At 50.2% G+C, this 132169-nt stretch overlaps 3 protein-coding genes across 5 annotated transcripts; 2 read left to right on the top strand and 1 right to left on the bottom strand.

Annotated features, from left to right (window-relative positions):
- Window positions 1-2000: 2000 nt before the first annotated feature.
- Window positions 2001-13908, top strand: TIMMDC1 (translocase of inner mitochondrial membrane domain containing 1). 3 transcript variants are annotated; one of them, XM_072132191.1, is made up of 8 exons: window positions 2001-2138; window positions 6616-6755; window positions 6935-7100; window positions 7178-7266; window positions 7339-7406; window positions 8609-8687; window positions 8755-8865; window positions 13561-13908. In XM_072132191.1, exons 2-8 carry the CDS (start codon window positions 6640-6642, stop codon window positions 13676-13678), a joined length of 747 nt encoding a protein of 248 aa, XP_071988292.1. In that variant the 5' UTR covers window positions 2001-2138; window positions 6616-6639; the 3' UTR covers window positions 13679-13908. The 3 variants fall into 3 exon arrangements, with proteins under 3 accessions (XP_071988292.1, XP_071988294.1, XP_071988293.1); XM_072132193.1 differs by having other exon boundaries at window positions 2020-2131; XM_072132192.1 differs by having other exon boundaries at window positions 2089-2227.
- A 12102-nt stretch (window positions 13909-26010) lies between these two features.
- On the top strand, window positions 26011-61918 carry LOC140110362 (ICOS ligand-like). The gene is made up of 6 exons (XM_072132190.1): window positions 26011-26099; window positions 53841-53875; window positions 54184-54540; window positions 56710-56994; window positions 58539-58679; window positions 58983-61918. The coding sequence occupies exons 1-6, from the start codon at window positions 26083-26085 to the stop codon at window positions 59018-59020; spliced, it is 873 nt and encodes a 290-aa protein (XP_071988291.1). The 5' UTR covers window positions 26011-26082; the 3' UTR covers window positions 59021-61918.
- A 5394-nt stretch (window positions 61919-67312) lies between these two features.
- LOC140110360 (glutamine amidotransferase-like class 1 domain-containing protein 3, mitochondrial) lies at window positions 67313-127203 on the bottom strand. The gene is made up of 7 exons (XM_072132189.1): window positions 126970-127203; window positions 110296-110348; window positions 109470-109580; window positions 81634-81753; window positions 79675-79767; window positions 68002-68155; window positions 67313-67659 (listed from the first exon to the last, which is right to left on the bottom strand). Exons 1-7 carry the CDS (start codon window positions 127069-127071, stop codon window positions 67528-67530), a joined length of 765 nt encoding a protein of 254 aa, XP_071988290.1. The 5' UTR covers window positions 127072-127203; the 3' UTR covers window positions 67313-67527.
- Window positions 127204-132169: the final 4966 nt, after the last annotated feature.

The raw sequence follows: 132169 nt of genomic DNA, 5'->3' as shown, positions 1-132169 counted from the left end.
TCCCAGACGGGAAATGGCGCCAAATGTCCGAAACGCGACTTTTACACCTTTATACATGACAATGTCGCACAGACCTCAGAATGGCAGCAAGGAAAACGTCCGAGGGTCACCATGGGGTGAGAGGGAGGAGTCACAGGAAAAGCCCTCCGGAGGGAGGGGGGGCGCACACACCCCGGGGGTCTGTACATTGGGGGGCGGGTGTCTGTACATTGGGGGGCGGGGCGGTGTTCTGTACACTGGGGAGGGGTGGGGTGTCTGTACATTGGGGGGCGGGGACTTGTTATGTACACTAGGGAGGGTCTGTACATTGGGGGGCGCGGGCTTGTTCTGTACATTGGGGGGCGGGGCGGTGTTCTGTACACTGGGGAGGGGTGGGGTGTCAGTACATTGGGGGCGGGGCTTGTTATGTACACTGCGGAGGGGTGGGGTGTCTGTACATTGGGGGGCGGGGCGGTGTTCTGTACACTGGGGAGGGGTGGGGTGTCTGTACATTGGGGGGCGGGGCGGTGTTCTGTACACTGGGGAGGGGTGGGGTGTCTGTACATTGGGGGGCGGGACTTGTTATGTACACTGGGGAGGGTCTGTACATTGGGGGGCGCGGGCTTGTTCTGTACATTGGGGGGCGGGGCGGTGTTCTGTACACTGGGGAGGGGTGGGGTGTCTGTACATTGGGGGCGGGGCTTGTTATGTACACTGGGGAGGGGTGGGGTGTCTGTACATTGGGGGGCGGGGCGGTGTTCTGTACACTGGGGAGGGGTGGGGTGTCTGTACATTGGGGGGCGGGACTTGTTATGTACACTGGGGAGGGTCTGTACATTGGGGGGCGCGGGGCTTGTTCTGTACATTGGGGGGCGGGGCGGTGTTCTGTACACTGGGGAGGGGTGGGGTGTCTGTACATTGGGGGGCGGGGCGGTGTTCTGTACACTGGGGAGGGGTTGGGTGTCTGTACATTGGGGGGCGGGGCTTGTTATGTACACTGGGGAGGGTCAGTACATTGGGGGGCGGGGTGTCTGTACATTGGGGGGCGGGGCGGTGTTCTGTACACTGGGGAGGGGTGGGGTGTCTGTACATTGGGGGGCGGGGCGGTGTTCTGTACACTGGGGAGGGGTGGGGTGTCTGTACATTGGGGGGCGGGGCCGGTGTTCTGTACACTGGGAGGGGTGGGGTGTCTGTACATTGGGGGGCGGGACTTGTTATGTACACTGGGGAGGGTCTGTACATTGGGGGGCGCGGGCTTGTTCTGTACATTGGGGGGCGGGGCGGTGTTCTGTACACTGGGGAGGGGTGGGGTGTCTGTACATTGGGGGGCGGGGCGGTGTTCTGTACACTGGGGAGGGGTGGTGTGTCTGTACATTGGGGGGCGGGACTTGTTATGTACACTGGGGAGGGGTGGGGTGTCAGTACATTGGGGGCGGGACTTGTTATGTACACTGGGGAGGGGTGGGGTGTCTGTACATTGGGGGGCGGGGCGGTGTTCTGTACACTGGGGAGGGGTGGTGTGTCTGTACATTGGGGGGCGGGACTTGTTCTGTACACTGGGGAGGGGTGGGGTGTCAGTACATTGGGGGCGGGGCTTGTTATGTACACTGGGGAGGGGTGGGGTGTCAGTACATTGGGGGCGGGGCTTGTTATGTACACTGGGGAGGGTGGGGTGTCAGTACATTGGGGGCGGGGCTTGTTATGTACACTGCGGAGGGTCTGTACATTGGGGGGCGCGGGCCTTGTTCTGTACATTGGGGGGCGGGCGGTGTTCTGTACACTGGGGAGGGGTGGGGTGTCAGTACATTGGGGGCGGGGCTTGTTATGTACACTGCGGAGGGTCTGTACATTGGGGGGCGCGGGCTTGTTCTGTACATTGGGGGGCGGGGCGGTGTTCTGTACACTGGGGAGGGGTGGGGTGTCTGTACATTGGGGGCGGGGCTTGTTCTGTACATTGGGAGGTGCCGGTTGGTGACAGGACGTTGCGGGTCTCCTCGGAGCCGCCAGGGGGCGTTGCCTCGTGCTTCCCGCCTCCTCCGGTGATTGGCGCAGCTAGATATGACGTCACAACCACCGAGATAAGAGTTCAGGTCATGTGACCGCTGCAAGATGGCGGCGCCCTGCGGCTCGTGACCTGCAGCTGCCGCGGACGGTGAGCGGTGAGTGCGGGGCCTGTGCGGCATGTTCCCGGGGCAGGAGGTGTTCACACCCTGCGGCTGTAGTGTCCTGTCACTGGGGGCAGTAACAAGTGCGGAGCCATGAACCAACCGGACCGGACACGGCACCAGAACAGCCCGACCCAGACACGGCACCAGAACAGCCCGACCCAGACACGGCACCAGAACAGCCCGACCCAGACACGGCACCAGAACCTCCTCACATCCCGACCCAGACACGGCACCAGAACCTCCTCACATCCCGACCCAGACCCGGCACCAGAACCTCCTCACATCCCGACCCAGACACGGCACCAGAACCTCCTCACATCCCGACCCAGACACGGCACCAGAACCTCCTCACATCCCGACCCAGACCCGGCACCAGAACCTCCTCACATCCCGACCCAGACCCGGCACCAGAACAGCCCAACCCAGACACGGCACCAGAACCTCCTCACATCCCGACCCAGACACGGCACCAGAACCTCCTCACATCCCGACCCAGACACGGCACCAGAACCTCCTGACATCCCGACCCAGACACGGCACCAGAACCTCCTCACATCCCGACCCAGACCCGGCACCAGAACAGCCCGACCCAGACACGGCACCAGAACAGCCCGACCCAGACCCGGCACCAGAACAGCCCGACCCAGACCCGGCACCAGAACCTCCTCACATCCCGACCCAGACACGGCACCAGAACAGCCCAACCCAGATACGGCACCAGAACCTCCTCACATCCCGACCCAGACACGGCACCAGAACCTCCTCACATCCCGACCCAGACACGGCACCAGAACAGCCCGACCCAGACCCGGCACCAGAACAGCCCGACCCAGACACGGCACCAGAACCTCCTCACATCCCGACCCAGACACGGCACCAGAACCTCCTCACATCCCGACCCAGACCCGGCACCAGAACAGCCCGACCCAGACACGGCACCAGAACAGCCCGACCCAGACACGGCACCAGAACAGCCCGACCCAGACACGGCACCAGAACAGCCCGACCCAGACCCGGCACCAGAACAGCCCGACCCAGACCCGGCACCAGAACAGCCCGACCCAGACACGGCACCAGAACCTCCTCACATCCCGACCCAGACACGGCACCAGAACCTCCTCACATCCCGACCCAGACCCGGCACCAGAACAGCCCGACCCAGACACGGCACCAGAACAGCCCGACCCAGACACGGCACCAGAACCTCCTCACATCCCGACCCAGACCCGGCACCAGAACAGCCCGACCCAGACCCGGCACCAGAACAGCCCGACCCAGACACGGCACCAGAACCTCCTCACATCCCGACCCAGACCCGGCACCAGAGCAGCCCGACCCAGACACGGCACCAGAACCTCCTCACATCCCGACCCAGACCCGGCACCAGAACAGCCCGACCCAGACACGGCACCAGAACAGCCCGACCCAGACACGGCACCAGAACCTCCTCACATCCCGACCCAGACCCGGCACCAGAGCAGCCCGACCCAGACACGGCACCAGAACCTCCTCACATCCCGACCCAGACACGGCACCAGAACCTCCTCACATCCCGACCCAGACCCGGCACCAGAACAGCCGACCCAGACACGGCACCAGAACCTCCTCACATCCCGACCCAGACCCGGCACCAGAACAGCCCGACCCAGACACGGCACCAGAACCTCCTCACATCCCGACCCAGACCCGGCACCAGAACAGCCCGACCCAGACACGGCACCAGAACCTCCTCACAGCCCGACCCAGACCCGGCACCAGAACAGCCCGACCCAGACCCGGCACCAGAACAGCCCGACCAGACCCGGCACCAGAACAGCCCGACCCAGACCCGGCACCAGAACCTCCTCACATCCCGACCCAGGCACGGCACCAGAACAGCCCGACCCAGACCCGGCACCAGAACAGCCCGACCCAGACCCGGCACCAGAACAGCCCGACCCAGACCCGGCACCAGAACAGCCCGACCCAGACCCGGCACCAGAACAGCCCGACCCAGACCCGGCACCAGAACAGCCCGACCCAGACACGGAACCAGAACAGCCCGACCCAGACCCGGCACCAGAACCTCCTCACATCCCGACCCAGGCACGGCACCAGAACAGCCCGACCCAGACCCGGCACCAGAACTCCTCACATCCCGACCCAGACCCGGCACCAGAACAGCCCGACCCAGACACGGCACCAGAACAATCCTCACAGCCCGACCCAGACACGGCACCAGAACCTCCTGACAGCTCGACCCAGACACGGCACCAGAACAATCCTCACAGCCCGACCCAGACACGGCACCAGAACAATCCTGACAGCCCGACCCAGACACGGCACCAGAACCTCCTCACATCCCGACCCAGACCCGGCACCAGAACAGCCCGACCCAGACCCGGCACCAGAACCTCCTCACATCCCGACCCAGACACGGCACCAGAACAGCCCGACCCAGACCCGGCACCAGAACAGCCCGACCCAGACCCGGCACCAGAACCTCCTCACATCCCGACCCAGGCACGGCACCAGAACAGCCCGACCCAGACCCGGCACCAGAACAGCCCGACCCAGACCCGGCACCAGAACAGCCCGACCCAGACCCGGCACCAGAACCTCCTCACATCCCGACCCAGGCACGGCACCAGAACAGCCCGACCCAGACCCGGCACCAGAACCTCCTCACATCCCGACCCAGGCACGGCACCAGAACAGCCCGACCAGACCCGGCACCAGAACCTCCTCACATCCCGACCCAGACCCGGCACCAGAACAGCCCGACCCAGACCCGGCACCAGAACCTCCTCACATCCCGACCCAGACACGGCACCAATCTTGACAGCCCGACCCAGACCCGGCACCAGAACAATCCTGACAGCCCGACCCAGACACGGCACCAGAACCTCCTGACAGCCCGACCCAGACACGGCACCAGAACCTCCTGACAGCCCGACCCAGACACGGCACCAGAACAATCCTGACAGCCCGACCCAGACACAGCACCAGAACAGCCCGACCCAGACCCGGCACCAGAACCTTCTCACAGCCCGACCCAGACCCGGCACCAGAACAATCCTCACAGCCCAACCCAGACACGGCACCAGAACAATCCTCACAGCCCGACCCAGACACGGCACCAGAACAATCCTCACAGCCCGACCCAGACATGGCACCAGAACAATCTTGACAGCCCGACCCAGAACAGCCCGACCCAGACCCGGCACCAGAACCTCCTCACATCCCGACCCAGACACGGCACCAATCTTGACAGCCCGACCCAGACCCGGCACCAGAACAATCCTGACAGCCCGACCCAGACACGGCACCAGAACCTCCTGACAGCCCGACCCAGACATGGCACCAGAACAATCTTGACAGCCCGACCCAGACACGGCACCAGAACCTCCTGATAGCCCAATCAAGACACGGCACCAGAACAATGCTCACAGCCCGACCCAGACACGGCAGCAGAACAATCCTCACAGCCCGACCCAGACACGGCACCAGAACCTCCTGACAGCCCGACCCAGACACGGCACCAGAACAATCTTGACAGCCCGACCCAGACACGGCACCAGAACAATCTTGACAGCCCGACCCAGACACGGCACCAGAACAATCTTGACAGCCCGACCCAGACACGGCACCAGAACAATCTTGACAGCCCGACCCAGACACGGCACCAGAACAATCTTGACAGCCCGACCCAGACACGGCACCAGAACAATCTTGACAGCCCGACCCAGACACGGCACCAGAACAATCTTGACAGCCCGACCCAGACACGGCACCAGAACAATCTTGACAGCCCGACCCAGACACGGCAGCAGAACCTCCTGACAGCCCGACCCAGACACGGCAGCAGAACCTCCTGACAGCCCGACCCAGACACGGCAGCAGAACCTCCTGACAGCCCGACCCAGACACGGCAGCAGAACCTCCTGACAGCCCGACCCAGACACGGCACCAGAACAATCTTGACAGCCCGACCCAGACACGGCACCAGAACAATGCTCACAGCCCAACCCAGACACGGCAGCAGAACAATCCTCACAGCCCGACCCAGACACGGCAGCAGAACAATCCTCACAGCCCGACCCAGACACGGCAGCAGAACCTCCTGACAGCCCGACCCAGACACGGCAGCAGAACCTCCTGACAGCCCGACCCAGACACGGCACCAGAACAATCTTGACAGCCTGACCCAGACACGGCACCAGAACAATCTTGACAGCCCGACCCAGACACGGCACCAGAACAATGCTCACAGCCCGACCCAGACACGGCAGCAGAACCTCCTGACAGCCCGACCCAGACACGGCAGCAGAACCTCCTGACAGCCCGACCCAGACACGGCAGCAGAACCTCCTGACAGCCCGACCCAGACACGGCACCAGAACCTCCTGACAGCCCGACCGCCCATAGCGTGACCACGGCCCGACCCTTGATGTTATGTTCTGTCTCCGGCTCCTTGGTTCTCCTGCAGGTCGCTGCAGATCGTCTCCTCGGGATGGTAGGCGGCACTTCCAGGGCCCCGGGGCCCGCTCCCTCATTGCCTCCTGGACTCCGGGCTCCTGACTCACAGGATAATGGCTGGAACCGGGTCCGGAAAATCTATCAGCGCAAGTAAGTGCGAGCACAAGGTGCAGAGGTCGCGGCATCCAGACCCGAGACTGCACAGCGCCAGACTGCCACGCCCGTGGCGCTCACTACAGCGGGGGAGGGGGGCTGGCGAGATCGCCGGGGGGGAAGGGGGGGGTGGCGTCCCACAGAGTGTTGAGTAAGTGCTCCTCCTCCTCTTGCAGTGAGCGCGGTGAGTACTCGCAGGAGGCGGAGTTCCTGGTGAAGAGTGCGGTGACGGGGGCGCTGGTGGGCGTGGTCTATGGCGGGGTGCCCGCCGCTCGCTTCAGCCGGGAGCAGTATATAAAGCACAGCCAGACAGAGGTTTACCGTCACCGGGTGGAGGCTGTGGTAAGTGTCCTGAGGTCAGTACTGTGTGCGATACTCTGCAGCTGCAGAGCGTCACCTCCGTGCCTTTGTCTCCTTAGCGCTCGGTCCACAATGCGGCTATCCGGGGCTTCCTCCGTTACGGATTTCGCTGGGGGTGGAGAGTCGCAGCTTTTGTCAGCATTTTTAAGTAAGTGCCCCCCAGACACCTTCCTGATTGCCCCCATTACACCCCAGTAACGCTCTGTACTTGCCCCATCAGCTGTGTCAGCACCGGCCTCGCGGCCTATCGGGACAAGGTCGTGGTCAGCAACTTCGCTGCAGCTGGAGGTGAGAAGATATGGGGGTCTATGTGGGGGGATAGGGTGGGCGGGGAAGGATAGTCTCTATAGGGGATGGTAGTCTCTATAGGGGATGGTGTGGGGGGTGTTGGTCTCTATAGGGGATGGTGGGGGGATGGTGGTCTCTATAGGGGATGGTGTGGGGGATGGTGGTCTCTATAGGGGATGGTGTGGGGGTCTCTATAGGGGATGGTGTGGGGGATGGTGGTCTCTATAGGGGATGGTGTGGGGGTCTCTATAGGGGATGGTGTGGGGATGGTGGTCTCTATAGGGGATGGTGTGTGGGGGGGTCTCTATAGGGGATGGTGGGGGTGTTGGTCTCTATAGGGGATGGTGTGTGGGGGGGTCTCTATAGGGGATGGTGTGGGGATGGTGGTCTCTATAGGGGACGGTGTGTGGGGGGGTCTCTATAGGGGATGGTGTGTGGGGGGGGTCTCTATAGGGCAGTGATGGCGAACCTATGGCACTGGTGCCAGAGATGGCACTCGGAGGCCTCTCTGTGGGCACACGGGCTGTCTCCCAGACACAGAGTTTACCAGACATGGCACCTTCCTGCAGTCTCAGGCAGTCCAGGTAGTGCCCTGATATATTAAAGTGACCCGTCCTGTGCTGCCTGGTCCTGTCCGAGGAGTGACGAGGTGTGGACAGGGTCGGATTGGAGCTCAAAGATTCTGGTAGCAATACGTTTGTTACTGCCTAAATTGCTGTGTTGGCACTTTGGGAAAAGCTTGTGTGTTTTGGGTCTCATTTTGGGCACTCGATCTCTAAAAGGTTCGCCATCACTGGTATAGGGGATGGTGTGTGGGGGGTCTCTATAGGGGATGGTGTGTGGTATGGTGGTCTCTATAGGGGATGGTGTGGGGGATGGTGGGTGGTATGGTGGTCTCTATAGGGGATGGTGTGTGGGGGTCTCTATAGGGGATGGTGTGTGGGATGGTGGTCTCTATAGGGGATGGTGTGTGTGTGGGGGGGGTCTCTATAGGGGATGGTGGTCTCTATAGGGGATGGTGTGGGGGATGGTGGGTGGTATGGTGGTCTCTATAGGGGATGGTGTGTGGGGGGTCTCTATAGGGGATGGTGTGTGTGTGGGGGGTCTCTATAGGGGATGGTGGTCTCTATAGGGGATGGTGTGGGGGGGGGGACCTTTCCCCAGTGTGGATGTATGTAGTTAACCCTTTGCTTCCCTCCCAGCTGTCACAGGTGGCTTGTTCCGGCTGAGCCTGGGCCTGCGAGGGCTGGTGGGGGGCTCTGTGATTGGAGCATTACTCGGGTGAGTTACCTGGTGCCCCCTGTACTGTGTTACTGGCCATGGTGGTGACCCCAGCCTCTGCCCTCAGGGTTCCCGCCGGAGCGCTGATCACTGGATTACAGACTCTCACGGGGGAAGATCTACGCGAGCGCAAGCGCCAGGAGCAGCAGCAGTGGCAGGAGCACCAGCTGCAGGAGTGGTGCGTATGAGGGGGGTCCGCATGCACCTGTCTGACCCGGGGGGAGGGGGGTCCGCATGCACCTGTCTGACCCGGGGGGAGGGGGGCTGCATGCACCTGTCTGACCCGGGGGGAGGGGGGCTGCATGCACCTGTCTGACCCGGGGGGAGGGGGGTCTGCATGCACCTGTCTGACCCGGGGGGAGGGGGGTCCGCATGCACCTGTCTGACCCGGGGGGAGGGGGTCTGCATGCACCTGTCTGACCCGGGGGGAGGGGGGCTGCATGCACCTGTCTGACCCGGGGGGAGGGGGGTCCGCATGCACCTGTCTGACCCGGGGGGAGGGGGGCTACATGCACCTGTCTGACCCGGGGGGAGGGGGGTCCGCATGCACCTGTCTGACCCGGGGGGAGGGGGGCTACATGCACCTGTCTGACCCGGGGGGAGGGGGGCTGCATGCACCTGTCTGACCCGGGGGGAGGGGGGCTACATGCACCTGTCTGACCCGGGGGGAGGGGGGCTGCATGCACCTGTCTGACCCGGGGGGAGGGGGGTCTGCATGCACCTGTCTGACCCGGGGGGAGGGGGGTCTGCATGCACCTGTCTGACCCGGGGGGAGGGGGGTCCGCATGCACCTGTCTGACCCGGGGGGAGGGGGGTCCGCATGCACCTGTCTGACCCGGGGGGAGGGGGGTCCGCATGCACCTGTCTGACCCGGGGGGAGGGGGGTCTGCATGCACCTGTCTGACCCGGGGGGAGGGGGGCTGCATGCACCTGTCTGACCCGGGGGGAGGGGGGCTGCATGCACCTGTCTGATCCAGGGGGAGGGGGGCTGCATGCACCTGTCTGATCCAGGGGGAGGGGGGCTGCATGCACCTGTCTGACCCGGGGGGAGGGGGGCTGCATGCACCTGTCTGACCCGGGGGGAGGGGGGCTACATGCACCTGTCTGACCCGGGGGGAGGGGGGCTACATGCACCTGTCTGACCCGGGGGGAGGGGGTCTGCATGCACCTGTCTGACCCGGGGGGAGGGGGGGTCCGCATGCACCTGTCTGACCCGGGGGGAGGGGGGCTGCATGCACCTGTCTGACCCGGGGGGAGGGGGGCTGCATGCACCTGTCTGACCCGGGGGGAGGGGGGCTACATGCACCTGTCTGACCCGGGGGGAGGGGGGCTACATGCACCTGTCTGACCCGGGGGGAGGGGGTCTGCATGCACCTGTCTGACCCGGGGGGAGGGGGGGTCCGCATGCACCTGTCTGACCCGGGGGGAGGGGGGCTGCATGCACCTGTCTGACCCGGGGGGAGGGGGGTCCGCATGCACCTGTCTGACCCGGGGGGAGGGGGGTCCGCATGCACCTGTCTGACCCGGGGGGAGGGGGGTCCGCATGCACCTGTCTGACCCGGGGGGAGGGGGGTCCGCATGCACCTGTCTGACCCGGGGGGAGGGGGGTCCGCATGCACCTGTCTGACCCAGGGGGGAGGGGGGGCTGCATGCACCTGTCTGACCCGGGGGGAGGGGGGGCTGCATGCACCTGTCTGACCCGGGGGGAGGGGGGGGCTGCATGCACCTGTCTGACCCGGGGGGAGGGGGGGCTGCATGCACCTGTCTGACCCGGGGGGAGGGGGGTCTGCATCCTCTCTTCTCACCTGGAGGGGGGAGGGGGGTCTGCATCCTCTCTTCTCACCTGGAGGGGGGGGGCTCTGCATCCTCTCTTCTCACCTGGAGGGAGGGGAGGGGGGTCTGCATCCTCTCTTCTCACCTGGAGGGAGGGGAGGGGGGTCTGCATCCTCTCTTCTCACCTGGAGGGAGGGGAGGGGGGTCTGCATCCTCTCTTCTCACCTGGAGGGGGGAGGGGGCTCTGCATCCTCTCTTCTCACCTGGAGGGAGGGGAGGGGGGGTCTGCATCCTCTCTTCTCACCTGGAGGGAGGGGGGGTCTGCATCCTCTCTTCTCACCTGGAGGGGGGAGGGGGGTCTGCATCCTCTCTTCTCACCTGGAGGGGGGAGGGGGGTCTGCATCCTCTTTTCTCACCTGGAGGGAGGGGGGGGTCTGCATCCTCTCTTCTCACCTGGAGGAGGGGGGTCTGCATCCTCTCTTCTCACCTGGAGGGAGGGGGGGGGTCTGCATCCTCTCTTCTCACCTGGAGGGAGGGGAGGGGGTCTGCATCCTCTCTTCTCACCTGGAGGGGGGAGGGGGGTCTGCATCCTCTCTTCTCACCTGGAGGGGGGAGGGGGGTCTGCATCCTCTCTTCTCACCTGGAGGGAGGGGGGGGTCTGCATCCTCTCTTCTCACCTGGAGGGGGGGGGGTCTGCATCCTCTCTTCTCACCTGGAGGGAGGGGAGGGGGGTCTGCATCCTCTCTTCTCACCTGGAGGGGGGAGGGGGCTCTGCATCCTCTCTTCTCACCTGGAGGGAGGGGGGGGGTCTGCATCCTCTCTTCTCACCTGGAGGGGGGGGGGTCTGCATCCTCTCTTCTCACCTGGAGGGAGGGGAGGGGGTCTGCATCCTCTCTTCTCACCTGGAGGGGAGGGGGGTCTGCATCCTCTCTTCTCACCTGGAGGGGGGAGGGGGGTCTGCATCCTCTCTTCTCACCTGGAGGGGGGGGGCTCTGCATCCTCTCTTCTCACCTGGAGGGAGGGGAGGGGGGTCTGCATCCTCTCTTCTCACCTGGAGGGGGGAGGGGGGTCTGCATCCTCTCTTCTCACCTGGAGGGGGGGGGCTCTGCATCCTCTCTTCTCACCTGGAGGGAGGGGAGGGGGGTCTGCATCCTCTCTTCTCACCTGGAGGGGGGAGGGGGCTCTGCATCCTCTCTTCTCACCTGGAGGGAGGGGGGGTCTGCATCCTCTCTTCTCACCTGGAGGGGGGAGGGGGGTCTGCATCCTCTCTTCTCACCTGGAGGGGGGAGGGGGGTCTGCATCCTCTCTTCTCACCTGGAGGGAGGGGGGGGGGTCTGCATCCTCTCTTCTCACCTGGAGGGGGGGGGGTCTGCATCCTCTCCTCTTCTCACCTGGAGGGAGGGGAGGGGGGTCTGCATCCTCTCTTCTCACCTGGAGGGAGGGGAGGGGGGTCTGCATCCTCTCTTCTCACCTGGAGGGAGGGGGGGGGGTCTGCATCCTCTCTTCTCACCTGGAGGGAGGGGGGGGGTCTGCATCCTCTCTTCTCACCTGGAGGGAGGGGAGGGGGGTCTGCATCCTCTCTTCTCACCTGGAGGGAGGGGGGGGTCTGCATCCTCTCTTCTCACCTGGAGGGGGGGGGTCTGCATCCTCTCTTCTCACCTGGAGGGAGGGGAGGGGGGTCTGCATCCTCTCTTCTCACCTGGAGGGAGGGGAGGGGGGTCTGCATCCTCTCTTCTCACCTGGAGGGGGGAGGGGGGTCTGCATCCTCTCTTCTCACCTGGAGGGAGGGGAGGGGGGTCTGCATCCTCTCTTCTCACCTGGAGGGAGGGGAGGGGGGTCTGCATCCTCTCTTCTCACCTGGAGGGAGGGGGGGGTCTGCATCCTCTCTTCTCACCTGGAGGGAGGGGAGGGGGGTCTGCATCCTCTCTTCTCACCTGGAGGGAGGGGGGGGGTCTGCATCCTCTCTTCTCACCTGGAGGGAGGGGGGGGGGTCTGCATCCTCTCTTCTCACCTGGAGGGGGGGGGGGTCTGCATCCTCTCCTCTTCTCACCTGGAGGGAGGGGAGGGGGGTCTGCATCCTCTCTTCTCACCTGGAGGGAGGGGAGGGGGGTCTGCATCCTCTCTTCTCACCTGGAGGGAGGGGAGGGGGGTCTGCATCCTCTCTTCTCACCTGGAGGGGGGAGGGGGGTCTGCATCCTCTCTTCTCACCTGGAGGGGGGAGGGGGGAGGGGGGTCTGCATCCTCTCTTCTCACCTGGAGGGAGGGGGGGGGTCTGCATCCTCTCTTCTCACCTGGAGGGAGGGGGGGGGTCTGCATCCTCTCTTCTCACCTGGAGGGGAGGGGGGTCTGCATCCTCTCTTCTCACCTGGAGGGGGGAGGGGGGTCTGCATCCTCTCTTCTCACCTGGAGGGAGGGGAGGGGGGTCTGCATCCTCTCTTCTCACCTGGAGGGAGGGGGGGGGTCTGCATCCTCTCTTCTCACCTGGAGGGGAGGGGGGTCTGCATCCTCTCTTCTCACCTGGAGGGGGGAGGGGGGTCTGCATCCTCTCTTCTCACCTGGAGGGGGGAGGGGGGTCTGCATCCTCTCTTCTCACCTAGAGGGGGGAGGGGGGTCTGCATCCTCTCTTCTCACCTGGAGGGAGGGGGGGGGTCTGCATCCTCTCTTCTCACCTGGAGGGAGGGGAGGGGGGTCTGCATCCTCTCTTCTCACCTGGAGGGAGGGGAGGGGGGTCTGCATCCTCTCTTCTCACCTGGAGGGGGGAGGGGGGTCTGCATCCTCTCTTCTCACCTGGAGGGAGGGGAGGGGGGTCTGCATCCTCTCTTCTCACCTGGAGGGGGGAGGGGGGTCTGCATCCTCTCTTCTCACCTGGAGGGAGGGGGGGGGTCTGCATCCTCTCTTCTCACCTGGAGGGAGGGGAGGGGGGTCTGCATCCTCTCTTCTCACCTGGAGGGGGGAGGGGGGTCTGCATCCTCTCTTCTCACCTGGAGGGGGGGGGGGTCTGCATCCTCTCTTCTCACCTGGAGGGAGGGAGGGGGGGGTCTGCATCCTCTCTTCTCACCTGGAGGGGGGGCCTTGACATCGCCTTTGTGCTTCCTTCCAGGGCTGCCCGGATGTCGCTGACAGATGCTGTTGTGCAGGAGATTCAGGAATCTTCTCAGGAGACGCCCGAGAGGGAAGTGGAGAAGATCAACGAATTATTACAGCTCCCCAGACAGTGAGGGGATGATGGGGGTCCGCAGAGACTGTGACAGGTTATGGTGGGCCCAATGCATCCAGACTGTGGCAGAGCGGGGGGACTACATCCCGCACCCCAAAACATGATGAGACAAGTGTACAGAGCGCCTCCTTGTGGTGTGGTCCTCCCTGCGAACATCACATGGATGAGGGGGCGGCTCTAGTTCTCTAAAATAAAAACTTGGTATTTTTCAATAAATTATATAAATAACAATTAACGAAAGAATCTGATGCAGGGGGAGGGGCAGCGGGAGGTGAGGGGGGAGGGGCAGCGGGAGGTGTAGGGGGAGGGGCAGCGGGAGGTGTAGGGGGAGGGGCAGCGGGAGGTGTAGGGGGAGGGGCAGCGGGAGGTGTGGGGGGAGGGGCAGCGGGGGGTGTGGGGGGAGGGGCAGCGGGAGGTGTGGGGGGAGGGGCAGCGGGAGGTGTGGGGGGAGGGGCAGCGGGAGGTGCGGGGTGGAAGGTGTAGCAGGAGGATGTGTGGGGGAGGTGATGCGGTTGGTGCTGGGGGAGTTGTAGCGGGAAGAGGTGCAGCAGGGCCAGGTGCAAGGGAGGAGGAGGATCTCGTCTTCTACAGCCCGCCTGCCGGGTGCAAGGGAGGAGGATCTCGTCTTCTACAGCCCGCCTGCCGGGTGCAAGGGAGGAGGATCTCGTCTTCTACAGCCCGCCTGCCGGGTGCAAGGGAGGAGGATCTCGTCTTCTACAGCCCTCCTGCCGGGTGCAAGGGAGGAGGATCTCGTCTTCTACAGCCCTCCTGCCGGGTTCAAGGGAGGAGGATCTCGTCTTCTACAGCCCGCCTGCCGGGTGCAAGGGAGGAGGATCTCGTCTTCTACAGCCCTCCTGCCGGGTGCAAGGGAGGAGGATCTCGTCTTCTACAGCCCGCCTGCCGGGTGCAAGGGAGGAGGATCTCGTCTTCTACAGCCCTCCTGCCGGGTGCAAGGGAGGAGGATCTCGTCTTCTACAGCCCTCCTGCCGGGTGCAAGGGAGGAGGATCTCGTCTTCTACAGCCCGCCTGCCGGGTGCAACTGAGGAGGATCTCGTCTTCTACAGCCCGCCTGCCGGGTGCAAGGGAGGAGGATCTCGTCTTCTACAGCCCGCCTGCCGGGTGCAAGGGAGGAGGATCTCGTCTTCTACAGCCCGCCTGCCGGGTGCAAGGGAGGAGGAGGATCTCGTCTTCTACAGCCCGCCTGCCGGGTGCAAGGGAGGAGGAGGATCTCGTCTTCTACAGCCCGCCTGCCGGGTGCAAGGGAGGAGGATCTCGTCTTCTACAGCCCGCCTGCCGGGTGCAACTGAGGAGGATCTCGTCTTCTACAGCCCTCCTGCCGGGTGCAAGGGAGGAGGATCTCGTCTTCTACAGCCCGCCTGCCGGGTGCAACTGAGGAGGATCTCGTCTTCTACAGCCCGCCTGCCGGGTGCAAGGGAGGAGGATCTCGTCTTCTACAGCCCGCCTGCCGGGTGCAACTGAGGAGGATCTCGTCTTCTACAGCCCGCCTGCCGGGTGCAAGGGAGGAGGATCTCGTCTTCTACAGCCCGCCTGCCGGGTGCAAGGGAGGAGGAGGATCTCGTCTTCTACAGCCCGCCTGCCGGGTGCAAGGGAGGAGGACCTTGTCATCTACATTCCTCTTTGCTTCAGGTGTCTCTTCTGAGTTGTGGAATCGTTAGAACCAGACGGATCTTATTAAAGAGAAGTTTTAATATAAAAAGTGCAGCGCTTGCACACACAAAGGTTATCATACAGAAAAGGTGACATATTACACAGACAAATACATAGAACGCAACAATACAAGTGTGATAAAATAAAACCTAAATGTAATACATGATGTGAAGTTATAAGTCTGGTGCCGGGGGAAGAAGAAATCCACAATCTCTCTGCTAGGGATGCCAGGCCAGGTGGAGGAAATCCGCACCCATTGACGCGCATTTCCAGCATCTGGAATCACCTCTTTTGTTCATTTTATTTAACTCCAGTGGGGTGTAATATATTTGGTAAATAAAAAAAAAAGTGTATTAATCTATGATTCCAATTGATGGATCCAATCTTGGTGTTTGTGTGTATATTGCTCCATTCTGATTCGCTCATCTCACCTACCGCTATCTCCCACTTCTTCCTGTACCAGTGAATCCTTGTCTTTGTGAAGCTATTACGTATAAACTTGTATATCTTTGACATCATTTTACTATGATTCGTTGCTTCCCTTATTATGCTGAAACATTCATGTGTTTCCCCGTGAGTGTGGGGCGAGTGTAATTTGATAATATCGAATCCTATCACCCTCCTTCAACCCGTAAATTCTCTATAGCTCCGAGAAGGACAGCATCTGACCTTCCTTTATTAATTGTGACACATATCTTAACCCTAACCTCCACCAAAACTTCCAATCCGGGATCTTCCCAAGCTCCGTGAAATGTGGATTACACCATAGTGGGGTTTCTTGCAAAAAGCAAAAAAAATTTGCATTATCTTTTTAAAGCGCTTCCATGACTTGATCATAGCTCTTACTGCTGCCCGCCCTTTATAGGGCGACTCTCAAAAGGGAACTCTCCAACAGCTCAATAATAGACTCTGTCCATTTGATGTATGGATCAGTGTAACTAACGTATAGTCATTCGTCCAATTCACCAGTCTGTCCATTTGGGCGGCTAAGTAGTACCCCTGGAAGAAGGGGAGACCCAGCCCCCCTTCCCCCATCTTTATCCGGACCCTTTTCCTTTCCCAGATAAGTTTGTTTAGTCCTCCAGCCAAATCGGCGATGCGGCTAGTACATCCAATATCTGGGGAAGGAGAATCATCCGCTCTGGAAAGGGGTAATCCCTTCCAGCTTCCTGTTCTCCTTTTTAGGAGTTCTATTAATGGGTCTAAGTTTTGTCTATAAAATTCCTTCAGGTTATTTGAGATTTTTATACCTAAGAAGCAGAAAGTGTCCGTACAGGCCAGTCCGCTCTCCTCGCTGCCCCATATCCTGGCTTCCTCATCCAAAGGCATCAGGCTAGATTTATTGCAGTTGATCTTTAAGCCTGCCCACTTGCCAAATCCTTCTACTATCTGAATAGCCCTGGGGATTGACCTGGGGGAGTTACGTACATACATAATTATATCATCTGCATATAAGCAGTCCTTGTCCCTGAGCCCCCCGCAGCCTCCCCCCTCAATACCCCTCTCATTTCTGATTCTAAGTGCAAGCGGCTCGATGTATAGGGCGAATAACAAGGGGGACAGCGGGCATCCTTGTCTGGTACCTCTAGATAATACAAACATATCTGATTCTCTGTCCCCCACCCGTATCCTCGCCCTCGGGGCTGCATACTTGCATTTTACCAGATTAATAAACCTATCCCCAAGGTTGAACCTCTCCATCACTGACCAAAGAAAGTTCCACTCCGCCCTGTCGAACGCTTTTACAGCGTCTAGTCCCCCTCACCCATTACAATGGCCGCGTGCAGCCTTCGAACGCAGTCCACGGTCCTCCTCCCTGGAATAAAGCCTTTTTGATCAGTGTGAACTATATCAAAAATAACTCTCTGCAGCCTCAGAGCCAATATTTTGGAGAGAATTTTTAGGTCGGTATTGAGGAGGGAGATGGGGTGATACGAAGACATCTCCAATGGGTCTTTATCTTTCTTGGGTATCAGTACGACGCCCGCCTCTGCCATACATCTCCAGACCGCTCCCCCTCTACCAATTGCCTCGAACACTTCCAGAAGCTTGGGTAAGAGCGAGTCTGCGTATCTTTTGTACAGGCTGAATGGGATCCCGTCAGGACCGGGGGATGAGTCTCCACTACAGGCTTCCAAGGCCAGCTTGAGTTCTCTCAGGGACATAGGCGCGTTCAAGACGCTCGCCTCTTCCTGAGGGACCTGAGGAATTGTAATGCCCTCTAAATATTTCCTGATCTCTCCGGTACAGCTCGCCTGTTCACATGAGTATAGCTCCTTTCAGGGAAGAATCTTATCTGGTTCTTTGGTTATTTTACCGTCCGCTCCCCTAATAGCATTGATAAAGGGCCTGTCCCCTGGGTTTTGGATCAGACTTGCTAAGTGTTTCCCGGGCTTCCCCCCTTCCACAAATTGTTTCTGGGCACAGAAGAAGGCTTTATGCTGCTTTATGCTGAGCCTTCTTTTGCAGAAAATCTTGCAATTTTCCATTAGCTTCCGAAACTCTACTCCTAGCACCCTCTGTACTACTTTGGAACAGCGCCTGCTCTGCCTCCCATAGTTCTTTCCTCAAGCTTTGTTCCTGTTGACCAAACCGGATTTTCGCTTGTATGAAGTTTTTAGTGTATAAACCTTTCAAAAATACCTTAAGAGAGTCCCAGACATTTAAGCAGCCCGAGGAGTGGGAGTTGTGTTCCCAAAACTGATCAATTTCTCTGTGAATCGGGACAGAAGAGCCAAGAGCAGAGGGCGCACGACAAGACTGGGGAATGGTTCCAAATAGGTTAGAGGATACACATCACCCTATGAGCGCTGTTGTGTCCCTTGTTTGCTATCTTCCTAATTTCTCTGTGATGAAGGACTGTTATCCAATGGGGGTTCAGTTTAAATCTTCTGAGTCCCTGACTGGCAGATTGCAGGATGATCATCACCGGCGCATGGTCACAGATGATGATATTCTCATACAACATTTTCCGTATCATCCTAAAAAAAGTTGTGTTTGACAAGCATAAATCGATGCGCGACCGCGACTGATATGTCCTACTCATGCATGAGAAGGCTCTCTTATTCCCATACAATTCCCTCCAAACATCCAACCACCCCAACTCCTCACAGAAGTATGAAAATCTACTACGGTTCGTGGTGCCTGTGCTTATGTTATGTGATGTGCTCATCCTGTCTTTCCCGTCATCAAAAGTAAGGCTGAGGTCCCCCATAATCATCAGTGGACAATTACCATGCCTTTCGACAAAGGAGACAAGGGAGTAGAACACTGAAAGATGCTGGGGGGGGAGGCCAATATCGTCTTTATCCCCTTCAGTAGGGCTAACAGAAACACAAATCTTCCTTCCCTGTCAATCTTTTGATGTGACGGTACAAAATCTATTTCCCGATGGATAAGAACTGATACCCCCTCCCGAATGAGTGATATTCCAAACCGACCCACCTCCTTTTAAATCTGTGTGCCTCATCTATAGTCTGATGGGTTTCAGGAAGGCAGACGATGGCGGGGAGATGTCTCGCTATAACATCAAACATCTGACAACGCTTAACCCCTTAACGCTCTGCGCCGTAGCTCTACGGCGCAGAGGTATAAGGGATGTATGAAGAGGGCTCACGGGCTGAGTCCTCTTCATACAGAGGCGGGGGTTTTTGCATAATGCATAAAACCCCCACCGCTCAGTTTTGGCTTGTGATTCTAAGTGGCTAGTGAACTTAAGTGAGTTGAAAAAAGCGGAGTTTTGTGTGTGTTAAGAGTGAATCTGTTGTTTGGGTGATTGTGGACTGAGTATATAGGTAATAGCACTTTTCTTAGTGTCACAATTTAAATAGATTTTTTTTTTCCTTTCTTTGCCTGGTCTGCTAATTGGGAGGAGGGATTAGTGTTCACACCTGATAAGTTAAGGTCTAGCAACTCACTTTTGAGCTCGCTCAGTTTTGGCTTGTGATTCTAAGTGGCTAGTGAACTTAAGTGAGTTGAAAAAAGCGGAGTTTTGTGTGTGTTAAGAGTGAATCTGTTGTTTGGGTGATTGTGGACTGAGTATATAGGTAATAGCACTTTTCTTAGTGTCACAATTTAAATAGATTTTTTTTTTCCTTTCTTTGCCTGGTCTGCTAATTGGGAGGAGGGATTAGTGTTCACACCTGATAAGTTAAGGTCTAGCAACTCACTTTTGAGCTCGCTCAGTTTTGGCTTGTGATTCTAAGTGGCTAGTGAACTTAAGTGAGTTGAAAAAAGCGGAGTTTGAAAAAGAGAAGTCCACAGAACTGTAAGTAACCTACATTTTATATCTCTTGATTTATATACTTATCACTGTTTTGTTACTAGGATATGGCTAGCAAGATTGGTGGTATGCTCCGGTGCACACTCTGCCGCATGTATACACTGCTGGAGCAAGAGTTCGAGGGTGAATACCACTGTGACAGATGTGCCCATATTTTTCTACTAGAAGCTCGTGTTAGAGATCTGGAGGAAGATATTGCACGGCTGCGAGCAATTGACAATCTTGAGAGGAGTATGCTGCTCACTGAGCAAGCAATAAGCGGGGTAGAAGTGGAGGGTGGAGAGGAAAGCCAGCAGGGTCAGGTGGGTAGCTGGGTTACTGTAAATAGAGGGGGTAGGAAGGGGTCAAAGAAAAGGAAGGCCAACTCTGACTCTGAACATCCAAGCAAAATTGCAAAATTGTGCAATGATGTAAGGACGTCAGTGTCAGAAATGGCAGCCCTAGCGGATCCTGCTCTCCCTCACAGCCGGGGGAGCAGACCAGCTAGTAGTAGGGTGGATGGGAGTGCAGGTAAGCCAAGGCAGCTAGTGGTTGTAGGGGACTCTATAATCAGGAAGACGGATAGAATAATTTGTCGCCAAGACCGCCTCAACCGAATGGTTTGCTGTCTCCCTGGTGCCAGGGTTCGGCATGTGGTGGAAAGGGTGGATAAATTACTGGGAGGGGCTGGGGATGACCCAGCTGTCGTGGTCCATGTTGGTACCAATGACAGAATAGATGGTAGGTGGAGGAGCCTGAAGAATAATTTTAAAGAACTAGGTTCAAAGCTTAAGGAAAGGACCTCCAAGGTAGTATTCTCCGGAATCCTACCTGTGCCATGCGCTACACAGAGCAGACAGCGGGAGCTCAGGGAGTTAAATGCATGGCTCAGATCCTGGTGTAGAGCAGAGGGATTTGGGTTCCTAGAGCATTGGGCTGACTTTTCACTGGGGTACAAGCTGTTTTCTGCAGATAACTTGCACCTAAGTGGAAGGGGGGCTGCTGTGCTGGGGGAGAAGATCCTAGCAGGGGTGGCGGAGTATTTAAACTAGGATCGGGGGAGGAGGGAAAGGAAGACACTGAAGGGGTAGACAGGTCAGAGAGGGGGCAAAATGTCAGTATCAGGGAACCCCTTGGAAACAGCGATCATAATATAATTATTTTCCTCTTAAACTTTAAAAAGCAGAAACAGGTGGGAAAATCGAAAACTTTGAATTTTAAGAGGGCTAATTTCCAAAAATTCAGGGCTGCAATACAGGATACAGACTGGGATCAGATACTGTCACATGGTGATACTAATGTTAAATGGGAGAAATTCAAATCTATCCTGGGTTTTTATACTTCTAAATTTATTCCAATAGGTAACAAGTATAGACGGGCTAGATTACACCCTGCGTGGCTTACAGCTACAGTTAAAAGGGCAATTAATGAGAAAAAGAGGGCATTTAAAAAATATAAATCTGACGGGTCACCTGAGGCTTTCAATACTTACAAAAAACTTACCAAAATCTGTAAAAAAGAAATCAAATCAGCCAAAATACAAAATGAAAGACAGGTAGCTAAAGATAGCAAAACAAATCCCAAGAAATTTTTTAGGTATATCAATGCAAAAAAAAATGGGTCACAACAGGTTGGACCCCTTTATTCTGAAAATGGGGCATCGGTGACTGGAGACCAGGAGAAGGCAGAGATACTTAATAGGTTTTTTAGCTCCGTTTATACAATAGAAGAGAGAACTTCTGACTTGGGTGGTGTCAGTGCGGGTCATGGATCCTGTGATATACTAGACTGGCTAAATGTAGGCATTATCCAATCTAAGCTCAATAAAATCAATGTGTACAAAGCTCCTGGACCAGACGGGTTACACCCCAGAGTTCTTAAAGAACTCAGTTCTGTTATTGCTGTACCGCTGGCTAAAATCTTCAGGGATTCTGTAATGTCTGGTGTGGTGCCAAGTGACTGGCGCAAGGCAAATGTGGTGCCAATATATAAAAAGGGCTCTAGAACTTCGCCTGGCAATTACAGGCCTGTAAGCTTAACTTCCATTGTGGGGAAAGTATTGGAAGGGTTAGTAAAAGACTACATACTGGAGTATGTGACATCAAATAGTATAATAAGTGACAGCCAGCGAGGGGTTTACTAAGAATAGAAGTTGTCAAACTAACCTTATCTGCTTTTATGAAGAGGTTAGCAGATGCATGGATGGAGGAGCAGCTGTGGATATTGTGTCCCTCATAGACGCCTGATGGGTAAAATTAGGGCTATTGGTTTGGCAGAAATCATTTGCAATTGGATTGAAAACTGGCTGAAGGATCGTATCCAGAGAGTTGTGGTCAATGATTCCTACTCGGAATGGTCACCAGTTATGAGTGGTGTACCCCAGGGTTCTGTGCTTGGCCCACTACTATTTAATATATTTATTAATGATATAGAGGTAGGAATTAATAGCACTGTGTCTATTTTTGCAGATGACACCAAACTGTGTAGTGTAATACAGTCTATGGAGGATGTTCATAGGCTGCAGGGTGACTTGGACAAACTGAATGTTTGGTCATCCACTTGGCAAATGAGGTTTAATGTGGATAAATGTAAGGTTATGCACCTGGGGGCCAATAATCCAAAGGCAAAATATGTCCTTGGGGGAGTAAATCTGGGAGAGTCCCTTATTGAGAAGGACCTGGGGGTACTAGTAGATCACAAATTGAATAACAGCATGCAATGTCAATCAGCTGCCTCTAAAGCCAGTAGGATCTTGTCATGTATCAAAAGTGGTATGGACTCTCGTGATAGGGATGTAATATTACCACTATACAAGGCACTGGTTCGGCCACACCTGGAATATGCTGTCCAGTTCTGGGCACCGGTCCATAAAAAGGATGCCCTGGAGCTGGAGAGGGTTCAACGTAGAGCCACAAAAATGATAAGGGGTATGGAGGGTCTCAGTTATGAGGAAAGATTAAAACAACTAGATTTATTTAGTCTGGAAAAGAGACGACTACGAGGGGACATGATTAATTTATTTAAATATATGAATGGTCCATACAAAAAATATGGTGGGAAGTTGTTTCAGATTAGATCAAATCAAAAGACGAGGGGGCGGAGTCTGCATCTGGAGAAATCAAGGTTTAATCACCGGAGGCGACAGGGCTTTTTTACTATGAGAACGGTCAATCTGTGGAATAGCCTGCCTCAGGCGCTGGTCACAGCAGGGACAGCAGACAGCTTCAAGAAGGGTCTAGATGCCTTTTTACACCTAAATAACATTGATGGTTATGTTATATAGAATTGTTTCCCCTAAATCCCTTCCTCATCCAATCCCTTCCCTTCCTTGGTTGAACTTGATGGACGAGTGTCTTTTTTCAACCGTAGAAACTATGAAACTATGAAACTATAATAACCGCAGTCGGTGCTAGCACCAATCGCGGCTATTAACCCTCTAAACGCCGCCCGCAAAGACGCCGGCTGCATTTAAAAGACGGCGGCGCCCAGGCGCCGCCATCTTTTTTTCGATCACCACGCCCCTGAACGTAATCGGGGGGCGGCGATCGGTTACCATGGTAGCCTCGTGTCTTCTTTTGACACGAGGCTACATGGTTTATGCAGGTTCGTTACAATGAGCCAGTGGCTCATTGTAATGAATGTGCTGCAAAAATGCCATATATTGCAATACTGTAGTATTGCAGTATATGGTAGGAGCGATCTGACCATCTAGGGTTAATGTACCCTAGATGGTCTAAAAAATAGTGAAAAAAAAAGAAAAAAAAAAGTTTAAAAAATAAAAAAAAATTAATAAAATATTAAAAGTTAAAATCACCCCCCTTTCCCTAGAACGGATATAAAACATAATAAACAGTAAAAATCACAGACATATTAGGTATCGCCGCGTCCCAAAATGCCCGATCTATCAAAATATAAAAACGGTTACAGGCGGAGGTGACATCAGAGGCGGGAAATGGCGCCCAAATGTCCGAAATGCGACTTTTACACCTTTTCACATAACATAAAAAATGAAATAAAAAATGATCAAAATGTCGCACAGACCTCAAAATGGTAGCAATGAAAACGTCGCCTCATTTCGCAAAAAATGACCCCTCACACATTTCCGTGCGCCAAAGTATGAAAAAGTTATTAGCGTCAGAAGATGGCGAAAATTTTTTTTCTTTTTTGTACACATTCGTTTAATTTTTGAAAATGTATTAAAACACAATAAAACCTAGAAATCCGGTATCACCGCGATCGCACCGAACCAAACAATAAAGTAGGCATGTTATTTGGAGCGAAGAGTGAAAGTCGTAAAAACTGAGCCCAGAAGAACGTGACGCACGTGACGTTTTTTTTCAATTTTTCCACATTTGGATTTTTTTTCAGCTTCGCAGGACACGGCATGTTAAAATAAATAACATTACGGGAAAGGAAAATTTGTTACGCACAAAATAAGCCTCACACAGGTCTGTACAGGGAAAAATGAAAAAGTTATGGATTTTTGAAGTTGGAGAGCGAGAAATGAGCCGGAAAACCCTCCGTCCTTAAGGGGTTAAACTTGTCACTAGCCGCTCTTATGTTCCATGAAATGATTCTCACCTCGTTGACCGTCTGACCGTCCTAAAGGAAATTCGCCCATACAGCATCCACCTAACACCCGTCACCTCCCTGCTGGAGGACCCCCTCCCCCTTACCCCCCCCTCCCCCTTACCCCCCCCTTCCCCTTATCCCCCCCCCCTTTGACCCGCTTCCTACTCCAGAGGTCTCAAAAAACCCACCAGCGCCATCCTCCACCTCCTTCGCACGGGACCCCCACCTCTAACTTACCCAAAGAGAAAAAATAGAAGTTTGCGCCCCCCGACATGAAAGCCCCTGCTGGTCCTGGTCCATCCAGCTCGCCGCCTCCTCTGCGGATGTGAAGAACCACACCTTCTCTGTATAGATGACGCTCCGCTTGGTGGGGACAGTCAGGCACCTTGTAGCTTGGCTTCTAACAGCCTTTTTTCTATCCCCTTGAAGCTCGCGCTCAGCGCCTGCGCATCTTTAGAAACGTCAGGATAAATGGAGACCTTGGCATCTCTCAGGGTCGTTGCGGCTTTCCCTCGGCTCTGCTGCAATACATAATCCCGCTCACGTGAACTAAGTCATTTGGCCAGTACTGTTCTGGGGTAAGCCCCCGGTGGGGTTGGCCCTCTCCACTCCGAACGCTGAGGAGAAACCCTCTCTACCAAATATCTTAACCGGCCCTAGAACAAGGTAGGTTCCAGGGTCCTTAGGTTTGCCATGGGAACAGGGATTCTCAATAAAGCCTCATTGCAGCTGGTCATTGCGTAACATCCAGAGAGGTCACAGGGGGCGGAGCGGTCACCAGAGGTCACAGGGAGCGGTCACCAGAGGTCACAGGGGGCAGAGGGGTCACCAGAGGTCACAGGGGGCGGAGCGGTCACCAGAGGTCACAGGGGGCGGAGCGGTCACCAGAGGTCACAGGAGGCAGAGGGGTCACCAGAGGTCACAGGGGGCGGAGCGGTCACCAGAGGTCACAGGGGGCAGAGCGGTCACCAGAGGTCACAGGGGGCGGAGCGGTCACCAGAGGTCACAGGGGGCAGAGCGGTCACCAGAGGTCACAGGGGGCGGAGCGGTCACCAGAGGTCACAGGAGGCAGAGGGGTCACCAGAGGTCACAGGGGGCGGAGCGGTCACCAGAGGTCACAGGGGGCAGAGCGGTCACCAGAGGTCACAGGGGGCGGAGCGGTCACCAGAGGTCACAGGGGGCAGAGCGGTCACCAGAGGTCACAGGGGGCGGAGCGGTCACCAGAGGTCACAGGAGGCAGAGGGGTCACCAGAGGTCACAGGGGGCGGAGCGGTCACCAGAGGTCACAGGAGGCAGAGCGGTCACCAGAGGTCACAGGGGGCGGAGCGGTCACCAGAGGTCACAGGGGGCAGAGCGGTCACCAGAGGTCACAGGGGGTGGAGCGGTCACCAGAGGTCACAGGGGGCGGAGGGGTCACCAGAGGTCACAGGGGGCAGAGGGGTCAGTCTGTATTATATGTAATGTTGGTCTTCCTTCCTCTCATGATGTTCCGCACCTATAGACATCACTACTAATATTTGGGGAGTTATAATGAGGGGACAGCAGAGATTATTAGGGAATAACAGGAGGGTCTTCCTAGCTGTGACCCTGAGATGGAGGCCATTACTATTCTGGGATCTCTGGGTTTGGGAAAGGTCGCTTATTTCTGGAATTCCACTAATTGTGAGAGATTCTTATATTACAAGCTCCAATCTGTGGGACTTTTATGTGACAAAATCACTTTGGTTTAAGGCCACCCCCTCCCCCTCCTCCTCCCCCTGCCCCTCTCCCTGCTCCTCCCCACGCCCCTCCCCCTGCTCCTCCTCCTCCTCCCCCTCCTCCTTGCTCCTCCCCCTGCCCCTCCCCTGGGGCAGTTACAGGAAGTGAAAGTGACGGGAGAAGATAATGAAGAGCAGAGACCGGAGATGACAGCACAAAGCGGGTGAGTTACTATATATATACATCACTATATACATCACTATATACACTAACATATGCACTGTCACTATATACACTACTATATACACTGTCACTATATACATCACTATATACATCACTATATACACTAACATATGCACTGTCACTATATACATCACTATATACATCACTATATACACTACTATATACACACTGTCACTATATACACTACTATATACACTGTCACTATATACACTACTATATACACTGTCACTATATACACTACTATATACACTGTCACTATATACATCACTATATACACTGTCACTATATACATTACTATATACACTGTCACTATATACATTACTATATACACTGTCACTATATACACTACTATATACACTGTCACTATATACATCACTATATACACTGTCACTATATACATTACTATATACACTGTCACTATATACACTGTCACTATATACACTGTCACTATATACATTACTATATACACACTACTATATACACTGTCACTATATACATTACTATATACACTGTCAATATATACATCACTATATACACTGTCACTATATACACTGTCACTATATACACTGTCACTATATACACTACTATATACACTGTCACTATATACACTGTCACCATATACATCACTATATACACGGTCACCATATACATTACTATATACACTGTCACTATACACACTGTCACCATATACATCACTATATACACTGTCACTATATACACTACTATATACACTGTCACTATATACACTACTATATACACTGTCACTATATACACTGTCACTATATACACTGTCACTATATACACTGTCACTATATACACTACTATATACACTGTCACTATATACACTACTATATACACTGTCACCATATACATTACTATATACACGGTCACCATATACATTACTATATACACTGTCACTATATACATTACTATATACACTGTCACCATATACATCACTATATACACTGTCACTATATACACTACTATATACACTGTCACCATATACATCACTATATACACTGTCACTATATACATCACTATATACACTGTCACTATATACATCACTATATACACTGTCACTATATACACTACTATATACACTGTCACTATATACACTACTATATACACTGTCACTATATACATCACTATATACACTGTCACTATATACATCACTATATACACTGTCACTATATACACCACTATACACACTGTCACTATATACACTACTATATACACTGTCACTATATACATTACTATATACACTACTATATACACTGTCACTATATACACTGTCACTATATACACTGTCACTATATACACTACTATATACACTGTCACTATATACACTACTATATACACTGTCACCATATACATCACTATATACACTGTCACTATATACACTGTCACCATATACATTACTATATACACTGTCACCATATACATCACTATATACACTGTCACTATATACACTACTATATACACTGTCACTATATACATCACTATATACACTGTCACTATATACATCACTATATACATCACTATATACACTGTCACTATATACACTACTATATACACTGTCACTATATACACTACTATATACACTGTCACTATATACATCACTATATACACTGTCACTATATACATCACTATACACACTGTCACTATATACATCACTATACACACTGTCACTATATACATCACTATATACACTGTCACTATATACATCACTATATACACTGTCACCATATACATCACTATATACACTGTCACTATATACATTACTATATACACTGTCACTATATACACTACTATATACACTGTCACTATATACATCACTATATACATCACTATATACACGGTCACTATATACATCACTATATACACTGTCACTATATACACCACTATATACACTGTCACTATATACACCACTATATACACTGTCACTATATACACTACTATATACACTGTCACTATATACATTACTATATACACTACTATATACACTGTCACTATATACATTACTATATACACTGTCACTATATACACCACTATATACACTGTCACTATATACACTACTATATACACTGTCACTATATACATTACTATATACACTACTATATACACTGTCACTATATACACTGTCACTATATACACTGTCACTATATACATCACTATATACACTGTCACTATATACATTACTATATACACTGTCACCATATACATCACTATATACACTGTCACTATATACATTACTATATACACTGTCACTATACACACTGTCACTATATACATTACTATATACACTGTCACCATATACATCACTATATACACTGTCACTATATACACTACTATATACACTGTCACCATATACATCACTATATACACTGTCACTATATACACCACTATATACACTGTCACTATATACATCACTATATACACTGTCACTATATACACTGTCACCATATACATCACTATATACACTGTCACTATATACATCACTATATACACTACTATATACACTGTCACTATATACACTGTCACCATATACATCACTATATACACTGTCACTATATACATCACTATATACACTGTCACTATATACATCACTATATACACTGCCACTATATACATTCCTATACACACTGTCACTATATACATCACTATATACACTGTCACTATATACATCACTATATACACTGCCACTATATACACTACTATATACACTGTCACTATATACACTGTCACCATATACATCACTATATACACTGTCACTATATACACTACTATATACACTGTCACCATATCCATTACTATATACACTGTAACTATATACACTACTATACACACTGTCACTATATACATCACTATATACACTGTAACTATATACATCACTATATACACTGTCACTATATACATCACTATATACACTGTCACTATATACATCACTATATACACTGTCACTATATACACTACTATATACACTGTAACTATATACATCACTATATACACTGTCACTATATACACCACTATATACACTGTCACTATATACATTACTATATACACTGTCACTATATACACCACTATATACACTGTCACTATATACATTACTATATACACTGTCACTATATACACTACTATATACACTGTCACCATATCCATTACTATATACACTGTAACTATATACACTACTATACACACTGTCACTATATACATCACTATATACACTGTAACTATATACATCACTATATACACTGTCACTATATACATCACTATATACACTGTCACTATATACATTACTATATACACTGTCACTATATACACTACTATATACACTGTAACTATATACATCATATACACTGTCACTATATACACCACTATATACACTGTCACTATATACATTACTATATACACTGTCACCATATACATCACTATATACACTGTCACCATATACATCACTATATACACTGTCACTATATACACTACTATATACACTGTCACTATATACATTACTATATACACTGTCACTATATACACTACTATATACACTGTCACTATATACATCACTATATACACTGTCACTATATACATTACTATATACACTGTCACTATATACACTACTATATACACTGTAACTATATACATCACTATATACACTGTCACTATATACACCACTATATACACTGTCACTATATACACTGTCACTATATACACTGTCACTATATACACTGTCACTATATACACTACTATATACACTGTCACCATATACATCACTATATACACTGTCACTATATACACTACTATATACACTGTCACTATATACATCACTATATACACTGTCACTATATACATCACTATATACACTGTCACTATATACATCACTATATACACTGTCACTATATACACCACTATATACACTGTCACTATATACACTACTATATACACTGTCACTATATACATTACTATATACACTCTATATACACTGTCACTATATATACTGTCACTATATACACTGTCACTATATACACTGTCACCAATATACATCACTATATACACTGTCACATATACATTACTATATACACTGTCACTATACACACTGTCACTATATACATTACTATATACACTGTCACTATATACACTACTATATACACTGTCACCATATACATCACTATATACACTGTCACTATATACACTACTATATACACTGTCACTATATACACTGTCACTATATACATTCACTATATACACTGTCACTATATACACTACTATATACACTGTCACTATATACATCACTATATACACTGTCACTATATACACTACTATATACACTGTCACTATATACACTACTATATACACTTGTCACTATATACATCACTTATATACATCACTAATACACTGTCACTATATACACTACTATATACACTGTCACTATATACATCACTATATACACTGTCACTATATACATCACTATATACACTGTCACTATATACACTACTATATACACTGTCACCATATACATCACTATATACACTGTCACCATATACATCACTATATACACTGTCACTATATACACTACTATATACACTGTCACTATATACACTACTATATACACTGTCACTATATACATCACTATATACACTGTCACTATATACATTACTATATACACTGTCACTATATACACTACTATATACACTGTAACTATATACATCACTATATACACTGTCACTATATACACCACTATATACACGGTCACTATATACATTACTATATACACTGTCACCATATACATCACTATATACACTGTCACCATATACATCACTATATACACTGTCACTATATACATTACTATATACACTGTCACTATACACACTGTCACTATATACATTACTATATACACTGTCACCATATACATCACTATATACACTGTCACTATATACACTACTATATACACTGTCACCATATACATCACTATATACACTGTCACTATATACACCACTATATACACTGTCACTATATACATTACTATATACACTGTCACTATATACACTACTATATACACTGTAACTATATACACCACTATATACACTGTCACTATATACACCACTATATACACTGTCACTATATACATTACTATATACACTGTCACCATATACATCACTATATACACTGTCACCATATACATCACTATATACACTGTCACCATATACATCACTATATACACTGTCACTATATACATTACTATATACACTGTCACTATATACACTACTATATACACTGTCACTATATACATCACTATATACACTGTCACTATATACATTACTATATACACTGTCACTATATACACTACTATATACACTGTCACTATATACATCACTATATACACTGTCACTATATACACCACTATATACACTGTCACTATATACACTACTATATACACTGTCACCATATACATCACTATATACACTGTCACCATATAAATCACTATATACACTGTCACTATATACATTACTATATACACTGTCACTATATACACTACTATATACACTGTCACTATATACATCACTATATACACTGTCACTATATACATCACTATATACACTGTCACTATATACACTACTATATACACTGTCACTATATACACTACTATATACACTGTCACTATATACACTACTATATACACTGTAACTATATACATCACTATATACACTGTCACTATATACACCACTATATACACTGTCACTATATACATTACTATATACACTGTCACTATATACATTACTATATACACTGTCACTATATACATCACTATATACACTGTCACTATATACACTACTATATACACTGTCACTATATACATTACTATATACACTGTCACTATATACACTACTATATACACTGTAACTATATACATCACTATATACACTGTCACTATATACACCACTATATACACTGTCACTATATACACTACTATATACACTGTCACTATATACACTACTATATACACTGTCACTATATACATCACTATATACACTGTCACTATATACATCACTATATACACTGTCACTATATACACTACTATATACACTGTCACTATATACACCACTATATACACTGTCACTATATACATTACTATATACACTGTCACTATATACATTACTATATACACTGTCACTATATACATTACTATACACACTGTCACTATATACATCACTATACACACCGTCACTATATACATCACTATACACACTGTCACTATATACATCACTATACACACTGTCACTATACACATTACTATATACACTGTCACTATATACATTACTATATACACTGTCACTATATACACTACTATATACACTGTCACTATATACACTGTCACCATATACATCACTATATACACTGTCACTATATACATCACTATATACACTGTCACTATATACACTACTATATACACTGTCACTATATACATCACTATATACACTGTCACTATATACATCACTATATACACTGTCACTATATACACTACTATATACACTGTCACTATATACATCACTATATACACTGTCACTATATACATTACTATATACACTGTCACTATATACATCACTATATACACTGTCACTATATACATCACTATATACACTGTCACTATATACATCACTATATACACTGTCACTATATACACTACTATATACACTGTCACTATATACATCACTATATACACTGTCACTATATACATTACTATATACACTGTCACTATATACATCACTATATACACTGTCACTATATACACTACTATATACACTGTCACTATATACATCACTATATACACTGTCACTATATACATCACTATATACACTGTCACTATATACACTACTATATACACTGTCACTATATACATCACTATATACACTGTCACTATATACATTACTATATACACTGTCACTATATACATCACTATATACACTGTCACTATATACACTACTATATACACTGTCACCATATACATCACTATATACACTGTCACTATATACATTACTATATACACTGTCACTATATACACTACTATATACACTGTCACTATATACACTACTATATACACTGTCACTATATACATCACTATACACACTGTCACTATATACATTACTATATACACTGTCACTATATACACTACTATATACACTGTCACTATATACACTGTCACTATATACATCACTATATACATTACTATACACACTGTCACTATATACACTGTCACTATATACATCACTATATACACTGTCACTATATACACTACTATACACACTGTCACTATATACACTACTATATACACTGTCACTATATACATCACTATACACACCGTCACTATATACATTACTATATACACTGTCACTATATACACTACTATATACACTGTCACTATATACATCACTATACACACTGTCACTATATACATTACTATATACACTGTCACTATATACATTACTATATACACTGTCACTATATACATTACTATATACACTGTCACTATATACATTACTATATACACTGTCACTATATACATTACTATATACACTGTCACTATATACACTACTATATACACTGTCACTATATACATCACTATATACACTGTCACTATATACATCACTATACACACTGTCACTATATACATCACTATACACACTGTCACTATACACACACTACTATATACACTGTCACTATATACATTACTATACACACTGTCACTATATACATCACTATATACACTGTCACTATATACATTACTATACACACTGTCACTATATACATCACTATATACCCTGTCACTATATACACTGTCACCATATACATCACTATATACACTGTCACTATATACACCACTATATACACTGTCACTATATACATCACTATATACCCTGTCACTATACACACTACTATATACACTGTCACTATATACATCACTATACACACTGTCACTATATACATTACTATACACACTGTCACTATATACATCACTATACACACTGTCACTATACACACTACTATATACACTGTCACTATATACATCACTATACACACCGTCACTATATACATCACTATACACACTGTCACTATATACATTACTATATACACTGTCACTATATACACTACTATATACACTGTCACTATATACACTGTCACTATATACATCACTATATACACTGTCACTATATACATTACTATATACACTGTCACTATATACATTACTATATACACTGTCACTATATACATTACTATATACACTGTCACCATATACATCACTATACACACTGTCACTATATACATCACTATATACACTGTCACTATACACACTACTATATACACTGTCACTATATACATCACTATACACACCGTCACTATATACATCACTATACACACTGTCACTATATACATTACTATATACACTGTCACTATATACACTACTATATACACTGTCACTATATACACTGTCACTATATACATCACTATATACACTGTCACTATATACATTACTATATACACTGTCACTATATACATTACTATATACACTGTCACTATATACATTACTATATACACTGTAACTATATACATCACTATATACACTGTCACTATATACATCACTATATACACTGTAACTATATACATCACTATATACACTGTCACTATATACATCACTATATACACTGTCACTATATACACTACTATATTCACTGCCACTATATACACTGTCACTATATACATTACTATATAAACTGTCACTATATACATTACTATATATACTGTCACTATATACATTACTATACACACTGTCACTATATACATCACTATATACACTGTCACTATATACATCACTATACACACTGTCACTATATACATTACTATATACACTGTCACTATATACACTGTCACTATATACACTGTCACTATATACATCACTATATACACAGTCACTATATACATTACTATATACACTGTCACCATATACATTACTTTATACACTGTCACCATATACATTACTATATACACTGTCACTATATACATTACTATATACACTGTCACTATATACACTACTATATACATCACTATATACACTGTCACTATATACATTCCTATACACACTGTCACTATATACATCACTATATACACTGTCACTATATACATCACTATATACACTGCCACTATATACACTACTATATACACTGTCACTATATACACTGTCACCATATACATCACTATATACACTGTCACTATATACATCACTATATACACTACTATATACACTGTCACTATATACACTGTCACCATATACATCACTATATACACTGTCACTATATACATCACTATATACACTGTCACTATATACATCACTATATACACTGTCACTATATACATTCCTATACACACTGTCACTATATACATCACTATATACACTGTCACTATATACATCACTATATACACTGCCACTATATACACTGTCACCATATACACTGTCACCATATACATCACTATATACACTGTCACTATATACATCACTATATACACTGTCACTATATACATCACTATATACCCTGTCACTATACACACTACTATATACACTGTCACTATATACATCACTATACACACTGTCACTATATACATTACTATATACACTGTCACTATATACACTACTATATACACTGTCACTGTATACATCACTATACACACTGTCACTATATACATTACTATATACACTGTCACTATATACATTACTATATACACTGTCACTATATACATTACTATATACACTGTCACTATATACATCACTATACACACTGTCACTATATACATCACTATACACACTGTCACTATATACATCACTATACACACTGTCACTATACACACTACTATATACACTGTCACTATATATATTACTATTCACACTGTCACTATATACATCACTATATACCCTGTCACTTTACACACTACTATATACACTGTCACTATATACATCACTATATACCCTGTCACTATATACACTACTATATACACTGTCACTATATACATCACTATACACACTGTCACTATATACATTACTATATACACTGTCACTATATACACTACTATATACACTGTCACTATATACACTACTATATACACTGTAACTATATACATCACTATATACACTGTCACTATATACATCACTATATACACTGCCACTATATACATCACTATATACACTGTCACTATATACACTACTATATACACTGTCACTATATACACTACTATATACACGGTCACTATATACATTACTATATACACTGTCACTATATACATTACTATATACACTGTCACTATATACATTACTATATACACTGTCACTATATACACTACTATATACACTGTCACTATATACATCACTATATACACTGTCACTATATACATCACTATACACACTGTCACTATATACATTACTATATACACTGTCACTATATACATTACTATATACACTGTCACTATATACACTACTATATACACTGTCACTATATACATCACTATATACATCACTATATACACTGTCACTATATACACTACTATATACACTGTCACTATATACACTACTATATACACTGTCACTATATACATCACTATATACACTGTCACTATATACACTACTATATACACTGTCACTATATACATCACTATATACATCACTATATACACTGTCACTATATACACTACTATATACACTGTCACTATATACATTACTATATACACTGTCACTATATACACTACTATATACACTGTCACTATATACATCACTATATACATCACTATATACACTGTCACTATATACATTACTATATACACTGTCACTATATACATCACTATATACACTGTCACTATATACATCACTATATACATCACTATATACACTGTCACTATATACATCACTATATACACTGTCACTATATACATCACTATATACACTGTCACTATATACATCACTATATACACTGTCACTATATACATCACTATATACACTGTCACTATATACATCACTATATACATCACTATATACACTGTCACTATATACATCACTATATACACTGTCACTATATACATCACTATATACATCACTATATACACTGTCACTATATACACTACTATATACACTGTCACTATATACACTACTATATACACTGTCACCATATACATCACTATATACACTGTCACTATATACATCACTATATACACTGTCACTATATACATCACTATATACCCTGTCACTATATACATCACTATATACATCACTATATACACTGTCACTATATACACTACTATATACACTGTCACTATATACATTACTATATACACTGTCACTATATACATTACTATATACACTGTCACTATATACACTACTATATACACTACTATATACACTGTCACTATATACACTACTATATACACTGTCACTATATACACTACTATATACACTGTCACTATATACATTACTATATACACTGTCACTATATACATTACTATATACACTGTCACTATATACATTACTATATACACTGTCACTATATACATCACTATATACCCTGTCACTATATACATCACTATATACACTACTATATACACTGTCACTATATACACTACTATATACACTGTCACTATATACACTACTATATACACTGTCACCATATACATCACTATATACACTGTCACTATATACATCACTATATACACTGTCACTATATACATCACTATATACACTGTCACTATATACATCACTATATACACTGTCACTATATACATCACTATATACACTGTCACTATATACATCACTATATACCCTGTCACTATATACATCACTATATACATCACTATATACACTGTCACTATATACATCACTATATACACTGTCACTATATACATCACTATATACACTGTCACTATATACATCACTATACACACTGTCACTATATACAGGCAGTCCCCGGGTTACATACAAGATCGGGTCTGTAGGTTTGTTCTTAAGTTGAATTTGCATGTAAGTCGGAACTGTATATTTTATCATTGTAATCGCAGCCAGAACTTTTTTGGTCTCTGTGACAATTGGGTTTTCTAAATGTTGGGTTGTCATAAGAACCAGGAGTAACACTAAAGCTTCATTACAGACACCGGTGATAACTGTTACAGCTGATTATTGTAGCCTAGGACTAAAGTACAGGAAATTACCAACATCCAGAGGTGCGGCTGTAACTAGGGGTTGTATGTAAGTCAGGTGTTCTTAAGTAGGGGACCGGCTGTACATTACTATATACATTTGTCACGGAGTTATCTGGATATTATCTCCTGATGTGTATAATGTTCTCTGTGGGGGTCATTACAGAGAATGTATCCATAGGTTACCGCTAATTCCCATCACTGGAATTGTTAGTTATATTGTATAGTATATATAGGGTGTGTGGTATATATAGGCTGTGTATGGTATATAGCAGTGGTGGCGGACCTATGGCACTCGGAGACCTCTCTGTGGGCACCCGCGCAGTCTCCCAGACACCTTCCTGCAGTCTCAGGCAGTCCAGGTAGTGCCCTGCTATTGTAAAGTGGCCCGTCCTGTGCTGCCTGGTCCTGTCCGAGGAGTGACGAGGTGTGGACAGGGTCGGATTGGAGCTCCAAATTTCAGGTAGCAATACGTTTGTTACTGCCTAAATTGCTGTGTTGGCACTTTGGGAAAAGCCAGTGGTTTTTGGGTCTCATTTTGGGCACTCGATCTCTAAAAGGTTCTCCATCACTGGTATATAGGGAGTGTATAGTATATAGGGGATGTATAGTATATAGGGGGTGTATAGTATATAGGGGATGTATAGTATATAGGGGGTGTATAGTATATAGGGTGTGTGTAGTATATAGCGGTGTGTAGTATATAGCGGTGTATAGTATACAGGGGGTGTATAGTATATAGGGGATGTATAGTATATAGGGGATGTATAGTATATAGGGGATGTATAGTATATAGGGGATGTATAGTATATAGGGAGTATATAGTATATAGGGGGTGTATAGTATATAACGGTGTATAGTATATAGGGAATGTATAGTATATAGGGAGTATATAGGGGGTGTATAGTATATAGGGGGTGTGTAGTATATAGGGAGTGTATAGTATATAGCGGTGTATAGTATACAGGGGGTGTATAGTATACAGGGGGTGTATAGTATATAGGGGATGTATAGTATATAGGGGATGTATAGTATATAGGGAGTATATAGTATATAGGGGGTGTATAGTATATAACGGTGTATAGTATATAGGGGATGTATAGTATATAGGGAGTGTATAGTATATAGGGGGTGTATAGTATATAGGGGATGTCTAGTATATAGCGGTGTATAGTATATAGCGGTGTATTATATATAGGGGATGTATAGTATATAGGGAGTGTATAGTATATAGGGGGTGTATAGTATATAGCGGTGTATGGTATATAGGGGGTGTATGGTATATAGGGAGTGTATAGTATATAGCGGTGTATAGTATATAGCGGTGTATGGTATATTTAGGGTGTGTGGTATATAGGGGGTTATAGTATATAGCGGTGTATAGTATATAGGGTGTGTGTAGTATATAGTGGTGTATGGTATATAGGGGTGTATGGTATATAGGGGGTTATGGTATATAGAGGTGTATGGTATATATAGGGGGTGTAGTATATAGCGGTGTATGGTATATAGGGATTGTATAGTATATAGTGGTGTATAGTATATAGCGGTGTATAGTATATAGCAGTGTATGGTATATAGGGTGTGCGTAGTATATAGCGATGTATGGTATATATAGCAGTGTATGGTATATAGGGGGTGTATAGTATATAGTGGTGTATGGTATATAGGGGGTGTATAGTATACAGGGGGTGTATAGTATATAGGGGATGTATAGTATATAGGGGATGTATAGTATATAGGGAGTATATAGTATATAGGGGGTGTATAGTATATAACGGTGTATAGTATATAGGGGATGTATAGTATATAGGGGGTGTATAGTATATAGGGGGTGTATAGTATATAGGGGATGTCTAGTATATAGGGGATGTCTAGTATATAGCGGTGTATAGTATATAGCGGTGTATTATATATAGGGGATGTATAGTATATAGGGAGTGTATAGTATATAGGGGGTGTATAGTATATAGCGGTGTATGGTATATAGGGGGTGTATGGTATATAGGGAGTGTATAGTATATAGCGGTGTATAGTATATAGCGGTGTATGGTATATTTAGGGTGTGTGGTATATAGGGGGTTATAGTATATAGCGGTGTATAGTATATAGGGGGTGTGTAGTATATAGTGGTGTATGGTATATAGGGGTGTATGGTATATAGAGGTGTATGGTATATATAGAGGTGTATGGTATATATAGGGGGTGTGGTATATAGGGGGTGTAGTATATAGCGGTGTATGGTATATAGGGATTGTATAGTATATAGTGGTGTATAGTATATAGCGGTGTATAGTATATAGCAGTGTATGGTATATAGGGTGTGCGTAGTATATAGCGATGTATGGTATATATAGCAGTGTATGGTATATAGGGGGTGTATAGTATATAGTGGTGTATGGTATATAGGGTGTGTGTAGTATATAGCGATGTATGGTATATATAGCAGTGTATGGTATATAGGGGGTGTATAGTATATAGCAGTGTATGGTATATAGGGGGTGTGTAGTTAATAGGCGGTGTATAGTATATAGCGGTGTATAGTATATATAGTGGTGTGTGGTATATAGGGGGTTATAGTATATAGCGGTGTGTAGTATATATAGCGGTGTATGGTATATAGGGGGTGTGTAGTATATAGGGTGTGTGTAGTGTATAGGGGGTGTATAGTATATAGGGGGGTGTATGGTATATATAGGGTGTATGGTATATATAGGGTGTGTGTAGTATATAGGGGGTGTATAGTATATAGGGGGGTGTATGGTATATAGGGGGTGTATAGTATATAGCGGTGTATAGTATATAGGGGGTGTATGGTATATATAGGGGGTGTGTAGTATATAGGGGGTGTATAGTATATAGGGGGTGTATGGTATATATAGGGTGTGTGTAGTATATGGGGGGTGTATAATATATAGGGGGGTGTATGGTATATATATAGGGTGTGTGTAGTATATAGGGGGTGTATAGTATATAGGGGGGTGTATGGTATATATAGGGTGTGTGTAGTATATAGGGTGTGTATAGTATATAGGGGGTGTATGGTATATAGGGGGTGTGTAGTATATAGGGTGTATGGTATATAGGGTGTATGGTATATAGGGGGTGTATGGTATATAGGGGGTGTGTAGTATATAGGGTGTGTAGTATATAGGGGGTGTATGGTATATAGGGGGTGTATGGTATATAGGGGGTGTGTAGTATATAGGGTGTATGGTATATAGGGGGTGTATGGTATATAGGGGGTGTGTAGTATATAGGGTGTATGGTATATAGGGGGTGTATGGTATATAGGGGGTGTGTAGTATATAGGGTGTATGGTATATAGGGGGTGTATGGTATATAGGGGGTGTGTAGTATATAGGGTGTATGGTATATAGGGGGTGTATGGTATATAGGGGGTGTGTAGTATATAGGGTGTATGGTATATAGGGGGTGTGTAGTATATAGGGTGTATGGTATATAGGGGGTGTATGGTATATAGGGGGTGTGTAGTATATAGGGGGTGTGTAGTATATAGAGGGTGTATGGTATATAGGGGGTGTATGGTATATAGGGTGTGTGTAGTATATAGGGGGTGTGTAGTATATAGAGGGTGTATGGTATATAGGGGGTGTATGGTATATAGGGTGTATGGTATATAGGGGGTGTATGGTATATAGGGGGTGTGTAGTATATAGGGTGTATGGTATATAGGGTGTATGGTATATAGGGGGTGTATGGTATATAGGGGGTGTGTAGTATATAGGGTGTATGGTATATAGGGGGTGTGTAGTATATAGGGTGTATGGTATATAGGGGGTGTATGGTATATAGGGGGTGTGTAGTATATAGGGGGTGTGTAGTATATAGGGTGTATGGTATATAGGGGGTGTATGGTATATAGGGGGTGTGTAGTATATAGGGGGTGTGTAGTATATAGGGTGTATGGTATATAGGGGGTGTGTAGTATATAGGGGGTGTATGGTATATAGGGGGTGTGTAGTATATAGGGTGTATGGTATATAGGGGGTGTGTAGTATATAGGGTGTATGGTATATAGGGGGTGTGTAGTATATAGGGTGTATGGTATATAGGGGGTGTGTAGTATATGGGGGGTGTATGGTATATAGGGGGTGTGTAGTATATAGAGGGTGTATGGTATATAGGGGGTGTATGGTATATTGGGGCAAAGTATAAAAGGAACAGAGATGCGTATTTATGACAAATGAATACATTTTATTGGTATTCACATGAATAAAACATGATTAAACCCCGTCTATTCCTCCCCGGACACGAGTCACTCCACGTGGTAATATCGGGTATATTCTTCTAGATGAATTAGATTTTGGGTTGATTTGATGTGTATACTATTTATTCTAATATATTTACACATCAGTTTATGACGTTCTTTCTCGTCGTGTGTTTAGTCCTGGGGCGGTTATGTGATGTACATCCATTCTGGGGGTTAATCATGTTTTAATGTGAATACCAATAAAATGTATTCATTTGTCATAAATACGCATCTCTTTCCTTTTATACTTTGATGCTAACTTCTAGATGTGTGACAATTATAGCATTTGTGCATTATTACCCTACACCTTAAAAAAGTTTATGGTATATAGGGGGTGTATGGTATATATAGGGGGTGTATGGTATATAGGGGGTGTATGGTATATAGGGGGTGTATGGTATATAGGGGGTGTATGGTATATAGCTGTGTATGGTATATAGGGGGTGTATGGTATATAGTGGTGTATGGTATATAGGGGGGTGTAGTATATAGCGGGTGTATGGTATATAGCAGTGTATGGTATATAGGGGGTGTATGGTATATAGCTGTGTATGGTATATAGGGGGTGTAGTGTATAGGGGGTGTATGGTATATAGGGGGTGTATGGTATATAGCTGTATATGGTATATAGGGGGTGTAGTATTTAGCGGGTGTATGGTATATAGCAGTATATGGTATATAGCGGTGTATGGTATATAGGGGGTGTATGGTATATAGGGGGTGTATGGTATATAGGGGGTGTATGGTATATAGGAGTGTATGGTATAAAGGGGGTGTATAGTATATAGCGGTGTATGGTATATAGGGGTATATGGTATAAATAGGGGTTGTATGGTATATAGGGGGTGTATGTTATATAGGGGGTGTATGTTATATAGGGGGTGTATGTTATATAGGGGGTGTATAGTATTTAGCGGTGTATGGTATATATAGGGAGTGTATAGTATATAGCGGTGTGTGGTATATATGGGATGTATGGTATATAGCGATGTATGGTATATAGTGCGGACAACCAATGGCAGAAGAGTGGAAGGGTCAGGGGGTTCTGGCACCTCCCCCTGCCCATGCATGTAAGTGGATCAGCTCCGGTACCCTCCGGCCTCCGCTGACATGGGATGGACACCATGGTAACCACATGGCCACGCCCCCAGTCATTCTGCACCGGCCCCGGATAGAGGGGGGAGCGCCCTGCACGGACCCCAAACTCTGCACCCAAGTCATAGGATGGGGCATATTTTCCGTTACGAGGTTAAATGCAGTGAAAACCCTTATTATATTGTGATCGGACATTTTTTCGGACGTGGCGATTCCTGATGTGTCTGTGATTTTTGCTGTTTATTTATATTTATATCAGTTCTAGGTTTAGGGGTTTTTTTATTATAATTTTTTTTATTTTTTTTTATAATTTTTACTATTTTTCATACCCCTTAGGTTGTCTGATCAATCCTATCATATACTACAGTATAGGGGGCAGTATAGGGGACAGTGTATGGGGCAGTATAGGGGACAGTGTATGGGGCAGTATAGGGGACAGTGTATGGGGCAGTATAGGGGACGGGGGCAGTATAGGGGACAGTGTATGGGGGCAGTATAGGGGACAGTATATGGGGACAGTATATGGGGGCAGTATAGGGGACAGTATATGGGGCAGTATAGGGGACAGTGTATGGGGCAGTATAGGGGGCAGTATAGGGGACAGTATATGGGGGCAGTATAGGGGACAGTGTATGGGGGCAGTATAGGGACAATATATGGGGCAGTATAGAGGACCGTATATGGGGCAGTATAGGGAACAGCGTATGGGGGCAGTATAGGGGACATTATATGGGGGCAGTATAGGGGACAGTATATGGGGGCAGTATAGGGGACATTATATGGGGGCAGTATAGGGGGCAGTATAGGGGACAGTGTATGGGGGCAGTATAGGGGACATTATATGGGGGCAGTATAGGGGACATTATATGGGGGCAGTATAGGGGACAGTGTATGGGGGCAGTATAGGGGACAGTATATGGGGGCAGTATAGGGGGCAGTATATGGGAGTAGTATAGGGGGCAGTATATGGAGGCAGTATAGGGGACAGTATATGGGTACAGTATAGGGGGCAGCATATGGGGATGTGCTATTAGCACATTGTAATGAATGAGGAGGAAAATCCCCATATGAATGGGTTAAAACGAGGCGGCCTCGGGTCTTTGGAAGAGGGAATTCTTGTTGCGTCCATTCCTTACCTGTCCTCCCACCGGCCGAGGTGCAGGTTCAGTAGGTGGGGGGGGGGCACATGGCGTCCCCATCGCTGTACCTCGGCAATGGTGGAAGAAGGGGAAGCAGGCTGAGGACATATCCGAGAAAGTAACACTGTATCCCCCCCGCCTGTAGGACCTTCCTGCACGTGTGGAATGGAGGGGTCCACATCCAGGCCTCCTGGATAGTCTGTCTGCAGCTGCTCACATCCCATGGAAGGGATGGTACAAAGGGTCCGGCGTTCTGTGTAAGGTTATTCATTGATCGGCCTCCCCTTTAAGGGTGGGTAACCTTTATGAACTTTGGGGATGGAGTAGAATACAGTAATTTGTCTAGTGTAGTGAAGGATTTTGTAGACCCACTACAATTTGCATATCGGCGTGGGCTGGGGGTAGATGATGCATTAATTAACCTGTTACACAGAGCATGTGCTCATCTTGAATCCCCTAAAACAGAAGTACGCTTGACTTTTTTGATTTTAGCAGCGCATTTAACACGATCATCCCAGCATTGCTAGAGTCTAAGCTTCAGGTTATGCAGATAGAACCGATTATGATCAAATGGCTGATGACTTATCTGCGCTGCAGACCACAGAGGGTCAGGTTGGGTGACACATGGTCTGATGAGGTGGTGTGCAGTACGGGGGCCCCCCAGGGTACTGTGTTAGCTCCCTTCTTGTTTATTCTGTATACCTCGGATTTTAGGAAAAACGATCCGGCCTGTTTTCTACAGAAATACTCGGATGATTCGGTAATGGTGGGCTGTATCACAGAGGGGGACGACGGTGAATATCGAGAGTCAGTGAATACTTTTACCGAATGGTGCAGCTCAAATGGTCTCGTATTCAATGTAACTAAGACGAAAGAATTGGTTATAGATTTTTCAAGGAAAAGGGGCGTTATGCCCAAACCGCTCACTATAGCAGGGACAGAAGTGGAGCAGGTTGGTAGCTATAAATATTTGGGCGTGATCACTGACAGTAAATTAAGCTGGCATGAGCATATTGATAAGGTCTCTAGACGTGCTAATAGTAATCTATTCTTTTTACGTAGACATAGGGCATTTGACATCCCGAGGACTATGATGGGCGGTTTCTATAACACGGTTATGGTGAGCGCATTTGCATTTGCCCTAGTGGCTTGGGGCAACTGTATTTCTAGTAGGGATTGTCAAAGGATGAATAAAATAATTAAGAAAGCCTCCTCCATAGTGGTTTGCAATTTGATCGATGGGAAAAACTTGTACAGTGCGGGATAATAAGGAAATTGGAAAAATTAGAAATAATAGTGACCACCCCCTGCACGGCGCGCTGCAGGCACAGGTCAGTGGTTTCAGCTCCCGTTTATTCCCTTGCGCTGCAGGTCGGAGAGATTCAAAAAGACGTTTATACCGGCCGCTCTCGAGCTGTCAAATATCGCAATAGGGGTAACATAGGAATGTTTTAGAAAATAAGACTATTGGAAATATGGGTTCCATTTTATTACTTTTATAATCTATTTAACTAATTATTCACTTATGTGTATTGGTGCTTTTACTCTGTCTTATTGTATATGTGTTCCTTTTTATGTGAGTTTTTATATATGTGCTGTCTTGTCAATTTTATGTATTGCTGAGGTGACACCTTAAATGCCCTTCTGGATAATAAAGTATTATTATTATTAATTTGAGGATGTTTCTGGAACATAAATCTATGTTCTGACTCAGAGATTGGACTCTGTGCCTGTGCCGGGTCCAGAATGCTCCTGGGTTCCTCCCTGAATGCAGTCGTCGGACATTTCTTCGTGTTCCCACCCTGGTCCGATGGTTTTATGACGATGGTGGGATCATTCGCCTTCTGAAATCTGATACTGACATTTCTTTGGATTCAATGTTTTCAGACCCTTTGTAACAAATTCCATAAATAGATGAATCTGTGCTGAATACCCTATGGGGGGGGGGGGGGCACTGGGGCTTCTCGGTGTGAGTTCGGTGAATGGACCTTTCCCTTCCTCCTGGTTCTCGGTTGGAGAAGCTCCTGGTATCTCCTTCCTCTCCCTTCCTCCTGGTATCTCCTTCCTCTTCCTTCTCTCCCTTCCTCCTGGTATCTCCTTCCTCTTCCTTCCTCTCCCTTCCTCCTGGTATCTCCTTCCTCTTCCTTCCTCTCCTTCCTCCTGGTATCTCCTTCCTCTTCCTTCCTCTCCCTTCCTCCTGGTATCTCCTTCCTCTTCCTTCCTCTCCTTCCTCCTGGTATCTCCTTCCTCTTCCCTTCCTCTCCCTTCCTCCTGGTTCTCGGTTGGAGAAGCTCCTGGTATCTCCTTCCTCTCCCTCCTCCTGGTCTCCTTCCTCTTCTTCCTCTCCCTTCCTCCTGGTATCTCCTTCCTCTTCCTTCCTCTCCCTTCCTCCTGGTATCTCCTTCCTCTTCCTTCCTCTCCCTTCCTCCTGGTATCTCCTTCCTCTTCCTTCCTCTGGTATCTCCTTCCTCTTCCTTCCTCCTGGTATCTCCTTCCTCTTCCTTCCTCTCCCCTTCCTCCTGGTATCTCCTTCCTCTTCCTTCCTCTCCCTTCCTCCTGGTATCTCCTTCCTCTTCCTTCCTCTCCTTCTCCTGGTATCTCCTTCCTCTTCCTTCCTCTCCCTTCCTCCTGGTATCTCCTTCCTCTTCCTTCCTCTTCCTTCCTCCTGGTATCTCCTTCCTCTCCCTTCCTCCTGGTATCTCCTTCCTCTCCCTTCCTCCTGGTATCTCCTTCTCTTCCTTCCTCTCCCTTCCTCCTGGTATCTCCTTCCTCTTCCTTCCTCTCCCTTCCTCCTGGTATCTCCTTCCTCTTCCTTCCTCTCCCTTCCTCCTGGTATCTCCTTCCTCTCCCTTCCTCCTGGTATCTCCTTCCTCTTCCTTCCTCCTGGTATCTCCTTCCTCTTCCTTCCTCTCCCTTCCTCCTGGTATCTCCTTCCTCTTCCTTCCTCTCCCTTCCTCCTGGTATCTCCTTCCTCTTCCTTCCTCCTGGTATCTCCTTCCTCTTCCTTCCTCTCCCTTCCTCCTGGTATCTCCTTCCTCTTCCTTCCTCCTGGTATCTCCTTCCTCTTCCTTCCTCCTGGTATCTCCTTCCTCTTCCTTCCTCTCCCTTCCTCCTGGTATCTCCTTCCTCTTCCTTCCTCCTGGTATCTCCTTCCTCTTCCTTCCTCTTCCTTCCTCCTGGTATCTCCTTCCTCTCCCTTCCTCCTGGTATCTCCTTCCTCTTCCTTCCTCTCCCTTCCTCCTGGTATCTCCTTCCTCTTCCTTCCTCTCCCTTCCTCCTGGTATCTCCTTCCTCTTCCTTCCTCCTGGTATCTCCTTCCTCTTCCTTCCTCTCCCCTTCCTCCTGGTATCTCCTTCCTCTTCCTTCCTCTCCCTTCCTCCTGGTATCTCCTTCCTCTTCCTTCCTCCTGGTATCTCCTTCCTCTTCCTTCCTCCTGGTATCTCCTTCCTCTTCCTTCCTCCTGGTATCTCCTTCCTCTTCCTTTCCTCCTGGTATCTCCTTCCTCTTCCTTCCTCTCCCTTCCTCCTGGTATCTCCTTCCTCTTCCTTCCTCTCCCTTCCTCCTGGTATCTCCTTCCCTCTTCCTTCTCTCCCTTCCTCCTGGTATCTCCTTCCTCTTCCTTCCTCCTGGTATCTCCTTCCTCTTCCTTCCTCCTGGTATCTCCTTCCTCTTCCTTCCTCTCCTTCCTCCTGGTATCTCCTTCCTCTTCCTTCCTCTCCCTTCCTCCTGGTATCTCCTTCCTCTTCCTTCCTCCTGGTATCTCCTTCCTCTTCCTTCCTTTCCTTTCCTCCTGGTATCTCCTTCTCTTCCTTCCTCTCCCTTCCTCCTGGTATCTCCTTCCTCTCCCTTCCTCCTGGTATCTCCTTCCTCTTCCTTCCTCTCCTTCCTCCTGGTATCTCCTTCCTCTCCCCTTCCTCCTGGTATCTCCTTCCTCTTCCTTCCTCTCCCTTCCTCCTGGTATCTCCTTCTTCTTCCTTCCTCTCCCTTCCTCCTGGTATCTCCTTCCTCTCCCTTCCTCCTGGTATCTCCTTCCTCTCCCTTCCTCCTGGTATCTCCTTCCTCTTCCTTCCTCTCCCTTCCTCCTGGTATCTCCTTCCTCTTCCTTCCTCTCCCTTCCTCCTGGTATCTCCTTCTTCTTCCTTCCTCTCCCTTCCTCCTGGTATCTCCTTCTTCCTTCCTCTCCCTTCCTCCTGGTATCTCCTTCCTCTTCCTTCCTCCTGGTATCTCCTTCCTCTTCCTTCCTTTCCTTTCCTCCTGGTATCTCCTTCCTCTTCCTTCCTCTCCCTTCCTCCTGGTATCTCCTTCCTCTCCCTTCCTCCTGGTATCTCCTTCCTCTTCCTTCCTCTCCCTTCCTCCTGGTATCTCCTTCCTCTCCCTTCCTCCTGGTATCTCCTTCCTCTTCCTTCCTCTCCCTTCCTCCTGGTATCTCCTTCTTCTTCCTTCCTCTCCCTTCCTCCTGGTATCTCCTTCCTCTCCCTTCCTCCTGGTATCTCCTTCCTCTCCCTTCCTCCTGGTATCTCCTTCCTCTTCCTTCCTCTCCCTTCCTCCTGGTATCTCCTTCCTCTTCCTTCCTCTCCCTTCCTCCTGGTATCTCCTTCTTCTTCCTTCCTCTCCCTTCCTCCTGGTATCTCCTTCTTCCTTCCTCTCCCTCCTCCTGGTATCTCCTTCCTCTTCCTTCCTCTCCCTTCCTCCTGGTATCTCCTTCCTCTTCCTTCCTCTCCCTTCCTCCTGGTATCTCCTTCCTCTTCCTTCCTCTCCCTTCCTCCTGGTATCTCCTTCCTCTTCCTTCCTCTCCCTTCCTCCTGGTATCTCCTTCCTCTCCCTTCCTCCTGGTATCTCCTTCCTCTCCCTTCCTCCTGGTATCTCCTTCCTCTCCCTTCCTCCTGGTATCTCCTTCCTCTCCCTTCCTCCTGGTATCTCCTTCCTCTTCCTTCCTCTCCCTTCCTCCTGGTATCTCCTTCTCTTCCTTCCTCTCCCTTCCTCCTGGTATCTCCTTCCTCTCCCTTCCTCCTGGTATCTCCTTCCTCTTCCTTCCTCTCCCTTCCTCCTGGTATCTCCTTCCTCTCCCTTCCTCCTGGTATCTCCTTCCTCTCCCTTCCTCCTGGTATCTCCTTCCTCTCCCTTCCTCCTGGTATCTCCTCCTCTCCCTTCCTCCTGGTATCTCCTTCCTCTTCCTTCCTCTTTTAATTAAGTGATGAAAGGTTCTTCCTCTGTCTGCCCCTTGGTGGCTTCGGTGGGAACATTACTAGGGGGGGGCAGAGGGCACATTACTGGGGGGGGGCAGAGGGCACATTACTGGGTGGGGGGGCAGAGGGCACATTACTGGGTGGGGGGCAGAGGGCACATTACTGGGTGGGGGGCAGAGGGCACATTACTGGGTGGGGGGCAGAGGGCACAGTACTGGGTGGGGGCAGAGGGCACAGTACTGGGTTGGGGGCAGAGGGCACATTACTGGGGGGGGCAGAGGGCACATTACTGGGGGGGGCAGAGGGCACATTACTGGGGGGGGGGCAGAGGGCACATTACTGGGGGGGGGGGGCAGAGGGCACATTACTGGGGGGGGGCAGAGGGCACATTACTGGGGGGGGCAGAGGGCACATTACTGGGGGGGGGGCAGAGTGCACATTACTGGGGGGGGGCAGAGGGCACATTACGGGGGGGGGCAGAGGGCACATTACGGGGGGGGGCAGAGGGCACATTAGGGGGGGGGGGCAGAGGGCACCATACGGGGGGGCAGAGGCACATTCAGGGGGGGCAGAGAGCACATACTAGGGGGGCAGAGAGCACATTACTAGGGGGGGCAGAGAGCACATTACTAGGGGGGGCAGAGAGCACATTACTAGGGGGGGCAGAGAGCACATTACTAGGGGGGGCAGAGAGCACATTACTAGGGGGGGCAGAAGCACATTACTAGGGGGGGCAGAGAGCACATTACTAGGGGGGGCAGAGAGCACATTACTAGGGGGGCAGAGAGCACATTACTAGGGGGCAGAGAGCACTTACTAGGGGGGGCAGAGAGGCACATTACTAGGGGGGGCAGAGAGCACATTACTAGGGGGGGCAGAGAGCACATTACTAGGGGGGGCAGAGAGCACATTACTAGGGGGGGCAGAGAGCACATTACTAGGGGGGCAGAGAGCACATTACTAGGGGGGCAGAGAGCACATTACTAGGGGGGGCAGAGAGCACATTACTGGGGGGGGGCAGAGGGCACATTACTGGGTGGGGGGCAGAGGGCACATTACTGGGTGGGGGGCAGAGGGCACATTACTGGGTGGGGGGCAGAGGGCACATACTGGGGGCAGAGGCACATTACTGTGGGGGGGCAGAGGGCACATACTGTGGGGGGGGCAGAGGGCACATTACTGTGGGGGGGGCAGAGGGCACATTACTGTGGGGGGGCATAGTGCACATTACTGTGGGGGGGCATAGTGCACATTACTGGGGGGGGGGGGGCAGAGGGCACATTACTGGTGGGGGGGCATAGTGCACATTACTGGGGGGGGGGCCAGAGGGCACATTACTGTGGGGGGGGGGCAGAGGGCACATTACTGTGGGGGGGGGCAGAGGGCACATTACTGTGGGGGGGGCATAGTGCACATTACTGGGTGGGGGCAGAGGGCACATTACTGGGGGCAGAGGGCACATTACTGGGGTGGGGGGCAGAGGGTACATTACTGGGGGGCATAGTGCACATTACTGGGGGCATAGTGCACATTACTGGGGAGGCAGAGGGCACATTACTGGGGGGCATAGTGCACATTACTGGGGGGGAGCAGAGGGCACATTACTGGGGGGGAGCAGAGGGCACATTACTGGGTGGGGGGCAGAGGGCACATTACTGGGTGGGGGGCAGAGGGCACATTACTGGGTGGGGGGGCAGAGGGCACATTACTGGGGTGGGGGGCAGAGGGCACATTACTGGGGGGGGGGCAGAGGGCACATTACTGGGTGGGGGGCAGAGGCACATTACTGGGGGGGGGCAGAGGGCACATTACTGGGTGGGGGGCAGAGGGCACATTACTGGGTGGGGGGCAGAGGGCACATTACTGGGTGGGGGGCAGAGGCACATTACTGTGGGGGGGGCAGATGGCACATTACTGTGGGGGGGGCAGAGGGCACATTACTGTGGGGGGGGCAGAGGGCACATTACTGTGGGGGGGCAGAGGGCACATTACTGTGGGGGGGGGCAGAGGGCACATTACTGTGGGGGGGCAGAGGGCACATTACTGTGGGGGGGCAGAGGGCACATTACTGGGGGGGGGGCAGAGGGCACATTACTGTGGGGGGGGCAGAGGGCACATTACTGTGGGGGGGGGCATAGTGCACATTACTGGGGGGGGCAGAGGGCACATTACTGGGTGGGGGGCAGAGGGCACATTACTGGGGGCAGAGGGCACATTACTGGGTGGGGGGCAGAGGGCACATTACTGGGGGGCATAGTGCACATTACTGGGGGAGGCCAGAGGGCACATTACTGGGGGCATAGTGCACATTACTGGGGGGAGCAGAGGGCACATTACTGGGGGGCAGAGGGCACATTACTGGGTGGGGGCAGAGGGCACATTACTGGGTGGGGGCAGAGGGCACATTACTGGGTGGGGGGCAGAGGCACATTACTGGGTGGGGGGCAGAGGGCACATTACTGGGGGGGGGCAGAGGGCACATTACTGGGGGGGGGCAGAGGGCACATTACTGTGGGGGGGGCAGAGGGCACATTACTATGGGGGGGGCAGAGGGCACATTACTGTGGGGGGGGCATAGTGCACATTACTGGGGGGGGGCAGAGGGCACATTACTGTGGGGGGCAGAGGGCACTTAACTGTGGGGGGCATAGTGCACATTACTGGGGGGAGGCAGAGGGCACATTACTGGGGGGGGGCAGAGGGCACATTACTGGGGGGGGGCAGAGGGCACATTACTGGGGGGGGGCAGAGGGCACATTACTGTGGGGGGGCATAGTGCACATTACTGGGGGGGGCAGAGGGCACATTACTGTGGGGGGGGCATAGTGCACATTACTGGGGGGGGGCAGAGGGCACATTACTGGGGGGGGCAGAGGGCACATTACTGGGGGGGGGCAGAGGGCACATTACTGGGTGGGGGGCAGAGGGCACATTACTGGGGGGCAGAGGGCACATTACTAGGTGGGGGGCAGAGGGCACATTACTGGGGGGGCAGAGGGCACATTACTGGGGGGGCAGAGGGCACATTACTGGGGGGCAGAGGGCACATTACTGGGGGAGGCAGAGGGCACATTACTGGGGGGCATAGTGCACATTACTGGGGGGCATAGTGCACATTACTGGGGGGGAGCAGAGGGCACATTACTGGGTGGGGGGCAGAGGGCACATTACTGGGTTGGGGGCAGAGGGCACATTACTGGGTGGGGGGCAGAGGGCACATTACTGGGTGGGGGGCACAGGGCACATTACTGGGGGGGGGGCACAGGGCACATTACTGGGGGGGGGCACAGGGCACATTACTGGGGGGGGCAGAGGGCACATTACTGGGGGGGGCAGAGGGCACATTACTGTGGGGGGGGGCAGAGGGCACATTACTGTGGGGGGGCATAGTGCACATTACTGGGGGGGGGCAGAGGGCACATTACTGTGGGGGGGCATAGTGCACATTACTGGGGGGGGGGCAGAGGGCACATTACTGTGGGGGGGCAGAGGGCACATTACTGTGGGGGGGGGCATAGTGCACATTACTGGGGGGGGCATAGTGCACATTACTGTGGGGGGGCAGAGGGCACATTACTGTGGGGGGGCACAGGGCACATTACTGGGGGGGGCATAGTGCACATTACTGGGGGGGCAGAGGGCACATTACTGTGGGGGGGCAGAGGGCACAGTTTTTGGGAAAAAAAATAACTTTTTTTTTTATCTTCCCAATTGGCTGCAATGAAACAGAAAGTGAATAATGTGATGTGTAAATATTTCCCGTCCCCTCAGTTATTTCTGTGTCACTTTCTCCTCTCCTCCTGCAGGTTCCCAGCGATTGTCTTCTGTTATCTGACAACTGGTGAGTATTCATGTTATACCAGCAGCATAATAATATATCAAGATGTGTATATGTGTGTCTATGTATGTATATATATATATATATATATAACACCGGGAGATACAGCTAGTGTGTGTGTGTGTGTGTATATGTGTGTCTATGTATGTATATATATATATATAACACCGGGAGATATAGCTAGTGTGTGTGTGTGTGTATATGTATGTATATGTGTGTCTATGTATGTATATATATAACACCGGGAGATACAGCTAGTGTGTGTGTGTGTATATATATATATGACTTGTCTTTGTCATGGTCTTTGTCAGTCTTCAGGTCGGCTGTTGGGCTTGTGGGTGTCCTGAATGGTTCCGTGGAGTTACCGTGTCTGCACCACCAGTTGCCGGGCCCCATAGAGGAGATTGATGTCTACTGGCAGATGAAGAAGGAGCCAAACCCTTTGGTGGTGGCAGTGGCCTTACATGGAAAGGTGGACCCCACACATGTGAGTGAGATATTCAGAGGCCGCTCGCATCTCAATCCTAATGGGCTGCATGCCGGAAACTTCAACCTCAGACTTAACAACCTATCCCTACATGATAGGGGCACCTACCAATGCATCATCCTGTGGAGTCCCTCCTTTACAAGCAACATCAGTGAGACAACGGTGGAGCTGGAGGTGACGGGTGAGGATGCAACTTTACCTTTATCTAAACCTCTTGAGAACGTCTCCCCTTCATCTCCATCTCTTGAGAACGTCTCCCCTTCATCTCCATCTCATGAGAACGTCTCCCCTTCATCTCCATCTCATGAGAACGTCTCCCCTTCATCTCCATCTCTTGAGAACGTCTCACCTTCATCTCCATCTCATGAGATCGTCTCCCCTTCATCTCCATTTCCATCTCTTGAGAACGTCTCCCCTTCATCTCCATCTCTTGAGAACGTCTCCCCTTCATCTCCATCTCTTGAGAACGTCTCCCCTTCATCTCCATCTCTTGAGAACGTCTCCCCTTCATCTCCATCTCTTGAGAACGTCTCCCCTTCATCTCCATCTCTTGAGAACGTCTCCCCTTCATCTCCATCTCATGAGAACGTCTCCCCTTCATCTCCATCTCTTGAGAACGTCTCCCCTTCATCTCCATTTCCATCTTTTGAGAACGTCTCCCCTTCATCTCCATCTCTTGAGAACGTCTCCCCTTCATCTCCATCTCTTGAGAACGTCTCCCCTTCATCTCCATCTCTTGAGAACGTCTCCCCTTCATCTCCATCTCTTGAGAACGTCTCCCCTTCATCTCCATCTCTTGAGAACGTCTCCCCTTCATCTCCATTTCCATCTCTTGAGAACGTCTCCCCTTCATCTCCATTTCCATCTTTTGAGAACGTCTCCCCTTCATCTCCATCTCTTGAGAACGTCTCCCCTTCATCTCCATCTCTTGAGAACGTCTCACCTTCATCTCCATCTCTTGAGAACGTCTCACCTTCATCTCCATCTCTTGAGAACGTCTCCCCTTCATCTCCATCTCTTGAGAACGTCTCACCTTCATCTCCATCTCTTGAGAACGTCTCCCCTTCATCTCCATCTCTTGAGAACGTCTCCCCTTCATCTCCATCTCCATCTCTTGAGAACGTCTCCCCTTCATCTCCATCTCCATCTCTTGAGAACGTCTCCCCTTCATCTCCATCTCCATCTCTTGAGAACGTCTCCCCTTCATCTCCATCTCTTGAGAATGTCTCCCCTTCATCTCCATCTCTTGAGAACGTCTCCCCTTCATCTCCATCTCTTGAGAACGTCTCCCCTTCATCTCCATCTCTTGAGAACGTCTCACCTTCATCTCCATCTCTTGAGAACGTCTCACCTTCATCTCCATCTCTTGAGAACGTCTCACCTTCATCTCCATCTCATGAGAACGTCTCACCTTCATCTCCATCTCATGAGAACGTCTCCCCTTCATCTCCATCTCTTGAGAACGTCTCCCCTTCATCTCCATCTCTTGAGAACGTCTCCCCTTCATCTCCATCTCTTGAGAACGTCTCCCCTTCATCTCCATCTCCATCTCTTGAGAACGTCTCACCTTCATCTCCATCTCTTGAGAACGTCTCCCCTTCATCTCCATCTCTTGAGAACGTCTCCCCTTCATCTCCATCTCTTGAGAACGTCTCCCCTTCATCTCCATCTCTTGAGAACGTCTCCCCTTCATCTCCATCTCTTGAGAACGTCTCCCCTTCATCTCCATCTCTTGAGAACGTCTCCCCTTCATCTCCATTTCCATCTCTTGAGAACGTCTCCCCTTCATCTCCATCTCTTGAGAACGTCTCCCCTTCATCTCCATCTCTTGAGAACGTCTCCCCTTCATCTCCATCTCTTGAGAACGTCTCCCCTTCATCTCCATCTCTTGAGAACGTCTCACCTTCATCTCCATCTCCATCTCTTGAGAACGTCTCCCCTTCATCTCCATCTCTTGAGAACGTCTCCCCTTCATCTCCATCTCTTGAGAACGTCTCCCCTTCATCTCCATCTCCATCTCTTGAGAACGTCTCACCTTTACCTTCACCTCATGACCAAGTCTCCCTTTAACCAAAATCCTTACCTCACCTTTTGAGTCGAACTCTGTTTTACCTCCACCCCAAGAGCAGATCTTACCTTTATCTGCAGATTTCCTTCTCACTTTCACCTTTATCCTGACTTGCGAGCACAGGACGACCTTCCCTTCACCTCCTCCTTCTCTCACCAGCGGAAACCTTTACCTTACTGTCAATTCTTTCTTACATTTAGGCTCTAATATAAGCTCTATTCTCCACCTCAGAGAAGGTCTCACCCACACACAACCTTCAACCCTCATACTTTCTATCTGCAGCTGAATTCAGTATCCCGGTGGTGGAAACGCCTTCAGTAAGGAACCTACAACATGGCCAGGAGCTGACCCTGAACTGCACATCAAAGGGAGGACTGGAGGAGCCAAGAATAGCCTGGATAAATGCTCATGATGGGAAAGAGGTGCCGGATGGTCACATCCACCAGTATGTTCTATGGGATGGGGACCTGATTAATGTGACCAGCACAATCACCCTCAACATGACATCCAACATCAGCATCCAATGTGTCATCATTACGAGGAATGGAAATCTGACATCCCTGACATGTGAGTCCATGACTACCCCAAGTATCAGAGGTGTCACCTCTACAGGAGAGAAAGTCCCATAAAGGCCCAAGCTGCTCCCATGAGGCTCTCCAAGTTGTCCAGAAGAGGAACATGCAAGCCTTAGTCCCCTGGATAACATCTCCAGGAATAGAAGGTCTAAATCTTATCAATGTTTGGTGAGAGCCCCCGACCACCAGAGAACAGTATCATAGCTCCCAACCGTCCCGCTCGGTTGGGAGAATGTCCCGATTATTCCCTTGTTGTCCCTCCTCCGAGTTCTGCCCCCGGCACCTCCCATAGCCCAGGGAACACACAGAGCCCTCTCTCCTCTCGCTGTCAGGTCCCTTAGGGCTGTTGTATGAATGGAGCTCCAGCACAGGCTGCTGCCACATGCCGGGAGCCCCCAGGGCAGGACCATCTTATCAGCGCTGCTGCAGCTCACCCGTTCTGCTATCACTTGTGTTACTGCCCTCCTTCCTTACTGAACTTCAGCCCGGGAAGACAGAGAAGATGCAGCAGAGCCGGGAGTGCACAGAAGATGTAGTGTGAGGTCAGGTCCTCGTGTAGACAAGCAGCAGCTAAAGTGTTAAATACTTCACTTTTTCCCATACACCCCCTGCCAAATAATATCCCCCAATCCCCTCAGTGCCGGCTCTTCCGCTATCCAGATGTACCTTAACCCCTTCCCACTGAGGATCTTTTGGCGAGAGCGTTCTGTACGTCGCTGCTCGGTGCTGTGGGTGGTGTCATTTTTGCGGGATGAGATGACGTTTTCATTTATAACAATTTGGGGACTGTAAGACTAGTTGGTTGCTTTTTCTTAAAATGGCAAAGAAGTGGCGTTCTGGATATTTGGCCGCCATTTGCCATTACAGGGTCCACCGACGAGAAAAAGCTTTCTTAAATACTTATAGATCGAGACTTTTGGGACGTAACATGTTTCTGATTTTTATTATTTTTATATATGTTCTACGGTAAAGACCTGGCCCATTGTATCGGATCTGCAGAAATGCCAAGTCCTGGAGTGTTATACGGACATGGCAACTGCTTGTGGCTTCCCGATGACATCACGCCCGTTGCCAGCAGCTATCCGGAGTGTTTGCTGCATTATGCAGCTGATGCACCAGGACCTTGGGGAACGGTATGGTGCGGCAAAGGGTTAAAGGACATGTACCATCAGAATCCCTCACCTCCCCATCCCCTGGTGCTGTGCAAGGACTCCCTGACATGATGCTTACTGCTGCAGTGTGGCCTCAGCAGATTTTGGGTGTGGTTAGGGGCGTGGCCAGTGTGTGGCTTAGGGGGGTTCACCGCAGTGCGCCATGTGCTCCACCATGTGCTCTTTCTCATCTAGATACATTTTTGAAAGTTTATTTTTTTGAAGTTTTGAAAGTTATGAAATATCCCTATAATACTCTTCCACACCCACCCCTTCACCCTCCCCTCCCCAGCACACCCACCCCTTCACCCCCCCATCCCCCCCGATGTCTTGCGGCTCAGCCTTCAGGACAGAGGCCGCTCAGACGTCTTTTCTCTCTCCTCAGGGAAGGTGGAAGCTCGGGAGAAGGAGACGTCTGGTCCCGGGGTCCTCGCTGTGTCTCTCATCACTGGGGGGTTAGTGGCTGTGCTCCTCGCGGTCGTAGTGGTTAGATGGCGGCGCATGCACCGCTTCCCATCATATGAAGGTGAGATAATTCCCGTATCCTATGGGACCCCTCAGAAGCGAGGCCTGTGTCTTCTCCAGGGACCCTCACACCAGGGGTCGCCATGTAAATCATAGAGGTGTCCATGTGTGACGGTACACGGGGACTTCTGCCCCTGACACGGCTCCTCACCGGGGGAGGGACACGTGGAGGCTTTTGGGGTCTCCTGGTCTACATCTATATAGAATGTTCTCCCGCCACGCGGAGGGGGGGGGGTTTACGTGAACTGAGTTTTGTCTGTAGCTTTTCTTGTCTTCTCATTATCTCCATGTCTTTCACTTCAAGCTCCAACGACTCAAATGTCTGATCTACAACGAGGATGAAGAGACCCCACAGAACTGACCACCACAGAACTGACCACCACAACTCTTCAAGGGGTCCGAGCCTGAATATCCTAAGCCAAGAAGAAGTCCGGGGCCTTCAGCCATAAACAGGAGCGGCAGGGGGACGCAGGAGCGGCAGAGGACACAGGAGTGGCCATTGTCCAAGGAAGGGCTATTGTCCGGCCCTAACGTTACAATAGTGAACACCCAATCCAACCACCAGTAACTCACTGTAGGACTGCAGAACAGTAATATACAGAGCGATGGGGGGTAGGTGGGAAGGGGGGGGGGGGGGGTTAATGGAGCCCTACAATGAATAATCAGAGGGATAGAGAGGAGGTGAAGCCTCGGGGTATAGAAAACCCAGAGTGTGTCTCCGTCCATAATCAGAGGTCACAACCAGACAGCAGACGAGAGGGGTGACCAGAAAACAAAGCAGAAGTTAGACAGGGGGGAGGGGGGGGGGGACCAAATCAATGGCAGAGAATCTCAGCCCCAAGGAAGCTTTGTAGATTCCTATTAAGAAGATTGAGAGAAGGCTGAAAACCATTTTACCTACCTCTCAGCCCACGCTACAGACAGGAGACGTGAGGGGGTCATGGGGAGTCACATTAGGGCCTGACGCCCCTCGTGGGGGGTGGGGTGGGGGGCAATACTCTTCTTTATGAGCAGATACTAATTAACACTTTTGCTACTGCGATTTCTAAATATTTAGCAAGATATGGAATCAGTGACCCCCAATCACCTTGTATGAATGTACCTGCCACATGTCAGGGGGCGCTCTGCACACCCCCAGCTATTAAATTGTTATTTATCTTTTATTAAAAAATGCACAAAAATTGTTATTGGCGGCAAAAAATGTGACCGGAGCAGAAAATGATCTGCACAGCATCTAAGTAAACCTGGGAGATAACACAGAGGCCTCCTGCACACAGGATGGGATCGGGAAATCATTGCCTCTTAGTCCCATGCAAGGCAGCTCCCTGTACAGCAAGCCTGACTTTCAGGAAGCTTAACCAGTCTATTCCAAAAAGATCGGATTCCCAGCTGCGTCACTGCCATGAGACGTCCCAGACTCTACAACACAATGAAATGCTCCATCACCCATGGGTGATATGAATTACAGCGAGGAGCGGGTGGGGAATTCACAGGACAGACGGACAGGGGAGAAGGGCTCCTTGACCTTTCCTCTACCATCGACTTAAGGTAAAGTTGAAGACTCCTGCAGCGTGGTCTTTGCCGTCACGTCCTTATGTTGGGGCTCAGTCATCCTCATCTCTGTCTTCCTTTCTGTCCAGAATTGAATAATCTCTCAGTTGAGGAGCAGCCATGGTGTTAGTGCTGGATAGACAGAGTCCTGTCAACTTTTATAATTATGTTAATGAGGCAGCTCTGGGAACTGCCTCCGTTGTCTTTCAGGCTCATTAGCCTAATTTATAAAGTTGATGTTAGAAGGTTGGAGGCCACGGATAACAGATATAAGAGGATCCCACGGTCCCGGGGCCTGGAGCTATGAGCATTGTCCCGGGTTTAGCAACATGGATTTTGATGGTAATTTCCTCCCTCCAGATGGCGCTCTCTCACACAGCAGGGACCTGCTATAGAACCATTAAAGGTCCCAATGTAAGGGAAGGTGTAGTCCCACTTATCCCATCCGAGGTCCTACCATAGGGGAAGGAGACGGAAGCGAGACATGGACCTTCCGGCAGAGGTGGTGACAGAGTCCTGCACACAGCCACAAACAAAAGAAATGCAGAGCCAGTCGAAGATGTTGGGGACACTGTTACCCCCCTTAAGCAGCTTTTTCATCATGACCACAGTGTGCAGGAGCAGAACTTTCCCCTCCAAGGAGAGTTGCTTGTGGACCCACAGTGCGATTCTTGTGTGGACTTTGGAGAAGCCTTCGTACCAGGACTCCAGGGCTCAAGTCCAGTTGGACGGTGAAGAGAGTAGAAGACACAAGCTGCCAGTCTCCGAAAAGCATTCTGCCTTCTTGCAGTTGACCCTCGGGTCCTGGACCCAGTTCTCTCTAATCTATTGGATTCTGTGAGTAGCTCTACAATGCAAACAATAAAAAGAGGTGAAAATGGCCGGAGAGGACAGGGAAGGGGTCCGTCTTCCAGGTGTTTACCAACACTGTGCTGCGGATGTCAAGCTACCCACAAAGGTATTGAACATCTTACCCAGACCAAACATAGGCATTTCCCTGCCCCTGAGCTCTACGGTGGCAGCTTCCGATGTACGGCACCGCATCTCTCACGAGGACTAAGCTGTCAGTGATTCTGTACACGATGGACGATCTCTCCAGTGATGACCTTTAAACTGTAAGCCGGCACCTTGGCCAAGCTCCTGTAGTCCACATTGAGATGGGAAACCAGTTCCTGAGGTCACACCCATCTCCCTTCCACTTATACAGGATCGTTACTTCCTCCAATGACAGTGGCATTCTGCTCCAGCAGGTCCGGGCAGATGAGGTCCTCGAGTGCTACACATAGCTCAGCCAGACAACCATCACTGAGTGGCAGAGAGCAGCTCATCTCCTGAGAACATCAGCCAACCATTTCACTGGTGATTGAACCTTCTGCGTGTAAAGCGGACACGACGACCGCCATACTAAGAAACAACTTGTACACAGCTCTGTTTTCATGTGTTTGCAACTCTTCAGAACAGTACAGGGAACGGATTTAGATGAGTAACTTACTGACTAGGTTCGGGAAATAAGGCTGCCTCTCCACTAGGGAATTCTGGGAAATATGCAAATACATTTTCTAGGAAGGGAAACGTCAAAGGCCTATCAGCTAAAACAGTTTCTTACACTGTACTGAAGAGATGCAAACACTCGGAAACAGCGGCGGCTCAGCACTCGCTGCAGATCAGCGCAATCTTCTCCAAGGCCTCAGTCATTGTCCGTGTGATCCCCTCACCTACAACTTCCTGTTTCATCAATAAAATCCCATCCAAGACCTACAGTGTGTATACTTACATTTCCCAGATGTTTTTACATTTAAAATCAACATAATTGTAACATTTTACACAGAGATCACATTGAAGGCCCCGGGAAGGTCCAGGAGTGACCCCGGCCTCCAGGAAATAATAATCCACATGAATCCGTAGCTTTGTATCAGCGCGGTCATTTCCCTAAGCAGGTGACGCTCAGCAGCCGAGGGCGTCTGTGGCGTCTGTACCCCATTCCCTAATGGTGCTGCGTATAAGGAGGCCCGAGGATCAGGAGCTGATCCACCATTTACTTTAGATAACTGGAGAGATTCTCGGTGTTGTCGCTTTATACAGGATTGTATTACTGTGAGGGAGTCCATGTCTCTAATTTGTGGCTGTAGATCGTGGCTGAGGTCACATTTCCTGCCTCTATGGATTCAATACAAATCCTAGATTTTACCTCGAGGAAGTCTGAGGCTTCTGGAATAGATATCCTTCCTGAAAGTCAGGCTTAATGTATAAGGAGCTGCCTTACAAGGCAACAAGAGGCGTGGTTTTCCTTATCCCATCCTGAAAAAATGTATTTGCATATTTCCCAGAATCCCCCCTGTAAGTCTCCACACACCTGCAAGGTGAACTATGACATTCCAACCCTCCTCTTCCAGATTCTTCTGTCCTCCTCCGCTAGACTCCGCTGCTAGAACCGTGTGTCCTCCTCCGCTAGACTCCGCTGCTAGAACCGTGTGTCCTCCTCCGCTAGACTCCGCTGCTAGAACCGTGTGTCCTCCTCCGCTAGACTCCGCTGCTAGAACCGTGTGTCCTCCTCCGCTAGACTCCGCTGCTAGAACCGTGTGTCCTCCTCCACTAGACTCCGCTGCTAGAACCGTGTGTCCTCCTCCGCTAGACTCCGCTGCTAGAACCGTGTGTCCTCCTCCGCTAGAACCGTGTGTCCTCCTCCGCTAGACTCCGCTGCTAGAACCGTGTGTCCTCCTCCGCTAGACTCCGCTGCTAGAACCGTGTGTCCTCCTCCACTAGCCTCCGCTGCTAGAACCGTGTGTCCTCCTCCACTAGCCTCCGCTGCTAGAACCGTGTGTCCTCCATCGCTAGCCTCCGCTGCTAGAACCGTGTGTCCTCATCCCGCTAGACTCCGCTGCTAGAACCGTGTGTCCTCCTCCGCTAGAACCGTGTATCCTCCTCCACTAGCCTCCGCTGCTAGAACCGTGTGTCCTCCTCCGCTAGGCTCCGCTGCTAGAACCGTGTATCCTCCTCCACTAGCCTCCGCTGCTAGAACCGTGTGTCCTCATCCCGCTAGACTCCGCTGCTAGAACCGTGTGTCCTCCTCCGCTAGACTCCGCTGCTAAAACCGTGTGTCCTCCTCCACTAGCCTCCGCTGCTAGAACCGTGTGTCCTCATCCACTAGCCTCCGCTGCTAGAACCGTGTGTCCTCCTCCGCTAGACTCCGCTGCTAGAACCGTGTGTCCTCCTCCACTAGCCTCCGCTGCTAGAACCGTGTGTCCTCCTCCGCTAGACTCCGCTGCTAGAACCGTGTGTCCTCCTCCGCTAGACTCCGCTGCTAGAACCGTGTGTCCTCCTCCGCTAGACTCCGCTGCTAGAACCGTGTGTCCTCCTCCGCTAGACTCCGCTGCTAGAACCGTGTATCCTCCTCCACTAGCCTCCGCTGCTAGAACCGTGTGTCCTCCTCCGCTAGACTCCGCTGCTAGAACCGTGTGTCCTCCTCCACTAGACTCCGCTGCTAGAACCGTGTGTCCTCCTCCGCTAGACTCCGCTGCTAGAACCGTGTGTCCTCCTCCGCTAGAACCGTGTGTCCTCCTCCGCTAGACTCCGCTGCTAGAACCGTGTGTCCTCCTCCGCTAGACTCCGCTGCTAGAACCGTGTGTCCTCCTCCACTAGCCTCCGCTGCTAGAACCGTGTGTCCTCCTCCACTAGCCTCCGCTGCTAGAACCGTGTGTCCTCCATCGCTAGCCTCCGCTGCTAGAACCGTGTGTCCTCATCCCGCTAGACTCCGCTGCTAGAACCGTGTGTCCTCCTCCACTAGCCTCCGCTGCTAGAACCGTGTATCCTCCTCCACTAGCCTCCGCTGCTAGAACCGTGTGTCCTCCTCCGCTAGGCTCCGCTGCTAGAACCGTGTGTCCTCCTCCACTAGACTCCGCTGCTAGAACCGTGTGTCCTCCTCCGCTAGACTCCGCTGCTAGAACCGTGTGTCCTCCTCCGCTAGAACCGTGTGTCCTCCTCCGCTAGACTCCGCTGCTAGAACCGTGTGTCCTCCTCCGCTAGACTCCGCTGCTAGAACCGTGTGTCCTCCTCCACTAGCCTCCGCTGCTAGAACCGTGTGTCCTCCTCCACTAGCCTCCGCTGCTAGAACCGTGTGTCCTCCATCGCTAGCCTCCGCTGCTAGAACCGTGTGTCCTCATCCCGCTAGACTCCGCTGCTAGAACCGTGTGTCCTCCTCCACTAGCCTCCGCTGCTAGAACCGTGTATCCTCCTCCACTAGCCTCCGCTGCTAGAACCGTGTGTCCTCCTCCGCTAGGCTCCGCTGCTAGAACCGTGTATCCTCCTCCACTAGCCTCCGCTGCTAGAACCGTGTGTCCTCCTCCGCTAGCCTCCGCTGCTAGAACCGTGTGTCCTCCTCCGCTAGCCTCCGCTGCTAGAACCGTGTGTCCTCCTCCGCTAGCCTCCGCTGCTAGAACCGTGTGTCCTCCTCCGCTAGCCTCCGCTGCTAGAACCGTGTGTCCTCCTCCGCTAGCCTCCGCTGCTAGAACCGTGTGTCCTCCTCCGCTAGCCTCCGCTGCTAGAACCGTGTGTCCTCCTCCGCTAGCCTCCGCTGCTAGAACCGTGTGTCCTCCTCCGCTAGCCTCCGCTGCTAGAACCGTGTGTCCTCCTCCGCTAGCCTCCGCTGCTAGAACCGTGTGTCCTCCTCCGCTAGCCTCCGCTGCTAGAACCGTGTGTCCTCCTCCGCTAGCCTCCGCTGCTAGAACCGTGTGTCCTCCTCCGCTAGCCTCCGCTGCTAGAACCGTGTGTCCTCCTCCGCTAGCCTCCGCTGCTAGAACCGTGTGTCCTCCTCCGCTAGCCTCCGCTGCTAGAACCGTGTGTCCTCCTCCGCTAGCCTCCGCTGCTAGAACCGTGTGTCCTCATCCCGCTAGACTCCGCTGCTAGAACCGTGTGTCCTCCTCCACTAGCCTCCGCTGCTAGAACCGTGTATCCTCCTCCACTAGCCTCCGCTGCTAGAACCGTGTATCCTCATCCCGCTAGACTCCGCTGCTAGAACCCTGTGTCCTCATCCCGCTAGACTCCGCTGCTAGAACCGTGTGTCCTCCTCCACTAGCCTCCGCTGCTAGAACCGTGTATCCTCCTCCACTAGCCTCCGCTGCTAGAACCGTGTATCCTCCTCCACTAGCCTCCGCTGCTAGAACCGTGTGTCCTCATCCCGCTAGACTCCGCTGCTAGAACCGTGTGTCCTCCTCCACTAGCCTCCGCTGCTAGAACCGTGTATCCTCCTCCACTAGCCTCCGCTGCTAGAACCGTGTGTCCTCATCCCGCTAGACTCCGCTGCTAGAACCCTGTGTCCTCATCCCGCTAGACTCCGCTGCTAGAACCGTGTGTCCTCCTCCACTAGCCTCCGCTGCTAGAACCGTGTATCCTCCTCCACTAGCCTCCGCTGCTAGAACCGTGTGTCCTCATCCCGCTAGACTCCACTGCTAGAACCGTGTGTCCTCCTCTGATATACTCCGCCGCTAGAACATGTCTTCTCCTCCAATAGACTCCTCCGCTAGAACCATGTGTCCTCCCCCCGCTAGACCCGTGTCTTCCTCCGCTAGACTCCGCTGCTAGAACCATGTGTCCTCCCCCCGCTAGACCCGTGTCTTCCTCCGCTAGACTCCGCTGCTAGAACCATGTGTCCTCCCCCCGCTAGACCCGTGTCTTCCTCCGCTAGACTCCGCTGCTAGAACCCTGTGTCTTCCTCTGATAGAACCGTGTGTCTTCCTCTGATAGACTCTGTCCCTGCAGGACCCTCTCCCTCATCAGGAAAACTATACATTAAATTGTGGATTCAGCTGATTTTCATCTAATAAGCCAGAGACCGCGTCATCTCCGGCACCGGATTCTTATGTGGATTATCAGTATTCAGACCTGAATGTACAGGAGGAATCATTGATAATCAGCCTGGAGTATGTTGTACACTGAGGTCTCTCCATGCACCTACTGCCCCTCCGATATCGGCCGTCTCCTCGCTCTGGCCTCTATGAGACTAAAGGTAATAAGCAGGATTGCCCCGAGGTTACATTGTCCTTATAGGAACGGATTGTATGTAAATGAAACCGAACGCACCCAAGCACCGGCGTGCAGCCCGACGCCGAACGCACCCAAGCACCGGCGTGCAGCCCGACGCCGAACGCACCCAAGCACCGGCGTGCAGCCCGACGCCGAACGCACCCAAGCACCGGCGTGCAGCCCGACACCGAACGCACCCAAGCACCGGCGTGCAGCCCGACACCGAACGCACCCAAGCACCGGCGTGCAGCCCGACACCGAACGCACCCAAGCACCGGCGTGCAGCCCGACACCGAACGCACCCAAGCACCGGCGTGCAGCCCGACACCGAACGCACCCAAGCACCGGCGTGCAGCCCGACACCGAACGCACCCAAGCACCGGCGTGCAGCCCGACACCGAACGCACCCAAGCACCGGCGTGCAGCCCGACACCGAACGCACCCAAGCACCGGCGTGCAGCCCGACACCGAACGCACCCAAGCACCGGCGTGCAGCCCGACACCGAACGCACCCAAGCACCGGCGTGCAGCCCGACACCGAACGCACCCAAGCACCGGCGTGCAGCCCGACACCGAACGCACCCAAGCACCGGCGTGCAGCCCGACACCGAACGCGCCTGCACCTGACCTAGGACTACCCCGTGAGGTGTCTGCCTGACCCCAGCAACATGACTGCTGGAGGGGTAACGGCCAGGGGGTCTCCTGCGGTAATTACAGACCTTAGCCTGGTTTTCACCCGGCATATCACTTTGGTAACGCCTGTAGAAGGCAAAAGCCAAACCCGGCTGGAGCCACACTGGGGTAAACGATTCATTGGGGTATTTTAACATTTAAGGCCACATCCAGTAAGAACCACAAGACTCTTCCTCCAGCTGCTCGTCTCCCATGTGACCAGGACCGACAGCAAGACTTCCGTGAATAAGTGAAGCCTTCATGTCCCTGATTCACCATCCGGACGTGGCCGTAGCTGGAGGACTCTGTCACAGACTCGGCTCAGAGAAAGGGGAAACGGAGGCGAATCATCAGACAAGAGAGGAAGTCCAGACACGAAGCACAAGAATACAATACAGGGAAAAAAAACTTTACTTCTACTTCCAGCCTCACGTCCTGCGATACTGTGATTACAAGAATATAATGGCTGATGGTCTGTACTGCGCTCTGGTATATGACAGACCTCTGGACTGTGAGAAGAGACATCGGCAGCTGATGGTCTGTACTGCGCTCTGGTATATGACAGACCTCTGGACTGTGAGAGACATCAGCAGCTGATGATGGGACCTTTACTTTCCCGTCAGTTTAATGACAGCAGAGACCATGGCTCCAATCCCATCAAATATGTTATGAAGCGGCGCATGCGCCATGAAGGCCGGGGTGGTGACAACTCTGCTGGTCCTGTCCACATGGACCTCGTGGAGGGAAAGGGTTAAGGAACCAAACACAGAGAAGCCATCCCACCTATCAGAGTCCACCTCACCAGGACTCCACCTTCTAATCCAGCTCCTCCCTGTCCCCACCCAACTGCTCCTCCCTCCAGGTCCCGAAAACTACGACCCCGGCTCCACTAGCTTGTCTGAAGGTAAAGTAATAAAGGGACCAGGAATAACGACCCCAAAACTCCTGATGACTAATTCCCCACACACTCCATGCCTCCTTTACTATCAAACACATAGACATAACAATGGTCCTGGCTGATCACCATGACCCCAAACATGGACCCCTACACCCCCACCCCCGGGCTATGAGAAGGATATGTGCACCTCCTTGGCGCAGTGCTTTCCTCCCAGGGCCTGGATGGCTTTGGTGGTCCCGGCATACGGCCATTTACCTCCTTGTTCATCTTCCTGACCCACAGTCACCTCCACCCCAGGAAGAACCCTGGCGGCCAAGACCGGAGCGATGCAACACAACCTGCAGGAGAAACACAGAGCATGCTGGGAGAGAGACCTCAATATATACACAGGAGCAGAATAGTGAGTGCAGCTCTGGGGTATAATACAGGATGTAACTCAGGATCAGTACAGGATAAGTAATGTCATGTATGTACACAGTGACTGCACCAGCAGCAGAATAGTGAGTGCAGCTCTGGGGTATAATACAGGATGTAACTCAGGATCAGTACAGGATAAGTAATGTCATGTATGTACACAGTGACTGCTCCAGCAGCAGAATAGTGAGTGCAGCTCTGGGGTATAATACAGGATGTAACTCAGGATCAGTACAGGATAAGTAATGTATGTATGTACACAGTGACTGCACCAGCAGCAGAATAGTGAGTGCAGCTCTGGGGTATAATACAGGATGTAACTCAGGATCAGTACAGGATAAGTAATGTCATGTATGTACACAGTGACTGCACCAGCAGCAGAATAGTGAGTGCAGCTCTGGAGTATAATACAGGATGTAACTCAGGATCAGTACAGGATAAGTAATGTCATGTATGTACACAGTGACTGCACCAGCAGCAGAATAGTGAGTGCAGCTCTGGAGTATAATACAGGATGTAACTCAGGATCAGTACAGGATAAGTAATGTCATGTATGTACACAGTGACTGCACCAGCAGCAGAATAGTGAGTGCAGCTCTGGCGTATAATACAGGATGTAACTCAGGATCAGTACAGGATAAGTAATGTCATGTATGTAGAGTGACTGCACCAGCAGCAGAATAGTGAGTGCAGCTCTGGGGTATAATACAGGATGTAACTCCGGATCAGTACAGGATAAGTAATGTCATGTATGTACACAGTGACTGCACCAGCAGCAGAATAGTGAGTGCAGCTCTGGGGTATAATACAGGATGTAACTCAGGATCAGTACAGGATAAGTAATGTCATGTATGTACACAGTGACTGCACCAGCAGCAGAATAGTTCGTGCTGGATCATTTTGCTGTGAGCTACTGACGGGTGTGGTTGTTGCTGCTGAGCTCCTGCACCACCTGGAGCAAACCCAATCCACCCAGGCCTGCTCTCTTCTCCCCAGGGAGGGAGTGGGTTCTGTGGGATGAGTGAAGCAGGAAAGTCCCAGGCTCCTGTCTCCCAGACCAGGCCGGGGGGAGGCAGGAGAAGCCAGTTACCGGCCAAAACGGAGGGGGTGAGAAGATCTGCCCGGAGCCAAGGACGCAGCGATGTGACCTCGGCTGCCACCCCCAAGACCCAGGGAAGCCGCAAGGTCTCCGGTTCACAGAAGATCAAGGCAAGTAACATCAGCCTGAGTGCTCCTCCAGGAAAGCTGAGCACCTCCGTGAGTACGAGGAAGCTGGAAAAGCGCTGAGGAGGCTCCAGGAGGAGATAAGGGAGACCTTGGCCCTAGCGGGGGTGGTCACTAAGAAGAAGAAGCCTGATCTTCTTACCACCATAGAGTTCACCGCTCTGGAGGAAAATCGTCATCTAATCCGCAAGCACAGCGGTCCGATCAGGGAAAAGCTTGAAAACGACGCCAGATTTGAGGAGATGCGCCAGGAGAAGCTGAGAAAGGTGAAGGGGCTTGAGTTCCAGGCGGATGATGATGAGGAGGATGAGCCGTGTCCGTCTGGTGGCCTGCACCAACACCAGCAGGCCTCGCACGACAGGCTGCCTGCAGAGCAAGCGCCATTACCATCAGGCTGCGGCTCTGCCAACCTGGAGGAGGAAAGTGATGATAGCGGCCAGGGGGGGGGGCGCTAATGGCTCAGATCCGTCAGCTTGAGTCCCCAGTTCACCTCCAGCACTTCTCCTTCGGCGATGAGATCCCGGATGATGACCAAAAGAGGAAGAAGAGAGCCAAGAAGACCAAGGCGTCTCAGGAGGTGAGCTTGGTGTTTCGTCCCCTCCGGGCGGGCAGCAGTGCCAGCCTGTCGTGTAGGCCCCGTTACCCAGCCCAGCACGAATCCTGCAGTGGACTTGGTGCCAGGGTGCGGGGAGATTGCAAAGCCACGTTCCATCATGGCGCAGAGCACCAGCCTTGTTTGTAGTAGCAAGGATGGTGCAGGGAAGGCATCGGCCGAAAGGCCGGACAGTGAGGGCGAGCCGGCAGGTCCTGGTACTGTGCGCTGCCCCCCAGTGGGAGGGGGGGTGGCCCGGTGCCAGGGGCGGTGGCGTTGGCTCCTGTGGCCCCTAGCGCTGTGGCTGCTTCTAGCTCCAGTGAGTGGCAGCGGCAGTGTGATGGGGCTGCTGGGGCTTGTGGTGCGGCGCCTCCCAAACATCCTGTGCAGCCTGCGGGAAAGGCGCAGGGAAAGTGTTTTGTATCGGGGCATCTGACCCAGGAGATGGCAATAAGAGACTGTCCGGAGTTAATAAAGATAAGAGACTTCTTGCATCCAGCGAGCAGCGGTGCACAAACATTAAAACAGCTGGTCAACAAGGGGTTAATGCCAGTGAGGCAGAGGGCACAAGTAAGATGGGGGTTGGAGCTGCCTCTTCTCAGGCTGAATCAGCTATGGAGGTGGCTCTACCCCCAGTGCCCAGTGATGCCGAGGCAACCCCAGGTCCTCCTGGCCCAGCTGGTGTGACTGATGCAGGGAAGCGAGGCAGTAATGTACATAGTGTGGTGAATGTGGGGGTGGTGAATGGTGATGGGGGGGGATCCTGGTAGGAGTGCTGGTCCATCTGCACCCCCAGTGGTGGCCGCTCCCATAAGGAGCTATGCGAGTGTCACCGCTGGGGCAAGTGGGGTTAACTCCTTGTCTCCTGGCTCTGGGAACAGCGTTTTGCAAAGGCGTCTTCTGGAGGCTCTCAGGAGAGGGGAAAAGTCAATCACTGTAGAGGGGAGAGAGGTTGATCTGTCCTTCTGGACAGACAGGCATGGCCTGGCAGCCTTCCAAGAGAAAAGGGGGGGAGAGACTGTATGGTCTTTACCCACAACTGGGCCCGGAGCTTCCCGTAGGAATGTTTTGCTGTGCAAGCAGTGTCCCGCCAAAACGCAGTCAAGAAAGTGACCGTTTTGACCCGTAACGAGTCACTTTCTTGCGTGGACATCATGACTTGGCTCAGTCGTTATGGTGAGGTTGTACAGGTACCTCAGAAAAACCGCAATGAATTTGGCATTTGGTCTGGGGCCTGGACCTTCATGATGAAGTTGAAGTGTTCAGGCGGCACAGTCGCCCACATTCCTTCTTCAGCCTTTCTTGGGCGGGACAGAATCCTGATTTTCTACCAGGGGCAGCCGAAGGTCTGTCACAGGTGCGGTGACCCCACACACTTTAGCGCCAGCTGCCAAGTGCAGAAGTGCGCTTTGTGTGGTGGGCTAGGTCATCTCGCTGCATCCTGTAAGGACATTAGGTGTAACCTGTGTGGTGAGCTTGGTCACCCTTTCAGCCGTTGTCCTCGCTCCTTTGCCAATGCGGTTGTGACCCCAGTGGAGGAGAGCCATGAGGTTGCTTCTGCTGGGGAAGGTACCAGCAGAGGTGGAGGAGCTGAGGGGCCTGTGAAGAAAAGCAAGAATAAGTCACCTTCTCAGTTGAGGCGGCTTGAAGCCAGAAAAAAAGGGAGAGAACTGGGGAAGCCTCAGGTTGCTGGGGTGACCCTTGGTCCTTCCTCAGAGGCTGGTCATGCTACTGAGGCCCTGAGGGATGAGGAGTTGGATGAGGAGGTCAGGAGGATGGAGCGTGAGAAAGGTGCCATGTCCTCCACGTCCTCCCATTATGAGAGTATGGATGAGGGTAACAGGATTTGGCTAGAAAATAAGTGCAAGCAGAAAAAGAAAAAACGCGGCGTATCTAAGGTACCTAAGGAAGGGAAAACTTCCTCCCCTCTGGTTGAGCTTTCCAACCAGTTCCTCACCCTCGATGAGATCGCCTCCTCGGGAAGACAGGCTGAGGGTGGGGTTCTGGAGGTGGCGGCAGAGCAGCCTACAGGGGGCGCCGAGTCTCTATCCTCTGGGGATGCTGGGTCCTCGGAGTGGGAGACTGACTCAGAGTCAGGAGACAAGGACGAAGGAGAGGGTGGTCCGGGTGGGTCCTTGGGGGCCAATAATAATATGGACACCTCAGTTTCATTTAAGAGAAGTTGCCCTAAATCTGATGGGAAAAAAGAAAGGGGATCATCTTCAGAGGAGAGTAGGGGGAAGGGAGGTAGTAAGAAAAAAGCCGTCTAACTCAATCACTCATGATGGCGGCACCCACTCCGTTGACGCTGGCGTCCATTAATGTCGCCAGCATTAAGTCTGATGCGGCTAGATTTGCGGCCTTTGATTTTCTCGGCCGTGTTGAAGCCGACATTTTATTTTTGCAGGAGACCAGGCTGCCAGATTTGGCGGCCGTGTTTAAAGCTAAGAGGGAATGGAGACACGGGTCTTCCTATTGGTCTCTTGCGGCCGAGCCGTATAGCGGAGTGGCGGTCCTTTTTACCGCACCGGTAGAATGCCGACGAGTTATTGAGTTAGAAATGGGGAGGTGCCTGATCCTGGATGTCCTCATGAAGGGACAAGAACTTCGTCTTATTAACATCTATGGTCCCCAGTCCAAGTGGGACAGGAAGTGTCTCTTTATGAGGATCAAGCCCTACCTTTTTACAAGTCGGCAGGTGGTCTTTGGAGGGGACTTCAATGCTGTCACGAGGTCCCAGGATAGGGGAGGTTCCAGAGACAAGCTGACTTATGATAGCGTCGCTCTTAATAGCATAGCCAGTGAGGCTCGCCTGGTGGATGTCCACATCCGGCACACCCCAGGCCACGCGGGGTTCACCTATTATAGGGGTAGCTGCAGGTCTAGAATAGACAGGTTTTATTTAAAGGAGGAAGCCATCTCTTCAGCAGTGTCCGTTGTTGAGGTGGAGTTCTCCGACCACTGTTTAATTTTGTTTTCTCTGAATGTTACAGAGACCCCCCGGATGGGAAGAGGCTACTGGAAGCTCAATTCGTCTCTCCTGGAGGAAGCAGAGAACAGACAATCCTTTGAGGACTTTCTTCAGAGCCAGGTACCATTGCTGGGCCTTTGTAGCAGTAAGTCAGAGTGGTGGGAGGTGCTCAAGAAAAGGGTGGCGAGATTCTTCCGCCAGCTCTCGAGCCTCAGGAGCCTGGACAGGTACCGCCTGTATCAGGGCCTGAGGAGGAAACTCGGGCATCTCGTCTCGACTGGAGGTAGTCGTGAGGACATCTCCAGAGTGAAATCCTTGCTGAACAGGTGTCAGTACGATAGACACGCATCTTTGGTTTTTGAGAGGGATTACGGGAAATACCGATCGCCCGACCCTTACAGAAACTGCAAGATGTCAGTGAATGGTAAAGTTGTCACAGGACTGGTTGACAGTACGGGATCCCTGAAAAGGTCCAGATCAGGGATTCTGGAGGTCGTCAGATCCTTCTACTCGCACCTCTTGGGCAGGAAGGATCTAGATCGGGATGTGATGTCGGCTTTCCTGGCTGAAACTATCCCTGAGCCAGGAGTAGACCCTTCGCTTGATGTTTTGACAGAGATGATTAGGGAAGAGGAAGTCAGCCTGGCGATTGAAGGGCTCGCCCTCAAGAAATCGCCGGGTCCGGATGGCTTAACATCTGAGTTTTATAAGACCTTTAAGGACGCCTTGGTTCCCCTCTTGACTGAGGTATTCAATGAGTGTCTTTCCTCGGGTGCTCTGCCGAAGTAAATGAGGTCAGCCCTGATCATTCTGTCAAAGGGTAAGGACCGATCTCGTGTTGAGAACTGGCGTCCCATAGCGCTTCTCAATACGGACAGAAAGGTTTTGGCAAAGGTGCTGTTTAATCGGCTGGTGCAGTTTGCGCCCCGACTCCTTTCGGGGACCCAGCACTGCTCTGTTCCAGGCCGCAGTACATTTAGTGCTGTGCTTTGTGTCCAGGAGGCAGTGGGTCAGGGCAGGGCTGGTAACTGGAAGGGGTACTTGCTGTCCTTGGATCAGGCAAAAGCGTTTGATCGGGTTAACGAGTACCTCTGGTCTGTCCTTCTGAGGTATGGCCTGCCGGGCGGGTTTGTCAATTGGCTGAAAGTTTTGTACGCAGGGGCAGAGAGTTTCCCGCTTGTGAACGGTTGGATTGGCCGCTCTTTTGAGGTTGGGTCTGGTGTTCCTTTGGGCCCACTTTTATACATGTTCACGATCGACCCATTCCTTAGGAGGGTTGATCGTGGGCCGTTGGCGGTAGTCGCGATGGATCGGGCAGCACCGGAAGCCACTGTAAGGGTGGTAGCGTATGCTGATGATGTCACTGTTTTTGTGTCCTCGAGAGGGGAGGCGCAATGGGTGATGTCAGAGGTCGACCGCTACTTGGAGGCTTCTGGGTCCAAGATCAACCGGGATAAGTGTGAGAGTCTCTGGCTGGGAGAGGGGGATCCAGGCTTTGATCTCCCGGACACTCTTCCAGGGCCCAAGGACTCTGCCAAAGTTCTTGGCATCGAATTTGGCCAGGGGGATTACCCCATGCAAAACTGGGACAGCAGGCTTAAGATCGCCGCCCAGAAGGTGGACAAGTGGAAGGGTTGGTCTTTGACCCCCAGAGAAAGGGTTAATCTGATCAAAACCTTCCTGCTCCCGCTGCTGATTTATCTGGGCAGTGTGTGCCTGTTGCCAGAACCCCTCTGGACTCGGGTCTACAGTCTGTTCTTCCAGCTGTTATGGGGGAATAGGCTGAACCTTATCAAGAGGGAGGTTACTTACCACACGAGGAGACAAGGAGGGTTGTGTATGGTCAACCCTGTGGTGTTCCTAGTGAATACCTTTCTTAAGATCAATGTAGCAAACCTCTGGAAAGAGAGGGCTCCTCCGTGGGTGTACTCCTGTAGGGGATGGTTTCGGCCTTTCTTCCAGGATTGGGAGACAGGAGGGCAAGTGAAGGATCTTCGCACACCGCATGGGCATCTTCCGGCTTACGCTATCCCGGTTCTGAAGGCGATTCGCCGGTGGGGTCTGGGAATGTGGCAGATCAGGACCACGTCGAGGAAACTCCTTGACAAAAGGGTTCTATTTGCCCGTTTCCAGAAGCCTCTGGCCCTCAGGGATTGCCCAAGTCGGGATCTTGGGGTGGGTTTAGGTCTTTTGAATTCCATCAGGATCCCCTTGAAGTTTTGGGACGTGGCTTGGCGCTGCTTCCATGGAAAGCTGTGTGTGAGGGACAATCTGAAGTGTAGGAGCTCTGAGGAAAGGGGTTGTCCCCGGAAGGAGTGCGGTGACCTGCTGGAGAGCATGGGCCACTTCCTGCTTCAGTGCCCCTATAACACAGAAGTGTACAACCGGGTGGGCGCTTCCATCCATTGGCCCGGGTTGGCCGGTCTCTCCTATGTAGAGTGGGCCTATAGAGCATTCAGAGGCCTGGGTGGCCGGGACCGCAGCACGTTATTCCTAGTCAGTCTAGTGGTCAGGTACCACACGTGGAACTCACAGTGCTTAGTATCGACGCAGCGTATAATCCTCCCGGTGGATGAGGTGGTTAGGAACATTCTGGGTGACTTGGGGAAGGTGCGCTCTCTGGAGTATGAGAGGCTGGGCACAGGGAGGGCCTCTCTCCTTAGTGTCCCTTAGTCTGTCCTCCCCCCCCTCCTGGTGAAGGTGCGCTCTCTGGAGTATGAGAGGCTGGGCACGGGGAGGGCCTCTCTCCTTAGTGTCCCTTAGTCTGTCCTCTCCCTCCTGGTGAAGGTGCGCTCTCTGGAGTATGAGAGGCTGGGTACGGGGAGGACCTCTCTCCTTAGTGCCCCTTTGTCCTCTCCCCCCCTGGTGAAGGTGCGCTCTCTGGAGTATGAGAGGCTGGGCACGGGGAGGACCTCTCTCCTTAGTGTCCCTTAGTCTGTCCTCTCCTCCTGGTGAAGGTGCGCTCTCTGGAGTATGAGAGGCTGGGCACGGGGAGGACCTCTCTCCTTTGGAGGGGGTTCTCCTTTAGTGTCCCTTAGTCTGTCCTCTCCCCCCTGGTGAAGGTGCGCTCTCTGGAGTATGAGAGGCTGGGCACAGGGAGGGCCTCTCTCCTTAGTGTCCCTTAGTCTGTCCTCTCCCCCCTGGTGAAGGTGCGCTCTCTGGAGTATGAGGGGCTGGGCACGGGGAGGGCCTCTCTCCTAAGTGTCCCTTAGTCTGTCCTCTCCCCTCCTGGTGAAGGTGCGCTCTCTGGAGTATGAGAGGCTGGGCAAGGGGAGGGCCTCTCTCCTTAGTGCCCCTTAGTCTGTCCTCTCCCCCCCTGGTGAAGGTGCGCTCTCTGGAGTATGAGAGGCTGGGCACGGGGAGGACCTCTCTCCTTAGTGTCCCTTAGTCTGTCCTCTCCCCCCCCTGGTGAAGGTGCGCTCTCTGGAGTATGAGAGGCTGGGCATGGGTAGGGCCTCTCTCCTTAGTGCCCCTTAGTCTGTCCTCTCTCCTCCTGGTGAAGGTGCGTTCTCTGGAGTATGAGAGGCTGGGCACGGGGAGGACCTCTCTCCTTAGTGTCCCTTAGTCTGTCCTCTCCCCCCCCTGGTGAAGGTGCGCTCTCTGGAGTATGAGAGGCTGGGCACGGGGAGGACCTCTCTCCTTAGTGTCCCTTAGTCTGTCCTCTCCCCCCTGGTGAAGGTGCGCTCTCTGGAGTATGAGAGGCTGGGCACGGGGAGGACCTCTCTCCTTAGTGTCCCTTAGTCTGTCCTCTCCCTCCTGGTGAAGGTGCGCTCTCTGAAGTATAAGAGGCTGGGCACGGGGAGGGCCTCTCTCCTTAGTGCCCCTTAGTCTGTCCTCTCCCTCCTGGTGAAGGTGCGCTCTCTGGAGTATGAGAGGCTGGGCTCGGGGAGGGCCTCTCTCCTTAGTGTCTCTTAGTCTGTCCTCTCCCTCCTGGTGAAGGTGCACTCTCTGGAGTATGAGAGGCTGGGCACGGGGAGGACCTCTCTCCTTAGTGCCCCTTAGTCTGTCCTCTCCTCCTGGTGAAGGTGCGCTCTCTGGAGTATGAGAGGCTGGGCACGGGGAGGACCTCTCTCCTTAGTGTCCCTTAGTCTGTCCTCTCCCCCCTGGTGAAGGTGCGCTCTCTGGAGTATGAGAGGCTGGGCACGGGGAGGACCTCTCTCCTTAGTGTCCCTTAGTCTGTCCTCTCCCTCCTGGTGAAGGTGCACTCTCTGGAGTATGAGAGGCTGGGCACGGGGAGGACCTCTCTCCTTAGTGCCCCTTAGTCTGTCCTCTCCTCCTGGTGAAGGTGCGCTCTCTGGAGTATGAGAGGCTGGGCACGGGGAGGACCTCTCTCCTTAGTGTCCCTTAGTCTGTCCTCTCCCCCCTGGTGAAGGTGCGCTCTCTGGAGTATGAGAGGCTGGGCACGGGGAGGACCTCTCTCCTTAGTGTCCCTTAGTCTGTCCTCTCCCTCCTGGTGAAGGTGCGCTCTCTGGAGTATGAGAGGCTGGGCACGGGGAGGACCTCTCTCCTTAGTGCCCCTTAGTCTGTCCTCTCCCTCCTGGTGAAGGTGCGCTCTCTGGAGTATGAGAGGCAGGGCACGGGGAGGGCCTCTCTCCTTAGTGTACCTTAGTCTGTCCTCTCCCTCCTGGTGAAGGTGCGCTCTCTGGAGTATGAGAGGCTGGGCACGGGGAGGACCTCTCTCCTTAGTGTCCCTTAGTCTGTCCTCTCCCCCTCCTGGTGAAGGTGCGCTCTCTGGAGTATGAGATGCTGGGCATGGGGAGGGCCTCTCTCCTTAGTGTCCCTTAGTCTGTCCTCTCCCTCCTGGTGAAGGCGCGCTCTCTGGAGTATGAGAGGCTGGGCATGGGGAGGGCCTCTCTCCTTAGTGTCCCTTAGTCTGTCCTCTCCCTCCTGGTGAAGGCGCGCTCTCTGGAGTATGAGAGGCTGGGCACGGGGAGGGCCTCTCTCCTTAGTGTCCCTTAGTCTGTCCTCTCCCCTCCTGGTGAAGGCGCGCTCTCTGGAGTATGAGAGGCTGGGCACGGGGAGGACCTCTCTCCTTAGTGTCCCTTAGTCTGTCCTCTCCCTCCTGGTGAAGGCGCGCTCTCTGGAGTATGAGAGGCTGGGCACGGGGAGGGCCTCTCTCCTTTGGAGGGGGTTCTCCTTTAGTGTCCCTTAGTCTGTCATCTCCGCTCCTGGTGTTGGGCTGATGCTGCACAGCAGATTTTTGTGTTATGAGCATGTAGTGATGTTGGGCTTAATGGTATTAATAAGTTTTTAGTTTTTGTACCATGTTTTTCATCATGTTATGTAGTATATACTGTATATATTGTATATAGTGTGTATATTGTATGTATTGGGGTTTGGGACATAGTGTTAGGTTGGGAGGGGGGTGATGGTTGTGGGATTTATGAACTGACCTTGGACTCTATGACCCTGGGCACTGGTCTGGACTACTTAACGCAAACTTTGGACGTTAGACCAGTGTCTGGGGGGAAGGGGAGGGTGCGGGCGAGGGATCTAGTGCAGTGTAGTGTATAGTGTATTCTGTGTTTGTTAGATTAAAAAAAATAATAATAATAATTGGGGTGTGTGTGTTAATTTATGTTTATTGGTGGGTGTGGCTTGTTGACGGTTTTGGTGTAGGGTGTGATAATTGGTGGGTGTGGCTTGTTGAGGGGTCTGGTTCAGGATGTGATAATTGGTGGGTGGGGTTGTGGTATTTGGTGTAGGGTGTGATATTGGTGGGTGTGGCTTGTTGATGGGTTTGGTGTAGGGTGTGATAATTGGTGGGTGGGGTTGTGGTATTTGGTGTAGGATGTGATATTGGTGGGTGTGGCTTGTTGATGGGTTTGGTGTAGGGTGTGATAATTGATGGGTGTGGCTTGTTGAAGGGTTTGGTGTAGGATGTGATAATTGGTGGGTGTGGCTTGTTTAGGGTTTGGTGTAGGGTGTGATAATTGGTGGGTGTGGCTTGTTAAGGATTTGGTGTAGGGTGTGATAATTGGTGGGTGTGGCTTGTTTAGGGTTTGGTGTAGGATGTGATAATTGGTGGGTGTGGTTTGTTGATGGGTTTGGTGTAGGGTGTGATAATTGGTGGGTGTGGCTTGTTAAGGATTTGGTGTAGGATGTGATAATTGGTGGGTGTGGCTTGTTTAGGGTTTGGTGTAGGATGTGATAATTGGTGGGTGTGGCTTGTTTAGGGTTTGGTGTAGGGTGTGATAATTGGTGGGTGTGGCTTGTTAAGGATTTGGTGTAGGGTGTGATAATTGGTGGGTGTGGCTTGTTTAGGGTTTGGTGTAGGATGTGATAATTGGTGGGTGTGGCTTGTTGATGGGTTTGGTGTAGGGTGTGATAATTGGTGGGTGTGGCTTGTTAAGGATTTGGTGTAGGGTGTGATAATTGGTGGGTGTGGCTTGTTGAGGGGTTTGGTGTAGGATGTGATAATTGGTGGGTGTGGCTTGTTTAGGGTTTGGTGTAGGATGTGATAATTGGTGGGTGGGGTTGTGGTACTTGGTGTAGTTCCTGTTATCTCTGGGTGTGACTGGGGCTGGAGCTGAGTTATTGTATATATTGTATATTATGTTATGTATTGTTATGTTTTATACTATATAGTTTAATGAAAGTTATACAGGATAAGGGACATTCTGGGTAAATTGGGGGTCAGTGGAGCGCGCACTCACCCGATCGGCTTCTTTGATTTGTTGAATTCCTTTATTACTCTCTGTACATCATCGTGGACACGACATGATTCACCATCTACTGCAAAGGATGAGCTGCAACACAAGGGAGCGATCAGCAGCAGCAGAGAGAATGTCCCCCGCACCCCACAGCCCCCCGCACCCCACAGCCCCCCGCACCCCACAGCCACTCATACATGTGAGCGTCGTGGCCATGTACCGTGTCCTCCACAGTTACGGGCTCGGCTCTATACACCGGTCTGTGATGGTCATACATGTGGGCGTCGTGGCCATGTACCGTGTCCTCCACAGTTACGGGCTCGGCTCTATACACCGGTCTGTGATGATCATACATGTGAGCGTCGTGGCCATGTACCGTGTCCTCCACAGTTACGGGCTCGGCACTATACACCGGTCTGTGATGGTCATACATGTGGGCGTCGTGGCCATGTACCGTGTCCTCCACAGTTACGGGCTCGGCACTATACACCGGTCTGTGATGGTCATACATGTGGGTGTCGTGGCCATGTACCGTGTCCTCCACAGTTATGGGCTCGGCACTATACACCGGTCTGTGATGGTCATACATGTGGGTGTCGTGGCCATGTACCGTGTCCTCCACAGTTATGGGCTCGGCCCTATACACCGGTCTGTGATGGTAAGGCATCTGAGAGTCGTGGCCATGTACCGTGTCCTCCACAGTTATGGGCTCGGCCCTATACACCGGTCTGTGATGGTCATACATGTGAGCGTCGTGGCCATGTACCGTGTCCTCCACAGTTACGGGCTCGGCTCTATACACCGGTCTGTGATGGTCATACATGTGGGTGTCGTGGCCATGTACCGTGTCCTCCACAGTTACGGGCTCGGCACTATACACCGGTCTGTGATGATCATACATGTGGGTGTCGTGGCCATGTACCGTGTCCTCCACAGTTACGGGCTCGGCACTATACACCGGTCTGTGATGGTCATACATGTGGGTGTCGTGGCCATGTACCGTGTCCTCCACAGTTACGGGCTCGGCACTATACACCGGTCTGTGATGGTCATACATGTGGGTGTCGTGGCCATGTACCGTGTCCTCCACAGTTACGGGCTCGGCACTATACACCGGTCTGTGATGATCATACATGTGGGTGTCGTGGCCATGTACCGTGTCCTCCACAGTTACGGGCTCGGCCCTATACACCGGTCTGTGATGGTCATACATGTGGGTGTCGTGGCCATGTACCGTGTCCTCCACAGTTACGGGCTCGGCACTATACACCGGTCTGTGATGATCATACATGTGGGTGTCGTGGCCATGTACCGTGTCCTCCACAGTTACGGGCTCGGCACTATACACCGGTCTGTGATGGTCATACATGTGGGTGTCGTGGCCATGTACCGTGTCCTCCACAGTTACGGGCTCGGCCCTATACACCGGTCTGTGATGGTCATACATGTGGGTGTCGTGGCCATGTACCGTGTCCTCCACAGTTATGGGCTCGGCCCTATACACCGGTCTGTGATGGTCATACATCTGAGCGTCGTGGCCAGGTACCGTGTCCTCCACAGTTACGGGCTCGGCCCTATACACCGGTCTGTGATGCTGGAATCTATCCAGTTCTACACAAGTGAACTGAAATGAAATCAGTGAGAAGGTCCACGGGGCAGTGGGTCCTCCGGAAAGAGCGGCAGGTATTGGCAGATCCCACACACGTGGAGCGAGTGTCAGCGTGAGAGAGCAGGAGTTCAGGGTCCATTAGTAAATCTCACACGGAGCGAGTTTAGACTCATGTACAAGTGGCCAAAACTTAGGTGCCTGCAACATCCAGGCCACCACAGGCCACAGCTTTCCGGGCCTACAGACGGCGGGCATTAGGGGGACATGAGGGGGCTGGCAGAGTGGGGCCTCCTCCATGAAGGACGTCCAACAATATATTGTAATACAACCCGACCCTCGCCCCTTGTACTCACAGATTCTTGGCTGCCCCAAAGCCTCCTGGGAAAATAACCGCATCATGATCCTGAGCGTTCAGCTGCGACAGGGCCGCAACGTCACCGCGAGCAATCCTGGCTGACTCCGCCAACACATTCCTGCAGACGAGAGGACATCATGCGTCAATCAGGGAGAAGGGAAAACCAGGAGACAAGTGGCACCCGAGGGATTCACTAAACTGTTCTAGAAGGTCCAAAGACTTTACTAAGAGCAGACAGGATCAGCACCGGAGTCAGAGGTCCAATGACCAACTGTGGCATCTCATTCCACTAACTGACCCCGGAATCACTGGAGTTTATATCTGTATATTATACATCACCTTTACATTATATACACATTACCTCCATAGTGTACATCCCCTTTACATTACATACACATTACCTTCATAGTGTACATCCCCTTTACATTACATACACATTACCTTCATAGTGTACATCCCCTTTACATTACATACACATTACCTCCATAGTGTACATCCCCTTTACATTATATACACATTACCTTCATAGTGTACATCACCTTTACATTATATACACATTACCTTCATAGTGTACATCCCCTTTACATTACATACACATTACCTTCATAGTGTACATCACCTTTACATTACATACACATTACCTCCATAGTGTACATCACCTTTACATTATATACACATTACCTTCATAGTGTACACCCCCTTTACATTATATACACATTACCTCCATAGTGTACATCCCCTTTACATTATATATACATTACCTTCATAGTGTACATCCCCTTTACATTACATACACATTACCTCCATAGTGTACATCACCTTTACATTATATACACATTACCTTCATAGTGTACATCCCCTTTACATTATATACACATTACCTTCATAGTGTACATCCCCTTTACATTACATACACATTACCTCCATAGTGTACATCACCTTTACATTACATACACATTACCTCCATAGTGTACATCACCTTTACATTACATACACATTACCTCCATAGTGTACATCACCTTTACATTACATACACATTACCTTCATAGTGTACATCACCTTTACATTATATACACATTACCTCCATAGTGTACATCCCCTTTACATTACATACACATTACCTTCATAGTGTACATCCCCTTTACATTATATACACATTACCTTCATAGTGTACACCCCCTTTACATTACATACACATTACCTCCATAGTGTACATCCCCTTTACATTACATACACATTACCTCCATAGTGTACATCCCCTTTACATTATATACACATTACCTCCATAGTGTATATCCCCTTTACATTATATACACATTACCTCCATAGTGTACATCACCTTTACATTATATACACATTACCTCCATAGTGTACATCACCTTTACATTACATACACATTACCTTCATAGTGTACATCACCTTTACATTACATACACATTACCTTCATAGTGTACATCCCCTTTACATTATATACACATTACCTTCATAGTGTACATCACCTTTACATTACATACACATTACCTTCATAGTGTACATCCCCTTTACATTACATACACATTACCTTCATAGTGTACATCACCTTTACATTACATACACATTACCTTCATAGTGTACATCCCCTTTACATTACATACACATTACCTCCATAGTGTACATCCCCTTTACATTACATACACATTACCTCCATAGTGTACATCCCCTTTACATTATATACACATTACCTCCATAGTGTACATCCCCTTTACATTACATACACATTACCTCCATAGTGTACATCCCCTTTACATTATATACACATTACCTCCATAGTGTACATCACCTTTACATTATATACACATTACCTCCATAGTGTACATCACCTTTACATTATATACACATTACCTTCATAGTGTACATCCCCTTTACATTATATACACATTACCTTCATAGTGTACATCCCCTTTACATTACATACACATTACCTTCACCACCACCACCAGCCTGAGCCGCTGATACAAGGCAGGATGGATCCATGACACCACCACCACCAGCCTGAGCCGCTGATACAAGGCAGGATGGATCCATGACACCAGCACCACCAGCCTGACCCGCTGATACAAGGCAGGATGGATCCATGACACCACCACCACCAGCCTGACCCGCTGATACAAGGCAGGATGGATCCATGACACCACCACCACCAGCCTGACCCGCTGATACAAGGCAGGATGGATCCATGACACCACCACCACCAGCCTGAGCCGCTGATACAAGGCAGGATGGATCCATGACACCACCACCACCAGCCTGAGCCGCTGATACAAGGCAGGATGGATCCATGACACCACCACCAGCCTGAGCCGCTGATACAAGGCAGGATGGATCCATGACACCACCAGCACCAGCCTGAGCCGCTGATACAAGGCAGGATGGATCCATGACACCACCACCACCAGCCTGAGCCGCTGATACAAGGCAGGATGGATCCATGACACCACCACCACCAGCCTGACCCGCTGATACAAGGCAGGATGGATCCATGACACCACCACCACCAGCCTGACCCGCTGATACAAGGCAGGATGGATCCATGACACCACCAGCACCAGCCTGACCCGCTGATACAAGGCAGGATGGATCCATGACACCACCACCACCAGCCTGAGCCGCTGATACAAGGCAGGATGGATCCATGACACCACCACCACCAGCCTGACCCGCTGATACAAGGCAGGATGGATCCATGACACCACCACCACCAGCCTGACCCGCTGATACAAGGCAGGATGGATCCATGACACCACCACCACCAGCCTGACCCGCTGATACAAGGCAGGATGGATCCATGACACCACCAGCACCAGCCTGACCTGCTGATACAAGGCAGGATGGATCCATGACACCACCACCACCAGCCTGAGCCGCTGATACAAGGCAGGATGGATCCATGACACCACCACCACCAGCCTGACCCGCTGATACAAGGCAGGATGGATCCATGACACCACCACCACCAGCCTGACCCGCTGATAGAAGGCAGGATGGATCCATGACACCACCACCACCAGCCTGACCCGCTGATACAAGGCAGGATGGATCCATGACACCACCACCACCAGCCTGAGCCGCTGATACAAGGCAGGATGGATCCATGACACCACCACCACCAGCCTGAGCCGCTGATACAAGGCAGGATGGATCCATGACACCCCCACCACCAGCCTGAGCCGCTGATACAAGGCAGGATGGATCCATGACACCACCACCACCAGCCTGAGCCGCTGATACAAGGCAGGATGGATCCATGACACCACCACCACCAGCCTGACCCGCTGATACAAGGCAGGATGGATCCATGACACCACCACCACCAGCCTGACCCGCTGATACAAGGCAGGATGGATCCATGACACCACCAGCACCAGCCTGACCCGCTGATACAAGGCAGGATGGATCCATGACACCACCACCACCAGCCTGAGCCGCTGATACAAGGCAGGATGGATCCATGACACCACCACCACCAGCCTGACCCGCTGATACAAGGCAGGATGGATCCATGACACCACCACCACCAGCCTGACCCGCTGATACAAGGCAGGATGGATCCATGACACCCCCACCACCAGCCTGAGCCGCTGATACAAGGCAGGATGGATCCATGACACCACCACCACCAGCCTGACCGCTGATACAAGGCAGGATGGATCCATGACACCACCACCACCAGCCTGAGCCGCTGATACAAGGCAGGATGGATCCATGACACCACCACCACCAGCCTGACCCGCTGATACAAGGCAGGATGGATCCATGACACCAGCACCACCAGCCTGAGCCGCTGATACAAGGCAGGATGGATCCATGACACCACCACCACCAGCCTGAGCCGCTGATACAAGGCAGGATGGATCCATGACACCACCACCACCAGCCTGAGCCGCTGATACAAGGCAGGATGGATCCATGACACCACCACCACCAGCCTGAGCCGCTGATACAAGGCAGGATGGATCCATGACACCAGCACCACCAGCCTGAGCCGCTGATACAAGGCAGGATGGATCCATGACACCCCCACCACCAGCCTGAGCCGCTGATACAAGGCAGGATGGATCCATGACACCACCAGCACCAGCCTGACCCGCTGATACAAGGCAGGATGGATCCATGACACCAGCACCACCAGCCTGAGCCGCTGATACAAGGCAGGATGGATCCATGACACCAGCACCACCAGCCTGAGCCGCTGATACAAGGCAGGATGGATCCATGACACCACCACCACCAGCCTGACCCGCTGATACAAGGCAGGATGGATCCATGACACCACCACCACCAGCCTGACCCGCTGATACAAGGCAGGATGGATCCATGACACCACCACCAGCCTTACCCGCTGATACAAGGCAGGATGGATCCATGACACCACCACCAGCCTGAGCCGCTGATACAAGGCAGGATGGATCCATGACACCACCACCACCAGCCTGAGCCGCTGATACAAGGCAGGATGGATCCATGACACCACCACCACCAGCCTGAGCCGCTGATACAAGGCAGGATGGATCCATGACACCAGCACCACCAGCCTGAGCCGCTGATACAAGGCAGGATGGATCCATGACACCACCACCACCAGCCTGAGCCGCTGATACAAGGCAGGATGGATCCATGACACCACCACCACCAGCCTGAGCCGCTGATACAAGGCAGGATGGATCCATGACACCACCACCACCAGCCTGAGCCGCTGATACAAGGCAGGATGGATCCATGACACCACCACCACCAGCCTGACCCGCTGATACAAGGCAGGATGGATCCATGACACCACCACCACCACCAGCCTGAGCCGCAGATACAAGGCAGGATGGATCCATGACACCAGCACCACCAGCCTGAGCCGCTGATACAAGGCAGGATGGATCCATGACACCACCACCACCAGCCTGACCCGCTGATACAAGGCAGGATGGATCCATGACACCACCACCACCAGCCTGACCCGCTGATACAAGGCAGGATGGATCCATGACACCACCACCACCAGCCTGAGCCGGTGATACAAGGCAGGATGGATCCATGACACCACCACCACCAGCCTGAGCCGCTGATACAAGGCAGGATGGATCCATGACACCACCACCACCAGCCTTACCCGCTGATACAAGGCAGGATGGATCCATGACACCACCACCAGCCTGACCCGCTGATACAAGGCAGGATGGATCCATGACACCACCACCACCAGCCTGAGCCGCTGATACAAGGCAGGATGGATCCATGACACCACCACCACCAGCCTGAGCCGCTGATACAAGGCAGGATGGATCCATGACACCACCACCACCAGCCTGAGCCGCTGATACAAGGCAGGATGGATCCATGACACCAGCACCACCAGCCTGAGCCGCTGATACAAGGCAGGATGGATCCATGACACCACCACCACCAGCCTTAGCCGCTGATGCAAGGCAGGATGGATCCATGACGACACCACCACCACCAGCCTGACCCGCTGATACAAGGCAGGATGGATCCATGACACCTCCACCACCAGCCTGACCCGCTGATACAAGGCAGGATGGATCCATGACACCACCACCACCAGCCTGACCCGCTGATACAAGGCAGGATGGATCCATGACACCACCACCACCAGCCTGACCCGCTGATACAAGGCAGGATGGATCCATGACACCACCACCACCAGCCTGAGCCGCTGATACAAGGCAGGATGGATCCATGACACCAGCACCACCAGCCTGACCCGCTGATACAAGGCAGGATGGATCCATGACACCACCACCACCAGCCTGAGCCGCTGATACAAGGCAGGATGGATCCATGACACCTCCACCACCAGCCTGACCCGCTGATACAAGGCAGGATGGATCCATGACACCAGCACCACCAGCCTGAGCCGCTGATACAAGGCAGGATGGATCCATGACACCACCACCACCAGCCTGAGCCGCTGATACAAGGCAGGATGGATCCATGACACCACCACCACCAGCCTGAGCCGCTGATACAAGGCAGGATGGATCCATGACACCACCACCACCAGCCTGACCCGCTGATACAAGGCAGGATGGATCCATGACACCACCACCACCAGCCTGACCCGCTGATACAAGGCAGGATGGATCCATGACACCACCACCACCAGCCTGAGCCGCTGATACAAGGCAGGATGGATCCATGACACCACCACCACCAGCCTGAGCCGCTGATACAAGGCAGGATGGATCCATGACACCACCACCACCAGCCTGACCCGCTGATACAAGGCAGGATGGATCCATGACACCAGCACCACCAGCCTGAGCCGCTGATACAAGGCAGGATGGATCCATGACACCACCACCACCAGCCTGACCCGCTGATACAAGGCAGGATGGATCCATGACACCAGCACCACCAGCCTGAGCCGCTGATACAAGGCAGGATGGATCCATGACACCACCACCACCAGCCTGAGCCGCTGATACAAGGCAGGATGGATCCATGACACCACCACCACCAGCCTGACCCGCTGATACAAGGCAGGATGGATCCATGACACCACCACCACCAGCCTGAGCCGCTGATACAAGGCAGGATGGATCCATGACACCACCACCACCAGCCTGAGCCGCTGATACAAGGCAGGATGGATCCATGACACCACCACCACCAGCCTGACCCGCTGATACAAGGCAGGATAGATCCATGACACCACCACCACCAGCCTGACCCGCTGATACAAGGCAGGATGGATCCATGACACCACCACCACCAGCCTGACCCGCTGATACAAGGCAGGATGGATCCATGACACCACCACCACCAGCCTGAGCCGCTGATACAAGGCAGGATGGATCCATGACACCACCACCACCAGCCTGAGCCGCTGATACAAGGCAGGATGGGTCCATGACACCAGCACCACCAGCCTGAGCCGCTGATACAAGGCAGGATGGATCCATGACACCAGCACCACCAGCCTGACCCGCTGATACAAGGCAGGATGGATCCATGACACCAGCACCACCAGCCTGAGCCGCTGATACAAGGCAGGATGGATCCATGACACCAGCACCACCAGCCTGAGCCGCTGATACAAGGCAGGATGGATCCATGACACCACCACCACCAGCCTGACCCGCTGATACAAGGCAGGATGGATCCATGACACCACCACCACCAGCCTGACCTGCTGATACAAGGCAGGATGGATCCATGACACCACCACCACCAGCCTGAGCCGCTGATACAAGGCAGGATGGATCCATGACACCACCACCACCAGCCTGAGCCGCTGATACAAGGCAGGATGGATCCATGACACCACCACCACCAGCCTGAGCCGCTGATACAAGGCAGGATGGGTCCATGACACCACCACCACCAGCCTGAGCCGCTGATACAAGGCAGGATGGATCCATGCTTTCATGTTGTTGTACCAAATTCTGACCCTACCATCCGAATGTCGCAGCAGAAATCGAGACTCATCAGACCAGGCAACGTTTTTCCAATCTTCTACTGTCCAATTTCCATGAGCTTGTGCAAATTGTAGCCTCAGTTTCCTGTTCTTAGTTGAAAGGAGTGGCACCCGGTGTGGTCTTCTGCTGCTGTAGCCCATCTGCCTCAGAGTTGGACGTACTGTGCGTTCAGAGATGCTCTTCTGCCTACCTTGGTTGTAACGGGGGGCGATTTGAGTCACTGTTGCCTTTCTATCAGCTCAAACCAGTCTGCCCATTCTCCTCTGACCTCAACAAGGCATTTCCGCCCACAGAACTGCCGCTCACTGGATGTTTTTTCTTTTTCGGACCATTCTCTGTAAACCCTAGAGATGGTTGTGCGTGAAAATCCCAGTAGATCAGCAGTTTCTGAAATACTCAGACCAGCCCTTCTGGCAATAACAACCATGCCACGTTCAGAGGCCACAAATCACCTTTCTTCCCCATACTGATGCTCGGGAGAACTGCAGGAGATTGTCTTGACCATGTCTACATGCCTAAATGCACTGAGTTGCCGCCATGTGATTGGCTGATTAGAAATTAAGTGTTAACGAGCAGTTGGACAGGTGGACCTAATAAAGTGGCCGGTGGGTGTACATTACCTTCATAGTGTACATCCCCTTTACATTATATACACATTACCTTCATAGTGTACATCCCCTTTACATTATATACACATTACCTTCATAGTGTACATCCCCTTTACATTACATACACATTACCTTCATAGTGTACATCCCCTTTACATTACATACACATTACCTCCATAGTGTACATCACCTTTACATTATATACACATTACCTCCATAGTGTACATCCCCTTTACATTACATACACATTACCTTCATAGTGTACATCCCCTTTACATTACATACACATTACCTTCATAGTGTACATCCCCTTTACATTACATACACATTACCTTCATAGTGTACATCCCCTTTACATTACATACACATTACCTCCATAGTGTACATCCCCTTTACATTACATACACATTACCTTCATAGTGTACATCCCCTTTACATTACATACACATTACCTCCATAGTGTACATCCCCTTTACATTATATACACATTACCTTCATAGTGTACATCACCTTTACATTACATACACATTACCTTCATAGTGTACATCCCCTTTACATTATATACACATTACCTCCATAGTGTACATCCCCTTTACATTACATACACATTACCTTCATAGTGTACATCCCCTTTACATTACATACACATTACCTCCATAGTGTACATCCCCTTTACATTACATACACATTACCTTCATAGTGTACATCCCCTTTACATTACATACACATTACCTTCATAGTGTACATCACCTTTACATTACATACACATTACCTCCATAGTGTACATCCCCTTTACATTACATACACATTACCTTCATAGTGTACATCACCTTTACATTACATACACATTACCTTCATAGTGTACATCACCTTTACATTATATACACATTACCTCCATAGTGTACATCCCCTTTACATTATATACACATTACCTTCATAGTGTACATCACCTTTACATTACATACACATTACCTTCATAGTGTACATCCCCTTTACATTATATACACATTACCTCCATAGTGTACATCCCCTTTACATTACATACACATTACCTTCATAGTGTACATCCCCTTTACATTATATACACATTACCTCCATAGTGTACATCCCCTTTACATTATATACACATTACCTCCATAGTGTACATCCCCTTTACATTACATACACATTACCTTCATAGTGTACATCCCCTTTACATTATATACACATTACCTCCATAGTGTACATCCCCTTTACATTACATACACATTACCTCCATAGTGTACATCCCCTTTACATTATATACACATTACCTTCATAGTGTACATCCCCTTTACATTACATACACATTACCTCCATAGTGTACATCACCTTTACATTACATACACATTACCTCCATAGTGTACATCACCTTTACATTATATACACATTACCTTCATAGTGTACATCACCTTTACATTACATACACATTACCTTCATAGTGTACATCCCCTTTACATTATATACACATTACCTTCATAGTGTACATCCCCTTTACATTACATACACATTACCTCCATAGTGTACATCCCCTTTACATTACATACACATTACCTTCATAGTGTACATCACCTTTACATTACATACACATTACCTTCATAGTGTACATCACCTTTACATTACATACACATTACCTTCATAGTGTACATCCCCTTTACATTACATACACATTACCTTCATAGTGTACATCACCTTTACATTATATACACATTACCTTCATAGTGTACATCACCTTTACATTACATACACATTACCTCCATAGTGTACATCCCCTTTACATTATATACACATTACCTTCATAGTGTACATCCCCTTTACATTATATACACATTACCTTCATAGTGTACATCCCCTTTACATTATATACACATTACCTCCATAGTGTACATCACCTTTACATTACATACACATTACCTTCATAGTGTACATCACCTTTACATTACATACACATTACCTTCATAGTGTACATCACCTTTACATTATATACACATTACCTTCATAGTGTACATCCCCTTTACATTACACACACATTACCTTCATAGTGTACATCACCTTTACATTACATACACATTACCTCCATAGTGTACATCCCCTTTACATTATATACACATTACCTTCATAGTGTACATCCCCTTTACATTACATACACATTACCTTCATAGTGTACATCCCCTTTACATTACATACACATTACCTTCATAGTGTACATCCCCTTTACATTATATACACATTACCTTCATAGTGTACATCCCCTTTACATTATATACACATTACCTTCATAGTGTACATCCCCTTTACATTACATACACATTACCTCCATAGTGTACATCACCTTTACATTATCTTTATATTACAATATCTAATTTCTCAATAAATTCAAATATCAGTAAATGTAATTTTTTTTAGTAATTCAACTCAAACAGTAAAACTTATAAAGACTCATTACACACAGGAGGCACTTACCGGTAATGAGGTTTCCCCCGCACCACGACGGCACCACCCAGAGAGAGGGATCCGCCCCCAGGGGCAGGAAACCTGAGCATAGACACGCCCTTCCTGTCCGGCCTCAGTGGTTACAGAGACTCGGAAGAACCGTATCAGTACATCAGAAAAAGCATTTCCATGTGAGCAGAATTCTGATGCCCAAAATTATTATTTATTTTTAATTCTACCCATGAACCAATAAAAAGGTAGGAACCAATCACCCGGGTGGGAATATACCAGGTGCCGCCGTGGTGCCAGGAAACATCATTACCGGTAAGTAACTGCTTTCCCCAGCACCACGACGGCACCAACCAGAGGTTTTCAGAGAAATATTTAGGGAGAGATAATAGAGGAGAGAGATTTTCTCTCAAAGAGTTCAAGAGTAGCCGCCACATTGACCGAAGTGCGGGGGGTAAACCCGCATGCAGCCTGACAGGTCCGCTCTAAGGAGGCGTGTCTAATTATACCCAACATGTGGCAAGTGCTCGGGCAGAAAGGGCGCGGACAACTTCCGGGGCAGAAAGGGCGCGGACAACTTCCGGGGCAGAAAGGGCGCGGACAACTTCCGGGGCAGAAAGGGCGCGGACAACTTCCGGGGCAGAAAGGGCGCGGACAACTTCCGGGGCAGAAAGGGCGCGGACAACTTCCGGGGCAGAAAGGGCGCGGACAACTTCCGGGGCAGAAAGGGCGCGGACAACTTCCGGGGCAGAAAGGGCGCGGACAACTTCCGGGGCAGAAAGGGCGCGGACAACTTCCGGGGCAGAAAGGGCGCGGACAACTTCCGGGGCAGAAAGGGCGCGGACAACTTCCGGGGCAGAAAGGGCGCGGACAACTTCTGGGGCAGAAAGGGCGCGGACAACTTCTGGGGCAGAAAGGGCGCGGACAACTTCTGGGGCAGAAAGGGCGCGGACAACTTCTGGGGCAGAAAGGGCGCGGACAACTTCTGGGGCAGACTCCTCAGCTACTACATGGGTCAAATTCTACTCTTTATAGAGGTCTAGACCAGCGAGTAAGCTGATTATTTGCCTTTGCACAATACACATGCTCTTAGGATATATTATAACCCGAGCCCCTGGCCTCCAGGTTATGAAATCCTTCTTCCCCTCAGACTTTGAATTGGTGCCAAGGGACCTAAGAAATATTCTCTAAGACCAATGAAAGCGGAGGCCAGATCCCAAATACTTCCGGAGCCACAATCCTTCACGAGAAGGGACATCCTACTGCCGGACCCAATGTGGAGACTTTATGACCCAATTGCCTCTGGATTTCATGTCAACTTACTGACCAGAAGGCGGAAGAGAAAAAATGATACCAGAGAATATTAGAATGTTCCAGATCACCCTGACATTTACATATGACGGACAAAGGCTCTGCCGCTCTTCTATATATTGTATATCTATATTCTAGGATGTTCCTAAGGAAGGCGTCTCAGCATCTTCCTGTACATTGTATCATCCTCTGACAACTTACTCCTTGCTGTAATCTTCAGCACTTTCAGACTCTGAAAAACCTTTCATATAATAAGTATAAGAACCTCTTAGCTTCCAGGGGTCGGACCCTCGGCTGTCTAGTGAAGGTTACAGCCTGTCCCAGGCTGTGGCTTATACTGTATCTATCTTAAACCTTCCTATGAGAAGGGGCAGCTTTGCCCCAATGGCAGATAACCTCCCTATATACAACAGAGGAATGACTGGACATGAAGGGAAACACCAGGGCCGTCGCTTCCATTGCTCCAGATAACTGCCCTATATACAGCACAGAGGAATGACTGGACATGAAGGGAAACACCAGGGCGTCACTTCCATTGCTCCAGATGACTGCTCTATATACAACAGAGGAATGACTGGACATGAAGGGAAACACCAGGGCCGTCGCTTCCATTGCTCCAGATGACTGCTCTATATACAACAGAGGAATGACTGGACATGAAGGGAAACACCAGGGCCGTCGCTTCCATTGCTCCAGATGACTGCTCTATATACAACAGAGGAATGACTGGACATGAAGGGAAACACCAGGGCCGTCGCTTCCATTGCTCCAGATAACTGCCCTATATACAGCAGAGGAATGACTGGACATGAAGGGAAACACCAGGGCCGTCGCTTCCATTGCTCCAGATAACTGCCCTATATACAGCAGAGGAATGACTGGACATGAAGGGAAACACCAGGGCCGTCGCTTCCATTGCTCCAGATGACTGCTCTATATACAACAGAGGAATGACTGGACATGAAGGGAAACACCAGGGCGTCACTTCCATTGCTCCAGATGACTGCTCTATATACAACAGAGGAATGACTGGACATGAAGGGAAACACCAGGGCCGTCGCTTCCATTGCTCCAGATGACTGCTCTATATACAACAGAGGAATGACTGGACATGAAGGGAAACACCAGGGCGTCACTTCCATTGCTCCAGATGACTGCTCTATATACAACAGAGGAATGACTGGACATGAAGGGAAACACCAGGGCCGTCGCTTCCATTGCTCCAGATGACTGCTCTATATACAACAGAGGAATGACTGGACATGAAGGGAAACACCAGGGCCATCGCTTCCATTGCTCCAGATGACTGCCCTATATACAGCACAGAGGAATGACTGGACATGAAGGGAAACACCAGGGCCGTCGCTTCCATTGCTCCAGATGACTGCTCTATATACAGCAGAGGAATGACTGGACATGAAGGGAAACACCAGGGCCGTCGCTTCCATTGCTCCAGATGACCTCCCTATATACAGCACAGAGGAATGACTGGACATGAAGGGAAACACCAGGGCGTCGCTTCCATCGCTCCAGATGACTGCTCTATATACAGCACAGAGGAATGACTGGACATGAAGGGAAACACCAGGGCGTCGCTTCCATCGCTCCAGATGACTGCTCTATATACAGCAGAGGAATGACTGGACATGAAGGGAAACACCAGGGCCGTCGCTTCCATTGCTCCAGATGACTGCCCTATATACAACAGAGGAATGACTGGACATGAAGGGAAACACCAGGGTCGTCGCTTCCATTGCTCCAGATGACTGCTCTATATACAGCAGAGGAATGACTGGACATGAAGGGAAACACCAGGGCCAGCGCTTCCATTGCTCCAGATGACTGCCCTATATACAACAGAGGAATGACTGGACATGAAGGGAAACACCAGGGCCGTCGCTTCCATTGCTCCAGATGACTGCTCTATATACAGCAGAGGAATGACTGGACATGAAGGGAAACACCAGGGCCGTCGCTTCCATTGCTCCAGATGACTGCTCTATATACAACAGAGGAATGACTGGACATGAAGGGAAACACCAGGGCCGTCGCTTCCATTGCTCCAGATGACTGCCCTATATACAGCACAGAGGAATGACTGGACATGAAGGGAAACACCAGGGCCGTCGCTTCCATTGCTCCAGATGACTGCCCTATATACAACAGAGGAATGACTGGACATGAAGGGAAACACCAGGGCCGTCGCTTCCATTGCTCCAGATGACTGCCCTATATACAACAGAGGAATGACTGGACATGAAGGGAAACACCAGGGCCGTCGCTTCCATTGCTCCAGATGACTGCTCTATATACAACAGAGGAATGACTGGACATGAAGGGAAACACCAGGGCCGTCGCTTCCATTGCTCCAGATGACTGCCCTATATACAACAGAGGAATGACTGGACATGAAGGGAAACACCAGGGCCGTCGCTTCCATTGCTCCGATGACTGCTCTATATACAACAGAGGAATGACTGGACATGAAGGGAAACACCAGGGCCGTCGCTTCCATTGCTCCAGATGACTGCTCTATATACAACAGAGGAATGACTGGACATGAAGGGAAACACCAGGGCCGTCGCTTCCATTGCTCCAGATAACTGCCCTATATACAGCAGAGGAATGACTGGACATGAAGGGAAACACCAGGGCCGTCGCTTCCATTGCTCCAGATGACTGCCCTATATACAACAGAGGAATGACTGGACATGAAGGGAAACACCAGGGCCGTCGCTTCCATTGCTCCAGATGACTGCTCTATATACAACAGAGGAATGACTGGACATGAAGGGAAACACCAGGGCCGTCGCTTCCATTGCTCCAGATGACTGCTCTATATACAACAGAGGAATGACTGGACATGAAGGGAAACACCAGGGCCGTCGCTTCCATTGCTCCAGATGACTGCTCTATATACAGCAGAGGAATGACTGGACATGAAGGGAAACACCAGGGCCGTCGCTTCCATTGCTCCAGATGACTGCTCTATATACAGCAGAGGAATGACTGGACATGAAGGGAAACACCAGGGCCGTCGCTTCCATTGCTCCAGATGACTGCTCTATATACAACAGAGGAATGACTGGACATGAAGGGAAACACCAGGGCCGTCGCTTCCATTGCTCCAGATGACTGCTCTATATACAACAGAGGAATGACTGGACATGAAGGGAAACACCAGGGCCGTCGCTTCCATTGCTCCAGATGACTGCTCTATATACAACAGAGGAATGACTGGACATGAAGGGAAACACCAGGGCCGTCGCTTCCATTGCTCCGATGACTGCCCTATATACAACAGAGGAATGACTGGACATGAAGGGAAACACCAGGGCCGTCGCTTCCATTGCTCCAGATGACTGCCCTATATACAGCAGAGGAATGACTGGACATGAAGGGAAACACCAGGGCCGTCGCTTCCATTGCTCCAGATGACTGCTCTATATACAACAGAGGAATGACTGGACATGAAGGGAAACACCAGGGCCGTCGCTTCCATTGCTCCAGATGACTGCCCTATATACAGCAGAGGAATGACTGGACATGAAGGGAAACACCAGGGCCGTCGCTTCCATTGCTCCAGATGACTGCCCTATATACAACAGAGGAATGACTGGACATGAAGGGAAACACCAGGGCCGTCGCTTCCATTGCTCCAGATAACTGCTCTATATACAACAGAGGAATGACTGGACATGAAGGGAAACACCAGGGCCGTCGCTTCCATTGCTCCAGATGACTGCTCTATATACAACAGAGGAATGACTGGACATGAAGGGAAACACCAGGGCCGTCGCTTCCATTGCTCCAGATGACCTCCCTATATACAACAGAGGAATGACTGGACATGAAGGGAAACACCAGGGCGTCGCTTCCATTGCTCCAGATGACTGCTCTATATACAGCAGAGGAATGACTGGACATGAAGGGAAACACCAGGGCCGTCGCTTCCATTGCTCCAGATGACTGCTCTATATACAGCAGAGGAATGACTGGACATGAAGGGAAACACCAGGGCCGTCGCTTCCATTGCTCCAGATGACTGCCCTATATACAGCAGAGGAATGACTGGACATGAAGGGAAACACCAGGGCGTCGCTTCCATTGCTCCAGATGACTGCTCTATATACAGCAGAGGAATGACTGGACATGAAGGGAAACACCAGGGCGTCGCTTCCATTGCTCCAGATGACTGCTCTATATACAGCAGAGGAATGACTGGACATGAAGGGAAACACCAGGGCGTCGCTTCCATTGCTCCAGATGACTGCTCTATATACAACAGAGGAATGACTGGACATGAAGGGAAACACCAGGGCCGTCGCTTCCATTGCTCCAGATAACTGCCCTATATACAACAGAGGAATGACTGGACATGAAGGGAAACACCAGGGCCGTCGCTTCCATTGCTCCAGATGACTGCTCTATATACAACAGAGGAATGACTGGACATGAAGGGAAACACCAGGGCGTCACTTCCATTGCTCCAGATGACTGCTCTATATACAGCAGAGGAATGACTGGACATGAAGGGAAACACCAGGGCCGTCGCTTCCATTGCTCCAGATGACTGCTCTATATACAGCAGAGGAATGACTGGACATGAAGGGAAACACCAGGGCCGTCGCTTCCATTGCTCCAGATGACTGCCCTATATACAGCACAGAGGAATGACTGGACATGAAGGGAAACACCAGGGCGTCACTTCCATTGCTCCAGATGACTGCTCTATATACAACAGAGGAATGACTGGACATGAAGGGAAACACCAGGGCCGTCGCTTCCATTGCTCCAGATGACTGCTCTATATACAACAGAGGAATGACTGGACATGAAGGGAAACACCAGGGCCGTCGCTTCCATTGCTCCAGATGACTGCTCTATATACAACAGAGGAATGACTGGACATGAAGGGAAACACCAGGGCCGTCGCTTCCATTGCTCCAGATGACTGCCCTATATACAGCACAGAGGAATGACTGGACATGAAGGGAAACACCAGGGCCGTCGCTTCCATTGCTCCAGATGACTGCTCTATATACAGCAGAGGAATGACTGGACATGAAGGGAAACACCAGGGCCGTCGCTTCCATTGCTCCAGATGACCTCCCTATATACAGCACAGAGGAATGACTGGACATGAAGGGAAACACCAGGGCGTCGCTTCCATCGCTCCAGATGACTGCTCTATATACAGCAGAGGAATGACTGGACATGAAGGGAAACACCAGGGCCGTCGCTTCCATTGCTCCAGATGACTGCCCTATATACAACAGAGGAATGACTGGACATGAAGGGAAACACCAGGGTCGTCGCTTCCATTGCTCCAGATGACTGCTCTATATACAACAGAGGAATGACTGGACATGAAGGGAAACACCAGGGCCGTCGCTTCCATTGCTCCAGATGACTGCTCTATATACAGCAGAGGAATGACTGGACATGAAGGGAAACACCAGGGCGTCGCTTCCATCGCTCCAGATGACTGCCCTATATACAACAGAGGAATGACTGGACATGAAGGGAAACACCAGGGCGTCGCTTCCATTGCTCCAGATGACTGCTCTATATACAACAGAGGAATGACTGGACATGAAGGGAAACACCAGGGCCGTCGCTTCCATTGCTCCAGATGACTGCTCTATATACAACAGAGGAATGACTGGACATGAAGGGAAACACCAGGGCCGTCGCTTCCATTGCTCCAGATGACTGCTCTATATACAGCAGAGGAATGACTGGACATGAAGGGAAACACCAGGGCGTCGCTTCCATTGCTCCAGATGACCTCCCTATATACAGCACAGAGGAATGACTGGACATGAAGGGAAACACCAGGGCCGTCGCTTCCATTGCTCCAGATGACTGCCCTATATACAACAGAGGAATGACTGGACATGAAGGGAAACACCAGGGCGTCGCTTCCATTGCTCCAGATAACTGCTCTATATACAGCAGAGGAATGACTGGACATGAAGGGAAACACCAGGGCCGTCGCTTCCATTGCTCCAGATGACTGCCCTATATACAGCAGAGGAATGACTGGACATGAAGGGAAACACCAGGGCCGTCGCTTCCATTGCTCCAGATGACTGCCCTATATACAGCAGAGGAATGACTGGACATGAAGGGAAACACCAGGGCGTCACTTCCATTGCTCCAGATGACTGCTCTATATACAACAGAGGAATGACTGGACATGAAGGGAAACACCAGGGCCGTCGCTTCCATTGCTCCAGATGACTGCTCTATATACAACAGAGGAATGACTGGACATGAAGGGAAACACCAGGGCCGTCGCTTCCATCGCTCCAGATGACTGCTCTATATACAGCAGAGGAATGACTGGACATGAAGGGAAACACCAGGGCCGTCGCTTCCATTGCTCCAGATGACTGCTCTATATACAACAGAGGAATGACTGGACATGAAGGGAAACACCAGGGCCGTCGCTTCCATCGCTCCAGATGACTGCTCTATATACAGCAGAGGAATGACTGGACATGAAGGGAAACACCAGGGCCGTCGCTTCCATTGCTCCAGATGACTGCTCTATATACAGCAGAGGAATGACTGGACATGAAGGGAAACACCAGGGCCGTCGCTTCCATTGCTCCAGATGACTGCTCTATATACAACAGAGGAATGACTGGACATGAAGGGAAACACCAGGGCCGTCGCTTCCATTGCTCCAGGTAACTGCCCTATATACAGCAGAGGAATGACTGGACATGAAGGGAAACACCAGGGCCGTCGCTTCCATTGCTCCAGATGACTGCTCTATATACAACAGAGGAATGACTGGACATGAAGGGAAACACCAGGGCCATCGCTTCCATTGCTCCAGATGACTGCCCTATATACAGCACAGAGGAATGACTGGACATGAAGGGAAACACCAGGGCCGTCGCTTCCATTGCTCCAGATGACTGCTCTATATACAACAGAGGAATGACTGGACATGAAGGGAAACACCAGGGCCGTCGCTTCCATTGCTCCAGATGACTGCTCTATATACAACAGAGGAATGACTGGACATGAAGGGAAACACCAGGGCCGTCGCTTCCATTGCTCCAGATGACTGCTCTATATACAGCAGAGGAATGACTGGACATGAAGGGAAACACCAGGGCCGTCGCTTCCATTGCTCCAGATGACTGCTCTATATACAACAGAGGAATGACTGGACATGAAGGGAAACACCAGGGCCGTCGCTTCCATTGCTCCAGATGACTGCTCTATATACAACAGAGGAATGACTGGACATGAAGGGAAACACCAGGGCCGTCGCTTCCATTGCTCCAGATGACTGCTCTATATACAACAGAGGAATGACTGGACATGAAGGGAAACACCAGGGCCGTCGCTTCCATTGCTCCAGATAACTGCCCTATATACAGCACAGAGGAATGACTGGACATGAAGGGAAACACCAGGGCCGTCGCTTCCATTGCTCCAGATGACTGCCCTATATACAGCAGAGGAATGACTGGACATGAAGGGAAACACCAGGGCCGTCGCTTCCATTGCTCCAGATGACTGCTCTATATACAGCAGAGGAATGACTGGACATGAAGGGAAACACCAGGGCCGTCGCTTCCATTGCTCCAGATGACTGCCCTATATACAACAGAGGAATGACTGGACATGAAGGGAAACACCAGGGCCGTCGCTTCCATTGCTCCAGATGACTGCCCTATATACAACAGAGGAATGACTGGACATGAAGGGAAACACCAGGGCCGTCGCTTCCATTGCTCCAGATGACTGCCCTATATACAACAGAGGAATGACTGGACATGAAGGGAAACACCAGGGCCGTCGCTTCCATTGCTCCAGATGACTGCTCTATATACAACAGAGGAATGACTGGACATGAAGGGAAACACCAGGGCCGTCGCTTCCATTGCTCCAGATGACTGCTCTATATACAACAGAGGAATGACTGGACATGAAGGGAAACACCAGGGCCGTCGCTTCCATTGCTCCAGATGACTGCCCTATATACAGCACAGAGGAATGACTGGACATGAAGGGAAACACCAGGGCCGGCGCTTCCATTGCTCCAGATAACTGCCCTATATACAGCACAGAGGAATGACTGGACATGAAGGGAAACACCAGGGCCATCGCTTCCATTGCTCCAGATAACTGCCCTATATACAACACAGAGGAATGACTGGACATGAAGGGAAACACCAGGGCCATCGCTTCCATTGCTCCAGATAACTGCCCTATATACAACAGAGGAATGACTGGACATGAAGGGAAACACCAGGGCCATCGCTTCCATTGCTCCAGATAACTGCCCTATATACAACAGAGGAATGACTGGACATGAAGGGAAACACCAGGGCCATCGCTTCCATTGCTCCAGATGACTGCTCTATATACAACAGAGGAATGACTGGACATGAAGGGAAACACCAGGGCCGTCGCTTCCATTGCTCCGATGACTGCCCTATATACAGCACAGAGGAATGACTGGACATGAAGGGAAACACCAGGGCCGTCGCTTCCATTGCTCCAGATGACTGCTCTATATACAGCAGAGGAATGACTGGACATGAAGGGAAACACCAGGGCGTCGCTTCCATTGCTCCAGATGACTGCTCTATATACAGCAGAGGAATGACTGGACATGAAGGGAAACACCAGGGCCGTCGCTTCCATTGCTCCAGATAACTGCCCTATATACAGCAGAGGAATGACTGGACATGAAGGGAAACACCAGGGCGTCACTTCCATTGCTCCAGATGACTGCTCTATATACAGCAGAGGAATGACTGGACATGAAGGGAAACACCAGGGCCGTCGCTTCCATTGCTCCAGATGACTGCTCTATATACAACAGAGGAATGACTGGACATGAAGGGAAACACCAGGGCCGTCGCTTCCATTGCTCCAGATGACTGCTCAGGGTCTGAGGTGGTTTAGTGTTATGTGGGTATCTGACAGGTGAACGGCTCCTGACGTCATAGGGACTGGTGCACACATAGGAATATCACAGTAACTATACTGCTATCTCCCCTGGAGCTCTGCGTCAGAGAGTAGATGATGGTTATTTCTCATGAATGTATTTCATACACAGATGGATGTATTACACTACATGTTATTAATGGCAGATTAGTGCAATGTGCTTGTACCTGGCTTATTGCTGTCCACACATGTGGAGTGTTGGATCCTGAAGCGAGTCTGACACGTTGCACTTGGGTAGATAAAGCTCCCATCCGTTTCTGAGCTTGGAGTGCAGTCCAGTACATCTGCCTGCTGTGACCGGACCAGTACTGAGGTTTGGTGCTCCTGGACTCTGAGGTTCTGCCAGGACTGAGGGATGCGCTGATACAGTCCGTCAGGACATGAGAGGAGACACCGACTGCTGGGCTTATACTTATAGCAGACAACCATCAGGGGATCATATCCCATGGGAAGAGCTCCCCAAGTCTGGGGACACATGGATAGTGGGAGTCTGCAATGCAAGGAGCATATCCCACCCCAATGCAAGGAGCATATCCTTCCCCAATGCAAGGAGCATATCCCACCCCAATGCAAGGAGCATATCCCACCGCAATGCAAGGAGCATATCCCACCGCAATGCAAGGAGCATATCCTACCCCAATGCAAGGAGCATATCCCACCCCAATGCAAGGAGCATATCCCACCCCAATGCAAGGAGCATATCCCACCCCAATGCAAGGAGCATATCCCACCCCAATGCAAGGAGCATATCCTACCCCAATGCAAGGAGCATATCCTACCCCAATGCAAGGAGCATATCCCACCCCAATGCAAGGAGCATATCCCACCCCAATGCAAGGAGCATATCCCACCCCAATGCAAGGAGCATATCCTACCCCAATGCAAGGAGCATATCCTACCCCAATGCAAGGAGCATATCCTACCCCAATGCAAGGAGCATATCCTACCCCAATGCAAGGAGCATATCCTACCCCAATGCAAGGAGCATATCCTACCCCAATGCAAGGAGCATATCCTACCCCAATGCAAGGAGCATATCCTTCCCCAATGCAAGGAGCATATCCTACCCCAATGCAAGGAGCATATCCTTCCCCAATGCAAGGAGCATATCCTTCCCCAATGCAAGGAGCATATCCTCCCCCAATGCAAGGAGCATATCCTACCCCAATGCAAGGAGCATATCCTTCCCCAATGCAAGGAGCATATCCTACCCCAATGCAAGGAGCATATCCTTCCCCAATGCAAGGAGCATATCCTTCCCCAATGCAAGGAGCATATCCTTCCCCAATGCAAGGAGCATATCCTACCCCAATGCAAGGAGCATATCCTACCCCAATGCAAGGAGCATATCCTTCCGCAATGCAAGGAGCATATCCTACCGCAATGCAAGGAGCATATCCTTCCCCAATGCAAGGAGCATATCCCACCCCAATGCAAGGAGCATATCCCACCCCAATGCAAGGAGCATATCCCACCCCAATGCAAGGAGCATATCCCACCCCAATGCAAGGAGCATATCCTTCCCCAATGCAAGGAGCATATCCTTCCCCAATGCAAGGAGCATATCCTACCCCAATGCAAGGAGCATATCCTACCCCAATGCAAGGAGCATATCCTACCCCAATGCAAGGAGCATATCCTACCCCAATGCAAGGAGCATATCCTACCCCAATGCAAGGAGCATATCCTACCCCAATGCAAGGAGCATATCCTACCCCAATGCAAGGAGCATATCCCACCCCAATGCAAGGAGCATATCCTACCCCAATGCAAGGAGCATATCCTACCCCAATGCAAGGAGCATATCCTACCCCAATGCAAGGAGCATATCCCACCCCAATGCAAGGAGCATATCCTACCCCTATTCATCATCCCTTGCTCCCCCTCCAGGTCTGAGGTTGGGGGGGGGGGGGGGTGAGGCTGCCTTTAGCGAGGATTCCCATCTTTCAGTGCACGGACATTCAAAGTCCACTCTCTCAGCGAATACATAGTCATATGTCAATGTGTTATATGAATAAACCTTTTCTATCCCATTGTATGTAGATGTACAAGGCTGGAGAATTAAGTTACCAAACTGCAATATGCCAAACCCCGAGTTGTTTAAAAACACGTTTGCTGGCATAGCCCATATAACAAGCGCTTTACTACATCTTGTAATCCTGAGTTTCCGAATGATCAATGTTGATGGGAACTCACTTCTGGTCCAGGCCATGCTTGTGGTTCATCAGCCCTTCCAAGATAACTGAGGACTTACCATGTGCTCTGTCAGGGGTCTCCGTCCTGCACATCTCTCCACACCGGGAGGAGAGGCTAACCTGCAAGTCGCTAGATAATGAGCTCCTGACCAGGATTACATTCTGAGCCCCGCAGATCTGCAGCCTTGTGACAAGAGCCAGCACGTTTAGCTTAGGATGGCTGCTAGCTTTTCCATAGGTAACCAGAATACATATCATGAGTGTAATAGAAGAAAAGTACCACCCAGAACTCTCATATAGGTACAGAGGTTCTGCCGGGTCTGCGGGGATGCGTGTTCTGTAGAAGTCCCATCCTGGTAGCGCCATTCACCATGTGAGGTGTGTCTGGAGAGGAGGAGTCACACCATGTAACTCCGACATCTGCTTCTAGAGACGCCGGACCCGTCTCCCTGCATACCTGCTCCCACTCCGGGGTCAGCCGCGAGCAGCAGGAACCCAGAACAGGCGCACTCTAGTCCCCACATCATGCTGTTTCTGGGGCTAGGACACACACTATGGCAACTATCATTGCTGACACTTTGCCAGGACCCGCAGCACCTCGCCTGTGCTGCTTTGGATCGCTCCAGATCTGGACAACCTCCAGCTCACTGGCTGTATTCAAACTCTAGTACCTGCCGCCTGACAGGTACCAGATGGTAACCTCCACACAGTCAGGTTCCCGCCAGGGACAAGAAACCACTGAGGCAGGACAAGGAAGGGCGTGTTTTTTATACTCAGGTTTCCTGTCCCTGGGGGCGGATCCCTCTCTCTGGTTGGTGCCGTCGTGGTGCGGGGGAAACACTTTGTTGACTCGCTGTGCTTGATTGGCCCTAAACTATCCTGACCTTAACCCACGTCATATGGGCATAGTCCTGCTGAGGCTCAGTATTGTGTGTGGCCTCCATGTGCCTGTATGACCTCCCTACAACACCTCGGCATGCTCCTGATGAGGCTCAGTATTGTGTGTGGCCTCCATGTGCCTGTATGACCTCCCTACAACACCTCGGCATGCTCCTGATGAGGCTCAGTAATGTGTGTGACCTCCACGTGCCTGTATGACCTCCCTACACCTCGCCATGTTCCTGATGAGGCTCAGTATTGTGTGTGGCCTCCATGTGCCTGTATGACCTCCCTACAACACCTCGGCATGCTCCTGATGAGGCTCAGTAATGTGTGTGACCTCCACGTGCCTGTATGACCTCCCTACACCTCGCCATGTTCCTGATGAGGCTCAGTATTGTGTGGGGCCTCCATGTGCCTGTATGACCTCCCTACAACACCTCGGCATGCTCCTGATGAGGATCAGTATTGTGTGGGGCCTCCATGTGCCTGTATGACCTCCCTACAACACCTCGGCATGCTCCTGATGAGGCTCAGTATTGTGTGTGGCCTCCACGTGCCTGTATGACCTCCCTACAACACCTCGGCATGCTCCTGATGAGGATCAGTATTGTGTGTGGCCTCCACGTGCCTGTATGACCTCCCTACAACACCTGGGCATGCTCCTGATGAGGATCAGTATTGTGTGTGGCCTCAACGTGCCTGTATGACCTCCCTACAACACCTCGGCATGCTCCTGATGAGGATCAGTATTGTGTGTGGCCTCCACGTGCCTGTATGTCCTCCCTACAACACCTGGGCATGCTCCTGATGAGGATCAGTAGTGTGTGTGGCCTCCATGTGCCTGTATGACCTCCCTACAACACCTCGGCATGCTCCTGGTGAGGCTCAGTATTGTGTGTGGCCTCCACGTGCCTGTATGACCTCCCTACAACACCTCGGCATGCTCCTGATGAGGCTCAGTATTGTGTGTGGCCTCCACGTGCCTGTATGACCTCCCTACAACACCTGGGCATGCTCCTGATGAGGATCAGTATTGTGTGTGACCTCCATGTGCCTGTATGACCTCCCTACAACACCTCGGCATGTTCCTGATGAGGCTCAGTAGTGTGTTGGGCCTCCACGTGCCTGTATTATCTCCCTACAACACCTCGGCAGCTCCTGATGAGGCTCAGTACTGTGTGTGGCCTCCACGTGCCTGTATGACCTCCCTACAATACCTCAGCATGCTCCTGATGAGGCTCAGTATTGTGTGTGACCTCCATGTACCTGTATGACCTCCATACAACACCTCGGCATGCTCCTGATGAGGATCAGTATTGTGTGTGGCCTCCATGTACCCGTATAACCTCCATACAACACCTCGGCATGCTCCTGATGAGGCTCAGTAGTGTGTGTGACCTCCATGTGCCTGTATGACCTCCCTACAACACCTCGGCATGCTCCTGATGAGGCTCAGTATTGTGTGTGGCCTCCATGTGCCTGTATGACCTCCCTACAACTCCTCGGCATGCTCCTGATGAGGACCAGTATTGTGTGTGACCTCCACGTGCCTGTATGACCTCCCTACAACACCTCGGCATGCTCCTGATGAGGCTCAGTAGTGTGTGTGGCCTCCACGTGCCTGTATGACCTCCCTACAACGCCTCGGCATGCTCCTGATAAAGCTCAGTATTGTGTATAACCTCCACGTGCCTGTATGACCTCCCTACAACACCTTGGCATGCTCCTGCTGAGGTTCAGTATTGTGTGTGACCTCCACGTGCCTGTATGACCTCCCTACAACACCTCGGCATGCTCCTGATGAGGCTCAGTATTGTGTGTGGCCTCCACGTGCCTGTATGACCTCCCTACAACGCCTGGGCATGCTTCTGATGAGGCTCAGTATTGTGTGTGGCCTCCTTGTGTATGTATAACCTCTATACAACACCTCGACATCCTCCTGATGAGGCTCAGTATTGAGTATGACCTCCACGTGCCTGTATGACCTCCCTACAACACCTCGGCATGCTCCTGATGAGGCTCAGTATTGTGTGTGGCCTCCATGTGCCTGTATGACCTCCCTACAACTCCTCGGCATGCTCCTGATGAGGCTCAGTAGTGTGTGTGGCCTCCACGTGCCTGTATGACCTCCCTACAACGCCTAGGCATGCTTCTGATGAGGCTCAGTAGTGTGTGAGGCCTCCACGTGCCTGTATGACCTCCCTACAACACCTCGGCATGCTCCTGATGAGGCTCAGTATTGTGTGTGGCCTCCATGTGCCTGTATGACCTCCCTACAACACCTCGGCATTCTCCTGATGAGGCTCAGTAGTGTGTGTGGGCTCCACGTGCCTGTAAGACCTCCCTACAACACCTCGGCATGCTCCTGATGAGGCTCAGTAGTGTGTGTGGCCTCCACTTGCCTGTATGACCTCCCTACAACGCCTTGGCATGCTCCTGATGAGGCTCAGTATTGTGTGTGACCTCCTGCCTGTGTGACCTCCCTACAACACCTCGGCATGCTCCTGATGAGGCTCAGTAGTGTGTGTGGCCTCCACGTGCCTGTATGACCTCCCTACAACGCCTTGGCATGCTCCTGATGAGGCTCAGTATTGTGTGTGGCCTCCACGTGCCTGTATGACCTCCCTACAACACCTCGGCATGCTCCTGATGAGGCTCAGTATTGTGTGTGGCCTCCACGTGCCTGTATGACCTCCCTACAACGCCTGGGCATGCTCCTGATGAGGCTCAGTATTGTGTGTGGCCTCCTTGTGTATGTATAACCTCCATACAACACCTCGGCATCCTCCTGATGAGGCTCAGTATTGAGTATGACCTCCACGTGCCTGTATGACCTCCCTACAACACCTCGGCATGCTCCTGATGAGGCTCAGTATTGTGTGTGGCCTCCATGTGCCTGTATGACCTCCCTACAACACCTCAGCATGCTCCTGATGAGGCTCAGTAGTGTGTGTGGCCTCCACGTGCCTGTATGACCTCCCTACAACGCCTAGGCATTCTCCTGATGAGGCTCAGTAGTGTGTATAACCTCCACGTGCCTGTATGACCTCCCTACAACACCTCGGCATGCTCCTGATGAGGCTCAGTATTGTGTGTGGCCTCCATGTGCCTGTATGACCTCCCTACAACAACTCGGCATTCTCCTGATGAGGCTCAGTAGTGTGTGTGGGCTCCACGTGCCTGTATGACCTCCCTACAACACCTCGGCATGCTCCTGATGAGGCTCAGTAGTGTGTGTGGCCTGCACTTGCCTGTATGACCTCCCTACAACGCCTTGGCATGCTCCTGATGAGGCTCAGTATTGTGTGTGGCCTCCACATGCCTGTATGACCTCCCTACAACACCTGAGCATGCTCCTGATGAGGCTCAGTATTGTGTGTGGCCTCCACATGCCTGTATGACCTCCCTACAACACCTGGACATGCTTCTGATGAGGCTCAGTAGTGTGTGAGGCCTCCACGTGCCTGTATGACCTCCCTACAACACCTCGGCATGCTCCTGATGAGGCTCAGTATTGTGTGTGGCCTCCATGTGCCTGTATGACCTCCCTACAACACCTCGGCATTCTCCTGATGAGGCTCAGTAGCGTGTGTGGCCTCCTTGTGTATGTATAACCTCCATACAACACCTCGGCATTCTCCTGATAAGGCTCAATAGCGTGTGTGGCATCCTTGTGTATGTATAACCTCCATACAACACCTCGGCATGCTCCTCATGAGGCTCAGTATTGTGTGTGTGGCCTCCACGTGCCTGTATGACCTCCCTACAACACCTCGGCATTCTCCTGATGAGGCTCAGTAGCGTGTGTGGCCTCCTTGTGTATGTATAACCTCCATACAACACCTCGGCATGTTCCTGAAGAGGGTGATAATTCTGTGGCCAGCACGGGGCAGCACATGAGTGGTAGAAGAGACGGCGGCTCATTACCTGCTCTCTGAGACCGGCTCCCCTTTACTATGGTCAATGACGTGCATCTGTGGGATGTCCGGGGCAAACATCTTCACCTGCGCTCCAGCGCGACTCAGGTGAACCAGGATCCTGCAACAACCAGAGAGACATAAGGAGGACGAGCAAGGCCTGGTGAGCTAGGCGGAGCTGGCGAGGTACAGAGGGTATTGGGGGGGGTGTTGTAGCGCTGGCGAGCTACAGATGGGGCGCGGGGGGGAAGTACCGGTGAGCTACAAAGGGGACGCAGGGGGAGAGCGCCAGCGAGCCACAGAGGGGACACGGAGGGGGGGGGAGAGCACCAGCTAGCCACAGAGGGGACACGGAGGGGGGGGGGTTTGAAGAGCGCCAGCGAGCCACAGAGGGGACACGGAGGGAGGGGGGGATAGAGCGCCAGCGAGCCACAGAGGGGACACGGAGGGGGGGGGGGGAGAGAGCGCCAGCGAGCCACAGAGGGGACACGGAGGGGGGGGGGGAGAGCGCCAGCGAGCCACAGAGGAGACACGGAGGGGGGGGGGCGCCAGCGAGCCACAAAGGGGACACGGAGGGAGGGGGGAGAGCGCCAGCGAGCCACAGAGGGGACACGGAGGGAGGGGGGAAGAGCACCAGCAAGCCACAGAGGAGACACGGAGGGGGGGGGGGGGAGAGCGCCAGCGAGCCACAGAGGGGACACGGAGGGGAGCGCCAGCGAGCCACAGAGGGGACACGGAGGGGGGGGGGGGGGGAGAGCGCCAGCGAGCCACAGAGGGGACACGGAGGGAGAACAAAGTTTTCCTGTTAAGTAAAAAAGCAGAATAACGAGACTTACGCCGACGCTTCATGTATTTCTGTTCCATCATAAACACCACAACCAGAGAGAACCTGCAACCAAAACAGAAGCATCAACACACCCAGAGCTGCACTCACTATACTGCTGCTGGTGCAGTCACTGTGTACATACATGACATTACTTATCCTGTACTGATCCTGAGTTACATCCTGTATTATACTCCAGAGCTGCACTCACTATTCTGCTGCTGGTGCAGTCACTGTGTACATACATGACATTACTTATCCTGTACTGATCCTGAGTTACATCCTGTATTATACCCCAGAGCTGCACTCACTATTCTGCTGCTGGTGCAGTCACTGTACATACATGACATTACTTATCCTGTACTGATCCTGTAGTATACCCCAGAGCTGCACTCACTATTCTGCTGCTGGTGCAGTCACTGTGTACATACATGACATTACTTATCCTGTACTGATCCTGAGTTACATCCTGTATTATACCCCAGAGCTGCACTCAATATTCTGCTGCTGGTGCAGTCACTGTGTACATACATGACATTACTTATCCTGTACTGATCCTGAGTTACATCCTGTATTATACTCCAGAGCTGCACTCACTATTCTGCTGCTGGTGCAGTCACTGTGTACATACATGACATTACTTATCCTGTACTGATCCTGAGTTACATCCTGTATTATACCCCAGAGCTGCACTCACTATTCTGCTGCTGGTGCAGTCACTGTGTACATACATGACATAACTTATCCTGTACTGATCCTGAGTTACATCCTGTATTATACCCCAGAGCTGCACTCACTATTCTGCTGCTGGTGCAGTCACTGTGTACATACATGACATTACTTATCCTGTACTAATCCTGAGTCACATCCTGTATTATACCCCAGAGCTGCACTCACTATTCTGCTGCTGGTGCAGTCACTGTGTACATACATGACATTACTTATCCTGTACTGATCCTGAGTTACATCCTGTATTATACCCCAGAGCTGCACTCACTATTCTGCTGCTGGTGCAGTCACTGTGTACATACATGACATTACTTATCCTGTACTGATCCTGAGTTACATCCTGTATTATACCCCAGAGCTGCACTCACTATTCTGCTGCTGGTGCAGTCACTGTACATACATGACATTACTTATCCTGTACTGATCCTGAGTTACATCCTGTATTATACCCCAGAGCTGCACTCACTATTCTGCTGCTGGTGCAGTCACTGTGTACATACATGACATTACTTATCCTGTACTGATCCTAAGTCACATCCTGTATTATACCCCAGAGCTGCACTCACTATTCTGCTGCTGGTGCAGTCACTGTGTACATACATGACATTACTTATCCTGTACTGATCCTGAGTTACATCCTGTATTATACCCCAGAGCTGCACTCACTATTCTGCTGCTGGTGTAGTCACTGTGTACATACATGACATTACTTATCCTGTACTGATCCTGAGTTACATCCTGTATTATACCCCAGAGCTGCACTCACTATTCTGCTGCTGGTGCAGTCACTGTGTACATACATGACATTACTTATCCTGTACTGATCCTGAGTCACATCCTGTATTATACCCCAGAGCTGCACTCACTATTCTGCTGCTGGTGCAGTCACTGTGTACATACATGACATTACTTATCCTGTACTGATCCTGAGTTACATCCTGTATTATACCCCAGAGCTGCACTCACTATTCTGCTGCTGGTGCAGTCACTGTGTACATACATGACATTACTTATCCTGTACTGATCCTAAGTCACATCCTGTATTATACCCCAGAGCTGCACTCACTATTCTGCTGCTGGTGCAGTCACTGTGTACATACATGACATTACTTATCCTGTACTGATCCTAAGTCACATCCTGTATTATACCCCAGAGCTGCACTCACTATTCTGCTGCTGGTGCAGTCACTGTGTACATACATGACATTACTTATCCTGTACTGATCCTGAGTTACATCCTGTATTATACCCCAGAGCTGCACTCACTATTCTGCTGCTGGTGCAGTCACTGTGTACATACATGACATTACTTATCCTGTACTGATCCTGAGTTACATCCTGTATTATACCCCAGAGCTGCACTCACGATTCTGCTGCTGGTGCAGTCACTGTGTACATACATGACATTACTTATCCTGTACTGATCCTGAGTTACATCCTGTATTATACACCAGAGCTGCACTCACTATTCTGCTGGTGGTGCAGTCACTGTGTACATACATGACATTACTTATCCTGTACTGATCCTGAGTTACATCCTGTATTATACCCCAGAGCTGCACTCACTATTCTGCTGCTGGTGCAGTCACTGTGTACATACATGACATTACTTATCCTGTACTGATCCTGAGTTATATCCTGTATTATACACCAGAGCTGCACTCACTATTCTGCTGCTGGTGCAGTCACTGTGTACATACATGACATTACTTATCCTGTACTAATCCTGAGTTACATCCTGTATTATACCCCAGAGCTGCACTCACTATTCTGCTGCTGGTGCAGTCACTGTGTACACACATGACATTACTTATCCTGTACTGATCCTGAGTTACATCCTGTATTATACCCCAGAGCTGCACTCACTATTCTGCTGCTGGTGCAGTCACTGTGTACATACATGACATTACTTATCCTGTACTGATCCTGAGTTACATCCTGTATTATACTCCAGAGCTGCACTCACTATTCTGCTGCTGGTGCAGTCACTGTGTACATACATGACATTACTTATCCTGTACTGATCCTGAGTTACATCCTGCATTATACTCCAGAGCTGCACTCACTATTCTGCTGCTGGTGCAGTCACTGTGTACATACATGACATTACTTATCCTGTACTGATCCTGAGTTACATCCTGTATTATATCCAGAGCTGCACTCACTATTCTGCTGCTGGTGCAGTCACTGTGTACATACATGACATTACTTATCCTGTACTGATCCTGAGTTACATCCTGTATTATACCCCAGAGCTGCACTCACTATTCTGCTCCTGGTGTAGTCACTGTGTACATACATGACATTACTTATCCTGTACTGATCCTGAGTTGCATTCTGTATTATAGCCCAGAGCTGCACTCACTATTCTGCTGCTGGTGCAGTCACTGTACATACATGACATTACTTATCCTGTACTGATCCTGTATTATACCCCAGAGCTGCACTCACTATTCTGCTGCTGGTGCAGTCACTGTGTACATACATGACATTACTTATCCTGTACTGATCCTGAGTTACATCCTGTATTATACCCCAGAGCTGCACTCACTATTCTGCTGCTGGTGCAGTCACTGTGTACATACATGACATTACTTATCCTGTACTGATCCTGAGTTACATCCTGTATTATACCCCAGAGCTGCACTCACTATTCTGCTGCTGGTGCAGTCACTGTGTACATACATGACATTACTTATCCTGTACTGATCCTGAGTTACATCCTGTATTATACCCCAGAGCTGCACTCACTATTCTGCTGCTGGTGCAGTCACTGTGTACATACATGACATTACTTATCCTGTACTGATCCTGAGTTATATCCTGTATTATACTCCAGAGCTGCACTCACTATTCTGCTGCTGGTGCAGTCACTATGTACATACATGACATTACTTATCCTGTACTGATCCTGAGTTACATCCTGTATTATACTCCAGAGCTGCACTCACTATTCTGCTGCTGGTGCAGTCACTGTGTACATACATGACATTACTTATCCTGTACTGATCCTGAGTTACATCCTGTATTATACCCCAGAGCTGCACTCACTATCTGCTGCTGGTGCAGTCACTGTGTACATACATGACATTACTTATCCTGTACTGATCCTGAGTTACATCCTGTATTATACGCCAGAGCTGCACTCACTATTCTGCTGCTGGTGCAGTCACTGTGTACATACATGACATTACTTATCCTGTACTGATCCTGAGTTACATCCTGTATTATACCCCGGAGCTGCACTCACTATTCTGCTGCTGGTGCAGTCACTGTGTACATACATGACATTACTTATCCTGTACTGATCCTGAGTTACATCCTGTATTATACTCCAGAGCTGCACTCACTATTCTGCTGCTGGTGCAGTCACTGTGTACATACATGACATTACTTACCTGTACTGATCCTGAGTTACATCCTGTATTATACCCCAGAGCTGCACTCGCTATTCTGCTGCTGGTGCAGTCACTGTGTACATACATGACATTACTTATCCTGTACTGATCCTGAGTTACATCCTGTATTATACTCCAGAGCTGCACTCACTATTCTGCTGCTGGTGCAGTCACTGTGTACACACATGACATTACTTATCCTGTACTGATCCTGAGTTACATCCTGTATTATACTCCAGAGCTGCACTCACTATTCTGCTGCTGGTGCAGTCACTGTGTACATACATGACATTACTTATCCTGTACTGATCCTGAGTTACATCCTGCATTATACCCAGAGCTGCACTCACTATTCTGCTGCTGGTGCAGTCACTGTGTACATACATGACATTACTTATCCTGTACTGATCCTGAGTTACATCCTGTATTATACCCCAGAGCTGCACTCACTATTCTGCTGCTGGTGCAGTCACTGTGTACATACATGACATTACTTATCCTGTACTGATCCTGAGTTACATCATGTATTATACCCCAGAGCTGCACTCACTATTCTGCTGCTGGTGCAGTCAATGTGTACATACATGACATTACTTATCCTGTACTGATCCTGAGTTACATCCTGTATTATACCCCAGAGCTGCACTCACTATTCTGCTGCTGGTGCAGTCACTGTGTACATACATGACATTACTTATCCTGTACTGATCCTGAGTTACATCCTGTATTATACCCCAGAGCTGCACTCACTATTCTGCTGCTGGTGCAGTCACTGTGTACATACATGACATTACTTATCCTGTACTGATCCTGAGTTACATCCTGTATTATACCCCAGAGCTGCACTCACTATTCTGCTGCTGGTGCAGTCACTGTGTACATACATGACATTACTTATCCTGTACTGACCCTGAGTTACATCCAGTATTATACCCCAGAGCTGCACTCACTATTCTGCTGCTGGTGCAGTCACTGTGTACATACATGACATTACTTATCCTGTACTGATCCTGAGTTACATCCTGTATTATACACCAGAGCTGCACTCACTATTCTGCTGCTGGTGCAGTCACTGTGTACATATATGACATTACTTATCCTGTACTGATCCTGAGTTACATCCTGTATTATACTTCAGAGCTGCACTCACTATTCTGCTGCTGGTGCAGTCACTGTGTACATACATGACATTACTTATCCTGTACTGATCCTGAGTTACATCCTGTATTATACTCCAGAGCTGCTCTCACTATTCTGCTGCTGGTGCAGTCACTGTGTACATACATGACATTACTTATCCTGTACTGATCCTGAGTTACATCCTGTATTATACCCCAGAGCTGCACTCACTATTCTGCTGCTGGTGCAGTCACTGTGTACATACATGACATTACTTATCCTGTACTGATCCTGAGTTACATGCTGTATTATACCCCAGAGCTGCACTCACTATTCTGCTGCTGGTGCAGTCACTGTGTACATACATGACATTACTTACCTGTACTGATCCTGAGTTACATCCTGCATTATACACCAGAGCTGCACTCACTATTCTGCTGCTGGTGCAGTCACTGTACATACATGACACTTATCCTGTACTGATCCTGAGTTACATCCTGTATTATACCCCAGAGCTGCACTCACTATTCTGCTGCTGGTGCAGTCACTGTGTACATACATGACATTACTTATCCTGTACTGATCCTGAGTTACGTCCTGTATTATACTCCAGAGCTGCACTCACTATTCTGCTGCTGGTGCGGTCACTGTGTACATACATGACATTACTTATCCTGTACTGACCCTGAGTTACATCCTGTATTATACTCCAGAGCTGCACTCACTATTCTGCTGCTGGTGCAGTCACTGTGTACATACATGACATTACTTATCCTGTACTGATCCTGAGTTACATCCTGTATTATACCCCAGAGCTGCACTCACTATTCTGCTGCTGGTGCAGTCACTGTGTACATACATGACATTACTTATCCTGTACTGATCCTGAGTTACATCCTGTATTATACTCCAGAGCTGCACTCACTATTCTGCTGCTGGTGCAGTCACTGTGTACATACATGACATTACTTATCCTGTACTGATCCTGAGTTACATCCTGTATTATACCCCAGAGCTGCACTCACTATTCTGCTGCTGGTGCAGTCACTGTGTACATACATGACATTACTTATCCTGTACTGATCCTGAGTTACATCCTGTATTATACCCCAGAGCTGCACTCACTATTCTGCTGCTGCTGCAGTCACTGTGTACATACATGACATTACTTATCCTGTACTGATCCTGAGTTACATCCTGTATTATACCCCAGAGCTGCACTCACTATTCTGCTGCTGGTGCAGTCACTGTGTACATACATGACATTCCTTATCCTGTACTGATCCTGAGTTACATCCTGTATTATACCCCAGAGCTGCACTCACTATTCTGCTGCTGGTGCAGTCACTGTACATACATGACATTACTTATCCTGTACTGATCCTGAGTTACATCCTGTATTATACCCCAGAGCTGCACTCACTATTCTGCTGCTGGTGCAGTCACTGTGTACATACATGACATTACTTATCCTGTACTGATCCTGAGTTACATCCTGTATTATACTCAAGAGCTGCACTCACTATTCTGCTGCTGGTGCAGTCACTGTGTACATACATGACATTACTTATCCTGTACTGATCCTTAGTTACATCCTGTATTATACCCCGGAGCTGCACTCACTATTCTGCTGCTGGTGCAGTCACTGTGTACATACATGACATTACTTATCCTGTACTGATCCTGAGTTACATCCTGTATTATATCCAGAGCTGCACTCACTATTCTGCTGCTGGTGCTGTCACTGTGTACATACATGACATTACTTATCCTGTACTGATCCTGAGTTACATCCTGTATTATACTCCAGAGCTGCACTCACTATTCTGCTGCTGGTGCAGTCACTGTGTACATACATGACATTACGTATCCTGTACTGATCCTGAGTTGCATCCTGTATTATACTCCAGAGCTGCACTCACTATTCTGCTGCTGGTGCGGTCACTGTGTACATACATGACATTACTACTCCTGTACTGATCCTGAGTTACATCCTGTATTATACCCCAGAGCTGCACTCACTATTCTGCTGCTGGTGCAGTCACTGTGTACATACATGACATTACTTATCCTGTACTGATCCTGTATTATACCCCAGAGCTGCACTCACTATTCTGCTGCTGGTGCAGTCACTGTACATACATGACATTACTTATCCTGTACTGATCCTGAGTTACATCCTGTATTATACCCCAGAGCTGCACTCACTATTCTGCTGCTGGTGCAGTCACTGTGTACATACATGACATTACTTATCCTGTACTGATCCTGAGTTACATCCTGTATTATATCCAGAGCTGCACTCACTATTCTGCTGCTGGTGCTGTCACTGTGTACATACATGACATTACTTATCCTGTACTGATCCTGAGTTACATCCTGTATTATACTCCAGAGCTGCACTCACTATTCTGCTGCTGGTGCAGTCACTGTGTACATACATGACATTACTTATCCTGTACTGATCCTGAGTCACATCCTGTATTATACCCCAGAGCTGCACTCACTATTCTGCTGCTGGTGCAGTCACTGTGTACATACATGACATTACTTATCCTGTACCGATCCTGAGTTACATCCTGTATTATACTCCAGAGCTGCACTCACTATTCTGCTGCTGGTGCAGTCACTGTGTACATACATGACATTACTTATCCTGTACTGATCCTGAGTTACATCCTGTATTATACTCCAGAGCTGCACTCTCTATTCTGCTGCTGGTGCAGTCACTGTGTACATACATGACATTACTTATCCTGTACTGATCCTGAGTTACATCCTGTATTATACCCCAGAGCTGCACTCACTATTCTGCTGCTGGTGCAGTCACTGTGTACATACATGACATTACTTATCCTGTACTGATCCTGAGTTACATCCTGTATTATACCCCAGAGCTGCACTCACTATTCTGCTGCTGGTGCAGTCACTGTGTACATACATGACATTACTTACCTGTACTGATCCTGAGTTACATCCTGTATTATACCCCAGAGCTGCACTCACTATTCTGCTGCTGGTGCAGTCACTGTGTACATACATGACATTACTTATCCTGTACTGATCCTGAGTTACATCCTGTATTATACCCCAGAGCTGCACTCACTATTCTGCTGCTGGTGCAGTCACTGTGTGCATACATGACATTACTTATCCTGTACTGATCCTGAGTTACATCCTGTATTATACCCCAGAGCTGCACTCACTATTCTGCTGCTGGTGCAGTCACTGTGTACATACATGACATTACTTATCCTGTACTGATCCTGAGTTACATCCTGTATTATACCCCAGAGCTGCACTCACTATTCTGCTGCTGGTGCAGTCACTGTGTACATACATGACATTACTTATCCTGTACTGATCCTGAGTTACATCCTGTATTATACTCCAGAGCTGCACTCACTATTCTGCTGCTGGTGCAGTCACTGTGTACATACATGACATTACTTATCCTGTACTGATCCTGAGTTACATCCTGTATTATACCCCAGAGCTGCACTCACTATTCTGCTGCTGGTGCAGTCACTGTGTACATACATGACATTACTTATCCTGTACTGATCCTGAGTTACATCCTGTATTATACCCCAGAGCTGCACTCACTATTCTGCTGCTGGTGCAGTCACTGTGTACATACATGACATTACTTATCCTGTACTGATCCTGAGTTACATGCTGTATTATACTCCAGAGCTGCACTCACTATTCTGCTGCTGGTGCAGTCACTGTGTACATACATGACATTACTTATCCTGTACTGATCCTGAGTTACATCCTGTATTATACCCCAGAGCTGCACTCACTATTCTGCTGGTGCAGTCACTGTGTACATACATGACATTACTTATCCTGTACTGATCCTGAGTTACATCCTGTATTATACTCCAGAGCTGCACTCACTATTCTGCTGCTGGTGCAGTCACTGTGTACATACATGACATTACTTATCCTGTACTGATCCTGAGTTACATCCTGTATTATACCCCAGAGCTGCACTCACTATTCTGCTGCTGGTGCAGTCACTGTGTACATACATGACATTACTTATCCTGTACTGATCCTGAGTTACATCCTGTATTATACCCCAGAGCTGCACTCACTATTCTGCTGGTGCAGTCACTGTGTACATACATGACATTACTTATCCTGTACTGATCCTGAGTTACATCCTGTATTATACCCCAGAGCTGCACTCACTATTCTGCTGCTGGTGCAGTCACTGTGTACATACATGACATTACTTATCCTGTACTGATCCTGAGTTACATCCTGTATTATACCCCAGAGCTGCACTCACTATTCTGCTGGTGCAGTCACTGTGTACATACATGACATTACTTATCCTGTACTGATCCTGAGTTACATCCTGTATTATACCCCAGAGCTGCACTCACTATTCTGCTGCTGGTGCAGTCACTGTGTACATACATGACATTACTTATCCTGTACTGATCCTGAGTTACATCCTGTATTATACCCCAGAGCTGCACTCACTATTCTGCTGCTGGTGCAGTCACTGTACATACATGACATTACTTATCCTGTACTGATCCTGAGTTACATCCTGTATTATACCCCAGAGCTGCCCTCACTATTCTGCTGCTGGTGCAGTCACTGTGTACATACATGACATTACTTATCCTGTACTGATCCTGAGTTACATCCTGTATTATACCCCAGAGCTGCACTCACTATTCTGCTGCTGGTGCAGTCACTGCGTACATACATGACATTACTTATCCTGTACTGATCCTGAGTTACATCCTGTATTATACCCCAGAGCTGCACTCACTATTCTGCTGCTGGTGCAGTCACTGTGTACATACATGACATTACTTATCCTGTACTGATCCTGAGTTACATCCTGTATTATACCCCAGAGCTGCACTCACTATTCTGCTGCTGGTGCAGTCACTGTGTACATACATGACATTACTTATCCTGTACTGATCCTGAGTTACATCCTGTATTATACTCCAGAGCTGCACTCACTATTCTGCTGCTGGTGCAGTCACTGTGTACATACATGACATTACTTATCCTGTACTGATCCTGAGTTACATCCTGTATTATACCCCAGAGCTGCACTCACTATTCTGCTGCTGGTGCAGTCACTGTACATACATGACATTACTTATCCTGTACTGATCCTGAGTTACATCCTGTATTATACCCCAGAGCTGCACTCACTATTCTGCTGCTGGTGCAGTCACTGTGTACATACATGACATTACTTATCCTGTACTGATCCTGAGTTACATCCTGTATTATACCCCAGAGCTGCACTCACTATTCTGCTGCTGGTGCAGTCACTGTGTACATACATGACATTACTTATCCTGTACTGATCCTGAGTTACATCCTGTATTATACCCCAGAGCTGCACTCACTATTCTGCTGCTGGTGTAGTCACTGTGTACATACATGACATTACTTATCCTGTACTGATCCTGAGTTACATCCTGTATTATACCCCAGAGCTGCACTCACTATTCTGCTGCTGGTGCAGTCACTGTGTACATACATGACATTACTTATCCTGTACTGATCCTGAGTTACATCCTGTATTATACCCCAGAGCTGCACTCACTATTCTGCTGCTGGTGCAGTCACTGTGTACATACATGACATTACTTATCCTGTACTGATCCTGAGCTACATCCTGTATTATACCCCAGAGCTGCACTCACTATTCTGCTGCTGGTGTAGTCACTGTGTACATACATGACATTACTTATCCTGTACTGATCCTGAGTTACATCCTGTATTATACCCCAGAGCTGCACTCACTATTCTGCTGCTGGTGCAGTCACTGTGTACATACATGACATTACTTATCCTGTACTGATCCTGAGTTACATCCTGTATTATACCCCAGAGCTGCACTCACTATTCTGCTGCTGGTGCAGTCACTGTATACATACATGACATTACTTATCCTGTACTGATCCTGAGTTACATCCTGTATTATACCCCAGAGCTGCACTCACTATTCTGCTGCTGGTGCAGTCACTGTGTACATACATGACATTACTTATCCTGTACTGATCCTGAGTTACATCCTGTATTATACCCCAGAGCTGCACTCACTATTCTGCTGCTGGTGCAGTCACTGTGTACTTACATGACGTTACTTATCCTGTACTGATCCTGAGTTACATCCTGTATTATACTCCAGAGCTGCACTCACTATTCTGCTGCTGGTGCAGTCACTGTGTACATACATGACATTACTTATCCTGTACTGATCCTGAGTTACATCCTGTATTATACTCCAGAGCTGCACTCACTATTCTGCTGCTGGTGCAGTCACTGTGTACATACATGACGTTACTTATCCTGTACTGATCCTGAGTTACATCCTGTATTATACCCCAGAGCTGCACTCACTATTCTGCTGCTGGTGCAGTCACTGTGTACATACATGACATTACTTATCCTGTACTGATCCTGAGTTACATCCTGTATTATACTCCAGAGCTGCACTCACTATTCTGCTGGTGCAGTCACTGTGTACATACATGACATTACTTATCCTGTACTGATCCTGAGTTACATCCTGTATTATACTCCAGAGCTGCACTCACTATTCTGCTGCTGGTGCAGTCACTGTGTACATACATGACATTACTTATCCTGTACTGATCCTGCGTTACATCCTGTATTATACCCCAGAGCTGCACTCACTATTCTGCTGCTGGTGCAGTCACTGTGCACATACATGACATTACTTACCTGTACTGATCCTGAGTTACATGCTGTATTATACCCCAGAGCTGCACTCACTATTCTGCTGCTGGTGCAGTCACTGTGTACATACATGACATTACTTATCCTGTACTGATCCTGAGTTACATCCTGTATTATACCCCAGAGCTGCACTCACTATTCTGCTGCTGGTGTAGTCACTGTGTACATACATGACATTACTTATCCTGTACTGATCCTGAGTTACATCCTGTATTATACCCCAGAGCTGCACTCACTATTCTGCTGCTGGTGCAGTCACTGTGTACATACATGACATTACTTATCCTGTACTGATCCTGAGTTACATCCTGTATTATACCCCAGAGCTGCACTCACTATTCTGCTGCTGGTGTAGTCACTGTGTACATACATGACATTACTTATCCTGTACTGATCCTGAGTTACATCCTGTATTATACCCCAGAGCTGCACTCACTATTCTGCTGCTGGTGCAGTCACTGTATACATACATGACATTACTTATCCTGTACTGATCCTGAGTTACATCCTGTATTATACTCCAGAGCTGCACTCACTATTCTGCTGCTGGTGCAGTCACTGTGTACATACATGACATTACTTATCCTGTACTGATCCTGAGTTACATCCTGTATTATACTCCAGAGCTGCACTCACTATTCTGCTGGTGCAGTCACTGTGTACATACATGACATTACTTATCCTGTACTGATCCTGAGTTACATCCTGTATTATACTCCAGAGCTGCACTCACTATTCTGCTGCTGGTGCAGTCACTGTGTACATACATGACATTACTTATCCTGTACTGATCCTGCGTTACATCCTGTATTATACCCCAGAGCTGCACTCACTATTCTGCTGCTGGTGCAGTCACTGTGCACATACATGACATTACTTACCTGTACTGATCCTGAGTTACATCCTGTATTATACCCCAGAGCTGCACTCACTATTCTGCTGCTGGTGCAGTCACTGTGTACATACATGACATTACTTATCCTGTACTGATCCTGAGTTACATCCTGTATTATACCCCAGAGCTGCACTCACTATTCTGCTGCTGGTGCAATCACTGTGTACATACATGACATTACTTATCCTGTACTGAGTTACATCCTGTATTATACCCCAGAGCTGCACTCACTATTCTGCTGCTGGTGCAGTCACTGTGTACATACATGACATTACTTATCCTGTACTGATCCTGAGTTACATCCTGTATTATACCCCAGAGCTGCACTCACTATTCTGCTGCTGGTGCAGTCACTGTGTACATACATGACATTACTTATCCTGTACTGATCCTGAGTTACATCCTGTATTATACCCCAGAGCTGCACTCACTATTCTGCTGCTGGTGCAGTCACTGCGTACATACATGACATTACTTATCCTGTACTGATCCTGAGTTACATCCTGTATTATACCCCAGAGCTGCACTCACTATTCTGCTGCTGGTGCAGTCACTGTGTACATACATGACATTACTTATCCTGTACTGATCCTGAGTTACATCCTGTATTATACCCCAGAGCTGCACTCACTATTCTGCTGCTGGTGCAGTCACTGTGTACATACATGACATTACTTATCCTGTACTGATCCTGAGTTACATCCTGTATTATACCCCAGAGCTGCACTCACTATTCTGCTGCTGGTGCAGTCACTGTGTACATACATGACATTACTTATCCTGTACTGATCCTGAGTTACATCCTGTATTATACCCCAGAGCTGCACTCACTATTCTGCTGCTGGTGCAGTCACTGTGTACATACATGACATTACTTATCCTGTACTGATCCTGAGTTACATCCTGTATTATACCCCAGAGCTGCACTCACTATTCTGCTGCTGGTGCAGTCACTGTGTACATACATGACATTACTTATCCTGTACTGATCCTGAGTTACATCCTGTATTATACACCAGAGCTGCACTCACTATTCTGCTGCTGGGGCAGTCACTGTGTACATACATGACATTACTTATCCTGTACTGACCCTGAGTTACATCCTGTATTATACTCCAGAGCTGCACTCACTATTCTGCTGCTGGTGCAGTCACTGTGTACATACATGACATTACTTATCCTGTACTGATCCTGAGTTACATCCTGTATTATACTCCAGAGCTGCACTCACTATTCTGCTGCTGGTGCAGTCACTGTGTACATACATGACATTACTTATCCTGTACTGATCCTGAGTTACATCCTGTATTATACCCCAGAGCTGCACTCACTATTCTGCTGCTGGTGCAGTCACTGTGTACATACATGACATTACTTATCCTGTACTGATCCTGAGTTACATCCTGTATTATACTCCAGAGCTGCACTCACTATTCTGCTGCTGGTGCAGTCACTGTGTACATACATGACATTACTTATCCTGTACTGATCCTGAGTTACATCCTGTATTATACCCCAGAGCTGCACTCACTATTCTGCTGCTGGTGCAGTCACTGTGTACATACATGACATTACTTATCCTGTACTGATCCTGAGTTACATCCTGTATTATACCCCAGAGCTGCACTCACTATTCTGCTGCTGGTGCAGTCACTGTGTACATACATGACATTACTTATCCTGTACTGATCCTGAGTTACATCCTGTATTATACTCCAGAGCTGCACTCACTATTCTGCTGCTGGTGCAGTCACTGTGTACATACATGACATTACTTATCCTGTACTGATCCTGAGTTACATCCTGTATTATACCCCAGAGCTGCACTCACTATTCTGCTGCTGGTGCAGTCACTGTGTACATACATGACATTACTTATCCTGTACTGATCCTGAGTTACATCCTGTATTATACCCCAGAGCTGCACTCACTATTCTGCTGCTGGTGCAGTCACTGTGTACATACATGACATTACTTATCCTGTACTGATCCTGAGTTACATCCTGTAATATACACCAGAGCTGCACTCACTATTCTGCTGCTGGTGCAGTCACTGTGTACATACATGACATTACTTATCCTGTACTGATCCTGAGTTACATCCTGTATTATACTCCAGAGCTGCACTCACTATTCTGCTGCTGGTGCAGTCACTGTGTACATACATGACATTACTTATCCTGTACTGATCCTGAGTTACATCCTGTATTATACCCCAGAGCTGCACTCACTATTCTGCTGCTGGTGCAGTCACTGTGTACATACATGACATTACTTATCCTGTACTGATCCTGAGTTACATCCTGTATTATACCCCAGAGCTGCACTCACTATTCTGCTGCTGGTGCAGTCACTGTGTACATACATGACATTACTTATCCTGTACTGATCCTGAGTTACATCCTGTATTATACTCCAGAGCTGCACTCACTATTCTGCTGCTGGTGCAGTCACTGTACATACATGACATTACTTATCCTGTACTGATCCTGAGTTACATCCTGTATTATATCCCAGAGCTGCACTCACTATTCTGCTGCTGGTGCAGTCACTGTGTACATACATGACATTACTTATCCTGTACTGATCCTGAGTTACATTCTGTATTATAGCCCAGAGCTGCACTCACTATTCTGCTGCTGGTGCAGTCACTGTGTACATACATGACATTACTTATCCTGTACTGATCCTGAGTTACATCCTGTATTATACCCCAGAGCTGCACTCACTATTCTGCTGCTGGTGCAGTCACTGTGTACATACATGACATTACTTATCCTGTACTGATCCTGAGTTACATCCTGTATTATACCCCAGAGCTGCACTCACTATACTGCTGCTGGTGCAGTCACTGTGTACATACATGACATTACTTATCCTGTACTGATCCTGAGTTACATTCTGTATTATAGCCCAGAGCTGCACTCACTATTCTGCTGCTGGTGCAGTCACTGTGTACATACATGACATTACTTATCCTGTACTGATCCTGAGTTACATCCTGTATTATACCCCAGAGCTGCACTCACTATTCTGCTGCTGGTGCAGTCACTGTGTACATACATGACATTACTTATCCTGTACTGATCCTGAGTTACATCCTGTATTATACTCCAGAGCTGCACTCACTATTCTGCTGCTGGTGCAGTCACTGCGTACATACATGACATTACTTATCCTGTACTGATCCTGAGTTACATCATGTATTATACCCCAGAGCTGCACTCACTATTCTGCTGCTGGTGCAGTCACTGTGTACATACATGATATTACTTATCCTGTACTGATCCTGAGTTACATCATGTATTATACCCCAGAGCTGCACTCACTATTCTGCTGCTGGTGCAGTCACTGTGTACATACATGACATTACTTATCCTGTACTGATCCTGAGTTACATCCTGTATTATACCCCAGAGCTGCACTCACTATTCTGCTGCTGGTGCAGTCACTGCGTACATACATGACATTACTTATCCTGTACTGATCCTGAGTTACATCCTGTATTATACCCCAGAGCTGCACTCACTATTCTGCTGCTGGTGCAGTCACTGTGTACATACATGACATTACTTATCCTGTACTGATCCTGAGTTACATCCTGTAAATATACACCAGAGCTGCACTCACTATTCTGCTGCTGGTGCAGTCACTGTGTACATACATGACATTACTTATCCTGTACTGATCCTGAGTTACATCCTGTATTATAGCCCAGAGCTGCACTCACTATTCTGCTATCTTTAGTGTTTAGTGCATAGGGACACCCGGTCAGTGATCACACTATACGCACCACGGCCACTCTGGCTGCGGGGTTTCCCTGGGTTCTGTGCAGGGCTCGGGCTCCCAGTAGGGGCAGTATGATCCGGGTCCCCCGGGCACTCAGCGCCGCCATGTTTGGGCTGATATTCACCTTCAGCCGCTCCGATCACTAGAGGCCGCGGAGCTGCCGCCGCCGCCATTTTATTGGGGACCACAGAGCCGGGGACCGTCTCCTAGTGATGTCGTCAGCTCGTGGTGAAATGATGTAGAGGCTCCCTCTAGTGTCCAGCCGATAAACTACACTCTGTGTGTGGGAGAATTACCAGCCCCGGCGCCGGAAAGGAACCCAACAGCAGCAGCAGCAGCGCCCCGACATGTGCCCCGAGCCCCTCCCCGGCCTCTGCCCTCTTCTCCTCCTCCTCTCCCTCTCCTCTCTCCTCTCCTCCTCTCCCTCTCTCCTCTCTTCCTCATCCTCTCTTCCTCAGCCTCCTCTCCCTCTCTCTCTCCCTCCTCATCCTCCTCTTCCCTCTCCTCTCTCCCCCTCCTCCTCCTCTCTTCTCTCTTCCTCCTCTCCCTCTCCTCTCTCCTCCTCATCCTCCTCTCCCTCTCCTCTCCTTCCCCTCCTCCTCCTCTCTTCCTCATCCTCTCTTCCTCATCCTCCTCTCCTCCTCCTCTCCCTCTCCTCTCTTCCTCCTCATCCTCCTCTCCCTCTCCTCTCTCCCTCCTCCTCCTCTCTTCCTCATCCTCCTCTCCTCCTCCTCTCCTCCTCCTCTCCCTCTCCTCTCTTCCTCCTCATCCTCCTCTCCCTCTCCTCCCTCCTCCACCTCTCTTCCTCATCCTCATCTCCTCCCTCCTTTCCCTCTCCTCTCTTCCTCCTCATCCTCCTCTCCTCCTCCTTTCCCTCTCCTCTCTTCCTCCTCATCCTCCTCTCCTCCTCCTCTCCCTCTCCCTCCTCCCTCCTCCTCTCTCCTTCCTCATCCTCCTCTCCCTCTCTCTCTCTCCCTCCTCCTCCTCTTCTTCCTCATCCTCCTCTCCTCCTCCTCTCCCTCTCCTCTCTTCCTCCTCATCCTCCTCTCCCTCTCCTCTCTCCCTCCTCCTCCTCTCTTCCTCATCCTCCTCTCCCTCTCCTCTCTCCCTCCTCCTCCTCTCTTCCTCATCCTCCTCTCCTCCTCCTCTCCCTCTCCTCTCTTCCTCCTCCTCCTCCTCTCCCTCTCCTCTCTCCCTCCTCCTCCTCTCTTCCTCATCCTCCTCTCCCTCCTCCTCTCCCTCTCCTCTCTTCCTCCTCATCCTCCTCTCCCTCTCCTCTCTCCCTCCTCCTTCTCTCTTCCTCCTCCTCCTCTCCTCCTCCTTCCCTCTCCTCTCTTCCTTCCTCATCCTCTCTCCCTCTCCTCTCTCCCTCCTCCTCCTCTCTTCCTCATCCTCTCTTCCTCATCCTCCTCTCCTCCTCCTCTCCCTCTCCTCTCTTCCTCCTCATCCTCCTCTCCTCTCCTCTCTCCCTCCTCCTCCTCTCTTCCTCATCCTCCTCTCCTCCTCCTTTCCCTCTCCTCTCTTCCTCCTCATCCTCCTCTCCCTCTCCTCTCTCCCTCCTCCTCCTCTCTTCCTCATCCTCTCTTCCTCATCCTCCTCTCCCTCTCCTCTCTCTCTCCTCCTCCTCCTCTCTTCCTCATCCTCCTCTCTTCCTCCTCTCCTCCTCCTCCCTCTCCTCTCTTCCTCCTCATCCACCTCTCCCTCTCCTCTCTCTCTCCACCTCTCTTCCTCACCCTCCTCTCCTCCTCCTCTCCCTCTCCCTCACCTCTCTTCCTCCTCATCCTCCTCTCCCTCTCCTCTCTCCTCCTCCTCCTCTCTTCCTCACCCTCCTCTCCTCCTCCTCTCTCTTCCCTCTCCCTCCCTCTTCCTCCTCATCCTCCTCTCCCTCTCCTCTCTCCTCCTCCTCCCTCTCTTCCTCATCCTCCTCTCCTCCTCCTCTCCCTCTCCTCTCTTCCTCCTCATCCTCCTCTCCCTCTCCTCTCTCCTTCCTCCTCCTCTCTTCCTCATCCTCCTCTCCTCCTCCTCTCCCTCTCCTCTCTTCCTCCTCATCCTCCTCTCCCCTCTCCTCTCTCCCTCCCTCCTCCTCTCCTCCTCCTCCCCTCTCCTCTCTTCCTCCTCATCCTCCTCTCCTACTTTCCCTCTCCCTCTCTTCCTCCTTCTCTCTTCCTTTCCTCCTCTCCTTCTCCTCATCCACCTCTCTTCCTACTCCTCCTCTCCCTCTCCTCCTACTTTCCCTCTCCTCTCTTCCTTCTCATCCTACTCCTCTCTCCCTCTCCCTCTCCCTCTCTCTCTCTCTTCCTCCTCCTCCTCCTCCTCTCTTCCTCCCCCTTCTCCTCCTCCCTCTCTTCCTACTCCTCCTCCTCTCCCTCTCCTCCCTTCATTCTCCTCCTCCTCTCCTCCTCCTTCTCCCTCTCTCCTCCTCCTCCTCTCCTCTTCCTTCTCCTCTCCTCTCCTCCTCTCCTTCTCCTCCTCCTCTCTTCCTCCTCCTCTCCTTCTCCTCCCTCCTCTCCCTCTCCTCTCTTCCTCCTCCTCTCCTTCTTCTCCTCCTCTCCTTCTCCTCTCCTCTTCCTTCTTCTCTCCTCTCCACCTCCTCTCCCCTCCCTCCTACTCCTTCTGCTCCTCTTCCTCCTCTCCTTTTCCTCTCCCTGTCCTCCTCCTTCTCCTCCACCTCCTTTCCTTCTTGGACAGGACTCTCCTCCTTCTCGCCCCCCCCCTCCTCTCCCTCCTACTTCTTTTCCTTCTCCTCCTCTCCCTCCTACTCCTCCTCCTCTTCCTGTCCTCCTCTCCCTCCTCCTCCTTCTCCTCCTCCACCTTCTTGAACAGGACTCTCCTCCTTCTCGGCCTGCCCCCTCTCCTGTCCTCTTTCTCGGCCCGCCCCCTCTCCTGTCCTCTTTCTCGGCACCCCCCCCCCCCTCTCCATTCCTCCTTCTCGGCCCCCCCCCCCCTCTCCTCTCCTCCTTCTCGGCCCCCCTCTCTTGTCCTCTCCTCCTTCTCGGCCCGCCCCCTCTCCTGTCCTCCTTCTCGGCCCGCCCCCTCTCCTGTCCTTCTGCTCGGCCCGCCCCCTCTCCTGTCCTTCTGCCCGGCCCGCCCCCCTCTCCTGTCCTCCTTCTCGCCCCCCTCTCCTGTCCTCCTTCTCGCCCCCCCCCCTCTCCTGTCCTGTCCTCCTTCTCGCCCCCCCCCCCCTCTCCTGTCCTGTCCTCCTTCTCGGCCCCCCTCTCCTGTCCTGTCCTCCTTCTCGGCCCCCCCCCCTCTCCTGTCCTTCTGCTCGGCCCACCCTCTCTACTGTCCTTCTGCTCGGCCCCCCCCCCTCTCCTGTCCTCTTTCTCGGCACCCCCCCCCCTCTCCATTCCTCCTTCTCGGCCCCCCCCCTCTCCTCTCCTCCTTCTCGGCCCCCCTTTCCTGTCCTCTCCTCCTTCTCGGCCCGCCCCCTCTCCTGTCCTCCTTCTCGGCCCGCCCCCTCTCCTGTCCTTCTGCTCGGCCCGCCCCCTCTCCTGTCCTTCTGCCCGGCCCGCCCCCCTCTCCTGTCCTCCTTCTCCGCCCCCCCTCTCCTGTCCTCCTTCTCGCCCCCCCCCTCTCCTGTCCTTCTGCTCGGCCCGCCCCCTCTCCTGTCCTTCTGCCCGGCCGCCCCCCTCTCCTGTCCTGTCCTCCTTCTCGCCCCCCCTCTCCTGTCCTCTCTTCTCGCCCCCCCCCCTCTCCTGTCCTCCTGCTCGGCCCGCCCCCTCTCCTGTCCTCCTTCTCGCCCCCCCCTCTCCCTGTCCTGTCCTCCTTCTCCCCCCCCTCTCCTGTCCTGTCCTCCTTCTCGGCCCCCTCTCCTGTCCTGTCCTCCTTCTCGGCCCCCCTCTCCTGTCCTGTCCTCCTTCTCGGCCCCCCCCCTCTCCTGTCCTTCTGCTCGGCCCGCCCCCTCTCCTGTCCTTCTGCTCGGGCCCACCCCCTCTACTGTCCTTCTGCTCGCCCCCCCCCTCTCCTGTCCTTCTGCTCGGCCCGCCCCCCTCTCCTCTCCTTCTTCTCGCCCCCCCCTCTTCTGTCCTCCTTCTCGGCCCCCCCCCCCCCTCTCCTGTCCTCCTTCTCGCCCCCCCCCCCCCTCTCCTGTCCTTCCTGCTTGGCCCGCCCCCTCTCCTGTCCTCCTTCTCGGCCTGCCCCCCTCTCCTGTCCTCCTTCTCGGCCCCCCCCCCTCTCCTGTCCTTCTGCTTGGCCCGCCCCCCTCTCCTGTCCTCCTTCTCGCCTGCCCCCCTCTCCTGTCCTCCTTCTCCCTGTCCTCCTTCGCCCCCTCTCCTGTCCTCCTTCTCGCCCCACCCCCCTCTTCCATTCCTCCTTCTCGGCACCCCCCTCTCCTCTCCTCCTACTTCGCCCCCCTCCAGTGCTCCTCCTCGCCCCTCCTGTGCTCCTCCACACCTTCTCCTCCCTCCTCTTCCTTCCTCCTCCTCCTCCTCTCTTCCTCCTCTCTCCCTCCTCCTCATCCTCCTCTCTTCCTCTCTTCTCTCTTCCTTCTCCTCCCCCTCACCCTCCTCTCCCTCTCCTCCCTTCATTCTCCTCCTCCTCTCCTCCTCCTTCTACCTCTCCTTCTCCCTCTCTCCTCCTCCTCTCCTCTCTTCCTCCTCCTCTTCTCTTCCCTTCTCCTCTCACCTCCTCCTCTCCTCTCCCTCTCCTCTCTTCCTCCTCCTCTCCTTCTTCTCCTCCTCTCCTTCTCCTCTCCTCTTCCTTCTTCTCTCCTCTCCACCTCCTCTCCCCTCCCTCCTACTCCTTCTGCTCCTCTTCCTCCTCTCCTTTTCCTCTCCCTCTCGCCCCCCCCTCCTCTCCCTCCTACTTCTTTTCCTTCTCCTCCTCTCCCCCTACTCTCCCTGTCCTCCTCTCCCTCCTCCTCCTTCTTGGACAGGACTCTCCTCCTTCTCGGCCTGCCCCCCTCTCCTGTCCTCCTACTCTCCCCCCCCCTCTCCTCCTTCTCGACCCCCCTCTCCTGTCCTGTCCTCCTTCTCGGCCCGCCCCCCTGTCCTGTCCTGTCCTCCTCCTCGGCCTGCCCCCCTCTCCTGTCCTTCTGCTCGGCCCACCCCCTCTACTGTCCTTCTGCTCGGCACCCCCCCCCCTCTCCTGTTTTCCTTCTCGGCCCCCCCCCCCCTCTACTGTCCTCCTTCTCCCCCCCCCCCTCTCCTGTCCTCCTTCTCGCAACCCCCCTCCTCCTACTCGTCACCCCCCCCCTCCTCCTACTC

The sequence above is a fragment of the Engystomops pustulosus genome, unplaced genomic scaffold (assembly GCF_040894005.1).
Source record: "Engystomops pustulosus unplaced genomic scaffold, aEngPut4.maternal MAT_SCAFFOLD_263, whole genome shotgun sequence".
Classification (NCBI taxonomy): Eukaryota; Metazoa; Chordata; class Amphibia; order Anura; family Leptodactylidae; genus Engystomops; species Engystomops pustulosus.
This window is presented reverse-complemented; position numbering and strand designations above follow the sequence as displayed.

What these genes read in the sequence shown, in the direction of transcription:
- LOC140110362 (XM_072132190.1), top strand. An exon ending in AAATCTGACATCCCTGACAT is followed by an intron (nt 56,995 to 58,538) that starts GTGAGTCCATGA and finishes CTCTCTCCTCAG; the next exon opens with GGAAGGTGGAAGCTCGGGAG. An exon ending in CCGCTTCCCATCATATGAAG is followed by an intron (nt 58,680 to 58,982) that starts GTGAGATAATTC and finishes TTTCACTTCAAG; the next exon opens with CTCCAACGACTCAAATGTCT.
- LOC140110360 (XM_072132189.1), bottom strand. Translation starts at nt 127,071, where the DNA reads ATGGCGGCGCTGAGTGCCCGGGGGACCCGGATCATACTGCCCCTACTG. An exon ending in CCGCAGCCAGAGTGGCCGTG is followed by an intron (nt 110,349 to 126,969) that starts GTGCGTATAGTG and finishes TTTTGGTTGCAG; the next exon opens with GTTCTCTCTGGTTGTGGTGT. An exon ending in GAGCCGGTCTCAGAGAGCAG is followed by an intron (nt 81,754 to 109,469) that starts GTAATGAGCCGC and finishes TCTCGTCTGCAG; the next exon opens with GAATGTGTTGGCGGAGTCAG.
- TIMMDC1 (XM_072132191.1), top strand. Translation starts at nt 6,640, where the DNA reads ATGGTAGGCGGCACTTCCAGGGCCCCGGGGCCCGCTCCCTCATTGCCT. An exon ending in CGGAAAATCTATCAGCGCAA is followed by an intron (nt 6,756 to 6,934) that starts GTAAGTGCGAGC and finishes CTCCTCTTGCAG; the next exon opens with TGAGCGCGGTGAGTACTCGC. An exon ending in CAACTTCGCTGCAGCTGGAG is followed by an intron (nt 7,407 to 8,608) that starts GTGAGAAGATAT and finishes CTTCCCTCCCAG; the next exon opens with CTGTCACAGGTGGCTTGTTC.